The sequence below is a fragment of the Vicugna pacos genome, chromosome 1 (genome assembly GCF_048564905.1).
Source record: "Vicugna pacos chromosome 1, VicPac4, whole genome shotgun sequence".
NCBI classification, from domain to species: Eukaryota; Metazoa; Chordata; class Mammalia; order Artiodactyla; family Camelidae; genus Vicugna; species Vicugna pacos.
In genome coordinates, this window is record NC_132987.1 from 23,731,393 (window position 1) to 23,864,295 (window position 132,903).

General features: G+C 37.3%; 1 protein-coding gene across 3 annotated transcripts; it reads right to left on the bottom strand.

The window, feature by feature from the left end:
* Positions 1–7,506: 7,506 nt before the first annotated feature.
* PLOD2 (procollagen-lysine,2-oxoglutarate 5-dioxygenase 2) lies at positions 7,507–103,806 on the bottom strand. Of its 3 annotated transcripts, XM_006202778.4 has the most exons (20): positions 103,347–103,806; positions 62,719–62,810; positions 59,904–60,040; positions 49,355–49,518; positions 46,177–46,289; positions 44,361–44,424; positions 43,004–43,101; positions 30,266–30,367; positions 26,881–27,006; positions 25,102–25,223; positions 21,742–21,846; positions 19,326–19,451; positions 16,949–17,090; positions 15,751–15,813; positions 14,625–14,738; positions 11,831–11,896; positions 10,646–10,750; positions 9,337–9,483; positions 9,106–9,231; positions 7,507–8,935 (listed from the first exon to the last, which is right to left on the bottom strand). In XM_006202778.4, exons 1-20 carry the CDS (start codon positions 103,459–103,461, stop codon positions 8,780–8,782), a joined length of 2,283 nt encoding a protein of 760 aa, XP_006202840.2. In that variant the 5' UTR covers positions 103,462–103,806; the 3' UTR covers positions 7,507–8,779. The 3 variants fall into 3 exon arrangements, with proteins under 3 accessions (XP_006202840.2, XP_006202842.2, XP_072814907.1); XM_006202780.4 differs by lacking the exon at positions 15,751–15,813 and having other exon boundaries at positions 103,347–103,693; XM_072958806.1 differs by lacking the exon at positions 62,719–62,810 and having other exon boundaries at positions 103,347–103,468.
* Between the last annotated feature and the right edge of the window lie 29,097 nt (positions 103,807–132,903).

Here is a 132,903-nt window from a genome sequence, read left to right on the forward strand (position 1 = left end):
AGTTTAATTTGGATATACCTTAAAAACCAGGGTTTTCATAATAATAATGAAAAACAGCTAACTAGCCTGGGATTAATGCTTGTTTTATTTCGAAGGAACTTGAATTTGGAAAACCTTCCTTGTGTCCCATACTTACTGGGCTATGTCACTTGCTAACAGTGATCATCCAAGTTTATTCACAGTATGATCATAGAATGCTTTTACATACATACAGTACATACAGTACAAATTATATTATGCATAAGCCCAATAATATAAGAAATATTAAATTGAAATGAATCTTTATACTTTTTAAAATTCCTTTCCAAACTTTTCTAAACATTTTATGGACATTTTAGTAATTTTAATGTTCTAGCTTTGTTGAAGATTGTTGAGGACTGACCTCACAAAACTGCATTTGGAAATTCTGGGACTCCTATTATCAGAGAGAATTGAACTGGAACAGAGCAAAAGTCTGATATGTTATAGCCAAATAAAAAATTGCATTTACACACAAATTGAGAGAAACTTCATTTAAGAGCAAAACTTTTGACTACACATTAAATCACTGAAGCACTTACAAAGCACTATACCCGGGCTTTGCCCTCAGAGATTTGGGTTTATTTGGTCAGGACTAGGACATGGGCATCAGCATTTTTAAAACACTCCCCCAGGTGCTTTTAATGTGCAGCCTGGTTTGAAAACCACTAATCTGGTGTTTTCTTTTAAATCCTTGTAGTATCGCCCCTATAAAAGACAATAAAATCTTAGCCTTTCTATCTAGAAACACAGTGAGCAGACCAAAGGAGGCAATCAGAATCACTACAGTCGTCAGGTTTCCAGGTGACACATTGTGAACTGTCATGTTGACAAAGGAGAGGGAAGCAGGGAGCCACAGAGGACAGGATGATGAGATGGTTGTGAAAACCTGAAATGTTTATCTTGGAGAGCAGACTTAGGAAAACTACAATCCCTTCGCATCACTAACACATGGAAAAGGCATCCAACTTAGTCAGTGTTCCGCCAGAAAGCAGAACAACAGGAAGAAGTTAGGAGGGCAGCTAAGATCAGCTCCACATAAGGAGAAGCATTCCGATAGCAAGAGCTTTTCAAGCATAGATGAGCACCTGCAACCCTCAAGCAGAGGTCAGGTGATCTGTTTTGGACATGGGAAGGGGGCTGGACTATGCCACCTTTTCTGTCCCACTGTACGAATAACCTGAGAGAACATCTTGAAGCTCCTTGAAATTTCTCAGACTGTACCTGTGCTTTTGGAGCTAAAGCAGAAGAAACAAGAGACCGAGGGGACTCAGACTATTGGCTGTCTATCATCACAACCTGTCTCTTCTTTGTGAGACTGGACCAAGTCTGAGCTGACCACCTGAGCACTGGTCCAGTCTCTGGATACAGCGTACACTCAGGAGAAACTGGTTATTTTTGTCTTTCAGTGTAAAGGACTAGGGAAGAATCTGATATTTTAAGTGTGGGAAAGATAAGAGGGTGAGGCACAGGGGCATGGAGGGGAGAGAGGGAACAGGTGTGATTACTGCTGTTCAGTATTTGAAAGATAAGCCCACATTAAAAGGCATTAATTTTTTCATATCATTTTCAAATGTACAAATAAACTTTTAGACGTTACAAAACAGATTTCAGCACAGTTAAGAAAATGCTCTACTGTTCCTGAGTCAGGATACAGTGACTCAGTCATCACTGGATTGTGATGCAAGGATAATAAATCATATCTATAAATCTAAATCAAATCTGTACTGTCAGGTACAATGATAGACATGTAAGATACACCTAATAAACATTCACTAAATGACATTTTCAAATATCGTCTGGATGATCAACCAGGGAAACCTGAAATGGGTTTGTTTAGGGTGAGAGCAGGACCGAGACTGGCCAACTTAGCTTTTAAGACCAGTCCGATCTTGAGATTCTATTGTTAGAGGATACAAATTAAATCACTGAAACCTAAAATAACTCTAGGTTTTTATTATTTTAAAAGCAATATATACCTAAAATCTATCTTCTTCAATTAAAATATGTATCTTTTTCTCAAATGTGTGATAGGTGTGTTAGGTAGAAATAAGCCAGCTTGCAAGCCTGGAGACCTCAGTGGCTTAACATGTAAAACTTATTTCTTTCTCACATGTCTCTGCTGTGGGCCTGGCATCCTTTAAGGGCAACTCCCTTCCAAATTGTGACTCAGGATCCAGACGTCTCAATATATATGCTTCAAGGGTTGCTACAATGGGCTCTTAAATGCTTGGCCTTGGGAGTGAATCACATCACTTCTGCTCACAGGCCACTGGCCAAAAACTGTCACAGGGCCCCTCCTAACTATGAGTGGGTGGAAAATCTGGGAAGCGCATGGATTTTCAGGGAAAAGTACATGTAACTATCACAAACGCAAACCATCACTGAAGATTTAGATTCTGGGCTACACACATCTGAGAGTAGATATCAATTAATCACGTCACACACACAAGTACGCGTTCTGGACTTCTCATTCTGCCCTCATTTTAGACCTTAAAAAAACTATGAAACATTGGACTAAATATTTGCAAGAAAGTCTGTTGAAGGATGGAACTGTTTGAAAACTAGCACGCACAACATGCCTTCCAAAAATACTAGAATCTGAAATCTTAACGACAAAACAAACATCCCATAGGAGATGTAACCCCTCTAATCAGTGGCAAGTTAGATGTGGGTTTAAGTCCATTTTTCACATCCTCACTTTGAAATATAGTTAGATAGATCAAAACTGCTCGATCTCATTGCTATCTCCCATGTCTTTTTCACTTTACACACTTGAATTCACTGTTTCCTTTAAATGTCTCAGATCAGCCAAATCCTTTACCAATTTTAAACAGTTAAAATTATCTCCTCTATATTTGTATAAAAATACTTTATCCCAAGTCTGTTTTATTTAAATTCTCACTGACATGCAATCAAGAAGTTTTTAAATTCTGGGTTTTTTTTTCTGACATCATCCACATTACAGCTCTCCTAAAACAACTCATTTTTTGAACAGATTCAACCAGGTCCATACTTTTGAAATTATAGTTTGAGGTCCATTATTGGTCACATCTCTAGCCCATACTGAATAGATGTTAAAATGGTGTTTGGTTAAAATCAACAAGCCACACCCAGTGAGCAGTGCAGTCTGTAACTACGGTGACAACAGTAGCTCCAGTGAAAATACACCTCAAGGACACACTCTCCTTGGCATTTGGAAATTGACTGTTTTCACATGTTTCTATTTTAGAACTATTTCTTAGTTTAAAGTGGGATGATAAAATGCAGAGATTTTAGTCAGAATATTGATGTATTGCTTTTGCATTTTACTAAAAATGTTTAAGATGTGTAAAACCAAATTCATTCAATTCAAAATACTCATTGAAAGGCTAATACACATATGGCCACCAAGCAGTTACTCGTAAACTGAGCACTTCAGCCCAGGATGCTGAGGATAACAGTGGGATGGGTTTCTTTTTATAACATCTCAGTACATCACTCTAGCCAACTTGGGGCTGTCACCATAACCCTTTCCTCAGGAAAAGGCTGTACAATCTTTCTTAAGTCTTTACCTCACACATCATAACCAAAGTACAGATAGATTTAATTTTATTTTTGGTTTGTTAAATTCAAAATTCTTATTTCCCTCAGGGGTCATTTTCATTCCAATACAGCAAAATCTCAGACATAAAGCCCACTCACAATTACTCATTCACACCTGAGTGCCTACCAAATGCCAGGCTCTATACTAAGCTCTGGAACTGAAAAGACTGAGTAAGGCCCCGTCCCTCCACCCAAGCAGCTTCTGGCCTCACTGAGGAAAATGAAAGGTAAATAAACCATCCAGTGCTAAGTGCTCAGAAAAGCAGGCACAAATAGAGAGGCAGTGCAGGCAGTTATCTCTGTTTCAGTATCTCTTGCTCACAAGTTATCAGTTCAGTATCTCTTGTAACAAGACCTTAGTGACTTAAAACAATGTCATCTTTGTCTCTCATGCTTCTGTGGGTTGACTAGGCTCAGCTGGATGGTTTTCACTTGGGGACTCACATGTGGTCGCAGGCAGAAGTCAACCATGGTGACATAGTCATCTGAAGGTACGACTGGGCTCGATGTCCAAGTAATTCACCCAAATGATGTAGGAGCTGAGTTTCCACTTGGCCGGAGTGGTTGTATGTGGCCTGGGCTTTCCACAGACTGGCACCTGGATTCTACAGGGAGTGCCTAGGAGTGACTGTTCCAGGAGATCAAAGCCACAGGGTCTCTCATCACTCAACCTGGAAGTGAGGCAGGGCCATTTCTGCTGCACTCCATTGGTTACAGAAGCCTCCCCAAGATTCGATATGAGAGGGAACTATGCAGAAGTAGAATCCCGGGAGGCACGGTTCACTGGGGACCATTTTTGGAGACTTGGTAGCACAGACGGCAAGTCATTCAAGTTTCGATAACACGTTTTTAAGTGTGCTCTCCTCTTGGCTCACAGATCAAAAGGAAGCCATCCTGGGACAATATGAAGATTAATGACTTCACTCTAGAGTTAGATGGGCAGCACCCAAGTTCAGTGAAGCAGCCAGGGTGCAAGGTGACCCAAAGGAGGGAAAGATGATCAAGAAGGATGTGTGGTCGACATCGGAGTATGTGGGAGCTAGAGTAAATTAGACCTACTTTAGTACACCTCCCTTCATAACTTCAGCAGGAACAAATTTCCTTAATCCTCAAAAGACAACACTGAGATAATTATTTTTACAGTTTGTCTGAATCACCCAATTTTTGTATCACAGGAATCTTGTTCTCATTGCTGCCCTTTACAAGCCCTGGGCTGATTATAAGGGGAAAAAAATTAGTGTGGCCGTTCTCTGTCACAGAGGAATTTGGGGGGCCCTTTCTTTTTTTTTTAATGGCCGTACTGGAGATTGAACCCAGGACCTCATGCATGCTAAGCATGTGCTCTACCACTGAGCTACACCCACCCACCCCCCACCCAAAAGAATTTTTAAAAACACATTTAGTTTTACAATCAAACTGTCTGGATGTTTTCTAGTATCATGTGAGTTATTTTATCTACTCAAAACCAATTACTGTTATCAGTTGTAATTGTGTCTGACCATTTCTACACTGATTTTGTTATTGGCTCTTTTACTTAGTGATCATAGATTAGCAGTTTCCAAAGTAGATAAAGTATAGAAAACAAATGACCTCATCAGTACTAACTGGAAATATGCTAGCTATTCCTTATTTCAGAATAAAGTGTCCCAATTTCTCTTTTAGAACATTATATTGTATCTACAAAAATAAAAAAGGAATTCCTGAAAAAAAAATCAATTTATGTCATTTTTATTTACCTTAGCCTTTAAGAAAAATTTTAAAAGTATGAAATTAAAATACATATATAAGGCTCTTGCTTTTTGCTTAAAATGGAGATACTAGTTATCTACATTGACCACAAGGTGGGGCTCTGATGTCACAATTTGGCAAGATTTCTAAAATTTATGAAGTATATAAATGCAAATGAAAATAATAAAACAAAATTTAATTGAATAATCTCATTTTTAGAATATGCACATTTTAAAATTAATTATCTAACCATTTATGCTCAGCAGAACAAAGTTATGCTTTAATTTGTCCATTTCTCACTTAGAAGTTAAGTTCCATCAAATATAAAATCCTCCTGAGTAGGTGCAGAATTTTATATCATGATGTAATTTCCTTAAGGATCTTTTCTGCCATTTCACTTTGTATTCCTAGAGGAAAAGTTACTGAACTCAAATCAGTGTTAAGAAAAATATCCTTTAAAATTATTTTATAATTAAAGCACAGAAGTTCATTACTCATTACAAATCTACATGAAATTTTTTTCTCCTGCTCCATCCTTTAATTCTCTTTTTGCAATCTAATACTTACTTCCAGGTGAAGATGATTTGAAAGAAACAATATTTTCCTTAAATTACTGATAGCAAACAGGATGTTTTTCATTTCTTCTCTTAAAACTATTTTTTAAGTTGATTATTTATTTTATATTGTTAAATAGGCAGAAATTATTTTCTAATTTTCAAGAGTATAAGTAATCAGATTTTTTTTAGTCAACCATTTTTTCAGTAAAGATAGAATAGCATGCCAAAATAATTACTGTTACTTGATTTATCAAAAAAAAAAAAAATGACCACCACCAACCACCTTAAAAATCAGCAAAGAACCTACTTTTCCAAATAAGTATTTTCTAATTGACTTCAATATATTAAGAATGAAACAAAAATGTAATTTAAAGTTAATCTTTAAAAAAAAAACTGTCAGGAAGATTTAAAATTTATAAAGTCCACACATCCCTAACATACATAACTATCTTTCCAATTTTCCTAATTCTTTTTATTAGAATAATTTAGCTATATAGTACTTTGCATTTTTAAAGCATGTCTGTGTGTACAGTTTTCTGCTCTTCTCATTACTTGTTTTTTAGTGTTATTCTCTTCAATTTAATCCAAAATTCATTGCTTTCATTAAAGAGCTTTATACATTTCCCACCATTCCTCCCCAATGGCTTTATCTTAACAAAAAAGAGGTCTGTAGCTTGCTATTCTAAAAGCCACAGATAAACAGTGCTGTTTCACAAAGGCTGCTTTCATGAAGTCTTAAAGACTAATTTTCCAAAACAGTCAACATCTAGTCAAAGTGAAGTATTTATTCAGACTGACTCTCAACTGCAACTAAAAATGTCATTACAGACCACTCCACATGTCAGATGAATGACAAGCTCCCAAAAAAAGTCATACAAGATGGGCTTTAGTGCTTAGCAAGCCGGGAAATTAAGAAGTGCTTAAAACAAACAAAAAAGTGTTTGATTTCCAATTTCTACAAACATGGCATGAAATTAAAATAGTTGCTTTAAGTCACCTCTCATGTATCCACAATCGTAAAGAACTAGGATCTGATTATGTCTTTCCTCTGAAACGTATCGTAAAGGCCATTATGCCAGCTTGCACTGGTCGAACTGTTTTTTATAACCAATTTGTTCTGAAGGGTTGGTATCCACGACATAACGATACAACTTGGAACAGCAGCTGTGAAGTATAGTAATATAATTCATGAATAATTACTAGAATATCTCTTCAACTAAGTTAATGGATAGTAGGAATTTACTTTGGATATTAAGAGCCACTAAAGAACAGAAAATAGGTAGAAGCCAACTCCTTATTTCCTAAATCCATCTCCCAGGATTTATAACATCTTGTTCATCACCATATCCTCAGTGCCTGGAATAGTGCCTGGAACAGTGCCTGGCCCCTATTTCCTCACTTATAAAATAAGTTAGATCAAATCCCTAGTCAGTTTGAAATTGGAGATATTAAACTCAATGTGGAATTCAATAAAGAGGGTATTCATTAAGTTAGGATATCAGGAAATGTACGAACCAAAAAAAAAAATCATAGCCTATGAGATCCAGATATTCTTTCAGGCTGCTTCACCATTTTCTTCTAAAGATAAATCACCGATAATAAAGAGAACAACAGAGACTTATTTTAAATTATTTTATTTTTCATAATTTTCTAACACATGGTGTTAGAAAAATGAAATTTGGCACCATGACTTAAAACTTTTTTCAAGTTTAACCTTTAAATTAGAAACAGTAGCTACAATAAGGATATTTAAACCTCACTCAGAGTAATGGTAAAAAAGAATCAAGTCATACATTTTTTTGTGTTGGGGAATTTTTTTTAAGTGGAATAAGAGGAAGGTAATAAAGAGTAAGAAGGATAAAATGGAGACTATGCTGGGAAGACAAAAAAGTGAATAACCCTCCCTAAAAGAGAATAAGGAAAAAGACAAAGGGCAAAAGGGAAGAGAGGCTCACCAACTTTATTTTCCTGATATAAAATTCAAGTACTTAAAAGTCTTTTTTAAAAAAAAAATCATAAAATGTTGCTACAAATCTCAATGAAATTTTTTCCTCATTATTTTCTTGAATTTAAAAAAATCTCTTTTGACTTCAGTACACTTGCTGATCTTAAGTCGATACTTGATGTACTTTAAAAATAGAAAAGCCTTAAAGCTGTTCTAAATCTAACATCTACTTAATATAATCCACCTTGTGAAACTGATCTGAAGGAACATAAGGCTTGATTTCTAATGCAAATGTTAAAAAAAAAATCTACATGGTTTCAAATGGATATGCACCTCAGTTGTATTCTGTACTGTTTGTTTTTTTTTGAGGAAAAACATTGTGTAATATTGTTCTTTGTATTACTTCCGTAACTACTGTAAATGGACCTACATAGGTGGTCAAAAAATCACTTACAGAATTCACTGCATACAAATTCAGTTAGAACTCCAGTTTTCTAGCATTTCAAAAATTGAAATTTTTGAAATTTTCATTTATATCCATTTTGTCTAAAAGTTGATAAATAAAATTCTTCCCAGCTTTATAATAAGAAAATATTAGTCTCACTTGTCACTTGTACATCTGTACCTGAATACTCTATCAACTGAAACACAAATTCAGAAAATTGTCATTATTCTCAGAGACAATAAGGCATAGAAATAAATATTCGCTTTTACATTTTCTTTTCCTTTCTCTTCTTCTTCAATCTGTGTTTTAAGGCTCAGAGCAGACATTAAGACATATCAAGCAATTTTTTTATAAAGTTTTTCAAATGTTTGGCCCAAAGTGAAGTTGTTCTGTGGAAGTTATTTAAATATTCCTCTCATCTTCTCAAGCACAACTTCAAAGACATATTCGTGCCAGTCATCCATTCCAAAAGAAAATTCAATTCAATGAAAAGTAAATAACTTAGGGATCTATAAATGATACTGCGATGTATCTCGTTCCATTTTTAACAGGAAGTCCTTCATGCAAATGCGTGAGTCTCCCTGGATGCATGAAGCTCCAGCCTTTTCTTGGGGACTCAATAGAGCAATTGTACCTTAGAAATTTGCATCCACCTCCCTAGAAAGATAAAACAAATAAATGTATCAAGTTAATTAGGTTTAATTTTTAATGAGTGGTAAAGTTCAGACAATGCAACTTAAGCAGAATCCAAAAAAAATAAGGCAAAGAAAGGCCTTTTCAAAATGACATACTTTTGAAAATTATTAAAAAATAAAAGCCATAATTACCTGAAAATCTTCTCCCACATTATTGAGTGCAATGTTGATGGTAAACGTAGAAGCATCATGATGAGGGCGAAGAGAGCGCTGTCTCTCAGGGGAGTATTTTACTACAAAATTCAACAGCGCAAACCCCTAAAGAAGCAAAGCAATGGATCTGCTTATCAATCAAAACATAAAACAGCACATTTGCGTAAAAACTGGTAGGAGGCAGGCAGGAGGAATGGGAGGATAAACTACCTTCGTGTAATAGCCTGCAAAGACCTTCAATGTAACAGGTGCAATAAATTCCCGGATAAAATGAAGCCATACATTCTCCAGATCAATTTGCTTCATATGGATATCATCAGTGGGGACATTTTCATAACCACCAGATATACGGCTGTCCTAGAAAGAGCATTAATGACATCATAAAGTGTGGTCTCCATGTGCAATTCACATTTATATCATCTTAAAATTTTGTTCAATCATGAGGTCGTAATAGATGATAAAAATAACAGTCCAATTATGGTGTGCCATCTGTTTTAATTGCAAAACAATCAAAATAACTTTGATAACATGGCTTTTCAAATGTATCGATGTCGAAGCGAAGTATTGCAGAGAAAGGAGACTGCTTTCCTACTTACTTTATAGATACATGAGGTCTGATTAGACAGTAAATAAAACTGCCAAAGCTTTCCCGTGTCCCCTGAAACTGAGTTTTTTTACCCTGACCCTTCAGGCAGTCTTAGCTGCTCGATGAGCACAGATTCCGCTTGGTCTGCCCTCTGGATCACCTATCACTAAAAATAAACTTTCCCTGCCACGTTCCTCACTTCTACGTTGTGGCGCCCAAAGACCTTCCACGGTTGCTTTTCATTATGCCACAACCTGCTGACTTCAAGTTCTCCCTCGTACTTTGAACTTCCTCTTCCTGATCAGCTAACTAGCTGGGGTGTACCACTGAGCAGAGGCAGTAGTACTCCAGAGTATTCCACTAAAATTCTTTGGTACTGTGAAGGAGCTGGCATCTGTGAACGCTCAGAGGAAAAGAAACACACTGAACCAACAGTAACACTTCTGCCAAGTCTCTGACTCTGAATGTAATTGCAAACTGCATTATACCAAAGGCATTCAACAGATTCCCTCTTTCTATGTTTACACACAAAAAAATAGCTTTGGCAGTCAACCAGATAAACTCTGTCTTGTTATTTTCACTACAGCACATTGTGAAAAAAGAGAGAATAAGTGGCCTTGGAGAAGAGCGATATCACACAATAGACATATGTTACCTTCCCATCCCCAGCCTGAGGACACTGACCCTTAAGGAGCATCCAGTGTAACTGGAGATGAAACCAAGGCCCAGACAGATTAAGTGCTAAACAATGAGTGGCAGAATTAGGCTAAAAACGGAGTTCTCTTGACAGCCTTGGCTAGCCCCTTCATTTAGGTCTAGCACTCAGAGACATTCGGACAAGAAGGACAAACCTCCTCTGCGTTCTCTAAATATCAACCCCGCATCCTTACCGCACATACACATTTTCCTTCTTTGTATGAGAAGACAACTTACATGGTGTTTCCCCCCAGACCACTGGCCATAATGCTCCATTTCTTCCACTAATTCATCGCAGGCTTTTTCAGAAAATATAGGAAACCAAAACACATCTGGACAAGGCTGTACATAAAACATGACATCACCATTAAAAGAGTAACACTTCATGTCTTAAGAAAAAAACTGGCATTTCAAAAGAATTAGAACAGAATATTCAAGTATTTATCTCACTTAGATGTCTTTTTCAAAAAGCTGCCCAACATTACTAACATTACTGTTACAAACAATACTAGTTTGGGGCTTTTTTCCCCAACAATTTCTAAGCCTTTTTTTGCATTTTAACATCTGTGAAATCAAGATAAATCTTAGAGCCATGGTTGGCCAGGCAGCTATCATGAAGTAGCTGTTAATGTTGCAGTGCACGTACACCTGGTCAAACATTCATTCTGTCCTCACCTCGTGTGTGTGCATGTGTCTGTGTGTGTGCATCTGCATGCGCACATTTAGTTGGTATTGCACTTATTGAGCTGACTTGCCTTTTTAAAATAATTTATACTGCCATTGGCCACTGAAATGAAAAGTTATTATGTATACAGTGCCCTATGACGTGACACCTATGCCTTAATAAGTCTAAAATGGCTCTTTCAATATGCATAAAATAGAACATTCTAAATGACTAGAAAACACTGTGTCACAGTTTAATTGGCAGTATTTTTTTGTCCTTTCTCACAGTACCCAAAATAACAGAGCATCTCAGAACTGAAGATACTTTACATTCTCTGAGGTAAGATATTGGCAACAGTTTGGGACACTTATCTAAAATAGAGTTCATTTTCAAATAGACCTCTCTGAGAAGAGACACTGGGAGCCCAATTTCTTTCAAAAGCAAACTTTCATTGAATGAGGCCTACACCAGAGAGCTGCCAAAAATTCCTGATTTCTGAGATAGCTATGACATTTGGGACTATGCTTTAAAAAAGGCACAATCTTGAAATTATCGTTAATCTCCGTTTTTCTACATTTTTATAATTGTATGATCCTTAAGGTTGTAAACTGGTAATTAATCCATATGAATTTTACCTAAAGGGTAGTTTCTCCAACTTTCACAACATCCTCTACCAAAGCAGTGTTGCATTAACAATATTCCCTGCTGAAGAAAACAGCAAAAATGCTCCAGATAGCATAGTAATTATTAATACATACCTGTTCAACTAAATTTTCAGTGAAAATCTTTGAATAATCACGGTTTATATACTTTTCCTTCCAGTCCTACCAAAACAAACCAATCAATCAGTTGCACAGAATAAAGCAAAAGCCTTTTTATAAATACTTCAATAGCAAATATAAAATATATGCATTTTAGAAACTGTTCAATTTATAAATGACCATGTGTAGTAGACAAAAAAGGAATTTTCAGAAACCAGTTTGTTTTTTAAACTTTGCCTGATTCTGTGTGTGTTCACATCATTCTATGAAAAGCAAAATTTTTATTTATGAAGTTTTATAACTCAGAATTTTAAAATTTGAGTAGTCTTATAGTCACTATATGTGTAAGCTATACTCTATGTAAATACCAGACCTGTAGGTAAATAAATGTGTATTTAAAAGTGAAAAAGATAAGAAACATAATCCTACCAACAAGTATTAGTAAAAATTAGCAAATTAACCAACTGTAGTCTTACTTATACTTTTATAGTGAATTACTCTTAAATAATTTTGATTTTTTTCATAGCACAGGGAACTACATTCAATTTCTTGTAATGATACATAATGGAAAATAATCTGAAAAGAAACTATATATATGTATGTATATGTATAACTGAATCACTTCACTGTGTTCTTAAAATTAACACTGTAAATCAACTACACTTCAATAAAAAAGTAAAACAAATAAAAAAACAAAAATAAATAAATAAAACATATTTACAATTTCTGCCTTCACTTCAGCTTTAGATTTGTTTTGAAGGATGATCATGGGGTTACTAACACTTTCATATCTTTTAGTTACTGAAATTAAAATATAAGACTATATGTTATGAAAAAGCTCCTCTTTCATACCAATTCATAAACTTGAGTCTTCTCTTAGCCCAATCTCTGACACATAAACCACACACAAAGGTGTATCAACTTTTGTCAGTATAGGAATCCTTTTCCTGGGTTAAGTATTTTATGTAAAAACCCAATATTTAAAAGGTATAAATTAAAATGTGATTCAGTATCCAAAACAATTTTTTCTTAAATGCATTTAACAAAATTTTTAATTTTCTCTTTGCCAAGTACAAATATAGGTAGGTAGCAGGGAAGAACTGAGATATGGACTCAAAATAACTGCAATCAAAATATGTTTAAAAAAATATTTCTGTGAAATATATTTTAAGACCAGATTTCAGAAGGGCCCTGGTAACTTATATGCCATTCTTAGTTTTTCAGATCTCTGCTTATACATAGCTCAGATATTTTTGATTTGGAGGAACGTTATCTTCAAATTCTTTAATAAATTTCATTTATACATTGTATATCACTATAAGGATCAAACCACTGTACTATCTCATTATTCCCTTTAATGTTGGTTGGTTCTCTGATTCCAAAATACAGGGGAAAATTAGAAATAAACAATGATAAATAACACAACACTTCAGAATCTTCAAGTATTTTAAAGTATTTTTTTCCTGGCATCATCATAGATTTTTTTGAAGTTTAAGAAAAACGCCCCTAAGATTTCACATTAAGGCATTAATATTAACTTAGCATTTTAGACTGCCTTTCAAGTATCCCGAAGACACTGTGCTTTACTAACACCTTAGGAGTTCAGATAATGGGACAGTCATTATTTGCTATTGGGTATCTCCCATGAAGCGTATCAATCAGGCTAATTACCAAAAACAAAGCAAAGTCATGGAAAGAAAAGTAGCTCCTAATTACTATTTCTGATATTTTCCTTGAATACTCTCCAAAATTTGAATTCTTACACAAATATCTACATTTCAGGATATAATTTGGGACTTTTTTTCAGGAAGCTATTACCCAAGAAATCAAATAATTCTATCTCTCAAAATACTAAGAGATTCTGTACCAAAGTAAAATATGTAATTCCACCCTCACCATTTAAAAAAGCCTCTTTTCAACTCTACTTCTGTGACAGATGGAGATACACAGCTAAAATGGAACAAAAGTACTTTTTAAAATACATAGAAAGTCAAAAGATACTCTTTTTCCATTCAACAGTGGCCCAGAGACCATCAAATTTACTATTCCCAGCTGTCAAGTACCTCTATAAAATAAAAGACAGTTCTGATCAGTGGATCAGAATTGAGTCTTTGTAATTTAAAACTCTTACTGTTGGCAAGGAGAAAACCGTAGAACTACAGAGACTCAGGAGAGTTATTTTCCCTTGAATACAGGTGCCAACTTGACTAAAGCAAATCGACCCATTAAGACAAAAATCGAATTAATTCCTGCATAATTCAAATCTTTAAGAAAAGAAATAATTTTGGACTTTACAAGGAAATAGTTTCCTCAACTTAGACTATCTATATATATGCTTAGTACACTTACTCTAATTTTTTCTATCTTTGGTATAAATTAACAAAATTATTATAAAAAATAAACAAAATGATAAAATAAAATGCATTTTCCCAAACTTCCTGAATTTTCTTCCTGAAAGTCAAATATAATATTGTCATCTGTGAGCTACCTGTAAACATTTTTTTTTCTGAAATTGTTATTAAAAATTTGTTGGTGCTCTTGAATATATGAAACAGAAATAAATACTGGGTGAAATCAAAGAAACTGCTAATGCCCTTCCTCAAACCTAATTAGTCTTTAAAAAGAAAGTTCTTAGTCAAGAGATTAATTAATTATATCTTTAAAAAATATAATTAAAAATACTGTTTTAAAGCCTCTTAACACAGTTTCATATTATTAACCCAATTGATTTACATCCATTTAGAGTTATAGAAAAATAAGTAATAAATGAAGCTGAGCATGAAATACATACCACAGGATTCTCAAAAATCTGCCAGAGGTCATTGTGATAATGGGAAATATTGTAATTAGCAGTTGATAATAGTCTTCCAAACTCATGTCTATTAGAAATGTACATAAACACACCCTATATGCCAAAAAATAACAGTGTTAATAATCTTGGAGGAAAATACAAGAAAATAAACTTAACCACAGTAAAAATATACAAGAGATACTAATTTCAATGTTTATATCTCATTCAGGAACATGCATTTTTATTTTTCATATAAAACATGCATGATTTAAAATGAAAGAAATGCAATTCTGATTATGAATTCAGACACAACACAAAACTAACTGATAGCACTGACACTCAACTGAGAAAAAGAAGAGGAAGAATGACTGTTTTTGTCCCTTTCTCATTGGTCCTAGATGCAGACATCGAAAAAAAAATCCTGTTTGAAAGCAGAAATGTTTTTGAGACACTGAAGTGCAATTAATTGTTCCTCTTTTGGCTTCTTTCCCTTTCAAAGAAGATACAACTTTTTAAACAAGAGTTTAAATGTCAATATTATTTTGTCAGTCTGTTTCATACTTTTATTGTCCTGATGCTTAAAGACTGAACACAGAAATTACTCCTGCATTATGAGGCAGCTAAAGAAAATCAGTCTCATGTCCTTGCCCCAAGTCTAAATAAATGTGTCAAACACCTTTAGGTAAGGTTGTTTCTTTCTGTACCTGTTTTAATGGTAAAAGAGTTAGTTATTAATACAAAAAAAAAAATTAGTGAGGGTACCCAAATCTCATTTTAATCAGGATGTACTTTATACTTACTTCTACCTCTTCTCCCCCTTAAAAAAGCAAAAACTGGAAAAACTTGTGAAAGTAATTTGGGTTTAACTTTCTCATCTGTCAACCACACAGTGTAAATCAGCCCAAAACACTAAGAGTGGAATATCACACAACGCCCACCGCTAACACGCAAAACACACACGCACACGTACAGATTGAGGGCCAAGGAATACTGAGATTTTACACCACGCTAAACGGAAAGAAGGCTCTTAAAGACACTTTACTGCTAGGCAATATAACATATCATATTTTAATTGATAAAATTAAATAAACAAAAATAAATAAATGAAAATAAATAAAAATAACACCTTTGGGGGGCTGAGCATTTGGAATGTTTCCGGAGTAGGGGAGTCTTTTTCCCTTTGTAAAGTCTAAAATGAAGAGAAGGACTGGGTAAGTTGACGGGCACAGCCACTCCCTCAGGTATTCTTAGGTAAATAAAAACAGCAGCCCTTGATCAAAAGCTGACATTCCGAAATGTCCTTCACAGACAACATGCAGAACGAGCAAAGCTTACAGCGCACACAAACAACTCCAGCCCTTTTTTTTCTTTCGGTCAAACATAAATCCAAGCTCATTCCTTAGTAGAATTTTCATTAGATACAAAATTAAGACAAAGGAAAAAATGTGTGACAGAGGCCATTCCAGGATGCGCTGTTGAGTCAAATAAGCCAAACATGAGCACAAATTACAATCACAAGTACAGGATATTCAGTGTAACAATGGACATAGGTTTGTAGGAAAAACATACTCCACAACACATGCCTTATTAAACTAGAAAAGTACTTGCCAACTTTTCTGATTTTTCCCCAAATCACATTTGCTTATATAAATTTGAAAAAAATAACCCAATCATTTCTAAAACAAAACCATATAAATGTGTTTTAAGACATATTTACACATTTTGAAAAACAAGCTATTTTTTACAATCATTTAAGTTTTATAATGAAAGTATAGCTGTAGAATAGTGATGTATCATTAATTTTCCACCCAGATTAAATAAACTACGTATTTCAATCCTTTTTCCCAATACAGTGATTAGGAACCTACTTTTTGCGAGTATGGGATTAAAAATGATAGACAAAATATGAACACTAATTTCAGGACAAAAGTATGTTTTTCTCAAATGTGTAAATGGTCATTTCACCAGGGCTTTCTCTAATTAACTTTAATTAGGTCAGGTTGTTCACTACATAATTTCAGATGGTAGTAAAGGAGAATTCGTAAAAATAAATGCAAAGCTGATCTGTAACAAATCCATGTTTATTATCAAAATCTTACTGTTGCTCATGAGTTAGCCTAGGAACCAAGCCTAACTTTTTTCAAGTTGTTTCTACAGGTAAATCAGTCTCCGTATTGTTCCCAATTTTTCAATATAAAATCAAAAAAATTGGCTAGTACTTACAAATTAGAAAGAAAAAGGGCACCAAAAGACAATGGCACATCAACTGGTAAAGCCAGCCATCTTACAAAGACATTCAAGCAAGCCATCACTGTATGTCCTACCATTTCTCTAGCATTTCGGCAAAGAGCCATATCAGGATCCAATTTATCACGAACAAAATAGTTCCTTTCATTCATCTCTGATCGGAGCATCTTTCCTTTAATTAAGTACACGTTAGCCATGTATGGGACATTCCATATCCCTCTGCAAGTAAAGATAAGACATTCCAAAATACCACAAATACAAAATACATCGTTTTATTTTTATGGTTTTAAAATAAATGCCCTGTATGTTTTTAAACTTTGTATGTCTAAATTACTGAATCAAGTTACACAGAAAATGCAAGCACATTTAATGCTATCTGACATATATACACACATATATATATGTGATATACATATATATGTATATACTTACATATATGAGACTACGTGGTAAACGCTGTATTTTATAAGATAAATCACTACCTCCCTACATACACTTTATTTTCAGGTTGATATGTTTGGCATTTTGGCTGTCATCCCTCACTTTGTTGATAGAGTATAATATTGTGTTGTACATTTAAGATCAAGCAGTTTAATAGTAAAAATATCACATACAACCAGTAGCATACTGCAGCCAGCTCACATTCGTTCCCCAGAGCATTCAGCTTACTTTCCCAAGTCTACACTCGGTGACTTCACATTGGAAGCTTGAAATCAGCCATGGTAGAAATATTTAGAATACAAAAATGGGCAGACATCACCAATCAGGGCATCCTCCAACGCCAAGAACCAGCTGTTAGACATGTATGAGCACATCACTGAAAACAGCCTAAAATTCTCCTAAAATACAGTCTTTTGAAACTCATTAATATACCTCAATTGTTTGTAGAAAAAGGAAGATATAAAGAAACAGCTAGAAGCACAGGAGTGCTGGGAGACACTGTTTATCCTTCATTCTTTCCCAAGCTTGTTGCCTTACTCAGAACACGACTCATTTCCTACAGTGTAACAGAAGTTTCACCTGAAGGGATATGCCTTTTGCTTTTAGAGCATAGAAAGGGAAGATCTTGACCAAGGAAATGTAGTCAGACATTAAAACTAATATACTTAATATCATTCTGTCTTAACTAGATGAGCCTCAAAGTTAACGGTCATTAAAATATATGCAATGTGTCTGCTGCATTCAGAAATTAATCACTGGTAGTGTGCAGTTTCAAGTCTGAAAGAAAACAGACACACACACACACACACACACACTACAGGATGTCATTCCCTTGTATAGTTTTTGTACACAAAGTGTATTCTACTAACTAAATAAAAAACCTCTACCTTATTCTTTTCCTTACACTTTAGACAACAATGTCAGGAGGTTGGACAGAAAACACCAGTGCCTAAAGCAACCTAAATGAAATAGGTGTTCTCTATTTCCACTATCCACACAGTATCAGGCATATGGTCTACACAAAGCATCCCAGAGACAATGAAAGTACTTTGAAACAATGGAATATGGGCTTAATAGTGTTCTGTCAGCTTTCATGCTTCTTAACTGCAGCTAACACGTGCCTTTATCATATATTTATTTACATCATTCAGAAGGTACTATTACTATTTTCACAAGCAAAATATCTTTATACCACTCAGCTGTTCACCAAGTATGTGATTATTTTTCCAAATTTAAGGGCATGTATCTTTAGTCATGAAAGAATGCTCTCCCTGTTAAATTGAGCTCATGCATCTGAGAAATTAGGCAAAGCACTTAATGTCTCAACCACCCTAGTCCATCATCAGTATTAAAAAAAAGAATGGCATTCTTCTCTAATACTACCTTTGGGGGAAAAAAAACTGCTGCAATTGTGATTACTTTTAAGTTTTAAAAAATATCAACTGTTGTCTCTGGAATAAATATTAGTCACACACATATTTTGTAGCAAGTATATTCTTTTCAAACTCTAGAACTGGAAATCATATCGGTGAAGAGATTTCTCTTTAAAGCAGAATATTAGCTATTTCACACAAAAATCTCTTGCAATAGGAGATGCTGGAAGGACTGGTTGTTGGTGTTGCTTTTGTTTGTTCATTTATAAATTGTATAAGCTATCAAACAACTTTCATCCTGGCCACCAAATAAGTTACTTAAACTAAATTCCCTCTGCCAACTTTAAAGAGTCTTCCTCTTCTAAGAACCATCAGATGGCTACGAGTGATAATCATTTATTGTCTCATAGTATATCCCACAACAGTGAGCTTGTGTGTTTGAAGATTTAGAACTTTAAGAACAACTACTTAAAGATCAATTTTACACTAGTATTGCAAGGTCCCAAGGAGTCTCCAGGTCTTCACATTTCCATTTAACATAAAAAAAGGTAAACATTTTTAAAAATTCAATATAATACTAAGAAGACCAAATTGTTAGCTAAAGGTGTTTTACATTAAAAGATTAAATCAAGTAACTTACACTCTATTCCCTTGAACGATATCCACATAATCCTCAGACCGAGCGTAGTACCCATCAGGACTCAGTGCCCCCCAGAAGTTGGACCACAGCTTTCCATGACGAGTTACAAGAGGAGCAATGATCTTTCTAAAGAGAGAGAGAAAAACAAATCCAGGTAATTATTCACTTTTAAGTTTGCCACAGAATTATGTGTTTTGGGCTTGGCATGGCACATAAAACAATAAAGTTCATTTAGCACACATACAGTTAGTCCAAAAACTAAAATAAAATAGAGAGGCATCTCCTCCCCTCACGTTTTCTTAAATAAGTACACTGTTGATACAATGATGTTCACTTTAAAGACTAAAAAAAAAAGGAAAAGTAATTGAAAATGCTAATGAAAGTATAAAAACAACTTTAAAAAGTACCATACTTAAACCTATAATGAAACAGAATATGAAAAGGAATATATGTATGTATATGTATGAAACATGCTGTACACCAGAAATTGACACAACATTGTAAACTGACTATACTTCAATTAAGAAAATAATTTTCAATCATCAAAAAAAGTACCATACTTATATCCAAGAAAGTGAAACTACCTTAATTATTTATTTTAATATTTCAGAACTTATACTAAGTGAAATCAAGTATTTTCATTATTAGGCAGACCTGATAGTCCCTGGTGCATTCAGTTATGCGAAAAATATCTGCTGAATTAAAAAAAATGTATGAAGATGGGCTGAGATATTTGTAAATAGGCCAGTTTTCCTAAAGTTCAGTCCTGAATTACTTTAAAGTATGTTTCCATTCTTTTTTTTTTTCTTTTAACTTTTAAAATGTGTTGTGCTAGCTCTGGCAACACTGCACATTCTTCTGGTCCTTTAACTATTTTAGAAAACAGAATGGAAGGTAAGCACCACAGCACTCTGTCTCACTGCCTATCAGGAGCGCAGCCCCTCTGAGACAAGGACGTGTTACAAATTTAAAACATGTCCGGTTTATTTTGAGGGGGAAATCTAACTTATAATGTGCCAACATTTTCCAAATAAGGTAACAATATCTAAAGCTCTGCTAGAATTATTTCTAAGATGAAGTCAACTGTAGTGATGTCACACAATTTCTGAGGAACGCTCACACAATTCCTCTAAGAGGGAATTTATAGACTGACTATTCTCTATCAAAAATCAAAACACAAACAAAAAAACGATTTCACAACACTCCAGGCTTGTGAAGACAAGATGTGGCCTTTCTCTTTCCTATGGAAAAGTGACACATAGTCTGTAAATACACTTCATGCAAAATAATGATTGTGGTTTGTCTTTCCTGGCTCCTACTAAAATAGAATGTTAACCAGATACACTGACATTTTGTTTTGTTTAGAATACCTACACTATTAGAAATAATATTAGTTAGACTTGACATATTATGATAATTCAGTATCAATAACTAACAAGATCAAATATTTAATAGAAAAAAGTCTTGTAATTTATAATCCTAGCTGCCTGATAAAGACAGTCGGGCAAAGAAATGTTGAAAATCAAATCCATGTGCCATGTGCCTTAGTATTTTTGAGTATAGAACTATAAGATCAATACGGAGTGGTCTGAGATTTTGAAATAGTAACTGAATTCTTAACCTCACAAATTATACAAAGGATGGGTTTGTACAGCATAACAGAATTCTTACATATTTTACTCTAACATTTCACTTTTAACCATTCTGTTAAGAAAAATAACTGTGTTAAGATATGTGAACACACATAAACAGTACCTGGCACTTAGTAAGCACTCATTAAAGGTGGGCTATTAGAGGAAGTATCAAGAATGCTTTTAGTAGTAGTGGCAGCAGCAGGAGCAGAAGCAGGAGTAATAAATAAAGATTAATATCATTATTAGCTGGTGTAGATGGTGTCATTTTCCCATTTCAATTCAGTTAAGTGAAAACAGCTGCTGCCCAGTAATAGTTCAGCACTAAATAAAATCACAGATCTGGCTACGGAATAATTCTTACCTCTGAAATTTCTTTCAAATTCTAAGAACTTCTAACTCTGTTTGCAGAAACTTTTTAGGTTAGAAGCCTTATGAAATTCTACTTTAAAAATATCTGTAGAAAATAAACATTTCCAAATTTTATAGATATACCACAATTTCATGTAGCTTTAAATAGAAAAATAGGCCAAAAACAATTACTAAACATCACATTTGTGACTGTAACTAATATTGATTATTTCTAATTTTCACCCAGGTTGTTTTCTATATGACTCCTTTAAAAGAAAACTAATTACTTAGAACTGAAAGCTTATATGGTGTAGAAAATAACCTTGTTTAAATTCCCTCAATCTGCTAAACACAGATAAGTAATTAATAGCAAGTCCATGTAGATGCAGAAAATAACTGTCATTTTAAAGATAAACGGACATTGTACATAGTACCTGTTTTGTTCAATCAAAATTTTTAAAGTCCTTGGATTTGTCAAAACAACATCTGCATCCACATTGAAGTAATAATCACAGTTTGCATCCTGACGGCAAAAATCCCTGACATTGAAAAAAAATAAGAATTAATAAAAATAAATATTTGCTAGTTGAAAAATGTTAACATAGAACTCATATGTAATCTAAGTTTCTCTAAAACACTTTTCTAATCAAAATAGTAAGACAATATCCAAAAGGGTAAATATTGCCTTAAATTTCAAAAGGGTCAATTCATCAACATTCATGGGTAGATCAACATTAAAAATTCATGGGTAGATCAACATTAAAAATTTTAGGGCAACTGGAATATATTTTCAAGCCACTAAATACTTTAAAGCATAAAATAACCGGTCAGAATGGCAATTTATAATTCAGCATTTAATCCTCTCTGAAAAGGAAACATAATGTACCCCAATGTGTTTATCAACAACTTTTTTTACAAATCAAATTCATGGGTAGATCAACATTAAAAATTTTAGGGCAACTGGAATATATTTTCAAGCCACTAAATACTTTAAAGCATAAAATAACCGGTCAGAATGGCAATTTATAATTCAGCATTTAATCCTCTCTGAAAAGGAAACATAATGTACCCCAATGTGTTTATCAACAACTTTTTTTACAAATCAAAATGTTTTTTGCACACACATGCAAACATACAACCCACAGTGTAAAATCCTGTTTATCCAACAACTCAGTTTTAAGTGACTCCTGGATATAAGTGCATAACTCTTTAGGTATTTAATACTTTTTAAACTTGATTTGCATGGGATTCTTCCTAAAAGAGTTACTTCCCTGCGTCTTATCAGGGGACACTGATTATGATGTATGCTTTTCCTGGCCGAGTTTGTGGTGTTACCATGAGGAACATTAAGGAATGAATTACCTGTGATACATAATATGCTTCCAAGTATTATGGTTTTTGCATTTGGGGTTCTCTCTTTCTGAGCTCCCCTCCCTGACTGCGGATCCTAGTATCACTTTCTGCTGTTGTCAGTGTTTATCTCCATAACATAGTTACTTCTAAGCAACCGTCAAACAGGACGTCAAACCAGACAGGAAAGCTTGTAAAAATTGTGCAAAAAATTTAACTTTTTTTTAATTTTGTAACTATGTATGTTGACAGATGGTAACTAGACTTACTGCAGTGGTTATTTCAGTTTATACAAATATAAAATCATTACGTTGTACACCTGAAACTAATATGTTATATGTTGATTAAACCTCCATAAAAATAATAATCTAAATAAAAATTTTTTGAAAAATTGCCAAAATTATCTTGGAAAAAATTGAAAAATTTATACTATATTATTTCAAGATTAATATAAATCCCTAGTAATAAGGTCTGGAACTGATCTTACATCAATGAAACAGGATAGAGAGTTCACAATCATTCATACTCAGTCAACGGATTTTTGACCAAGGCCAAGTCAATAAGTAGGAAAAGAAAAGCTTTAAATTAAAAAGGAGTGTTGAAACAATTGCAATGCCATTTGCAAAGAATAAAATTTGACCCCACTTCACTCCAAACACAAAAATGTATTCAAGATGAATTGCAGATTGAACCATCTTAAACATAAATGCTAGAACGATAAAGCTTACGAAACAAAAATTCCAAAGAATGTCTTCATGACATTGGAATAAGAAAGATTTCTTAAATAGAAAAATATACCCAGAAGCATAAAGCATAAAGAAAAAAATAGAATTTTACTAAAATTAAAATTTTTTCTCAAAAGACAACACTAAAAAAGTAAAACAGCAAGCCACAGAATGGAACAGATACAAAACATTATAGACACAGATACAGATGTAGATAGAGATTTATAGATAGATTTTGTATACAGAATATATAAAGAACTCCTACAAACTATATAACAAAAAAAGACAGCTCAATGTAAACAAACATGCACAAAAGATTTGGATACTCTACATTATGAAATACACATGGCCAATTAACACATGAACAGGGAATTAGTCATCAGGGAATGAAATTACAACCCTACTAAGATACCTTTCCATACCCAGGAGGGTGACTAAAATAAAAAGACAGACAATATCAAACGTTTCAAATACGTGGAGCAGTTGGAGCTCTATTACCTTGCTGTTTCAACTATAAAATGGTCCAACCATTTTGAACTATTTAGCAGTTTCTTACAAAGTTAAACATACCTCCAGCCTAACCCTTTGCCCTAATTAGTCACACGTTGGTACTTCACCCAAATATAGTAAAGCATATGTACACACATACACTCTCTCTCTCTCACACACACACACACACACACACACACACACACACCCTTCCAATAACGAATCTTCACTAGCAGCCTTACTCATAATGGCCCCAAACAGGACATAACCCAATGTTTATCAACAGGAGAGTGTATAAACCACTTGCAATATATTCATATGATGAAATACTAGTCAGCAATGAAAAGGAATGGACTGCTAATAACTTCAATGACATGAGTGAATTAGAAAACATTGTACTGAGCCAAAATCTGACATAACAGAGCACAAACAAAAACGTTTTAAATAGAGAAAATAAGTTCTAAATGTGGATCCAATGTACTCTCTGATGACCAGGTTATGGAACCAGCAGTAATAACAGCTGTTTGGTTTCTCTGAGGCCTGTGTGCCTGCTTGTCCCTTCACCCCCGCACCAGGCACTCTCCATCACTTAAGGGCCCGGAGCTTCCATATACAAGACAAGAACATTTCCTGCTGAGAAAGCACCATGTCTTACTCAACTTTTTATCAGCCGTCTTAACCCACTGACTAGCATATTCAATTAACATTTACTGAATAAACGAGTTTTTTACTATTACCCAGAATTTATTAGTAATCTGTCTGAAGTAGTAAAGGGCTAAACATAGGACCTAAAATATTTCTCCTGAGGGTTACAGTACGATTAGATCAGCAGGCAACTAGAATGTTTGAAACAGTTTTGCCACACACAACATTCAGGTAATGAACATTCAAAACGATGCTCCATCAGTCATACTATTCACTTGTCTGAGTACTTTTTGAAATTTTGATCTAAAGTTCAGTGAATAGTTTGATTAACTATATTGACTCTTAGCCATTAAAAGAAAAATGTAAATAACTTTCATGGCCTTTTAGATATAAATACATACAAGTACAGATACGTTTAACAGCAGAGATATACTCATGCGTGGGCACAAACACACAGATGCGCACACATACACACACACACAGTTGAGACATCCAACTTCAGATTACTAATTGTGAAAAAAAGATGTTTTTCTTTTTTAAGTTTCTTTAGTAGATACGATTGAATTTAAATTTGTTAAAACATACATTCCCATGTTTCTGGCTTCTGCTTGACTTAGATCTTCTTCTGGTCCTACTATTTTTATAGTAGTGATTTCATGTTTAGCTTTATCAAAAAATACCTTGATGTCCTTTTCGTGATAAACTTCCTGTAACATATTTAACAAAATTGAAAATTAGTTAAAAAAAAAAAAAAAAAGAAAAAGAAAGAAGGAAAAAAGTAGTGAGAAAAAAGACAATAAAATGACTGAAGTATTCATATGAATGGCTTCACATTCAAAATTGTGAATTCCACTATTCACTCAATTACAGACAAAATGATAAGCCTATTAAACATCTCATATTTAAATACCATCTAAATGTCATATGAAAAATCTAAAATAGATACATATCAATATTTTTAAAAGATACTTCAAAATTCTTTTAATATCTACTCCTAGACAGATCTTTGCATTAATATTTAAATCCTGGGTGCTACAAAATGTTTCTAACATGAGGGGAAAAATATCTGGTGGCCTGAGAATCTCATACATATGTTGTAAAATATCCACTAAAAAATCTACTTAACCTAACGTATCAATCTGAATTATAAATATAGTCATATTTATAAAATAATTATTACAATATTATTTAAAGCCAGAGAGAAAAATTAATGTTCAAATATAAAATTGTGTTTTTTACAAAAAGCAGGGAAAGTTAACAAAATTTTATTAATAAAGAAATATGAGAAAATCATCAAATAAAAGTCATCAAATTAGTGTCATTCAACTGGGCTAAAATTTAGACAAGATTATCTATCTCCATTATTAGAGCATCCCAGAGCTTTTTATGTATCATCTCACTAAGCATATTTGAAAGCTTTTCACAGCTTGTTAAAACTACTTATCATATAAAAGTTGCACAGAGTTAATTTCAAATAAAAGAAGACAAGATAAAAACTCCTGCTATCAAGGGGTTTTAGGTCCAATGAAAGGGGGGAAAATATAAATAAGAGACAATACACAAAAATAAAACACCTTAATGTAAGTACATACATTACAATGCTCACTGCATTCACCCTTTTAAACTTATTTTAGCTGGTTTTGTGCAAACGTAAAATAGTTTGCAGAAAAGGCAAATGATTAGCTGATCAGGAAGAAAGACCAATGTTAAACAAAAAGTATTAGAATGAAAGAGAGAAAAGAGCATACTCCACAGCTATTGACTTTTCTAGATGATAATAAATGCCAGCTGTTTGAATAGTAAAGAGACAAGTAAATGGAAAAATACTGAGGAAAATGTATTTAAACTTAGATTCTATGTGGGAGGCATTTAGGAGATTCTGAATATTTCTGAAGGAAATGACAGTATCAAAATCCTTCCACGAAGAGCATACATTGTGTGATTAATCAAAACAACACTATCTGGAAGCTATTTCAAGTTCTGATGTTAAGTATTCTCACTAGCTGGAAGCAACTTAATGGCCATTTCTACAAAAGCACCAGACCAAATGCAAATGACCACAGGCCCTTTCTGACATCTCTTCATTATAAATTAAGTTGAACATATAAAAATAGCTAATATTCAACCATTTTTGATCTACAAAAAAACTGATAGTTTCATGTGGCTCATCCCAATACTATGATACTAGTTTTTGGACTCTAAATCCTTAGGTCCTAAACAGACAGGGCTATAATTACTTCAAAAATCCCCCACTGAACTTAACTCAAATTTTAAAAAATTTTTAGGCATAAATAAATAATAATAAATAGTTTCAAATAAGATCAAAATAGTTTTCATATAAACATTCATTTCTCAAATACTTACTTTGTTATGAATAAAGAGTTTAAGTGCTTCTTTGGGGTAATCCAGTGTCAACAGTGTGTCCAGAAATCGAGGTAGGAAAGGGGTTGGTTGCTCAATAAAGACACCTATTGTCACATTTGGGTAGACCTTTGTTTTATGGCAAACATAAGAACAAATTATCATTAGTGTGGTTTTACTTTAAATTCTATTCAAGTCTCAATTATTACAACATAAACTATACTAGGACATCAGTACAACATAATCCTCTTAATGTGACTGCCCCATGGCAATTCTCTAGCACTCGAAATACATTTTTGGGAACCCCATCAAAGCGATTTCACTGAATCACATCTTGACATTATGACTTCGGGTGAAGCAGAAACTATCATATTTACTGTAGGGACGTGACTAAGGTTACTGCCTGCTCTAACCTTTAAGGCTTCCTTCAAGGTGGTCCTTAAGGAAACTTCCTTCAGATCTGCTCTATTTTGACAGCCAGAATGCTTACCATGCTTTGCACTTTGTTTCCATGGCTTGGAATTCAGGGGTTAATTTTTAGCTCAAATAAAGCAATCATAGAGGACTTGAGGGTTTATTTCTGTCCTTGCACCTTTCATCTCATTTTACTGATAGCACTAATGCTTCATTATTATATGACATATGAGGAAAACTACTTTCTCTCACTAATACATTTTATCTTCATCTATTTTCATGTATTTTCTTAATTTCTGTTTGGGTAAGTTTTAGAGGATAACTTATCCTTCATTCATTGCATGAACAATTCTGACGTATCCGTTATTAGTCAGTCCTTCTGATAAGCAATCTTTAGAAAAAGGAGTGAAAGTTCCTGGTTTGAAAAAACTTACAAATGGTTGAGAAAAACAGAAACATAAGTAAATGACCAGGTAATAGTGTTATTACTAGAACTACATGAAAGATTTCTTTATAAATGCCTTTTTAAATCCACGTTTTAAAGTCTGACTTTAAAGATTAGATTTTTAAATGACAGATTACAGATTACATACAGATGGGTGAAGGAGATCAAAAGGTAAAAAGAAAAAGTAAATACAGTGCATTACTGAGCAAGAAAAATTATTTAAATAATAAGAAACATTTTAAATAAAGATCACAGATTTTTTTAAAGTACCATATATATTAAGTGCTGAATTAGCTAACTCTTCCCTATCTTTTCACACATATACTCATATACTCCTCCGTTATCTGAATTATAACTTAATACTTGTTTGCATTGAAATACAACTCATACAGTGTTGTACTTCTCAACAATTCATTCAGTCATCCAAATATTTATTACTAAATCACTAAAAAAAACAAAAAACTAAAGACAAAATATTTACCTTCTAGGAGTTCTCAATTTAATAGGGGAAATGAACAAATCTGGATGACAACTCTCCCTTATCAAATAAAGTGATGCATTTAATTTAAATTTCATAATAACCTTAGAAGTTATTTATTATACCAAATTTATAAAGGAGCAAAATGGGATTTAGAGAAGTTAAACTCAGAAAACAAATTAGTAGGTAAAGAGCTGGGCTTCAACATGCTACATCTGCAGTATCGACCTAAGCTCATTTTTACATACCAGTAATAACAACAGTATAACAATTAACTGTTATTCAAGGCTTAGCAATTCTTTCATATATATTACTTACATATATATATGAATGAACATAAAGTTTCATTTAACCCTCCTACCAATCCTCCAAGACAGCCATCATCATTTTTACATATTAAGAAAGTTGCCATGGCCCACATCTAAGAATACGGTAGCCCTAGATCCTAACTACCCACATAATTTTAACCTTTATACCCTTATTGCATAATTACTACATATATAAAGCACACAAGAAATTTATTTTGCATAATTAAATGGTTTTCCTTTCTAATGCCTATAAGACAAAAAAAAAAAAACCTCAGCTTAAGGATCAAGTGATTTATTCCTATGTGCAAAAAATAAAGATAAAAAATTATAATATAAATATTTTTCTATCTTTACAGCAGAAGGTTTATGTAAAAGGAAACCAAACAGATAAAATAGTTTAACTCTCCCTCCAGAAGACAACATTTACTTTACAAAACAGATCAGAATGAATTTATAAACATCATTCAGAAATTTTCTGGCTTTCTTTCCAGATAAGAAACATTCAGTTTGTTATTTCTGGCCAAACTGGCCAAAAAGTCTTATTTTCAAGTAAAATAGGACTATTCAGAAGCTCTTAAATGTGCACAACTTACTCTTTATCCTCCCCTTCCGACGGCAATAAGAAAAGAAGCTATTATAATTCAGGAGCTTTGTGCTTTACAGTGAGAGTATTTTGTATGTGCAAGGGTTCAGGAGTTACCAGAATTACATTAGGGGGGATTTTATTTTTGTCTATATTGGCTACTTGTCTGGCATGCTGTAGATACTCAATAATTGGTGAATGAAGGAAAGGATCAGTCTTAATGGCAAAATCATCCCTAGAATCCAACTGTTCATACACATAGTAGTCTTCCAAGTTACAAGAACAATTTTTTGGAAGAAAAAAAATCCTATTAACTATAACTAGGATATAGTTAGGATATCCTAACTATAGGATATCCTGCAACTCCCTGGTTGAAGAGGATGCATAGAACATTTCATAGATCAAGAACAATTATTTCCCATTGCTCATTTACCCTCAAGGTACAAATAGTAAACCATAGTTATAATTCTCCATGAAATACATGTATAAGTAGCACTCTGCCTGATGTGTAACACATACATGAAATCCAGACAAAATTGCACAGTGGTCAAAATTATAGGTCTGGGGCCAGAATGCCTATATTCAAATCCCATCTCCAACACTTAAAACAAAACTGCATGCCTTAAGTGAGTTACTTAGTGTGTATGCAACTCAGTTTTCTCATTGTAGAACTTGGTCAATAGTACTACCTACTTAAGAGATCTGTGAAATTAATATGAGTCACAATATGTAAAATATTGAAACAGATCTTAGTTATGTAATTATATACATATATTTTTTTAATTATCAAATTTGAAAATCAAGCACAGATAAAATTAGTCAATACAAATACTGAAGCATTGTAACCATTCTTTCCTCAATGATTTGACCAAGTTAACAGACTATAATAAAGTGAGTGCCCAATCACAGCAAGGTATTCAACATTAACAACCAAACCCCTTTTACAAGGGTCAACTATTAGCTGGTTTTGCTTTCAAAAACAGTTCAGAAATACACAAATCCAGCAATTTTCTGAGTCAGCATGTTTTAGCTTTATAAATCCATTATCTACCATATTATCAAAACCCTGAAATAATGTGCTTTTTTTCTTCTTACAAATCATTGCATTTCATGACAATGTACTTTGCATTACTACATTTCACAGAGTCAATTCCACTTACATCCAATGTAGACAAGTCAACTGTGTCCACTTCACAAAGAGTGCAGCCGCTATCTTGTGTCCATGCATTAGGTACATAGTTTCCAAAATAATTCAGCAGAATCTAATAAATGAAGGAAAACTGTATTAACAAAAATAAGCCTCTCCCATCAATGTGCCTTCATTCTATAAACACCTAACTTCAAAACATGTTTTCTGCATTAGCTATAGCCCCTTAATAACTGTACTAACATTTATCACTGAGAGGTACACAATGAACAAAGTTCTCTTCAGACCGGAATCATAAATCCGGGCAAACTGTGTCTACAAATGCTAAAAACTTCATTGTAAGTCATAAAGGTCATATTATTTCATTATATAAGAAATAAGAACAGACACAATTAAAGAAATATGTCAAACAATGAAATACACAGTTTTAATTGAGTTAATGAGACTTATTAGCAAAAACAACACAAATATGAGCAGTCATGTGAATAGTAATTTAGTAATAAGATAAATATGTTTAAAGGCCCAGTGCAGACAAGTACAGTGAATGGGGCAGTGTCAGTGTGACCTCTTACCAACCATCACCACACAAGTTACTGTATAAATTTTATCACCAAAAGGCACTAAACTCTTCTGGGAAACTATGCTACTTACTGTAAACTAGGCTTAAGGGCAGTGATTCAGACTTCAGGAAGAGAAAGCTTGCAGATTAAAACAGATCTAGAACAAGTCCTAATTATAGCCATCCCACAAATCTTACCAACAGTAAACCAAAGTAGGCGGGCAGAACAAGACGACAGAGGAGGGTCCTGCGCTCACCTCTCCCTGCAGACACACCAAAATTATAACCACATACAGAGAACTGGCTCTGAGAACGACCTGAAGATTAGCAGAAAATATTTTCCATGACCAAAGATAAAAAGCAAAAGCTATAATGAGACAGCTAGGAGAGGCAGAGATGCAGTCCAGTCAGAACCCACACCCCGAGTACAGTGATCCACAAGTTGGGGGTATCAGAGCCTGAGGTCTTCCCCAAGGAGTGAAGGGTCCAAACCCTGCACTGGGCTCCCCTGCACTGGGAAGACCAGCCCCCATAACATCCGGCTTTACAACCAGCACGGCTCACATGCGGGAGAGCCGGGGGCTGTAGGGAACAGACTCTGCTCTTAAAGGGCACATGCACAGACTCACTCATCCCAAGTCCCAGTGCAGAGGCAGCAGTTAGAAAAGCACCTGGGTCATACAAAAAGGAAATTCCTTTAATAATTTTAGGGCGTGTGCTCAAGGAGCAAGGATCTGTTGGAATTGTGTCCAGGTATAAAGGAACGAGAGGGCACCAGTTTTTTCTTCCAGTTTTGTTTGGTTTTTTGGCTCATCTTATAGTTAGCTGGTCTGGTGCTGGAAAGTGCCATTTCTGACTTTCCCCATCAAATAGTACCACTTGCCCCACTCTGCGTTCGCCTATAGATCCGACCCAGCCAGTGTTCCTCCAAAATGGCCACCACCCCACCTATACCTACAGGCACCCTCATCCAGCACCCGAGCCTCTCTAAAGCAGCCCTTCACCCTGCGAGTCCCAGCTGGCACCCTTGCTCAGCAGCAGGGACTTCCCAAAGAAGTTCCTACCCCAAGGGCCAGCCCAGTACACCACACCAGGGGGACCCCACCAGTTATAGCCAGGCCTTACAGCTGGCTGCACTGGGAGTATCTAAATACATAAAGCACATATTAACAATCAAAAAGGGAAAAATCAACAGTAACACAATAATAGTAGGAGACTTTAACACCCCACTTACATCAAGGGATAGATCACTCGGACAAAAACAATACAGAAACATTGGTCTTAAATGACACCAAATTAGACCAAATGGACTTAATAGATTTATACAGAAAATTCTCTCCAAAAACAGCAAACACACATTCTTTTCAAGAGCACATGAACATTTTCCAGGATAGATGACTTCAAGGGCAAAAAAAAAAAAAAAAAAAACAAGTCTCAATGAATTTAAGATCGAAATCCTATCAAGCATATTTTTAACCCCAAGGACATGAGACTAGAAATCAACTACAAGAAAAAAAATGAAAAAAATACAAGCATGTGAAGGCTAAACAATATGCTACTGAACAACCAATGGGTGACTGAAGAAATCAAAGAGGAAATCAAAAAATGCCTGGAGACAAATGAAAACGGAAACACAATAATCCGAGATCTATGGGATGCAGCAAAAGCAGTTCAAAGAGGGAAGTGTACAGTGACAAAGGTCTAACTTAGGAAACCAGAAAACAATAAGCTGTCTAACCTTCCACCTAAAGGAACCACAAAAAGAAGAACAAACAAAACCCAAAGTTACTAGAAGGAAGGAAATAGTAAAAATGAAGGTGGAAATAAATGAAATAGATACTAAGAAAACAACAGAAAAAAAAAATCAATGAATCTAAGAGCTTTTTCTTTGAAATGACAAAATCAATAAATATTTAGCCGGACTTACCCAGAAAAAAAAAAATGAGGGAGCCCAAATCAATAAAACCAGATATGAAAGAGGAAAAGTTACAAAGGACACCACAGTAATAGAAAAAACCACAAGAAATTACTACAAACAATTATATACCAACAAACTGGACAACCTAGAAGAAATGGATGAATTCCTAGAAACATACAGGCATACCTCAGAAATATTGCAGGTTTGGTTCCAGACCACCACAATAAAGAAAGTATCACAAGAAAGTGAGTCACACAAAATCTTTGGCTTCTTAGTTCATATATCACTTTTGTTTACATAATACCATACTGTATTATGTGTGCAACAGCATTATGTCTAAAAAAACAATGTACATACCTTACTTAAAAATATTTTATTGTTAAAAAAATGCTAACCGTCATCTGAGCCTTCAGTGAGTCATAATCTTTTTGCTGGTTGAGGGTCTCGACTTGATGTTGATGGTTGCTGACTGACCAGGGTGGTGGTTTCTGAAGACTGGGGTGGCTGTGGCAATTTCTTAAAATAAGACAACAATGAAGTTTGCCACATCAATTGACTCTTCCTTTCACAAATGGTTTCTCTGTAGCATGCAATGCTGTTTAATAGCATTTTACCCATAGCAGAACTTCTTTCAAAATTGGAGTAAACCTCTCAAACCCTGCCACTGCTTTATCAACTATATTTATATAATATTCTAAGTCCTTTGTTGTCATTTCAACAATCAATTAAGTTCACCATTTTATACAGGTGAGGTTTATGACACTCCAAAAAAATTATAATAGTAACATCAAAGATCATATATCACTATAACTGATATATAATAACATAAAAAGTATAATAATAATGAGAAAGTTTTAAATATTATGAGAATTATCAAAATATGACACAGACATACAGTGAGTAAACATGTTGGAAAAATGGTGCTGATGGACTGCTCGATGCACAGTTGCTACAAACCTTCAATTTTTAAAAAACACAGTATCTGTGAAGCACAGTAAAACAAAGTGCAATGAGGTATGCCTGTATAATCTTCCAAGACTGATCAGGAAGAAATAAAAAATCTAAACAGGCTGATTACTAGTAATGAAATTGAATCAAACATCTAAAACATTCCAACAAATGTAAGTCCAGGAGCAGACAGTTTCACAGATGAATTCCACCAAACATTTAAAGAAGACTTAATATCTATTCTTCTCAAACTATCTCAAAAAATTGAAGAGGAAGGAATGCTTCTAAACTCATTCTATCGGGCCACCATTACCCTGAGAGCAAAACCAGAAAAAGACACTTCAAAAAAAAGGCAATCATAGGTGATTTTCAATCACGAACACAGATGAAAAAATCTTCAATAGAATATCAGCAAACTGAATTCAGCAATTCATTAAAAGGATCATACATCATTATCAAGTGGGATTTACTCTAGTGATGCAAGAATGGATTAACATCTACAAATCACTCAATGTGATACACCATATTAACAAAGTGAAGAATAAAAATCATATAATAATAGATGTAATAGATGTAGAAAAAACTTGTAATAAAGTTTAACATCCATTTATGACAACAACTCTAACAAACTGGTTATATAGGAAACATACCTCAACATAATAAGGGCCATATATGACAAACTCACAGCTAATGTCATACTCAATGGTGAAAAGCTGAAGTTATTTTTCCTGCAGGATCAGAAAGAAGACAAGGATGCTCAGTCTCCCGACTTCTATTCAACATCGTTTGGAAGTTGTTGCCAGAGCAATTAGGCAAGAAAAAGAAATAAAAGGCATCCAAACTGGAAAGGAAGAAGTAAAACTGCCACTGTTTGTAGACAACATGATACTGTATACAGAACACCCTAACGACTCCACCAAAAACTACTAAGTGTACTAAATGAATTCAGTAAAATTGTAGGGTACAAACAATATACAGAACTCTGTTGCATTTTTATATGCTAATAATGATCTATCAGAAATTTAGAAAAACAATTTTACTTACAATTGCATCAAGGAGAATAAAACACCTAGAAATATATTTAACCAAGGAGGTGAAAGATTTATACTCTGAAAACTGTAATACATAGGTGAGATAAACTGAAGAAGATTCAAACAAATGAAAAGACAAATTGTACTCATGGATTGGAAGAACTAATATTGTGAAAATGTCCATATTACCCAAAGCAATCTGCAGATTCAATGCAATCCCTATCAAAATATCCATGTCATTTTTCACAAAACTAGAACAAATAATGCTAAAATTTATATGAAACCACAAAAGATGCTAAATAGCCAAAGCAATCTTGAGAAGGAAGAACAAAACTGGAAGCATCATGCTCCCTGATTTCAAACTGTACTACAAAGGTACCGTAATCAAAACAGTATGGTCTTGGCGCGCGCACGTGCGCACACACACAGGAACACACACACACACACAGATAAAAAGAACAAAATACAGATCCCCGAAATAAACCGACACTTACATGGTTAATCTCTGAAAATGGAGGCAAGAATATACAATGGGAAAAGATAGCCTCTTTAATAAATGGTGTTGAGAAAACTGGACAGCTATATCCAAAAGGATCAAATTGGACTACTTTCTCATAATATATACAGCAATAAACTCACAATAAAGACTTAAATGTAAGAACTGAAACCATAAAACTTCTAGAAGAAAATACAGGCAGTACACTCTTTGACACTGCTCTTAGCAATACTCCTCAGGCAAGAGAAACAAAAGCAAAATAAATGGGACTAAATCAAACCATAAAGCCTTTGCACAGTGAAGAAAACTACTATCAACAAAACTAAAAGGTTGCCTACTGAATGGAAGAAGACATTTGCAAACAATATGTCCAATAAGGGGTTGATATGCAAAATATACAAAGAATCCATTAAATTCAACATCAAAAAAAAAACCCAATGAAAAATGAGCAGAGGACCTGAAAAGACATTTTGCCGAAGACATACAAATGGCCAACAGACACATGAAAAGATGCTCAATGTAATTAATCAGGGAAATGTAAATCAAAAACACAGTGAGATATCACCTCACACTTGTTAAAATGGCTATTATCCAAAAAAAAAAAAAAACAACAACAACAACAAATAAATGTTGGTGAGGATTTGTAGAAAGGGGAACCCTCCTGCAATGTTGGTGGGAATGTAAATTGGTGCAGCCACTATGGAAAACAGTATGGAGGTCCCTCAAAAAACTAAACAGAGAACTACCATATGATCCATCAATTCCACTTCTGGGTATTTTTTCCAAGAAAACAAAAACACTAATTCTAAAAGATATGTACATACCCCTATGTTCACTGCAGCATTATTTACAATAGCCAAGATATATGTAAGCAGCCTAAGTATCTACCAATAGGTGAATGGTTAAAGAAAGTGTGATACATATATACTGTGGAATATTACTCAGCCATTAAAAAGAATGAAATCTTGCCATTTGCAACAACATGAATGAACCTAGAGAGTATTGGTCAAAGTGAAATAAGTCAGACAGAGAAAGACAAATACCATATGATATCACTTATATACAAAATCTAAAAAACAAAACAAATGAATAAACATAACAAATCAGAAACAGAGTCACAGATACAGAGAACAAACAGTGGTTGCCAGAGAGGGTGGGAGTGGTGGGATGAGAGAATTAGGTGAGGGAGATTAAGATTTACAAACTTCCAGTTACAAAACAAATGAGCCTTGGGTATAAAATGAACAGTGTGGAAAATACAGTCAATCATAATGTAGTATCTTTTTAAGTGACAAATGATACTTAAGATTTATTGTGGTGATCATTTTGTAATGTGTAGAAATATCAAATTACTATGCTGTGCACCAGGAACTAACATAAGTGTTTTAGGCAATTGTACCTCAAAAACGAACAAGCAAACGATCTCATAGAAAAAGAGATCAGATTTGTGGTCACCAGAGGCAGGGGCAGGGGAGTGGAAATTGAATAAAACTGATCAGAAGGTACAAACTTCAGCTATAAGATAAATAAGTACTTGGGATGTAATGTACAACATGATAAATGTAATTAACACTGCTGTGTGTTATATATGAACGTTGCTAAGAAAATTAATCCTGAGTTCTCATCACAAGGAAAAAAAAGTTTTTCCTTTTATTTTCTATCTATGTGAGATGATGGATACTCACTGAACTTATTGTGGAAATCTTTTCATGATATATGTAGGTCAAATTATTACACTGTACACCTTAAACTTACACACTACTGTATGTCAATTATACCTCAATAAAATTGGAAGGGAAAAAAAAACTAAAGTATAATACTGCTTCCCCACCTTTCCCTTTCACACCTCTCAGAGCATCTCCTTTGGAACTTATCTCCCCCTCTCCTTAAGCATCCGTTACCATTCATTGTATCTAAAATCTGAGTCCTTGTGTGTGTTTTGGGTTTCGGAGAACATGAGGGAAGATGGATGGAAGAGAGAGATAAGCACACTAAGATGAGCTCTGAGCCCTCAAAAAACACTTTTTTGAATATCCCTAGTGTGTGAACATTTTAGGGGAACTCTGCCAACCTTACATTAAAGAAATTATTATACATTCTACTGTAATTTTAATACCTGTAGTATTACAAACATTTGTAGTTTTGGACTAGTTTTGGCTGTAATGTTGTATTACTATTAAATGGAAGTAACTAAACTCCACATTATGCTTACATAACTGCTAATTTTTCATCAAAAAGGTGAAATAAACTCAAAAGGAAAAGTGTTTATACATGAAATATGGTTCGTCAAAGATGTACAGAAGTGCCCACTGGATTTTTCTAGCTTCCTAAGACTCTAAAAGAAATCTTACGGTACAGAACAGATGAAGAAATTAGTGTAGTGCCCTTTTACCTGATTCCTCTCAGTTATCTGGGATTCCATTCATATTTCTACTGTACTACAACTGAAACAAATGTTATTGAAACAAGTACAGTATTAACTACAAGTCTTTGTGTTATACAGATATTGTCGACAGATACATTATTCTGTACAGCACAATAAGACATGAAAAAGTAACTCATTCACAACTCTTTTGAACCTCATGATAAATCGGGAAACAAGTTAAAAGTCAGGAAATATGTACCTATGACATTCATTAACAACATTTCAAAAGTCAATGTGGTCATTTTAATATGCCTTTATAATAAAAACAAAAACTTTACTGTTGTCAAACTATACATGCAAACATTAATCATTTATGTTCTATATAATGTTACGGTTTTGAAGAAAGAAAATAGATTCGTGTGAAAATGGATCTTCTAGTAAGCATTATTTCTAAAAGGACTTTTTTAAAAGGCTAGTGGGAAATATACAGTTTCGTTTTAAAAATTCTGGGAAAGAATTTTTTTTTAAAGGAAGAAAAAATATCTCCCAAACAGTTAGACATATCTAAAATATCTACATATAAAGTCTGGCATTTTCCTCATCTCAGGAATTTCATAACAAATTAAATATTTATTTAATGAGCAGTCTACTAGAACCCCTATGTGAATATGAAAATGATCAATTTTTTTTAAGGGTAGAGCATAAAAGGTGCTACATTTCGTTTTCAGAACCATATTGTAAATTTTCTACTTCACTTTTTGCCTCAATTTGATTTCCATAGACAGTTAAGACTGGAAACCTCCTTCTTCTGGATCTCTCATCACACAAGCAGGTTATCCACCAACCCCATCCTCCATTTACATCTGTTTTCCTCATTAAAAATTGCAGACATTTATGCTGGCAGCTTTGGAAAGTGCAGAAAACTGTTTCTGTAGTTAGGCTGTTCCGGGCAGTCCCTGGCTTCTAGGTGGCAGTGCTCTCCGGATCCTTCTTTCACAATATCAAAACGGTTCCAAGGGTGATGTCATGTCATTGGCAGAGAAACTTTTCCAACCAAATCTTTTTTTTTTCTTTCCTTTTTTTACAAATCATCCAATTATTCAAGGTCATAGTGACCCAAGCATTGTTGTTTATAAGCACAAAAGTAAGGTCCCTATTTTTACTGCAAATCAAATTCATTTCAGAAATGACTTATTTTCATGTGCAAATTAGGTCACATGCTCTTCTTATGTTTAACTTCTGTTTGTATAAAAATTCTACCAATTTTACAACGATTATCTTAAGAAGTATATTATCTGATATTTAAAAGAAAAAAGTTAGGTATTAAAATAAGTGTATGATGATGTGTTGCTAACAATAAATAAGTTTCAAGAATAAAAAGTAAAACTTCAAACCAGAAGTCGTAGTTTCTATCTAAAAATTGATTTATAGATTATATCTAGATAAGTATGAAAATAATAATGTAGAGTAAATACAAAAACTTATTTCAAATAAAATGTTAATTAAAAAGCACAAAACTATGTATACACCATTATGAAAACAAATGAAAAATATAAATGCTCATAGGTATAATACTGAACAAGGACATAAATACTGAAAGCAACTATGAATGAAAACAATATGAGAGAACAGTGGAACTACAAGTGATTTTTTAAAATTATTTATAATTTAAAAATTATTCTTCCTACCAGCATGAGATTTAGAGAAAGTAACTAATTAAGATGTAAACTCGTTTTTACATACTTTGGTCTATAAACACACTATAAACAATTTATCATTTACATATTCTATAAAGTTTTAAGTGAAAAACGTGGCTTGAATATTAACATTTAGTTCAATGTTATGGCTCAAAACCACTGACAGTATCATCATCCCTTACTAAATGAAATAATAACTAAAGGTAAATTGCAAATTATATAAAAAATCCTTTCCTCTTTTACGATGGTTAAATAAAAAGTGTATCTAAAGAGTAATCCTCTTTCTCTCCTCCTTAGCCTGGACACAGGGGAAAATATGATATTATTTAACTTTAACATATTACTAAATAGAGTATTAGCATTAGCTGAATGCTTATTTACATAATCCTTTCTCAAATTTTTATATTATACCAAATATAACGTTTATAATAAAAAATTACTTCCTTTTTGTTGCCAAATAGAATCATAGGATGATGTAAGAGAAAATATAAGAGTATCATCCTACTGCTTAAAATGCCAGAAACAGGGATAGGCCAAACTGAAAATACTTCTTGGATGTTTCTAAATGATTAAGGATCAGTGCTCCTTTTCTTATGAGAAGTCTTTTAATCACTCTGTAAAACTCCTGTCAGCATTATCCTGGGAATTTGGAGAGAACTGGTGAACACAATGAAATCATTGGATATCAGGCCTTACTCACAACAGGTAATTCTGGGGAGCAAACTTCCTCTTGTAAGACGTTTAAATTTGATTAAAATACTGCATTACCAAGGTGAAACAGCACACTATTTAGTTATGGAAGTCTGGTTGGGAAAGTCCATCCACCTGCCCAGGGGCAGTTACAAGGACCTACAGCAATTTTATGACTTTTCTGTCCTACCAGAAAAAAATCCACCTCACCATTCCCAAGGATAATTCTAGGTCATCAGATTGTTTATAGACTCTGGCATTCAATGGCAATTTATTGAAAGGCTAATATATGCTGCACATGTGCTCACCCTAAGGAAACAAAAAGTGAACAGGATAGACACGATTTCTGTAATTCCTAGGTGAAAGACCCTGTAAGTAAGAGAAAGGAAGGAAGGAAGGAAGGAAGGAAGGAAGGAAGGAAGGAAGGAAGGAAGGAAGGAAGAAAAGAAAAAAGAAAAGAAAAGAAAAGAAAAGAAAAGAAAAGAAAAGAAAAGAAAAGAAAAGAAAAGGAAAGAAAGAAAGAAAGAGAAAAGAAAGAAAGAAAGAAAGAAAGAAAGAAAGGAAGGAAGGAAGGAAGGAAGGAAGGAAGGAAGGAAGGAAGAAAGAAAAAGAAGGAAGGATGGAAGGAAGGAAAGAAAGAAACCCAAACGGGTAAATTTCCATCCCTGTGCTGTGATGGATGAAGCTCCAGAAATTATAAAAGCATGCAGAAAACTCGAGGTCTAACTACTAAGCTGACACCTAAAAGATGAACAGCACTTAGTAGGTGGCTACAGCAAGTGTGAATCAGCGTCAGAGGATTCCAGAATGAATGAAATGCACATTCAGAAGACTTGCAGACAGAGGAAACATGAAACTTTTGCAAAACTCAGAGTAACTCAGGATGGCAGGAGCTGAGGAGGAGAGTGGGAGAGAATGACTGAGAACGAGAAATATGTGTGCAGACACTACAGTGTCAGGAGTTGGGGAGCAGATGGGACAGTAGACTGGGCACTGCCAAACCAGAAGCAAATTTCAAAAAAGAGCCTTACAAAACAAGCTGAGAGTTTGGAACTTTATACCTAATTCCACAGAGGGCATTACCGAGGTGAGTAATGTGACTGGGCTTCTGCTTCAGGAGAATATTCTAGTTCCAGGCTGCCGGTGGGTGACTGCTACTGCTGGCAAGTTGCAGGTGGCCTAAACTAAGGAAGCTGCTATTGACATCGAGAAAATCAGACAAACACCATACAAGGGAGTTAGGAAGGGTAGCTCTGGGACTGGGAGTGAGAAGCAACCAGAGCCAAACCAAAACCCAGGTGCTGGTTAATCAGCTGGGTGGAAGAGAAGGCAGAGCTGAAGGTCTTGAGCTCCAGATCTCATACGACACACAAATAAATCTAACAATTCAGTACTCAAATCCGGAGCTCAGGGAAGACAGAAGCTACGGTAAGGATTTCAAAATAATTAGCCTTAAGAGAAGAGCTGCTGAATTAAGAACAAAGCAATTTACCAACAAATGTGTGTAGCAGGGAAAAAGAAGATGTCTCAGACACCTGTAGAACATTTAACTAAAACAATACAGCAGCCCATGAACCCCCTACACACATGCACAAAGTGCTATATTTTTAAAAAGTATTATTAAAAAAAGAAAGAGTGAGAGACCAAAGAGGAAAGGCCAGAAAATTAGTAGACAAGCCAGCAGAGCATCATGGAAGCAAAGGGAAGTATTTCAAGTTGAACCAAATGGGATGAACACTGTCAAGTGCTATCTCTGGATGAAGGAGAAATGAGGGCTGGTGGTGAATGTCTACTATTCAACAACATGTCACAACAGACCTTGACAGGAGTCTTTCCTGGGTGGTGGGAAGAGGACTGGTGGTGGCAGTGAGCTGTCTCTAAAGAGTGTTGTCTGTGAAGGGGAGGGAAGAAGACAGGCAGTCTGGAGCAGCGTAGACTGAGAAGGACGTTGCAGTTTGCCTTGGCTCAGTTTTGTTTTGAGAAAGACTTGAGGGTCTTTTAAATGCTGATGAGGAGAGAACGGAGCTGGGAAAATGGCTTCTAGACAGAAAAAGGAGACCACTGGGAAGGCTCTGTAGGAGGGCTGGAACGGGATGAAAAGCAAGGTGGAAAGATCAGCTAGAGGAGAAGGGGGATGTACTTCTCCCGTTTTTTATGGTGGAGAAGCTGCCAATGTGGGCTTTCCTTTGAATTTCTTCCCATGCATACAGCTTTTATTGGAATTCAGACTACTCACTCTGACACATCTCTGCATCCTCTAAATGTATCTGGTAATCTCTCTTCTAGGTACTTATGAGTAAGCCAGGTATCATCTTAGTATCTCAGAACATTGTTTTAAGCACAGTATTACTAAACATATATGTATGTGTGTGTGTGTGTGTGTGTATATACATATACTATACACACACACACATATAAAACAATGCAAGTTCTGTTTTAATTGCATACAAGCAGTATAAACTTACCACAGATTTTGCAGGCAGAAACATTTTCAGCAAGCTCAGTTACATATATTTAAAAAGCATGTAAAATTTCTTTGGTCAACTTATGTCTTTGTCAACTATAATCCATCAACCTTGTTATAAAATAAGTGCAAGAGGAAGCTTTCTGGACATACAGTTACACCCCAATGTTAACAGAGCTGTTAACTTTGACAATGGTGACTCGGGTGAAACAAATCCCTTATGAACCTCAACATTTCCTATTCAGAGAGGATATTCTGTATGGAAAAATGTGGCTCACTCTCAAGTTAGCTGTAATTATTCAACACTAAACCGAAATGTGTTACAAATAGAATGGAAAGTTATCAATCTGCTGAGGAAAAATCATCATTTTGACTAATCTGAATGAAACCAAATTATACACTGTATGAAAAATGAAACTAGTAAATTGTTGGCACCAAAATAAAGCCTCTTAAGATATTAAAGAAGGAGGATGAGAAGGAGGAGGAGATAAAGAAGGAAGAGGAGGAAGAGAAGAAGACATTCTACATATTGCTCCATAATCTCTGAGAAATAAGGAAACAGCGAAAAGTCACTGTGACTCACCTTGGTGGGTCCATTTCCATTAATCACCACTGGTAATGTTTCATAAAATACATTCTTAGCTCTGGCTTTGCCATTTTCAAATTTCAAAACAACTTCATCTGGGTTAAAAAAAAAAGACATGTATTAGTAATTTAAAATGTGCTTGTATGTATTCATATATGGAGATACACAGATACATCTTTGTATCTTGTTTTTGTTACTAAATTTCTCATGCATGCTATTACACGTGCTGCACTTCTAGAAACTCTGTCTGTTCTAAGTCAGCAGATACTCAAAATGAAGGACGACACTGACACAGACACAGACTCTGAGCATCTCACTTTCTCCAACTTGGCACCAGCAAACTGAGTTAAGATAAGGTGTCTGGTGAAAAAAAAAAAAAGTAAAGCACCTTTGTAATCCAGCCTCCGCCTTTTGATAGTGATGCAATCCTAGATGAATTAGATTATTACTTCAATTTATTCATCTGTAAAACAGGATCCTTGCCTGTTTTTCTAGGTTATAATGAAGACAGTAACAAAATATGTATGGTGAACAGAAAATTGCCAGGCATGAGCTAGGTTTCTACACCTGGCCTTCATTGATAGTATTTCCAGTTCTTGAAAATCAGGCCTAATGTAAATTCCAGGAATATACAGGTCAGTTGGGAGCAGACATTTTTTTTGTTGTTTTCAAGTTCCTTTCCGTAGATTTCTTGAACAATCCAAACTAAGTGCCTTCCATTCAGAGAATCTTTTTATTTATGAACTGCCTTGAATAATTATATTGAACTGCAGTGTATTTTTAATTTTTAAAGTATTAATACACTAATCTATTAATGTATTTCTATGTTAAATACATCAATTAATTAAATTTAATATACTAATGTATTTTTTATCAAGATATATGTCTAATAGGAAAACACACATAGGCATGCAGGCATGCAAGCGCGCGCACGCACACACACACACACTCTCCTCCACAGTGTACATGCCTTGTTACCATTTACCTTTAATCAAGGTTAAAATACTCTAATACTCCTGAGTAATTCACAATATAAAGAACTGACATTGAAAAATGTGTAAAACCAAAGTGTAATTAATACAAAACCACATCTACAGTCTCCAGATGATGAGACAATAATGTCTAAGTTACCTAAGGGCAGAAGCTTCTCTTTTTTATAGTAGCCTTAGGAAATAATTTCAACTGACTATATTTAACTATATCAAGCTAAGCTTAAGTCCAACATCTTTTAAAAGTTGCAATATCTACACGTCAACTTTAGTCACAGCCCAAAAATGAATACAACAAAGGACAGACAGTTGAAAACACAGGCGTTCATTGTGAAAACGAGCAACACAGTATTTAGGAAGCATACCTACAGCTCCATTTAAGGTCTGGAAAATTTTGCATTTGTGATCCAATGTGATGTTAATAGCTGCCTAAAAGTAAGAATGGAGAAGGTATTAAAAATGACAATAAACAGCAAACAACACAATCATGTCATACAGTTTGGTTTGGGGGGAATTTAAAGATCCTATATGTAAATTATCCTAGTAATCTTTTTCAGAAAGACTCCTGTTGCCTTAAGTTGCTGAGGTTGGGGATTATCATTATGCAGCATAGCCTGCCTGACTGCTGCAATAGGTTTACAGTCAATCCACCTAATCATAAAGATTAATCTGCTTTATAAATCTTATGGTTCTCAGTGGGCCAGTTTCTTGGCTCTGTCATAATATTCCTAAAATTGTTTTTACGGATTGAATGTTTGTGTTCCCTCAAAGTTCGTCTGTTCAACCCCTAACACTCTCTCTCCCTCTCTACCATGTAAAGACACAGCAAGAAGGTGGCTGCTATCTACAAGCCAGAAGGAGAGCGCTCACCGGAAACCCACCATTCTGGCACCCTGGTCTCAGACTTCCAGCCTACAGAATGTGAGAAACTAGATTTCTTTTGTTTAAAGCACCCAGTCTATGGTATTTTCTTATGGCAAACCAAGCAGCCTAAGACACATGCTCACCAGATAAAATCTTACTCTCAGAGAGAAACTTAAATAGGATTTACACAACTAAAAACGTTATGCACCCAGCAGTGAGACTTCAGAGGAAGAATCCTAACGCAAAAAAATAATAAGACGACTCAGGGCACTTTCGCTGTTGAATTACACTAAGACAGACAAGCATCGAGCTGCATGTGCCAGCACTCATGATAAGTAGGTGTCTCCTTCCAGATGAGAGACCCAGTCCTCAGGCTGGCCATGTCAGGCACATAAGAGGGACAGTGAAAAGGAGAGAAGAAAAATAAACATTTTAAGAGTAAAGCTCCTTAAGAAGTATCTAATGACAATATTTAGATAACTGAAGTATTTATCTAAGAAACCGAAGCAGCTACAGTGGCAAGCTCATCGTAAAATATACTTTAAAAAAAAAAAAAAAGTATGTTCCCTAATGGCAACATCCAGAAATATACAATTAAGCAAGTTTCAGAGCTGTATTGGTGACACAGAATAAGCTTATTAAGTCACATTATTACATTATTAACTTACATCAGGTAAATATACTAAAAATATTCTCAAATTAGAGAACTTTGTTTTTACTTTTCTCCAAAGTTTCATTTAAATCAGTCTCAGGATTACACTGTATAGCACAGGGAAATATACACAAAATGTTATGATAAATCACAGAGAAAAAAATGTGACAATGAGTGTGTATATGTCCATGAATGACTGAAAAATTGTGCTGAACACTGAAATTTGACACAACATTGTAAAATGATTATAAATCAATAAAAAAATGTTAAAAAAAAAAAAGCTAAAGAGAGATAGTAACTAGAAAAAAAAAAATCAGTCTCAGGAATACTGTCTTTAGGTTCCATGGCAGGCTGCTATTGTCCCCAACATTTCTCCCCTTAATCAGAGCATTCAGATTTTCAGTAGGATACATGTGCTTGAAATAAAGAACAAAACTCCTGTGCACATTATGTGTAGCTAAATAAATACATTCTGGTCAAAGAAAAGTATGAGAAAGCGTCTTGTGAGACTTCTAGGTAGGCTACTTAAAGAGAGCTGACCCAACTGAGATGGTCCCTTACTTACTGTTCTGCCTGATAATTTCCCAGAGTATGGATGCAATGGCTGGAGCACTAGTAGCCATTTGAACAAGGAGGTTACACTGAAAGTGAGAGGTACTACATACCCTCTTCAGTGGATCAATGTAAATTTTAGTGTAAAATAACTGATCATCATCATTATCCTGGAGATTCCACTGTTGAACTATACGGTTGATATATGGAGCATAACCAATAAATCCTGCAATACAACAGAAAATAGAGAATTTAGAATTCAAACACCAACATCCCCATCCCTGTCTATGTCAATTCAACAGACCAGCTGCACAGACTTATCAAGCTATTAGGCCCAGTCCTTAGTTTGGAATTTCACAGCTCACCATGAGAGAAATATGAGTTATTGTGTGTCCTTTGTTTTATATATAAACTGCAATACATTAAGTTTTTGCTACCAATTGTAAATCAAAGACTCTTTTCTGAATAAACATAGTCCCCAAATTAACTGACACAAGACGGGGGACAAATGTTTTTGAAGGCTCCTAAGGGAAAAAAGAGTTACTAGGAAAAAATTCAAATTAGAGCATTTTCTTTCTGATCTTCTAAAATGCTGTTCTTAGATCCTTTGTAAAAGATTCACTGTTTCTGAAAAAAGAAAATCTCTACTACAGTGGTTTTAATGTCAGTGCCAGAGATGCTAAGGCAATCAAAGGAATGTTGGATTTGTCACTGACTGCAAACATCCCAAAGAAACTTTATATTTAGGACATTTTGGGAATTTTTCCTTCACTGAGCTAGTCATTACTGCGTCTGCTAAACCATTTTCTGGCTAGGTTTTGTGTGTCATGGTCTGGAGAAAGGAAGTCTAAAATTGGATTGTTCACCTTGGCTCTAGAGCATAAGCATTAAACTTGCCAACAACAGTTGTCTATAAAAGACACACACAACAGGATTATTTTTCCTGTGTTTGAGTCTTCCTCTGAATTTCAGAAACGCAGCCAAACTGCTGTGTCTCATTGATATGCAATACTTTTAAAAAGGGACCAATTTTACTCCTGTCAGTTGAAAGGAAACCTAGCTTTTTACCCTCAAAATTAAAATGTCCTCATGGGAATAAAAGAATTAAAAGAAACAGATCCAGGAATATTACTGTTAACTAGAGAAAACAAGACAAAATGAAAACATGACTAAATCAATCACTGGTTGCTCATTTTTTTTTAATTTTTGCCAAATGAAAAAGATGTATTTTTTCATTCCTATAGCCAATCTTCTGTGATGAAAAATATATCCAAGTAGTAACCCATGATATTTTCCAGTGGTTTATACTACTGCTTTTAAAAATTGTTTCTTTATCATTTTTATAAATCTCAAATGTCCTAAACTTGAAAAAGAATTATATTTTCATAGTATGTGATACATATTTTATGATTTATATTTTTCTGTTAAACTGCCATATTATTCCAAATGAACAGTTTCTAATATTTCACAGTCTTCCTCCTAAAGGAACATGTTTACTCTCCATGGTAAAGATTTTCTTTAGCCAAACGAGGTACCTACAAACAAAACTTATGGCACTTGAATAACTCTGAACACGTCATTCATAAACTTCTATTGGACATATTTAGACTTTCTCGCATGTCTTTAACTATTTCCACTACAGAAAGCATAAGGATGATGTTCTGATGTCCTTGGAAGATCACTCTCTCGCTTATAAATACCTTCTCCTTAACCAAACTTGCTCACAAAGGCACTCACTTGCCAATTTTTTGCTGTTTCCACAGCACTGTGCATCTGTTTGAATCCAGATTCTTGAGGAGGTATGTCACTATCTAGAAAAATTTACATATAATATAGTTCACTTCGCACATCATGTTTAGAAAAACTAATAAATATAAAATAAAACTGGTCCCAGAGTTGCATAGCTCAATGGGATTTAGACTACGTAGGACTTAGGATAAGTTAAAAGATTAGCCACGTGACACTGAGGGTCTGAGAGCTGGAAGCAGACGCAGCACTCATCCTCAATTCAACTGCTCAGACAGAGAAGTTAAGAATGGGCAGCCATCTACACTGTGAATCTAAGAAAGAAGGACTGCTAAAATACAGAGGACAAAGGGACCAACATGAGAAACCCTAGGTTCTGACTTGAATATGGAAGTAAAATCCAGAAAGTGGTAGATAAATTAGGAGAAAAATAAAGTGATCAAGACATCCCAAAAGCCATGAACTGTAAACATATTGAGATGGAAAGATTGAGTGAGCTGAAACGAGGCAGTGCACACTGGGATTTGAGGTTTCAGAAGTGCAGTATGTCTATGGGCTGACAACGTTCCAAGGTACCACTATGGAAACGGGTTGCTAAAACAAACTGCAGGTGAACAGAGCTGGAATTGCAGCATCTCAGAGAAAGTAAATTACTTGCTCGAAGTTTCACTGACAAAAGTAGCTGAGCAAAGTCTAGAATTGGACATGCTGCTATCTCAAGCGGCACCCATTTGAACAGGTAAATATAATCAGTTATTATACGTAAATCACTCAAAGATCTGTTTTCCCAATATGGCTTGCAATTTCCACCCTACTTATTTCTCTAACATGTTCTCCCATCCTAAAGCCATGTCTTCTGGCCATATGTTTACATTAATTTCAGTCTAAGGGAAATGTTTTGGAGTCATAATAATATCCAAGTCAAATTTTATTTTATTTTTTGAAGGAGGGAGAATATGATCATTTGTTCCTTTAATCCATGGTGGCATAGCTAACGCAGCACTTTAAGTATATCTAGACCACTCAATGCTGATTCGTTTTGACTAGTGATTTCAAGACAAACCACTTCCAGATATTTAAAAATAGAAAAGTAATGCCCATCTTTTGTAAAGCTACATGAGTGTAGCTTGCACATTTTCCTAAATTAGGGAATTCACTAAACTCATTATCCTATAGCCAGAAATTCTCAATGAAACTATAATCAGAATACCTAAATCTATGTTATTTTTCCTTTAACAACAGAATGTCTCCAGGAAAAGTCACTTAAAATTGGGGAAACTGGGTTTTCTTGCTTATAATGTGGAAATAATAACATTCACACTGCTTAGTGTCGTTAGGAACATCATATGATAAATATGCATGAGAAAATGCCTCGTCAACTATAAAATGCACTGTGGATTTTAAACCGATGTAATTTTTCCATAGTAATAAGAATATAATAGTTATTTTAAACTCATGTTATATAGTTTCACATAAAAAAGGTTGTTTCAATATTTGTAATTTACTATGAGTTTGATTACACTTTTCTGCCAGTATCTTACCCACCTCCTGAATTCAGGTAGCGTTTCCCAATGTGCACAACAGGGTACTTGTCTGCTAGTCTTTTATCCGGCCACAGAATCCCATCTGCTGCAAAGACCACTTTGTGGTTTGACTTTTGGAACTTTCTTAGAACTTCTTCTGGACCGCCAGCAAATATAACATCAAAGCTGTTTGATGAGGAAAAAAGGAAGTTTTAAAATACACTTGTTGGAATTTGGACACGTAAACCAAGAAAAAGTCTTTAATAAAAGTCAGATGTTAGAATCCAACACAGGAGTAACACCAACTATTTACAGAGTATACCAAACAATTTTCCTTCAACTTAAATTATATGGATTGTATTAAATTACTAGTGCTTACATCACACTGGCCAATTAAGCCCAAATAAAAGACAGCATTTTAGTACCATTCTTAATTATTTTTCAATAATCACTTATTCTGCAAAATCAAAATTCTAAAACAGTTGAAATGTTAATCAGTAACTTGCTACACAATAATATAAACAATTATTGACAGACGCTGTCACTGCATCTTCCTAATGTTCCAATTTAATTACACCCATCCATTATAATTTCCAAAGATTTCATTATCTTTGACAAAATACATTCAACTACTAAATGTCATCAATATAAATTTATACTTGAATCACTCACTATTTAGCCTCAAATCCTAAAGTAAAAGTGTATATAGACGAGCACATCTTTTTAAAGCTCAATACCTTTGAAAAACTATGTAAAACTTGACACTATAATTTAGTGTCTACAGTTTCACTGATTTTTCTGGCAACTTTATTCCTCACAGTTCATTCAGAGTCACAATGACTTAACAAAATATGAAACATAGAAGCCACTACCTAGTATGTTTCCACTCTGCAATAATTTTTTTATTCTTGCTACAACCACAAATTATTTTGCACCTTTTTTTCACATCAGAGTACCTCGAAACCAAAGGTTTCCAAAGATGATAATTTAATGACTTAACATTCCGGGTGGCAAACAATAAGAGTAAACTAATGCTCTTGAATTCCACACCGGGTCTTCCTAAAAGCCAGCAGTCCAAATGCACTGCCGTGAAATCTGAGTGGAGGAGTAAGGAAGCTGTTCCACATGCCTTTCCACCAGACTTGCTCTCAAGGAGCTTGTTAATATGCTAGGTTACTAGTAATATATCAGGCAACACTTAATAATTTTCTATATATGAATTATTTTATCAAAATAAAACACACTATTGCCCATCTCTATGAAAGTAAAAACCTACTGAAAAATTTAAAAAAGTTACTTTAGCAAGAATAGGATAAGTTTATACTTTTGGCAGAGATGCTAACTCACCTCCGTATACATTCCCATGCCTTTGTTTTAATAATGGAATCCCCGCATGTTAACTGGGCATATGGCTAATGATTACTCTGAAGCCATGTGGCCACATGACCAAGCCTGTGGAATGTGAGCAGCACTGGTGTGCTCCGGCAATCCCCACGTCCTGTGCTTTAAAAAGGAAGCTGCCTATCCTCTGCTTCCTCTCTTTCTTTCCCTTTCCTGGTGAATCAGACTTTACAAATAAAAAATACTTGACATACATGCCCTCACCATATTGTCCACTTCTGAATCTTTAAAAAAAAAAAGAATATTAAAGTGTTGCTAATGTGCAAGTGCTAAGTTTATTAATTATGCCTAGTCAATTTTTTAAAAAATAGTAAAAGTTACGTTAGAATCAGAGAGAATTTGTTTTCATTTTAAATTGTTGTAGAGAACTTAAATTGTATCATTGATTTTTATTTCAGTTACAAAAAATAACATTTAAGAAATAAAAAGTTATCTATATATATACATAAGCATATAGTTTTCTTTTCTTCTAAGAACAATAGGCAAGAAATTGTTAATACGATTAATGACATAATCATAAAATGACTCAGGGCATACAACTTGAAGTCTGCCCGTTGGGTCTTTAATTCCAGCTCTCACTTGCTATCTGAGTAACCTCAGACAAGTCAGTTGCCTAAACCTTTCATGTTTTAGCTTCTTTAATTACAAAATGAGGGGAAAGCAGTATCTATTTCATCAAGTTATCGTTAAAAAATTTTAAATTAAGAACAACACGTGATACATTATAACGTTCACAAAAGTTAACAAAAATTAACGTTACTGTTGCTACAGGAAAGGGACTGGAGAAACAAGAGAGGCAGGAAGAAAATTCACTTTCAAGTTTACACCAGTCTGTAGTTTAAAATAATTTTATATTTAGCCAAATATACATACGTTTTAAGATAAATTTTAAATCAGATAAATTTGTTCTGACTAAAACCTCAAGACAACTCTTCTCTGCCTGTTTATTTTTTAAAAAATGGAATTAATCTGACTTCACAAAATAATGTTTATATAAATACATCAAGTTTCTATTTTTCTTACAAATAAGTACAACTGATGTCCTTAGCATGACCACTTTAGAATTCTCCCTCCTAGGATAATCCTATCTTTTCCAACAGGGGTATTTTCCTCAAGACTACTAGTTGCTGATACAATCTTTTTGAATACTGAAGATTAGGAAATAAGACCAGATTTATGCGTAACTCAAGGCAAAAGCCAAGCCCTCTGAGGCAGAGAGCGCCACGCAGGTTGCAGAGGAACCCACATGATGTCTGGGGAGATGGAGGAAAGAGCTTACTATGTCAGAGAACCATATGACTGGAGAGTTGGGTCCAACTGATTCAGATATTCTGCAGGTAGCGTCACCTATTCAAAGCTATACATGCACATTTGGCAAGTGTAACCCCAGTGACGGATAAAGTATCTTCACAGTAGATCTCAAACTACCAACAGAAGTCAGTAGCTTGAAAAGGCAGAGCTGTGGCAACTTGTACTCTCACAATTCAGTATTTTATAACTGCATTATCTTTATAACAAAAAGCAATCCCTGTAAAGTAAAATGTAAAAGGCAAAAATTATCTTTACACAATTCAATGAGAACTTGACTTTGAATAAAAATTTAAGGTTGCTGAAATGTTCCTATTTCATCCTAGTGGCATTGTCAGTTCTGTGTTTAAGTACTTTAGAAACGTTCTTTCAACTGATTGAAAACTTTTCAGAGGGAAAGAAAGTTTTTCTACTTAAAATTACTTTAGCCACAACAACCCAAAAGGTCAAACTTTTTAAAAAATGCACAACAGTCATAAAAATAATTCTCACAGGAGTTTGGTCCATTTGAGTACGAAGAATAAAATAAAACTTTCCACAGTTAACTGTGATAAATATTCCAGGGTCCTGCAAAAACCATAAGGTTCCACCTTATGTGGTCATACCAAATCCTCCACCAGTGTTCTATCTCTAACAGGTCATTAAAACTTTTACAAGTGTTTGTCCTTCTGTGTTCCCTGCTTCTGTGGCGCCATCAGCCATACAGTTACCCAAGCTGAAAACTTTTCATTCAGCCTTGCTTCCTCTCTTTCCATGGCCTCTCTCATCAAATCTTTCTCCAGATCCCATTGATTTCATCTACTTAATCTATTTAGAATTCAAAACCCCTCCACTCCCACTAGAAGACACCGGACTAGATTAATTCAAAAATCCCCATCACCCACACCTCACCCTTTTACTTCTAATAAGGACTGTGTGAAGACTTTCCTGAAAACCATTCTGCGCCAGTCCCCAGACTGTATCCGTGGTTCTCAACTATGGTCTAAAGCAGGACTCAGCAAATATCTACTATCTAGCCTTTCACAGAAAACACCTTAGGCTCTGAGGGCAGTATGGTCTCTGCTGAATGACTCAACTCTGTCGTTGCAGTACAAAAGCAGCCACAGGCAATATGTCAACAATTGAGAATAGCTGGGCTCCAACAGGACTACTTACAAAAAAGAGCCATAGGTCAGATCACCGTCAAGCAACCCCTGGCCTGTAGAATAAAGTATAATGAATCAGCCTTACATTAGTAACTTTCTACTAAACAACTTGTTCTGAAGTTCAGTTGAATGATTTTATCCGTCATCCACGTCTTTAATCATGATGTTTCATCTGCTTAGCAGCACGTCTCTTCCCAGTCAGGTCCAGCCACTCACCCTCAAGACCCCTTTTAAATGTCCCCTCCTCTACAGACCTACCTGATGAGCATAAATGAGCATAAATGGAAAAGATCATTTCCTTCCTCTTAACTCTGCCAGCTCTTTTCCTCTCCTTTTTCATGGAATGCTTTATTTTCTATGCTTCATGCTGGGAGTGGCTATTTATACATGTTCTTTCTTCATATGCTGGATCCACATCTTTACCCATGTGTGTATTTCCCTAGCCTTGTATTCTGAAGATAGTCATTGTTGAACTAATGAATGAATCATCCCAAGTTTCAATAAAAAGCAAAGGCTACTGGGTAACCAGAGAAGAAAGCAAAAGAAGTGTGCCCTAATCTTATTTACCTGTTCCTCCCCAATCCAATGCTTTATTCATCATGACCAATGCAAACTTCAGCCAAAAGTTATAATCATCCAAACTATTAGAAGCTAATGTTTAAAAGCTCAAAGTCTAATGAAACTGAAGCATGCAAGTACCAATATATCTAATAATTCTGTCTTTAATCATGTCTTCACCTAAATACGTATCTATATTTTCATAAACAATTAATACCACAAGCCAATACTATGGGGCCACTCCTCTCAACCTAAAAAAAAAAAAAAAAAAGCTGTGGAAAATCACTACCCAGTTGAATTTACAGAATAAATCATAGTAAAACCACAATGGAAATGATTAAATTTATTATAGGCATTTTGAAGGAAGGGGAAGGAATTAGCTCAGATAAAGCGGGTAGTATTTTAAAAACTCTGACTGGGGACATTTCCCTCCAAACGGTATAAAATTTCATTTTCTATATACAGAATTCTTACTGAGGCGGGGTAGAGGTAGGAGTCAGTGGAGAGCCTGCCTCAGTGGTGAGTCATTTTCTCCAGACAGCTTCCTGAGAGTGGCCCAGGGCTGGAGTAACTCCTAGCAGAGAGGGCAGCCGAGGAAAGAAAGTGGCAAGACCTCAAACTGCTAGCTATCTGTGAGGCCACAAGTCACCATCACTTGGTGTTTCCTGGTCAGTCTCTTTATTTGTAAAATAAATGGTTAAATGAAAATCTCCCTCTATAGTTTTGAACAACAATTAATCTCTGCAACATTAGAACTTTCAAATATGAGACATATTTAGGGCACCATAAGTATTCACTGAGTCAATGAAAACATCAAGAAACAACATGCCAGATACAACATAACCAAGCTATGGATAGAAAAATGTGTTCAGAGGGCAAGACTCCTGCCCCAGGCAGCCCCCTGATCCAGCCACAGCAGCCAGCACCATATTTTACACAATAACAGATGCTTAATACATGTTCACTCAAAAAAAAAAAAATTCAAAGAGTCGACGATCTGGTTTGAGAAAAAAAATTATATAGATATTATACACACAAAAAATAGATAAATCTTCTAGATTTATAGAAACACCCAATGCTGCTTTTGTATACAATCTGCTTCTTCCTTATCCCAACATACCCACTAATATATGCAGTAAATCTAAGTAAGAACATTTGAACAATTAAAAAATAGAACAATTAAAAAATACATAATCCCTAATTGTATTTCACACTATTATGGCTGAGTCAGAAGGCAGTGCAATACGTTTAAGTGACAGATAAAGACTTCAAGCCTTCCTTCAAAAAAAGGAAAAAATGAAAAAGCAGTGTAGAAACGAGAAGTCTGATGTGTTTTGGCTTTCCTTCATACTAATATAATGAAATGCTGTCCATCGCTAATGACTAGGTTCTTTGGGTCTGCAAACTTAAACCGCCAAACTGTCCTCACTGCCAAAAAGGAGAAATCCATCACATAAATCTGCCATAGTTAAAATTATAGCTATCATTCTTAAAAAGCTTTGCTTTCAAAAAATTTTTACTCTGTCTTCTGCCTAAACTATGCAAGACAATATAAAATGTAGGCATACTGGGAATGTAACCTGAATTATGAGAGGTATAAAATGTTATTCCATAGAATAAAATTAAGACAGGATCTGTTCACTTGCAGAATTAATATGTATCAATTACAATTCTTATAACAATTACAACAAAATCACAAAATATGTTCACAATCCATTAGCAGAATGATCCAATAAACCATACTGTCACAATTTTCTAAAAGTAAATGATTCTAAGCAGATTCTGTCAACATTCAAGATTTTCTGAAGACATAACACTTTTCTTCCAAATTAGTTTGGTTGTTTTGTTCACAGAATTAGTACAATATTGAGAATTGCTTGAGGGCAGGATCTATCTTTATCTCTTTTTCTACAGTGTTGAGTTCAATGCCTGGATCAAAGTTTGTGTTCAAGACATGTATTCTGAATGCAAAGTGAAAAATATGCTCACTGATGTCACTTTTTCTAATATTTAACTAGAAGTTAAAAGAAACAAATCTTGGTAGACACAGGAAAGGTCAAAAGCAACAGCATCATTTTCATGGTTTCTAACCAAAAATCAATTTTTTTAATAATTTTGATCTTTGAGATCTAGAAAATTTGGATGCTTCCCTACCTTTATAAGTCATTTCATTTCTCCAAATGACTGAAGAAAAAGATCTTTAAAAATACTATCATCCCCAGTGCCTCTGTTAAATAAATAAACCTAATTATCTCCTCCCACAAAAAGAAAACTAAACAAAAATAGTATCAAAGCATTCACCATATTTCTGCCTCTTGCAAGATGTTTCTCCCTGTTCTAGTGTAATTCACTGTTACCTATTATTTATTGATTCCTTGCTATTGACCCTGACAGTATGTAAATCAGGTACAGCCCTTAGCTTCACTGTCTGAAGCACAGAAACCATTACAGCTCAACATGATAAGTGAACAGAAGCTAGTAGAATATAATCAAAGTGAGATAACATATATGCTAACAGCAAAGACTCTGTGACTAGGATTTTCCCTCAATTTTTGGCCAGTGTTTACTGGATCAATCTCCCACAACAGAGCCACCTGGAAAACTATACTAACGGCTTTATTATGTTCATTTTAATTTGATATCTACTTTTGTATTGTAACACTGACTTCCATTCTAGTTTTTTTTTCAATTTCAGTCTACCTTACTGCTATCATTAGTTAGCAAGAACCTATAAATTAACAGAGTCAATTCCTTTATCTTACTTCAAAGTCATACAGTTAATCACCTTCAAACAAATACTTTAATGAACCGGGAAGTTGCTATTCACCAATATCCTGGTGTAGATATTTTCAGAGAGGAAATACTTTTCTTGGTGAGGCCAATGACTACCACTGTATATGTCTTTCAAATATTTCATATACTGGGAGTCTTTCAAAAGAAAGCCCATTTGTATTCTGATTAATGGTGTTCCATTCAGCACTGCCAAAAAATAGAAATTTCTGCTCAGCCCAAATTCAGACTCAAATAATTACACCAGCTTTATTTCTAACTACTTTTCTTCTAAAGAATTTCCTTTAGTCTAAAAGAAAAAGAATAAAACAAATAACCAAAGGTTTTATTAGACATTTATCTGATACCCAAAGGTAGTCTAACACATAATTACTTTAGTGTCTGGATCCTGCTGGGTTATATTTTACTGTACGCAGCCGAGAACAAGTTTGTGGGAATATGTATCTAACTTACTCAGAATAACACAAACACCTTTTGTTACATACCAGCCTACATATTATCCTTTAAAAAAAAAGTCTGCTATATAATAATAATTAGGTCTGACTACCTGGCTTCAATGTGACTAGGGTAAAAGAAATACATATTTTACTAGGTAATTCTAAAAGTAATGCAAAGTACCTTATCATAAACTCAAAATATTCATTGCCTTGACTAAGGTGAATTATAAAATCATTACAGAATAATTTTTCTCCATCGGGAATCTGCAGCTATCCATCATTACAGTATTTATCCCCAAAATCTTTATGAGCCTATTTCGAAAGGACTCATCACACTCATCCATTAAAGTCATCAAACTCATTATACTTACTGGTAGTTGTTCTAATCAAAGGGAGATTTTCAACTTTACAAACCATCTTAATTGCAATAAAACACACACATGTGCACACACTGCAGTACGAAGTAACTTGGAAAAAAATAGTCTGTGGTACTTTCTCATATGAAGAGTCTGAGTTTTCACTTTACTTTAAGAAAAACCCAAGCCCTTGCATAATGTTTATTTTTATCTCACTTAAATATGATAAATCTTAACTTACAGAGTACATTTATGAACATCCAGTCTCCAACATTAAATGTTCACCGAAAAGTCAATTTAGAATACGTACTCCCATTGAAGCAATGTTGTAAGATTGTTTCCAAATTAATTTACAAAAGCCCATCTAACTGAGCAGAAGAGATCATTTTGGGGTATTGGAAGTATTCTAAAATTGACTAGTGAAGATAGTTGCATGACTCTGTAAAGCTACTAAAAATTATTGAATTTTTCACTTAAAACGAGTGTGTGTCATGGTATACAAATTATACCTCAGCAAAGCTGTTTCTTTAAAAAGACTATTTATACTATTAAGCACATAAATCTTGGTAATTTTTCATAGTAGTGACCCATACTTCCATAAAATTAATTATGACAATTAAATTGTCCTTACAAAAATCACATAATAGGAATTTTTTTGATTTATTAAAATTAATAATTTTGAATTGCAACCTTAACCAGAGGTAAACTTAATTAGGAGAGTAGCAATTTTACTGCAGAATGGATAACTTCTTTCAAATAATTTACAGTCTAATTCATTTCTCCCAGACATTAGATTTCCCATAATTTCAACTGTATTGATCACTCTGTAGACAATACTTTTTTTTAAAAGGGTGTTGCTTAAAAAAAAAGTAAAAAGGAGAAAAAAGCTCTATAGTGGCTCCAATTATCCATCCCTCTTTACCTTGGAAACTCTCTCATCATCCCTAGGTTTCTCCAGGAGGACAAACATGGCAGGTGATGATTAAAAAAACTGCTAGTGACCCTTCTTAGACAAGGGCTTGGCTGAGTTGGGCGTTCACATTTTCAGTTAACTGGCTATTCTCAGAAGGAGCTGTCAAGAAAGTTTGTCTGTTTGGTTCACTGATATATTCCAAACACTAACAGTGCCTGGCACAGACTGGACCTCCCATTAAAATTTTATTGTTGTCTTTTTTTTTGCACACTGGGTCTTAAAATATCATCCAAGTAAACAAATGCAACCTCAAGCAGTCTTCAGATACCTCACAGTGTCCCTTTTCTTATTAGTAACAAATTGGCCCCTTACGAAACCAGTTTCTTCCAAGGCTAAATCTTAGATGCGGGACAGGAGGAGGGGAAATGGGATAGGAGAAGAAAGGAAGTTCTTCCTAAAATGCACAGAGGCTTGGGAATCCAAAACCATTACTGGCTCATACGTGGTAACTATTACAAGGAGAATTTGCCTCAAGTCAAAATCAAAATGTACATGTGGCAAGTTCAAGCTGACAGAAATGGTTGTTTAAAGTCCATGGCAATTTTAAACCAAACATACTGGGTATTTAATCCAAACAGTTATTATGAATTTCCAACTCTTTTTTTTAGGGTAAAAATATATATATAATAATAGATTCTGTAGAAAAATTCTCAGTACACAAGCTAACACCATCCATACCACATCTCATGCCGCAAGAACAAGTAACCATAAGTAGAGTTTTATTTTTTTCCAAGGAGACATTAGGGAAATTCTAAAGATGCAAGTATATGGATCCTTTCAAAACCTGTGTTGATGGCACCAGGACTTCAGTAATGTCTATTTTCATTTCCAAAATTTCTGCTGTCTTTCTTATTTAACACATTTGCATAAAAAGCATCATTCTTATTTTCCCTTGTAATAACTTGTGGTTTTGGATTTTTAAATTGAGAGAGGAATAAAAATAAATAAATAAAAAGTAAACTGTCCTAAGTTAGAGAGGAAAATGCAAGGGAATTTAACATGAGGAATCGATGACCAAAAAATAAAAATAAAAAAGAATGTAGAAAAAATGGAAGATCGCAACCATAATGGCTCATGACAACTTGACAAATTATTAAATCTTGACAAATTATTAAAAACATTTCAGAAGAAAGTAGGGAAACACAGTGAACGCTCCAAATTAAGCAGAAGAAAAGCAAAGTAGTATACAAAAAGATAATTCCACATGAAAAAGCCTTTCTTCTCTTAATAAACATAGGATTTTTTCTATTTCTCACTTATAACTTACACAATGTGTTTCCTCCCGGCTGACCAGAATCCATTGAGTCACACTCCTCAGTGGAAAGATTCAACATGATCTTTACTCCAAATCAAGTCAGGATTAAAACATAAATTTGACAAAAACTTTAGTTCATGCCCTGTTTTCCCACTGGTGTTCATGGTAACTCATCAAATTACATAACTATGTCAGACCATGGTTTTATAATTTTGAGTAAAATCTAACATTTGAAAATGATGATTCCTTGTGAAGAGAATAATTTAATACACAATCTAAATATATAAATTTCAATTCTTTTAAAGTAATTTAATACAGACTTACAAATCCACAGGTTACTTCTCTTACCATTCAGTAAACAAGACAACCAGATCCTCTTGATTAGCATAATGTTCCATGACTTCTTTCACTAATCTCACTTTTTGGCCCCCTCCAATAGTATTAATTCCATCACCACCTCTCCACTCTTCTCCTTGACCAAGGACCTATAAATTAAATGAAATAAACATTTCATCCCTGGGCAAAACTCAAATTCTGTTAAGTATCATAAAAACTGGAAGTCACCAGCAACTTGCACAGTGTAAAACTCTTCAAACATTTCACCAAATCATGATGCTAGACAGAAAAAAAGCTTGATGCCTATGTCAGGTCTTAATTCTTCAATGTTATCCACCCCATAAAATGCCACTCCCAGCGTTATCCTTTCAAAAGTACAGTCTAATCCAAGGAAGTTGGGGGCTGGGCAGGGAAGCCACAGAAAGTATTTCTCATACCTTATTTCTATTTGTTCAGACTGAAATGAAAAGGAAAATGCAGAAACCTTCCCCAACACTTTCCAATCTGGCAGGAAATCTGCATGATGACCACTGGGAGCCCTGGAAGCTCAGGGATTCCTGGATGGGGCCCTTGAGCGATTTTCCTACTGAACTAAAAGGGTTGTCCAGGGAAACACAGAGGACATCAGGTCAAACATTAATCTTACATTCCCTTCAAAAGCTTAATAACAATTTATCCATGCAAAACAATCGCCTAAGCACAGGCACTCAGAGCTAAACTGGCAGCCGTTCCCAGCTGTTTGCCTCAGCGGCTGCCTTGTTAATCAGAAGTGCCTGCGGACACACCAGAAGCTCTGAGGGAGCAGGAAGCAGGTCCGTGTCCCCCTCTGCCACACACACGCCTTGTACCTTAGTTTCACCCAAAGCCTGAAGTTTCTAAAATAATGATCTGCTAAAAGATCTGTGAAATCAAGGGGGAATGAAATTAAAAATAAATACAAAAAAAGATAAAATTAATTTAGACAATAAATGTTATTCGTTCCGAATGTACTTAACATTGAGCCAAGCAGAAACCTGGCTGGAAGCACTCGTAGGGCCCCCAAGCCTCAGGTCTCTAGTCAGCACTTCATCATCACTACTTACACTGAAGGGTGTTAGTTACTACGAGCCAAAAAGACTCAAACAGGTGTAGGAACCTGGATTCAGATCGAGGCCAGTCTAGTAGAATTACTCGTTTTTGCCCTAATAAGTGGCCTCCTCTGGCCCTAAGATTTGATACATTTCCATCCTACAACCCTTCCGGACTTTTCCAGTAACGCCAGGCCCAGGCACACCTGAGCGCCCCCCCTGTGCAGGGCACCATGTTGCTTAAGTTCTAGCCCCCATTTTCTTTCCACCTCATCAGTGTGTCAAACTTTCAAATGCATCAGATTTAAAATGCAACATGGAGGGCTGGTTAAAACACAGACTGCTGGGTCCTGCTCCCCAAGTTTGTGAGTCAGTAGGTCTGAGGTGGGGCCTAAGAATCCTCTTTCCTGTTTCCCAGACAACGCTGATGCTGGTGGTCTGGCGTCCAGCCTGTGAGAAACAATGCATTTCCTAATGGGAAGACAGCAGGAGGATCCAAAAGTCCAGAGTCAGTCAAATGGGGTTGGGGGTCCCAGATTTGACACCTCACAGCTACATACCCCGGAGCAAGTTTTTCTCACTCATAAGCAAAGTCATACCTGCCTTACATGGTTTATATAATGCATTAACAGTAGACCACATATAAAGTTCCTAACACAGTGTCTCACAATAAGAAATATTCCACACTCCCCCCCAGTCTGAACCCCTGAGATGCCCCCCACTGGATTTCAGCATTATTTTACCCTAACTTTTCTTCCATATTGACGCCTATCAATGCATACTGCGATATTTCCCCACTATCCTCACAAACTTCTCTAGCGTATTTCTCACTTATCCCACATTAAACATCTAGTTGTTAACACGAGATCTCTTTTCCAGCAAAGTTAGCCTCTTTAATAGCTGTTCTATGTTAACATCTGTACCTAGCTTCCAGTGGTTACGTAGCAAATATTACCTTTTTTTGTTCATTACCTACTGGAACAGCGTGGGTTTTCCCTGGGCAAAAAGCAATCTTCCTTTCTTCTTCTTTTTTTTTTTTCAGTTTTATTGTTTTGTTTTGTAAATATATTAAGTTCATGTGTTTGTTTTCCTACCTGAGATCTTGCCCTATTTGCCTCTATATGCAGAAATGACCTGGTTGACAGAGCCTCATTTATATTAAAAAATAAGTAAGTTATTTTTTTAAATGCAGGCCTTTCACAGCTCACTGGTCCTACCAGATTCCCCAGGTTTCCTCTGATCATTTATCAATGAGATAGTCCCCAGAGACAAGTCTTCTAAAGCCCTTTTATACATCTATAATGTTATTAAATTCCTCTAAAACAAACAAATAAACACCAGGAAAAGCACCTCTCAGTGAAGGAACAGAAAAGGTATCTCCTTCACAGTAATGTTTCCAATTCTTCTAAATAAAGACATACACCAAGAGTAGTCAAACCCATTTCAGAAAAAAATTCTTCAAAGTGAAAAAAATTGCTGTCAAATCATGTCATCCTCATACCTTACTCCCCAAAAGAAATAAAAATATATACAAATGTATTTTTCTGTTGTTTTATAGAATATGTTTACACAAAGCATTAGCAAAATTAAGAAATTATTGTCTGCATGGCAGAGTATTATGAATAAGGTCAAAATGTATCTTTAAAACAACCAAGTATATCTAAACTAACATCACTATGTTGCTGTTGTCCTCGTTGTTATGAAAAATGTACTTTAGGCACATATTCTAACATCTGCATGAATTAAAAGATATACCGTACCTTCACAGTATAATTGAAGTATTTGGCTGACTGCATAAATCGATGGAATCCATCACTTTCTTTTGTTGCTACAGTTATGACTAATAATTTATCTGTAAAGACAGAGGGAATAACGTAAGACAGTTTACCAAGAGACTAAATGCTCACACTGTACAGCTGACTATAGTGATTACAGACCTCATTAAACCCATGGGAACGTTCTAGTTTGATAATCTACAAGAGGCTAAACAAGGAGCTGTCGGAAAACTAGGCAATTAAAATTGGCTATGCTACTGCCAAATGACGAACTGTCAAATAATGAATTATTTTAATGGTAAGAAAGTGCATTAATACTTAAAGAAAAGCATCCCCTCAACAGAGGACTTCACCGCTAAGAGAAAACTTCCATAAATGCACAAATTTTCATCTGTAAGGACAAACTCTCCTAGAAACTATTTAATCAACCAGCTCCACTGTCACCTATAATCATCACTGATTTATTACACACATCAGTGAGGTCCAGAAGCGCAATATTATTCCTCAAAACACATGTACAAAAAGAAAAGATCCAATCATGAGACTGATCCTAATTTTTAAAATAAATGATGATGAATTGGGAACAAATATTTAGAAAGAGAGTCACAGTTTCTTCCTATTAATGAATTTTTGTATATGACAAGTCTACAAAATCCACATTTACATCACCTTCAGTGTTTTGCTTTTTCTTTAAAGAATAAAAGGAACCAAAACCAGCACTGCCCTAGTAAATACACAGCTTTGATTATAATGGATTATTACTTTCAATCTAACAAAACATCCCTTCTTAGCAGAAGTAGATAGATTTAACGAGTCATTTCAAAATATCTACAGAAGCGATTAAGGAAAATGGGTTATCAGGAAAAGACACGTTGGAAAATACATGAAAGAAACAAGTGCAACACAAAATGCCAAAGGTGTGAGGGCAGTTTTTTTAATCTTAGGATATACGAGGACCAGTGGACTGAGAAAGCAAAATTAACGTGTTTTTGACATTCTAGGCACTGAGTTGTATCATTTGACTTTCGCTTGTCTTATCAATAAGAAAAAATTCTGATGGTATTAAATATCCCCTAAGCAACAGACAGTCATTGAAAATGAAATATATAGCATTAATGTATTATAGGACTCAACTAAAAGCAATTTCATAGGACCCAAGGCAATCATCAAATTCTGAAAATAATTTAAACATAATATAAATAAGTATAACACACATAAACAAATAAATTCAAACAAGTCAATAAAAAAAAGGAAAACATTTCCATCAAGATAATTAACATTCTCATTTTTTTTTAGAAGTGTGTATTTCTCACATAATTTTCACCCTATGAGAAACAGATATTCAAGGGAAGAATAAGTCATTTTCATTAAACTGTCAAGCCTGAAGTAAATATATTTTCAGAGTGCTTTTTCAATTAACAATTCCTTTTTTTAGAAAAACAAAATTTCATTTGTAAAGTTTCAAATAGGGCTTAATCAATTAAGAAAACTTGAACATATCATTCACAATAAATTTTGAAATAAGGAATATTAAGTTTTATTTCATAAGAGCAAAGGGAATATTTTGCCTTGTTCTCCGTAATAAAATGACTGTATTTAAATATAGTTTTCTTTCTTAACTTTTTCTACATAAATCGTTAAGAATTAGCTACAAGTTTACAGATTCTGCCTGGATGGATTTTTATACTTATAATTTCCAGTAAAAAATTAACAGCAAGGATTTCATCATCCTTAGTAAGAAAAGTAATGTTGGCCAGACCCTTGGGGAGACAGAAATGTTACCTAACCCAATGAGTCACACGGCAAAACTAAAAATGTGTAGTCGGACTGTGTCTGGCAATCCTACTCCAAATAAGGACTCCTACTGTTTCAGTACTGTTGCTAATCATCAAAAAAAAATGTAGTAAGTAAGTAATTTTGTTAAAGGACAACTGGGGGAAATAAAAGAAAAACATTATGACGTGCTCCACTCACAAGTTCTCACCAACCAATTCAACATTCCGACTTGCTCACCATCTATGAAGTATTCCTGTCAAAAAATGTAACCTACATCTGACACACACTTTTAGATTCCACTAAAATGTACACCACAAATTTACCAGGAATATTAGGACAGAAGACAACTGACCTAGAGAATAATGGCAAAAGGGAAAAAAGAAAAGGGAAACCAGAATTAAGAGACAATTCAACCAAATGTAAACCATGACCTTTATTTGGGTCCTGATTTGAACAGCCAACTGTAAAAAAGTATTCAGGAAAATTTGAACACTACTTGGAAATTTGTTAATATTATGAAATTATTTTGAATTTTGCTAATGCTAATGGAATTGATATTTTTTTAAAGAGTCCTTATAATTTAGACACAAATACTAAAGTATTTAACCAAGGAAAGGATATACTGTTTGTGATTTATTTAAAATTATCTGGGGTACACAGGAGGCAATGAAGGAGGATAAGATTAAACAAGACTGCACATATGTGATGACTGTTAAAGCTGGATTCCACTTATACGTGTTTGGAAAATTACGTGCAATAATTGGAAATTACTACAATTTCAAAAAAGGGGAGTTCAACTTTATAGACAATTCCTAATCTTCCAATTAGAAAAATGACATAAAAATATTCAATATAAAACTCTTTTTAACCATCTGAATTATCTAAGTAAAAGAAAAGATGAACTAGAGAGCTTTTCTAACCAAACAAAATTACAACTTAAACAATTAATTACAATTAAAAACAATTAATATCTTACCCAATCCACCCACAACAGCCAAAATGATAAAGGCAGGTGACTGAAGAAATGGGCTTGACTAATGGACACCCGTCAACCACTACCAAAAGCAGTCAATGACGGTGTCAGAGAAAGGGCAACTGGAAGCCCACTGCGACCAAATGTAAACTCTAGAGCCACTGCCTGACTCTACAGAAAACAGATTTATAGTTTTCGTGAGCAAGAAACATGTGATGTATCTATACAGTGTGCTTGACTAGAACAACCATTTATCAAATGAAAATCACTTCATAGCCAAACAAATACCCATAAACCTTCTGTAATCATATTTACAAAGTCCCTCCAAAATGCCTAGCACTACAGTAACGTTTAATACATATTTGTTAAGTGGCTTCATATTTAGCTATCTACCAAAATTCAGATGAGTAATAGAATTTCTCCAAAAATCAAGACTATCTAGAAAGGCCAAAACAGACAAACAAAGGCAAAAACATCTTGCCATGTTCTCTTTTATTAATGCACTTACAGCCAGGGGGGCAGGGAAGAATGCATTAAGAGGCGGGGTTTTTTCTCCAAATAGTTGTTGATATACCAGCAGAATTTACCAATTTTTAGTGCTGATCTAATTTTTCTTTCCAAAAACAAATTATGGGTTTAAAACAGGAAGTTTTTTGGCTAATATATGCTGTCTCTAAATGTTAAAATCAGCACATAAATCCAGCAGAAATTCACTGTCCTAATGACAGACAGCACATTCAGTAACTCAGCACTAGTCCAACTCCCTTTAATCTCACTCAGGGAGATAAATCTCCTATCTTCCCAAGAAACTTTCTCTACACACAGTCAAACCAGTTCTTAATTTCAAATTTGCAAAAATCAAGAAAAATTCTACCGCAGAAGGAGCTCTGAGTACACTGTTTTCATTCAGTGATGACTCATTTAATGACAGACATGTCCTTCATGCGCAAAGGTCAGCAGCTATCAATTTTTTATTCAAGGGACATGTTTTCTTGGGAATGATCAGCATAGTGCAGGGGCCAGCAAACTTTTGCTAAAAAAGGCCAAATTGTAAATATTTTAGGCTTTGTGGTCTACATGCACAATTCTCTGTCACAATTCTCCCTTCTTCTTTAAAACATTTAGAAAATATAAAAAGAAAGTCTTAGTTTTCTGGCTGGCTGTGCGAAAACAGCCATGGGCCAGATTTGGCCAAAGGGTCACGGTTTGCCACGTAGTTGGCCACGTGGCTCTGAAGACAAACTACTTGGGTTCCAACCTCCGACCTATAATTTATTACTTGTTTGAAATCTGCCAGTTACTTAAAATCTGTGCCTCATCTGCTTCTCACCTATAATATGTGTGTAATCACAGCACTTGAGAGGCTTGTTGTGAGGGTTAATGAGTTCCTATACGTGAAGTGCCTGACACACTGTGAGTCCTACGCGTGTTAGACAGTATCTTATTATTCCTACTCAACCGATGCATGGGTAAGGGAGGTCATGGCTGATGTGCGAATCTCCGCAAGTTATGTAACTCGATCTCTTTCTCTACCAGTTACCCAGCCAAGAACCTGATACCTCTTCCAGCTCTCAAAAGGTTTTATGATGCTACGACAGTACTGTCCCCTTACATGTGGTTTCTGTTACCCACGGGGTCAACCATGTTCTTAAAATATTAAATGGAAAATTCCAAAAATAAACAATTCGTAAGTTTTAAATTGAGCACCATTCTGAGTAGCAAGATGAAATCTCTTGCTCTCCTGCTCTGTCCCACCCGGGATGTGAATCATCCCTTTGTCCAGCATATCCCACCTGTTTGTTACCTGGTAGCCGCCTCAGTGAATATCAAATCCACTGTCATGGTATCATGTGTAAGTGTTTAAGAAACGCTTATTTTACTTAATAATGGCCCCAAAGCACAAGAGCAGTGAGGCTGGCAATTTAGGTATGCCAAAGAGAAGCTGTATGTGCTTCCTTTAAGTGAAAAGGTTAAAGTTCTTGACTTAATAAGAAAAAAAAACTCACATGCTGAGGTTGCCACGATCTACACTGAGAACAAATCATCTGTCTGTGAAATTGTGAAGAAGGAAAAGAAACTCACGTTAGTATTGCTGTCACACCTCAAACTGTAGAAGTTACAGCCACAGTGCATGGTAAGTACTTAGTTAAGATGGAAAAGGCATTAACTTTATACAATAAGATATTATGAGAGTGAGAGAGACCACATTCACATAACTTTATTACAGTATCTTGTTATAACTGCTCTATTTTAAGTTATCGTTGTTTATCTTTTACGATGCCTAATCCATAAATTAAACTTTATCATAGGTATGTACGTATAGGAAAAAAACATATACAGGATTTGGTACTATCCACAGTTTCAGACATCCACTGGGGGTCTTGAAATGTATGCCCTGCAGATAAGAGGGGTACTACTGTAATAGTGAAAACAAACAAACAACTATGTAAAACAGTTCAGCTTGAAGCTGTTCATTAAAATAATTTAGCATCTAACTGTAGATGCACTTTCTCAAATCTCTGCATTTTACTCCACCTCCAAGCAAGCTAACTAAAATTACGATCATCACTAGCTCCAGTTTCCACGATAGCTTCCTAAACCAACTCCAGTCACATCTCTACAAAGCAGTCAGAGTTATCTTTGCAAAATTCTTAGCTATCTGATCAGTTCACCTCATTGCTAAGAATCCTTAAATGACTTTCTGTTACTCCTAGGATGATGACTGAGCTCCATTACCCATTACCTCTGTCCTCTCTAATCTCATCCACCACCTCTCTCCCCTTCACTCTCTCTGCTTCAACTGCACTGGCATTTTTCCTTGTTGTTGTTCTCCAACAATATCTGCTCCCTCCCACCCTGAGCAGAAGAGCCTATGCAAAACCTTTATCTAATGCCCTCTCTGATCTCTTGATGTCGCCACTGCCTATTCAGATTTGAGATTCTTACACATATGCCACATCCTCTGGGGAACCTTCCCTGACCTACCCAAGTGGGTCAGTGTCCATTAAGTATTTTCAATGCTTCTCTACCTCTCTTTCAGAACACTTATGACAAATTGTAATTACATATTAATTACATAGTTATTATTGAGATTAAAGTCTGTCTCCCCCAACTAGACTGTAAATTCCAGAAACACAGGGTATCTTTTGCTCAGCAGTACATCTTAAGGGTTTAGCATATAGCAGGTTCCCAATGGACATCTGCTGAATGAGGGGACTCAGGGACAAGTGATGTGATGTTTTATGTGTATGTGTGCATAAAAGTTGTTCTCAACAAAATCTCTGTGTAGTTGGCATTATTATCTCCAATTCACAGATGAAGAAACTAAGGTTTAAATAGGTTAACTTAGCCAAAGTCAGCCAACAAGTTACTAGCCAAGCTGGAAGTGGAACTTCAGTTACTCCTCAAAGCCCATTTCTTTCCAGTGTTTCATGTGGCTTTACCTGGTGGTGAGAAGTCAAGAGACTAGAAGCAAACTGTGTTTTAATACATGTACAGAAAAGAGATACCATAGCAAGCATAAGCCCTGGGTGCAGAGTTGGTCCTTGGGTGCATCTGGGAAGTTGGGTTTAGAGAAGATCCCCATCATTCCCAGAGAAAGAACGTGTCATCATACCTAAACTGTACAAACTGTGCATTTATGCTGAAGGCCAGCATCTCTTCCAGGGGTTTGGAATTCTGGTACAGAGGTTGCCTCTGTGAACAGCCCCTAAGAAAAACCTCAGGCACGGAACCTCTAATGGGCTCTCCCAATACATAACATCTCACACATGCAGTCACAACTAGTTGCTGGAGGAATTAAGCAAATCCTTTCTGACTCCACTGGGAAAAGACTCCACCTGTGTTTGTGCCTCTTCCCTTTGCTGGTTTGCTTGGTATCTTCAACGTAATGAGTCATAGGCAGCAAGTCTTCATCTGAAATAAGCACTACGGCCCTAACTGGGTATGTGTCTGATACATGGCTGAGTATTAATTCTGGGCTCAGAGGCCAGGCTAGAGAGATACAGGTAAGACTCCAAACAGACTCCATACAGGAAATGTTTGGCAGATAAGGCAATCATATCCTGCTCTCCCACTGACTGAAAATCATTTCAACATAAATTGTGACCCCAGGGATAGTCTAGCAAAGCCCACTTCTTTTACAGAGAAGGAAACCAAGATCTAAAGAAAACATAAGAATTGTCCAGGATCCTGCAGTTGGTGAAACCAATTTAGGACTGGAATTCAAGACTCCCAAATACTAAACATGGTATTCCTAGGTCTTATGGCACCATTTTGTTACTTTGTTAAGTACTGAGTCACTTAAACACTATAGCAAACTGAAGCCATGGAGTCTGGGTGGCAAGAAAACAAATTTTATATGGTGGAATTGCTGAAAGAAATTCAAGACAAAAATTCCTCAGGAGCACTTCATGCCACAATTTCAACAAGGAGAAAAGCTAAAAAGGATCTGTCAGGGAGACATCAGAAGATTCCTTAGCATTTTTATAGGAAAAGGGAACGCTTAAAGAGAAAAAGATAGTAAATTCCAACCACTAATGCTGCACAGGGAACATCTTCACACACATCTTAGCATTCAGAGGGATGCCTGAGCTTCCACAGCCCACTCTGGACATGGCACAGATGCAAAACAAACAAGGGTACGTGCAGGAAGGTAGCATGGGGAGGGTGGTGTGGAGCACAACCAAGCATCCATCCAGGTTGCCCAGATCTAAAGAGGTTCCCAGAACATGGGACTTTCAGTTTTAAAACTTGGACAGTCCTGGGAAAACCAGGATGAGCTGGTCACCCTAGCAATATGGGCAGTGGGACCAGAGAGGGTGAGTACTGCCAGATAGGTATAAAAGACTGGATGACAAACGGTCCAGGAGAGCATTAAGTTAAGGATTAACTCTCCTAGAAGCAGAAGGTCAACAGATACCAAGTGGAAAAGGGACAGATCAAAACCTCCAGAGGCCCTGGGCACTTATAAGGTCAAAGTGCACTAAAACAACCTCCATCCCTCGTAAGTACTTCAAGTCATATTATACATTTAAAAAAATTTTTTAATTTGTTTCAAATAAAATACTTTGTACACATGCTAAAATTAAAAGTTTTTCTTTTAAGTCTTCTGACTTTCCTTTGAGTACCTTTGTTTTCTGTTGGCATATACCCATGGTTAGTTTGTCTATCGGGTAACCTAGTATTAAATGGAAGACAAATTTCCAGCCAGAGTAGACAGGACTATTAATATTATGCTCAATTCCTAGCAGCTAGTTGCTTTCACACTGCTATGAAAGCTTAAAAACATTCAAGAATGACATACAAATAGATGATTACATCACAGAACATCAAAATTAGCATAGTTGCAATCAATAAAACTTGAATAATTAGGCTAAGATTGGAATTTTAGAATTAGAAACTCAATTTTTCCTAGTATGAAGCACAATTTTAATATAAAAAATTATGGACCCCTCAATAACCATATTAATTATAGCAACCACTGATCGAGAAAATTATGAGAAAGCCTGCATATAAATAAAGTGATGCACTTAAATAAATATTCCCCTAATCTCAACAGGATCCACGTACGTTAGAAACACACTAACATATACAGATGAATTAGAGAATCTACTCAATCCATATTTAAAAAGACTTTATTCAGAACCCCCTTTCAAAAACACTCTTCAGTAACACCCCACCATCCCTCACAATAACTATCTGTGGCCTAAATGATAAGAATTCAACCTAAATGTAATAATAAGAAAATAAAAATAAAAGGGCCCCCACTGCTCCACATTCATCCAAACCACCCCTGGAAACGTGGAGATAAAATGCAAGGACTAGACGGCAACCAAAACCTATATACACTTTGTACCAACAAACTGTTTCTGAAGTTTAGAAGTGGGAAGTAAAATCGAAACACTGAGAATGCTCACCCTAAGGGGGACTTCAATCAGAGTAAGTAAAAAAAGACTTTAAAAACTGAAAGGTTACAAAAAGGTGGCCAGCAGGCCTTACTCGGATATAAGCTCACAAAAGAGCCAATACTTAGGACAGCTGACCAAAGCAAACAAATAAACAAAAACACAATCTTAACCAAAGAGATGATGATCCCACTGTAATCTGTGCAGCTCAGGTATGGACAATCATAGGCCACTTGGCACACTTAGTACATTAAGGATTCGGACAAACATGGAGTTTGACCAGCATGGTTAGAGGTTTGGCAATGATTTCACATATTGAATAGTTGAGGGAGTGAGAATTTTTCTACCTGAAAAAAAGGATTCATCATCTCCCTGCCTTATCATATCTGAAGGAAAAAAAATAGATTTTCTCTATTTTACTTTAAAGGAGATAATTGGCTGGGAGAAGAATTAATGGGTAAGAGACAGATTTTCTATTGATACTGTCTTAGTCCATTTGGGCTGCTGTAACAAAATGCCACAGACTAGGTAGGTTTAAACAGCAGAAATGTATTTCTCCCAGGTCTGGAGGCTGGAAGTCCAAGATCACAGCACCGCATTCTGGTGAAGGCTCTCTCCTTGGTTCACAGCCAGCACCTTCTCACTGTGCCCTCACATGGTGGAGGGCGCTGGGGTTCTGTGGGGTCTCTTTTATAAGGACACTAACCCCATTCATGAAGGCTCCACCCTCATGGTCTAAGTGCATCCCAAACACTCCAACACCTAATATTATCATCTTCAGAGGTCAGGAGTTCAACGTACGAATTTTAAGGAGACACAAACATTCAGACCATTACAGCTCCCAACCTGTTGACCATCAAATATGGCTATTTTCTGAAACACTTTCATCCACAGGAATTGTTATTTTGGGCATATAAGAAGAAGCCTTGGTCTCTGGATATTAGCTTAAATAGGCCTTCTACTGAATATTTTTATGATAAATGGGATCAAATATTTCATACTTTAAGCTCCTCCATGATTTTAACATAATGAAAAGTGCTAGGATATCTTTTGAACCTCTTTTATAAGAGCACAGACCCAATTAATAATGACTTTACTCTCATGACTTAAGCACCTTCCAAAGGCTCCATCTTCTAATATCATTATCTCTAAGGGTTAAGATTTCAACATATGAATTTTTGGAGGAGCACAAACATACAAACACAGCACATACAAAGTACACTTACAAGCACTCAGAATGAATGAAATGCCTTGGAAAAAGCAGTGTTTCTTGTCTTTACAAATACTAATACAAAGGGTATAGGACCATTTTTCAGAATTTATGACTTGGAGAGCACACTTGATCCCTTCAAAAGTTATGAAATGTATATTTTGAATGTAAGTTTAATGCCCCCTTCACAGACAGAAGAGACTTCAATCTGTTGAATTCCAAGGCTTCAAATGTTGCAGCAACCTCAAAATAGAAATATGTACCAGTAATAAGAACCTCCTCTGAGTGGGATGGGGTAACTCATCTGTTGGCCAAATGCTTTAGCAGAGACTATGAACTGCCTGCCAGAAATCTGGTCCCAAGGTTGTGCAGTTTGTTCAAACAAATTATTGTGTTTGATTTACAATTTGATCTATTGCTGTTTATTCCATGTTTTGCATAGGCACTAAAAATATTTCCCAGACTCATAAGCAAAGGACATCAGTAATAAACTTAATTATTGGAACAAAACAGCAGGGGCTGAGATAATATATTCCTGCTAATGCACCTACAAATGAAAAGAAGAGCTGTGCTGGGGCAGAGGCCACCCTGAGATGGACTTGTGGTTACGCAAACCACACTGTGAGATAAAGCTGTAAGAGCGAGGTACCTGAGCCAAGGTGACCTTCACTTTTCCATAATGGAAAACAAAAAATTTTTTAAAAGAAGTCTTCCCAACCTAAAGGAATGAAAACAAATAAATCTGGGACGCAAAATTAAAAGCAGATCTGATGAAGAGTGGAGGAGCTGAAAAGGAAACAAAAGTCGTAACTTCCATTCATCATCTTCAGGAACAGTGAAACATCTGCTTCTTCCACTCCACATTGCCATGAACACATTGAATTGTATTTTTTTTAAAGAGGGCATTTTCCACTGTATCCACTTTTCATAAAGTGAATGCAATCAATCTGAGCAGCAGCCCACCCTCACCTGCCTGGACAGTTTTAGGCATCTATTTTGGCAGCTCAGAGTCCTCCCCGACAACCTGCTAGTTCGCCACACTGTTCGACGAGTTGAAGCTGCCGTATAAGAGATTACTAGAAACCTGCATCAGCACATTAGACATTTTGAGGACAAAAAATTTAATGTAGGTGATTTGATATCTACAACTATACACATCTTCTCCTATGGAATTACTACAAGACTCAAAAAAAACAAAAAGCGCTTCATTATTCACTTTGTGTTACAAAATACCATAAACTGTCATCTTTATATAAGAGAAATGTCATATTTTTTGAAGTATATCCCAGAAAATATAAGAACAATTCTAATATTCACTGTGCCAAGTTAGAGATTAAAAATATATTTATATATACACATGACTGCTTTTTACTACTCCAGACAATTTTTGTAATTTAATTTTTGGACTGGGTGATAGAATAGGAAGTGACAGTCTTTCCCAGATCTTTCTCCCAGACATCTAGCTGACTTTCCTTTAGGAGATACCGGTGATGCTGTTCTTATGGATGCGTCAAGAGATGCCAATGCACATACTAGCCAGTATTTTATTATCTACACCCCATTTTGCATCTTCTTTCTTTCAATTTATTTACACTAAAAAAATAAAAAATAAAAACAGTTTATCCATTTCTTCAATTTGTCACTCTCCAGGTTCCAGCAACCACCAATCTATAATCTGTTCTCTGTATCCGTTTGTGTGTGTATACACACACACACACACACACGAATATGTTTGTTTTAAGATTCCACAAATAAATGAGATCAAATGGTATTTGTCCTTTTGCATCTGACTTATTTCGATTAGCACAACAGTGCCCTCAAGGTCCATAAATGTTGTCACAAAGGCAGGATTTCATTCTTTTCTGTGACTGAGTAATATTCCACTGTACATATGTACCACAATTTCTTTATTCATCCATCAATTGATGGAAACTTTGGTTGCTTCAATATCTTGGCTATTGTAAATAATGCTGGGATGAACATTTGAGTGTGCCCATATCTTCTCCAATTAGTGTTTTCATTTTCTACAAATAAACAAAAATGGAATTGCTGGATCATATGTTAGTTCTATTTTTAATTTCCTGAAGAACCTCCATACTGTTTTCCACAGTGGCTGTACCAATTTACATTCCCACTAACAGTGTGCAAGGGATCCCTTTTCTCCACATCCTTGCCAACACTTACTATTGCTAGTCTTTTTGATAATATCCATTCTAACAGGTGTGAAGTGGTATCTCACTGCGGTTTTAATTTACATTTGATTTTTATTCTCTTGCATACAGCTAACCAGTTTTCCCAACCACTAATTGAAGTGACTGTTCTTTCCTCATTGCATATTCTTGGTTCCTCTGTCATAAATTAATTGACCACATATCGCTGGGTTTATTTCTGGGCTCTCTATTCGCTTCCATTCATCTATATTTCTGTTTTTTTTTTTTTTTGCCAGTATTACATGGTTTTAATTACTACAGCTTTGTAATATAGTTTGTACATGATGCCTCCAGCTTTATACTTCTTTATCAAAACTTCTTTGGCTATTTGGGGCCTTTCAGTTTTTCCTGAATATTTTAGGATTATATTTCCCATTTCAGTGAAAAAAAAATGCCCTGGAGATTTTGATGGGCATTGCATCAAATCTGTATATTGCTTTGGATGGTATGGACATTTTAACAATATTAATTCTTGCAATCCATGGGCATGGACTATCTCTCCATTTATTTGTTTCTTATACAGTTTCTTTCATTATGTCTTATAGTTTTCAGAGAACAGGTTTTTCACCTCCTTGGTTAAATTTATTCCAACATATTTTATACATTCTGATGCTATTGTAAACAGCATCATTTTCTTAGCTTCTATTTCTGATAAATCATTATTAGTGTAGGAAAACATAACAGATTTCTGTATATTAAGTTTGTATCCTACAACTTTACTGAATTCACTCATTAGATCTAATAGTTTTTTAGTGGAGTCTAGGGTTTCCTATATATAGTACCATGTTACTGCAAACAGTGAAAGATTTACTTCTTCCTTTCCAATTTAGATGCCTTTTATTTCTTTTTCTTGGCTAACTGCTCTGGCAAGGATTTCCAAACTATGTTGAATAAAAGTGGGATGAGTGGACATTCTTGTCTTATTCCTGATCTTACAGGAAAAGCTTACAATTTTTCACCATTGAGTATGACATTAGCTGTGGCTTGTTATATATGGCCTTTACTATGTTGAAGTATGTTCTAGCAACACTCGTGTTGAGTTTTTATCATCAATGAATGTTGCACTTTGTCTAAGGTTTTTTCTATATCTACTGAGATGATCATATGATTTTTATCCTTCATTTTGTTAATGCGCTATATCACATCAACTGATTTGCAGATGTTGAACCATCCTTGCATCCATGGAATAAATCCCAATTGATCATGGTGTATGACTCTTTTAATACATTGTTGAATTCAGTTTACTATTATTTTGCTGAGGATTTACATCTATGTACAAGGATAATGGCCTGTAATTTTATTTTTTGTGTGTGATGTCCTTGTCTGGTTTTGGTATCAGAGTAATGCTGGCCTTGTAAAATATCCTCTTCTATTTTTTGAAAGAGTTTGGGAAGGAATTGTATTAAATTTTTTTTGAATTTTGATAGAATCCACCAGTGAAGCTGTCTGCTTTTGGACTTTCATTTCTTAGGAAGTTTTGACTACTGATTCAATCTCCTTACCAGTAATCTGTCTGTTCAGATTTTCTATTTCTTTCTGATTCAGTAATGAAAGAGACTATTTTTCTAGGAATTTATCCATTTCCTCTAAGCTGTCCAATTTGTTAACATACAATTGTTCACAGTCATCTCTTATGATTCCTTGCTTCTATGGTATTAGTTGTAAGATCTCCTCCTTCATATCTAATTTTATTTATTTGAGTTGTCTCTCTCTTGATTAGTCTAGCTAAAGGTTTGTCAATTTTGTTTATCTTTTAAAGAATTAGCTCTTAGTTTCATTGATCTTTCATATTGTATTTTAGTCTCTATTCCATTTATTTTTGCTCTATTTTTTGTTATTTCCTTCTTTCTACCAACTTTGAATTTTATTTGATCTCTTTTTCTAGCTCATTGAAGTGTAAAGTTAGGTTGTTATTTGAAACTTCTCTTGTTTTTTGAGGTTGGCATTTATCACCATGAACTTCCCTCTTAGAACTGCTTTTTCTGCATCCCATAGGTTTTGGTATGTTACATTTCCATTTTCATTTGTCTCAAGGTATTTCTAATTTCTCTTTTGATTTGATTGTTCAGGAGAAGGTTATTTAATAGCTACAGAGTTGTGAATTTTCAGGCTTTCTTCACGTAATTAATTCCTAGCTTCCCATCACTCTGATTGGAAAAGATACTTGATATGATTTCAATCCTCTTAAATGTATTAAGATTTGTTTTGTGGCCTAACATAAGATTTATCTTGGAAAATATTCCATATGCACTTGAGAAGAATGTGTATTCTGTTGCTTTTAGATGGAATTTTCTGCAAATATCTGTTAAGTTTATGATCTAACATGTACTTTAAGGTTGATGTTTCCATATTGATTTTTCTGTCTAGATGAAAACCATCAATTAAATGTGGTATTAAAATCTCTTGCTACTGTTGTATTGGCATTTCTCCCTTTAGGTCTGTTAATAGTTGCTTTACATATTTAGGTGTTCCTATGTTGGGTGCATAACTATTTACAAATGATAAATCTTGTGGGATTGACTGCTTTATCATAACATAAAACCATTTTGTCTCTTATTAAAGTCTTTGTTTTAAAATCTATAAGTAATATCTTACATTAAGACTGTATCTGTAGAATAAGTTCCAAATAGAACTTCTGGGTCAAATATTTTCCTCCCATTTATTATTTATCTTGACTTCTTTTGCCATATGATTTCTGCCAGGCAAATTTTCTCTTCGTATGACATTGTTTTTATCAGCCATTAACTCTTACATTTCTAGGTCTGTGTTATACTCTAGAAAAGCCTTTCACATGTTATAATTATAAAATAATTCTTCCATTTTTTCTTTCAGTTTTTTTTAATAGTTTCATTTTTTTTCCTGTTTATTTCTTTTATCACATGGTTGAAGTTAAATAAATGGATTACTGAATCTACTGAGGCTTTCTTTCGTATTCTTTCAAACAAGGAAGTCCTTGGGTTTCATCTTGAATTACTAAAACCTATGACAAATTAACACATTATATTTTTAATAGGAAACATTATTTATTTCAACCATGATTGCATGTGACCTGTGGCTATTTTAAAGACTGAAAAAAAAAAGTAGTCTATATGTCTCAAAGTATATAAATACTGAAAACACTAAAACCAATAGGAACATAATATTGTTCCATAATTTTTTCTAACTAAATTTGGTTTTATAACACTATTTTGATTGGCTATAAAGCCCCACATAAAGTTCTGTATGAGCTCCCATTTGCCACACTGACAAAAACTCCCCTGAGATGGAATTAACTCTGACCCAATCAGCTCCCTGTTACTTAAGTGCCTGATAATCCTCCCTTCTTATTTCTTATTTCAGTGACTTCCTTGAATTCTGAACCAGGTCACATGATAAAGACATACATGGATGCTTCTCACTGCCAAGTCTTTGTTGAACAAATCTGTGCTGTGGCTGATTAACCTCAGGACCCTGAGATGGCAAACCTCCCAGAACAGCCTCAATTATATTAGTCACAGTTCAGCAGAACTCCTGCATCACACTTCCAGACTGATGCCAGGGTTCGGGGGTGGTGTGGTGGGGTAAGCATACACTTCAGTGTGGGGCTTAGGAGGCGTGAAAGACAGCAGCAGAGGAAGTCTGCTCCTGTGAACTTTCACTCCATGTCATGCAGAAACAATATAGAACCCTGAACAAGCTGACTTTTCCAAGTTTAGTATCCATTATAATATGAATGATAGATCAGTTTTAGTAGAAAGCCAAAGGTGTTTCTGAACATGTCCTTATACTCTCCTTGTGCCTGAAACATAGTTTAATTCAAGTTCAAATTCGGAGCAAAAAATCAAAGAGATTGGTATCATATAGTGAACACACATATATGATTAAGATAAGTCCTTATATACAGCAAGTTATTTTAAGTGTCTGATTTTAATCTATTATCATTCCGGCAACAAAGAGACAGGAAGATGTATTATGGTGCATCAACTGTCTTCAAGTAAAATATTTAATTTGATATGTAATACATAGTTGACTCAATTTGTTGACTTTGAAGATTTCCATGATAACCTTTCTCCCTAGGCCTCTAAACACCACCCCTGAGGCCATTTAACCTTGTTCCAAGAATTTCCACCAAACTATTCTCAGTCCCTGGGTTCTTCCAGTCCAGGCTCTTCTGCAGAGACATATTCCTTTCCTTAATAACTGGGTTTTCTGCCATTCACTTTTTCCATCAGTGGTCAGATACCTAGCATGTCATATTTCAACAGATGACTAGAGTCTGGTTTTGTACCTTCTTCCTCAGTTTTAGCTCCTGCCAAAATACTCTAGTCTCAGAGCTGGTACTCCAAATGCTCACCAACCAGAAGAGGCCATGTGTGCTCTCTTAGTCTTTGCCTGGATGATTTGCCCAGTGCGAATGCTCACAGCTTCCAAAACCCCTGTTAATCTTCTGTTGCCCAAGATTCACTCCACAAGAAGAAAATTTGAATCGTGGACTTAGGCACTCTCTAACAGACTTCCATTCCCCTAACTGTCCTTTATCCTGTCGACATAGTTCCCAGTTTCTGATACATTTCCAAGAAATGTTTTTGTTTACTTGTTCTCGTAACATTCTACCTCTGACCCTCGTATACCTACTTTAGTTTCCTTCCGTCTCTGGGGACTGCTGAACCCTGAAGACTCAACTGAACCCTTAATCCAGACACTCCCAGTCTGGCCCATCATGCAGATGTCCTTGTTCAACAGTTCTCATACCTCAGCTTGCAATACCCAAACGCTTATTAAAATATAAATTCCTGGACCACACCTCCAGAATTTTTGATTTGTTGTATCTTAGGAGAGGCTCAGAAATAACTTCTTTGCACCAGGTATTAGCACCAGAAGATCCTGATGATGTGCAACAGGGATCACATTATCAGAACTACATCCTGGGTATGCCAACGAATACACACACTGAGGTAGCTCTAATTCTAAATAAGAGCCCAAAGAGGAGGTTAAACAATGAAGGGAGAAATCAAGAGTAGTTGGGGTAATGCCACAGAAGAAAACAATTCTAGCTGGGCCTCAGAAATGGGGTAATATTTAGCTAGTCAGAATGGGGAGGAAGTAATAGTCTTTTCAGTATCCAAAATGACAGAAAATGGTTAATTGCAAATTATAATTCAGGAGTGAGAGAGACCAGCTGGCAGCCAAGATGGGGCAGACCACGGGGGCCACGGCCAAGGGCCCTGGGCCCTGTAAGGGACAGGAGTGCCACAGGAGGCCTTGAGCAGAGAATCAACATTGTTAAAGTGTCATAATTTCATTCACTCCTTCAAAAAATATGTATTGTGTGCTTAATCTATGCCAGACATTATTCTAGAGATTGAAGATTCAAGAATGAGAAGAGACAAAGAAGAGACAAAATATAAATCTTTGCCATCACAGAGTTTACATTCTAATTTAGGGGCACAAAAGCCAAAAAAAATAAATAAGTAAAAATGTCATCTAACTTACAGGGCTAGAGAAAAAGGGGGCAGGGGCATAGTGGGTCTTGAATGTGTTGCAGTTTGGGACAGAACGATAGAGTTTCACCAAGGGTGACATAAAGTGTAGGAAGTGACCGAGCTCTGCAGGTCTCTGAGGGGAAGCTGTCCAGGAAGAGCGAGCCACAAAGAATCGGAATGAGCCAGTTTGAGGCCACATATGTCCTTCGGGGAGAGAAGGGAGTTCACTACAGGCACCGAATACAGAGGAGACTCAACAAGGGAGAAAATGAGACGAGTTCAGAAGTTAGAGAGAACCGACTATGCAGGGCCTAGAGGGTCACCGTGAAGATTCTGGCTTTTACTCCCAATGTCATGGGAGGCTATGAGACAATGTTGAGAGCAAGGATGACTTAGCGGTCGTTAGCATACGATGGCTACTACCCCTGCTACTGCTGATGCTGACACTGATGCCCACCATGCAGATACTATTAACCTTGTAAGGCACACACTACCCCCATTCCAATTTCACATTTAAATATGCTGCCCCAAATTAAACAGACTCTAAATGGCAGGACCTAGATTTGAACCCAGACGGCCTGGCTCCAGCGTCTGTGCCCGTAACTGCTATGCAATTCCGTGTGCCATAATCTGACTAAAGTTTAACAGTGTTGCTCTGGTTGCTATGACTGAAAGAGGTCAAGGGTCAAATCAGGAAGCCTGACTCGGGGAGAGTTTACAGCAATAATCCAGGCTGGTGGCCATGGTGATACGGACCAAGCAATGGCAGCAAAGAAGGTAACAAGCGCTCGGTTTGGGTATGTTCTGAAAGTAGATTAAACAAGCCAGACTGACAGATTAAATGTGGGGGTTGAGAGAAAGGAGTGAAGGGCTCCAGATTATTTCAGAAGATTCACCTTAAAAATTTGTCTGCTGCATGGATAAAATGGTAAGGAAATGTTTAAATCAAAAGCAATTGCTGTGACCTTCAAGATGGTAAAACATCTAAATGCCACATTCCGGGTCCTGAAGAGGATACAGTTCCTATAACTTCTCTGTGTTGATACTTGTTTGCTGCCAGAGGTGTTATGGACACCAACTCTCAGACAACCTACATGTGGACCAAGTGTTTCATTTGAATACGGAGAACAGGATAATGGCTGAGCTCATCCTAAAATGTAAAGCTTTTCTGTACTTCATAATATTTTACTTAGATTTTCACTGGTTTTAGGCAGAAATCAACACGCAGGGGTTTTTTCTGTTTTTTAAAAAAAAATCTATTTGTAGAATAAACAAGCTATCCTTGCACATTCCTGTACAAATGCCATCGCTTTAAGTCATTAGTAAGAAATGTGTTACAAGGATTAGAACATGTACGAAGAAAGGCAACTGGGGAAAAGAAAAGTCAGCTGCTGGCAAAGAGCAGTGTTAGAGGAAGGTCACTGCGAAAACGCTGACCCCTCCCGCCCTCCATCCCTCCCACCTCCCTGTCTCCTGAACAATCACATTCAATGAATACTGAGCTGCTACGCGCTAGAAATGAACAGCTCACCCACTGGCTCTTCAAAAAGAAGAACAGAATCATAGCAAGGCATGAAGTAGTCATAAAATAGATACATACTTAAAGCAGATGTTTATAAAACAGCTCCCTATTGGATGCAGTCTAATCTCAGCAGTGTAAAGCCACACGGGGATGCTCCTATATGGTGGGTCAAGGTGTATATGAAAGAGTCAGCAGCTCATTCAGGGGCCGGGTGTGGCAGAAACCAAGGCCCGCTAGTTGGGAAGCTTGGCCACTGTCACGTGGGGCCAGCTGCTGGGCGGACGTCTCAAACTCTCAAGAAGTCTCTACACTCCAGAATCAAAGAAGACATTCCCTAGAGGGTTTCTGGTGTTACTCATCAGAGAACTGCTTCCATTTCGCCGGGACCTAGAAACACAGATAAGCATTCAGTATTTCTTAGCATCCAACACACCTCCCTCCCTCTTAATTCCAAAATTTCTCAAAGTAGAAGAAAAGTCACAGTAAAGTCATAAACTGGTATATTCTTAAATACATATGTACACCTCAAAGAATCTCAATCAAATGACATTACTTGTGTGTAGTTTTCCAGAAATTACCATATGGTTTAAAGCAAGATTAGAGAAGATTTCTCAAATTCACAAATTACTCTCTGGTAGCATTCTCAGCCACTGAGCATTCCAGTAAGTTAAGCTGTGGTGTCTTTGGTCTTTCTCTAAACACTTCTTTATAGGAATCATTCTATAAAATACTATAACTAAGCAAAGACTACCGAACAAATATAACCTCTTCTTGATGCTTCATGATCATTGCTCACCGTACCTTCCAGTGACACAGTAATTCCCTAAAACGCATCTCATCCTACACAGCTATTTGCCTCCATGATGACTGGCCCCAGACAGAATGTTTCTCACATGCTGTTTCTGATCTTTAATTTCCTGGTCTGCATTTTGATGTCTGAGTGTCAGTACACCACACTTCTACCAATAACACAGCACATCTCTGCAGTTACTGCCCCTTCATAATTTTTATAATATATTACATACGAGAGGTAGAAAACTTATTTGTTCCTACCGTGTATTATATAAAGTCAGTAAATGGTTTCCCTATCTTTAATCATAAGTAATATAAAGAAACAGCTGGTGGTCTAGATTAATTATGGCCAAAGAGAAAGGTACGAAGTTAACTACATTAAAACTAAAATTGCTGTATTTTACACATGTTCGCCAATAATAAAATGACCACCACCACATGGAGTCTTTACAGATTCATCTTGCAGCTTACTTCAGCTGTATATACTCCCCAGATACAGTTTGCAAAATAAGATCTAACATTAGGAAAGTTCTTCTACTTTTTCTTGAAAGAATCAGGCTGACCTAAAACATTCTTAGGCTGAAGTAGTGAAAACTATCTCAGGTTTCCGTGGTATTTGCTGAAAAATCGTGTTGCTTTGATAACTATTAGAATGGCATGGAAAAATGTTCACAGCTCCTTCTGGAGAAAACACACACACACACATGCACACGCCCTACCTACAAATTCTCCTGCCGAAACAAAACAAGCAGTATTTGACAAGGAGGGAACCCTCTAGACCTCTCCATACTCTCTGTCCTCTAGAAGATGTCATTTTGGACCCAATTAAAACCAAGACCTCAAGGAAAGATGAGTTCAGGTGAAGAAATGTGTTGTTCATATAAGGGGTGGAATTCAACACAATCCAACAACATCGACGTCCTATGTTCTGGGTTTTCTCACTTCCTCCCCTAGAGTCAGAGGATTGGTAACAATGCTCCTTACTGTATCACTGACCAAACTTTCATGTCAGAAAAGCACTTAACTAAGTTACAATTTAACACAATTCCTTCCTTCCTTTTCAAAAAGAGAAAGAAAATATTTATCCCTTTGAAAGTAACTCTAAATAACCATGACTGAAGCTACTGCTGTTACTTAACGTTCTTTATTAAAAGAAAACATTTTTTTTCCTAAAGAGATTTTTGTCACCTAAACCAGTGCAAAGTTTTTTCCAATAAGTAGACAATTATATAATCCAACAAGTTTCCTGGTTTGACTCAATTAGCAAGAAGTGTAGTGCCAAATTCCACTGTCCAGCTGCACCAAACTATCCCCTCTTGATGTTTCCCTCTACTAATTTTTTCCTCTCTCTGCCTATTCGTTTTCAGTCTCCTTTTCCAGTTTTCCTTCTTCCAACTGCTTCTGAAAACTTAAGACTGGCAGAGATCACAATCACTAGGGACCTTTCTCCAGCGACAGGGTGGCTGCATTTTTATGCAAAGGGTGGTCAGTGAATATCCTACAAAACCCAGAACTCTCCTATCACAAGGTTAATTTTCCCACTGAACTAAATGGAAAGCCAGGGGAGAGGGGAGTATTTTCCAGGCACATAAATATACCATGTTTGTCGTTAAGCATAATTTAAGCATCACAGATAACAATAAAAGCTAAACTCATAATAAGGCTTTTTGATTAACAGACTGCATCAAATTTTAAGAGAGGGGCATGGTCAGCACATTCCGATCTCCTGTCAAATCAAGGCACTTCATGCCTTGGTGCAAACCACTGCCGACTCAGTGATGCACCACAGCAGTGCTGATCATGAAGGGTCATGAAGCTGGATTCCCCTGACCCCACTGGTTCCCAACTCACTTGCTTTGGTTATACAACAATTTCCATAAACTTAAAAATCTGACTCAAGCTGTTCCCAATTTTTCAGCCCTTTAACTACCATGTTGCAGAGTGCTCTCTTCCAAGCTCACAGCTCCATAAATCACAGCAGCTGCTCTGGCCTTCTTCCTGGACTTTTAACACTCTGACTTCCCTTGCAAAATGCCTGCTGTGGGGGCCTGTTTTTCAGCACTCACACCCTACTGAATAAACACTTCGATAACGACATTATAGGCATCAAAAAGACTATAACCTTTAATAATTGTGATTATGAAGATAACTATAAAGTAGTCAGCAAAATCCTTCACAAGGACGTTTTAATCCATGTGAGCCAGAGGGAGAATATCAAGAATGGCAAGTAGCCACTCCTAACTGACTTGGGCTCCAGCAAATGTCAACTTTAAACATGCAAAACGGGAACTCCTCTGCTCCTCTCACTACCCACTGAGCTGTCTGCAAGGACGGAATCCAGCCTTGCTCACCCACCTTCTCTGTGACTGAGCACCATCACCTCCTCCCTGGATCCTGAAGTGGCCTCCTAAGGGATCTCCCTGCATTTACCTGGCCCATGTCAGTCTTCTCTGCCCTGCCACCGGGAGGACCTGTCTACAACGCTAGACCCTGGAGGCTACACTGTGCAGCCACCCAGCAGAGAGGCCCCAGGAAGAACAGGGCTGAAACCCAGCCCTACTCCATTCACAGGAGGTAACTTACTCTAATTCACACAGATCTTGGCCCTTTTTACCTCAAAATATTCCAGTGGTTTCCTCCTTGTTTTCAATGAAGTCCAAACTCCTTAGCAGAGTCTCCAAGTCCCTAAGTGATCTGGTCCTGACTGTCATTCTGGTCTCTTGGCATGCCAGCCCCTCCCAGCCCCACTGCAGGCACAGGGAAAACTTACTGCTCCGAGGACACATCAAGCACATTCTACCTTCAGGGCATTTGCCCTTGTGATCATTGCTGCCTGTAAAGCTTGCTCTTCCCCCAGCTACAACCCTCCCTTTTTAGGTCTGAGCCCAAAAGTAACCAGAAGGAAAAGCCTTCCCTGAAAGTGGAATCCAAAATGGCATTTCCAGTCTCAGCATTCTTGCCTCCTACCTCGTTTTACCTTTCTCCCTAGTGCTCACACCTGCTGGGTACCTCTACCACCGATCGTAAGATGCAACTCACAGAGGAAACAGCAGTGACTATAATAAAAAAGAAGGCTTTTACATTGGCAAGTAGAGAAATAAATCACCATAAATTTAAGAAATAAAAAAGGAAGATAAAGAGAAGCAAACCTTATTTCCCCCTAAAAACGAGAAGAAAAACTCTTTACAAAGTAATGCTGCTGGAAATTCCATGCTGCAGACCCTGTGGTACCCGGTTAGGGCAGAGGACAATCCATACAACCTTCTGGAAAGCAACTCGAGAATACGAAACAAGAGATAGAAGAGTTGTTCGTGTCCTTTGATTTCAGTATTTTGTTTCTTGGACCTATCTTGTACAAAGAGAAACCAAAATCATTTTCAAAACCATCCTGACAGTATTATTTCTGTTAGCACAAAAATGCAAACGATTATATCCAATAGTGTTCTACTCTGGATATCACATATTAGATATTGTTATAGTGGCTATAAAAATTACGGTATAATCCCATGACCGATATCAAAATATTACTTTAAAATCATGACTTGAGGAGTACTCGAAGCTGCAGGAAAATAGTTTCAACACAGTGTTTTGTGAATAAGGTAAAATATAAATTATTTCTTTATGCTTGTCAATATGTGTATGTACCCTGATTTTATTAAGAAAACATATGGAGATATACGAACAGAAGAAAGGAAAAAATCACTACCACAATATCTTATGTTGTTTACTAATGGCAGTGGGACCATGACAAATTTAATTTATTCTTCTTAAATGTCTTCATTTTCTGTTATAAACATTTATTTTCACTGTAATCAAAAAATACAATTTTTAAATGAAGTTAGACCATTTTCTTGAAGTCTGTTATATCCTAGTTATTACTGATTCCTACTGGTGCTTCACCATTTCTTACAAGAAATCTGTCATTTCTTACCAGAGCTTGCAGAATGATTTATAGATTTAAAAAATTATTAGAGAAGGCTAAACTGACTGAATACTGGGCATATGTTATTGCATTAGGCACACGCCAGCAAAATAAATCCAGATTCACCATAGATTTATTTTTATCTTCATCAAAATAAAAGCAAAAATTTTTGAGATGTATCATTTTAAACATACACACACACACACACACACACACACACACAAAACCAAAAAGCTAAAATTCCCATGGCAGCATATTAACCTATATAGGTAATTAAACAAACCCATCCATTTCCGATCCAATGTTGTTTGTTTGTTCATTTTAACACTGAACTGTATATACTCATCACTTGGAATTGTCACAAACAACAAGCAAAGCAAATGTACTTTAAAAATAAATAAATGCCACGTGTAGTTGGGAAGAACCTGGAAAACTCAAGTAAAATTGAAATATATTTGCATGTCCTAACTCTAACAAATCTGCGGGAAAATCAACATTCTAATTCTAATGCAAAATAATCTTCTGTAGATTTGCTCAGCACAAGTTTCAGCCACAAGTTTATTTATAGTTTCTGCTATGAGCAAAGAAACTACAAAAGTAAGAAAAAGTATTACATGAAAAACAAACTTTCAAATAAAAATCACTAAAAATAAATGTATAAATATGAAGTGTAGTTATGGTGATCCACAAAAGTTTTGAGAGGTTTTTTTTTTTTCAGTACTTTTGCTTTCATAAATACTTAAGAAGTGGAGTCAAATAAAATCCTTCCTTCCTAAATGAGACCACATTTTTCCATTATCTCTTGACCTTCTCAAATTCCAGAAGCCTTGAGTAAGCCCCAGTTGTTTCATCTCAGAAAAGTCACTTTAGCCAGCTAAGCACTTACTGAAATTAATAGGGTGTTGTATAAGATGAAAGCATTAGAAAATAAGAAAAAAAAGATAAACAGCTGAATGTCAAACAAACACTATAAAGTGGTAATTAGAGATAAGCTGCACCACACTGTCTCCCACATAAGTTACGAGCCACTGCCCTAAAACTGGGCGGCAAGGGGAGATAAATTCCTATTACTTAATCACCTCTATTTTACAGTTTTATTTCATTTTTCCATAACTGCCTTCAGTAATTGTTCTTCTTAAAATCTGAGAACGTATTCAATAAGCTTCAAACTTTATAACAGAACCCATGTTAATAAATACAGCATGTGTTCCATGTAATGCTGAGCCCACACTTGCATTCCTACTGTCCAAAAGACATACGTTTCTAAAAGTTTATGGAATGATTTATCAAGCTCCAAGGAAAACAATCACTGAAGAAAGTCATGGAAAAAAATAAATATTAAAGCTACATTTCCCCCAATTCCTTTGGAGCTAAGCTTCTAGATGAAAACCATGCCCCTCCTTTCAGATGTATTCCTGTGAAATTTGGAAGACAGATGGCCCTCCCACCACTTCTGGCCGTTTCTATTGGAAAATATGGTCAGGAAGATGTGGGGTTCCCCTATCTCCGTGTTCCAGTCCTCCAGTCTGTGGAGGGAGGGGGGAGACACACAGATACATATGCAGCAGAAGCAGCGGGTGAATTCTGCTTCCCTGTGTCTAGTCACCAGCTTCGGGTGCAGAAGTCAGTGGAGATAGCTTCCTGATCCTGGGATTACATTGATAGCAGCGTATTTGTGTCTCAATAGTTCTAAAGGAGGCGTCCTGACTCCCCCCGAGTTAGGACTGAGGTTGTAAGCCCCTAGTCTGGTCAGCCCTGCCTGCTGTTCTAGGAGTCAATGCTGGAGCCTCAGCCTAAAGCCTGCCCTTCCAGCCCTTCCATTAACTGCGCAGACCCGTAATTCTGCTCGAGATAGCTAGCATGGCGTTCCTTCCCTGAAGGGAACGCTGACACACACAGGTGCCCAGTCCCCTCATCAGCAGTGGCTGAGGTGACCCACGGGTTATCTGACTGCCCTTCTACAGGGCAAAGAAACTTCCAGACACTTGCAGTTCCGAGGCACAGCAATTCAGACTCGGCGCCAACAATAAGAGATTCTGCCTCTGACATCTTGCAGTTTAAAATCCAGCTGAGAACGTGAAGTTAATTCACATGAAAAGACAGAGAATAACATACTAAAACCCTAATTAAGTAACAGATGACAAATTAGCGAGCTACAAGGCAGGAGTCCAGCGCAGAGGGGAGAACAAAGGACTAGGAAGCACCGCGGATACAGCACTGAACATAGCAAAGGTCAAAATGTAGACCAGAAGTCTGGGGTGCAGCTTCTTGGACTGGAGAAGCAGAAACAGTAGTGAGGGGAAGTGTTCAAACACATCATCTTTAAAAAGTTTCCAGTTCTAACAAGACGATTTTTGGAGAATACTTTGGTAACTTGTCATTAAAAACAGCTTCGGTAACACCCATTCACGCTTTACAATGCTGCCAGCCGCACTATAGTTGTAAGGTTTCTCTCCTGCTCTTTGGTACCCTGTTACTTACTAGGGCACCCAGAATACTGGCCCCTTTCTGCTGACCATGTTCCGTTAGCACAAGGCCGTCATTACAGGGGACCAACATGATCTGCAGAAAGTCAGAGCTTCCCTGGCAGTTCAACTCTATTAAAGTATTATGTAGGCCAAACAGAGAACAGTTTATGTATGATGTCTTTTGCAGGTAATTGTACATCTTTCTTTCTTCTCCTCTTCCTAAGCATTTTCTCGTGTCATTCAATATCCTTTTACAAATAATTTTTAAATGGCTGCAAAATATTCCATCATGTTACTTTATGATATTCATTAAACTACTCTCTAATTACTAGGGATTTAGAATTTTTAAATGTTTGTTATTAGAAGTAATGTTGTGATAAACTTTCTGATTATAAATGTTTTCATCTCTATCTCCTTAAAAGAAATTTCTAGACATGAAATCACTGAAAAGAGTATAAAGATGTTTAATGCCCTGGATTCATGCTGACAAACTGTCCTCCAGAAATGGTGTACTGATAATTAATCATGTTTTAGAAGGCTCATTCCCCACATTCTGACCAGCACTGATACCAATATCCTTTTTAACCTTTACAAACCTGAATGTTAAAATTTCGTGTTAATACTGTTTTAAAATCTATTTTATGGTGCTATAAAGCTGAATACTTTCAGGTGAAAAAACAAAAACAAACCAAAAAACAGCTTCATGAACAGGGAAACTGGAGGCCTTAAAAATAAGTAGGATTTTGACAGTGGGAAGAAACTGGAAAAACAGATATGACTGAAAAAAAAAAGATAAAAAGCATTGTCTCTTGGTTGGATAAGAAGTCCAGTCTGAACATCGAGTGAAAACTGGGAAATAAGGATAAATACATTGGGAAACAGGAAAAAGGCATGGGAACTTTCTAAACAGAGCAGTGAAATTAGACATGTGCCGTCAGACTACGGCAAAGTTTCTCAACCTCATCTCTACTGATGTTTGGGGCCAAATAGTTCTTTCTGGTCGGGGGCACGCTGTGCACTGTCAGCAGCATCCTGGTCTCTAACCACAGGGTACAAGTAGTACCCACCACTCCTGACAATCAAAAATGTTTCCAGACATTATCAAACATCCCATGGGATGCGGGGAGGGGGGAAGGGCAAAAAGCCAACTAAGTTAAAAGCTACTGGACTTGAGGAAGATTAGTATGGAAAGATGAGGTAAGTTAATTTAACAATTTAAGAAGCAATTACAACTGTGTGTATAATCATTCTGTGATTGCGCCCAGACCAAGAGTTGCAACACGCAATAAATAGTGATGCAGCCTACAGGGAGCTACGGCAAACAGGAGTGCACCAGTATCACCTGCAGGGGGAGCTCTCCTCACATCAGCCTGCCGTGGCTGCCATGTGGGCCGGCAAATCAATCCAGGTCTCCAGGCCTCCTCCCCACCCCAGCCTACCCCGAGAAATAAATTCCAGACTTTTAAATAAAATCTCCTGATTTTAAAAACATAGGACTTAGTTCAGGTTTTCTGAAAAACAATATGCAGGCTGAATTTGACCTTCAAGCTGCCAGAGATCAGTCCCCCCAAGGTGGTGATAGCTTAAAGGGGTGTTTAGGAGGAGAAATTGATGCATTTTGATCAAACAAACAATAAAAAGACAGTTTTGAGAACAGAGGGTGGAAGGAAACTTGAATAAGTATTTGATGACAAGAAAGAATTGCTACTGAGTGTGATAGCAGTCTTAAGATTATGTTTTTAAACAGGCCTTATCTGTTTGCAATATTCAATGATATAAAAATATTCTTTGCACTACAGATTAAACCAAAAAGAGACAGAGAAAATAATGGGTGAAACTCAACATATCTGTATATCAGGAATAAATAAGAGGAACGAAGAAAAGTGATTCAAAATTGTGAATTTGAGTAAGTAATCCAAGAACATCACCAAAGAAACTGCACCACTAAATCTCTTTATTTCCTTTGGGTTCCCTTGGAAAAGGTTGTCTTTATATCTTAACTTGTGAAAAGTTATTTTCTAGAATTCATTGAAAGCCTAAACTTTTCTCACCACTGTATCATTCAGAATACAAGAATTAATTCCATACATTATATGTTTCACTTTAGAATAATGCTAATTATACTGTTTAAAATAATAAATTCAGTTAGCAGCACTTACTGAGAAATTTCTGTTTGCAGACACTGTGCTAAGCCTCTTACTGGCATTATCACATTTAGTTTTCAAGTCAACCTCAGAGAGTAACAATCATTATAAATAAAGAGACTGTGATTCAGAGAGGTTAAGTAACTTGTTTCTAGGACAATCAGCAAACAAGTGGTAGAGATGGGATTTAAATTTAGGTTGTCCAATTCCAAAATCCCATCCCCTTAGCCATTATTCTACACTGTCTCCCCTGGGGCACCTTTCATAATTAGCATGCAAGCAGTTTGTGAACAACTGGCCTTAAAATAAATCACGTATTCCAGTAAGCCAGGCAAGCTCGTACATACATTTAAATCGCATTTAAAGGTGTCTTGCCCCCATCCGTTCAGAGAACCCTCTCTGGCTTTATCTAGAAAACAAGCATTCCCTCCTGTACCACTTGTGCAGTTGCCCTAAAGTTTATAGCATAAACCAGCAACATTCTCAAATTCTTAATAATAATTCAGGATGAAAGTGGGACCAATACCACTTTCCAGATAATTCAAAGCACAATGAACTTGCACAATTTATCAGAAACACCCAGAAATGAGAAGCACCCTCTTCCACCATGGAACACATCCATGGTTGCCATCATAGACACAGTGTCTAAGTTTCCGAACCTCTGCTGGTCACCACAGCAACCAGCGAATTCCCTGTAACCAAATGAAAAGCAAATCCAGTACTGCACACTGTCTCAGGGTGCACGTCCCACCAGGACCCACGACAGGGGATGCAGGCTGGGAGTCGTGGCGTGGCAGGAATGGCTGGGATGTACGGTTTATTCCAGTTAATATGAAATGCTACACCATCAATTAGCATAATCCAGGTAAGTAAATTCCTCATATGAAAATATTCAAACCTACATTTCCGCTGAGGGTGTGTCCAATTTTACATAAGCAAACTTGTAATGCATTTGAGGCAGTGGCACTTACACATATTTCTGAATTAATTGCCTGAACCCACTGAAATCACGCATTTTATAATTGTCTATCATGCTTACAAACAATTTCACCTCCTCTCCTCTACTTAATCTCCGCCTCCCATCACCTCTTCACACTGAATAAGACTCACTTTCCAAAAGGATTTTCTACAATTCAGATATGCTTTAACCTTATTCAAACATGGACTGCTCCGACACTTACTAAGAAAAAGTCATACCTTGCATCAGCAAAGAATTTAAATTCAGTTTTAGAAAAGGAGATATAACTGTCGACTGCAGACATTGCTTAAGTTTACATGCATGGCTTAAAACAAGCCTCTTAGTTTAATCTTTTACCTCAGCCTGAAATATCTTACCTATCCACTCAGCCATAAACTGTAACCCACCACAGTGCCGCTGCATATAATAGAGCCATTCAGTGACTCACTATGAAGGAGGGGGTTTGGCTATATAGGATTATGTACCCTAAGAAAAAACTCTGTGCTTACACTTGAGGGACATAAATGTATCAACTACTTTATATTAAACAGTAACACAAAGGGTAATCATTTTAATAAAACGGACTTTTCTTCAACCTTACCTACCCTACAGGAGAAACATCTGCTAATGTTTCCTCACTTATTCAATAAATCACAGTTCATCTCCAAAAACAACATCCAGACTAAATGGCTCTGTGATTTTTGGTAATCTTACATTTGAAAAAGTAACAATGGTATGTTTTCAAAATCAAGCCACCCTCTTTCCCATCCAGCTGTTTAATTTGAACTGTTTCCTTCAATTTACATAAAATCTCTCTGCAGCAGTAGGAAAAATAGCCAGAAAAAGAGAAGAAGCACTGGACACCATTACCGCGTCCAAGGATTGGGTCTGTATGAGACTTCACCACTTACTACGCATGTCCCATCCTAGAGGTGCAAACACACGTGGAACAGACATTACTGCGACAACGGTTGAGCAGTATACATCAAAGAGAAGTCCAGATCGAAAGGCATTCCATCTTTCTACTCCATTCTCAAGGCTTAACAGTCATCTCTGTGCAGACACACAAACAATGTACACAGATACTTTTCTCCCAGGAGCTGATTTTCTTTATATTTACCATGTTTCTAGTTTACTAAATGCAATCATATTTTAAAGATATTTAATGACTCTAAAAAGTAGATCTAGGTGATTTGATAAGTGTTTCAAGAATATTTTGGAGGAGGGCTTCCATTTTTCAGTAGTACATTTCATTAAAAAATTCTTTAACTTCTAAAGAGGTACCAGCATCACTTTTGTTAACCAACAGAACTAAAATGGTCAGGACTGAAATATAGAACTATAAAGTTATTTTTAAAAACTGCTTACAATATTTAAATATACTGAGCTATGATTCTTCTCAGAAGACAGAAAACAGCTGCATATAAACACCAGACTGTTTTTTTTCCTCTCACATTAAAACACTTGGAATATTTTTAAATGTAAATTTAATTCTAGTTATTCTTGGCCTTACCTTCTTACCTCTAAATCAAAAGTTAATTAGGGGAAAAAAAACAATATTGAAGCCTAAGTCTAGCTCCTGATAGAATAACTGGGAATATTAAAATACAAAATAACTTTGTATCTATGTTTACTTTTGCCTCACATATATTAATAGTAAGTTTCCTTGAGGTCTCTTTTCTGATGCCTGCAGCTCTTTGTCTCTGCTACACATCCTGACATTTAGAATTCAGACCATCAAACAGCAGAGGCAGAGAGATCATAAATCACAGAGATGTCGGAGAGGCAAGGCAACTGGCTCAAGGCTGGTGAGGGAAGGGTTAGAGCGAAGTCCAGGTTTCCCGACGTCCAGATGTCTATCCTCTTGCCCAAAGGCCAGGCTTCACCGTAAGTGCTTCTTTGACTTGTTCAATTTTACACATGCATTATTTTCCCTTTAAGAATCTTAGAATTTTCAATGTAGAATAGGAACCAAGCCTAATGCATTTTTTGTCTGTCATGTTTTGTTTTTCTATTCTTCCTCCATGTAAGGCAATTCAGAACACAGACTAGCCACTCACTGAATAAATACTCACTGAGTTGAATTTTGAAATATTAATTGCCACCTTTCAGAGTTTCACACACTAGTAATTATCTGTAGCATACTTTTGTATCTAAGAAGTTACAACAGTGTTAATTACCTCTAGAAAAAAAGTGTATTCTGGCAGATCTTTTAAAGGTAACTAAGTAAATGTAGATTTATTAAAGTATGTATGTTCATAAAAACAAATGTAAATTACTACTCAAAACCAAGAATTAAAGCAATATCAAAAACACAAAAACTTACCCACGGAAGAAAACAAATGGCTAGTGTTATGCTGACAGGTACCCACAGAACTACAGAAATACGCAGCCCACCTACATCTAGAGAAAACACTGCTGTCAGCTCCTCTGCTACTCACACACAACACCCACATGTGGCTTCTCCCCCACACAGACCAGTGCTCCCACACCAGCGGGGTGTCCTGCCCTTCAATTCAACTCCACGAGAACCAGCACAGGGCCCCCAGGTTAAGGGCAGGGTCCCACAAGACAGCTCCCACTTCTGAGACCAGTCGCAGGCAGTAGGTCCGCAGCTCATCCACAGCTCCTGTCTGACCTGGCTGCGTGTCAGAGGTTCCCAAGAACCCCAGAGGCAAGAAAACCAGTTGGCTTACTATTGCCAGTTTGCTACAAAAGATGTTTTAAAGGATAAAAATGAACAGCCAGATGAAGAGATACCCAGGGCGAGGGCTGGACGAGTCCTGAGGGCAGGAGCTTCTGTGCCCACGGAGTTGGGGGGCACCACAGTCCTGGCTTGTAGATTTGGTCCCCCATCCGGAAGCTCCCCAAACCCCGTACTTTAGGGATTTTTATAGAGGTTTCATCACATAGTACAACTGATTATTAACTTATTTTCAAATCCCTTGCCCTCTCCCGAATATTGGGGGGTTAGGGCTGAAAGCTCCAAGCTCCTAATCATGGCCTGGTCTTTCTCGTGACCAGTCCCCATCCAAAAGCCCACCAAAAGTTGTCTCGTTAAAAATAAAAGATGCTCCTATCACCCAGGAAATTCTAAGGGATTTAGGAGCTCTGTGCCAGACACTCCTATCACTCAGGAAATTGCAAGGGTTTTAGGAGCTCTGTGCCAGGCACCAGGCTCAAAGACCAAACAACAGAACCGGGAGGTAGAGACCAAAATGTGTGTGTGTGAGTGTAAAAATATATACATGTGTGTGTGTATATATATACTATATATAATATATATTAAATATATATATATATATATATATATATATTTTTTTTTTTTTTTTACTATTTCACAATGTTTTAACACTTATCTACCCATGAGCTTCATGGACTCCAACCTTGGAAAAGACCGAGCTGTCTGTGTAAAAAAGAAAGTGGTGAGGAGAAATGAGGTGTGGGATGGAAGAGTTGAGAAAGAAAACTGAGCATGGCACAACACCTGCACCCCCAAGGATGTGCCGGGATGTGGGTCTCTAACTAAAGTCAGAGTAGAGTAAGAACTCTGAGTCTCTACTTTGTAAGTCTGTTCACTGCTTTGCTTTGGTGGTTTTCCAGTTTGGAGTTGTATTTTGTTTTGCCCTTGGTTACCTAGTAAAGTCACTGTTTAAAAAATTCCAACCTTGTTTAAACTGAACTAAGAAGAAAAGGAGAATTGTCCCCCTCCAGACGTGGCAGACAGGAATTTCAGAGGCTCTGGACGAGCAAGGCACTCTGGTCACAGCTGTGGTGCCAGCTGGAGGCCAGGAAAGATCCAGCAAGGCTAATGCAGGAGACGGGGGACCTCAGAAGACAAGGGGCCTCAGAGCTGGCTTGGGCATAACTGGAAAATCCCAGCAGAGGGCCAGCCTGCCCTCTGCACAACAGCTCCGTAAGACTTCCCAGGGCCTTAGACTAGGAAGGTCATTTTAGTCTGCCTGAAAACTGCTAGCCAGTTTCTTAAAAAAAAAAAAAAAATTAAATTCTGTATTTGTTTAATTTTTTTTTTTTTGGCATGCTAAAATAGCTGCTGGAGTTTAGTATACTGTTAGGCCCAGGGAAAAAAAGAATTAAATGTTCAAAGAACCAGTTGGAGAATGCATTTTAAATATCTAAAAGTAATTGGCTCCATTCCTAGCCATGTGTGTAGCACCAAAAGTAACTTGCACCCTAAGGCCCCATAAAAATTGTAGCTTCAAACCAACAAAATAGTCAACGACAGGGCCCTGCTGATGGGACACTGGCTCTGTGTCGGGGCTCTGTGGTCACTGGAATTAAGATGTAAGGTTTCTGGGGCTTTTCCTGAACAATGTCCCAGAACCAGGAACCCAAGACTGCCAGGATTCCACGTCCTTCCTCCACTTGCTGCTGGGCCTGCAGAGTGAAGCCGTGCGTGCGGCAAGATGCATATTCAATGTCTCCTTAGTGCCCCGGAGTATCTGGGTCCGACTGGGGCGGGTGATGGGAGCAATAAAAATTGCATATGCTGGCAAGTTCCTTCCTGCCATGAGAACCTTTATGTGTGATGTCCATAGCATTAGAAGAACAGAACCACCGCACTTAAATCAGAGGAAAATCCTCTCTATGGAAGAAACATTAAAACAGATTGGTAACTAGAAAATAAGTAGAATTCTTTTTGAAAATTTGAGACTGTAACCCTAAAGAAAATGAGCAGATGATCAGTTAATGTAATAACTTCTTCAGGATGTCTTATTAGTCCAAAATAATAGCAATGTTAAAATCAATATAACAAATGAGATTTAATTATAAATCTAGCCCATTTTAGAAACTCAACCATGTTTGTTAGAAGCACATTTCCTGACCATTTAGCCCCCTTCTTTTAGCTGTGTCCTTGAAAACTCTTATTTGTATTAAAAGTTTTACAAAATATATTAAGAGTAATAAGCATGTTCTTTGAATTGTTAAAATGTGGGGGTTTTTTCAATTCTAGTGAATATTTTGATTATAAATATAGTAGTACTTCAGAAATACGAGTCTTCAGTTCAAAGGGAAAGGATACTCCGATGTAGGAGACCCTGTCATTCTGTCTTAATAAAGACTGTGAAGTGTCCCCCATCACTCAGAAACTTGCATAAAGACTGATACTCCCTTGTAAAAAGAGTAAAAATCAAAAAGAACAGTAAAAGTCAAAAAAAGTACCAAAAAAAAGTAAAGGAAAAGAACAGAATAAAGCAAAGGTTGTCTATTCACTATTTATTTAGTTTTCTCCCTAATTAAACAAAATTTAAGTCTAACCCTATAAAAACTAAACTTTAAACCAGATTTTTGTAGCAGAATATAAATAGTAAACACAGTATACTTCCACAGTAACAAATTAAGCATTTTCTCAGTCACATCTCTTTTAAGAAATAAATTTAAGGGGGGAAATATAACCATATTTCAATAAGAATAAAAAACGATCATTACTTTCCCAAAACTGCTACAGTATGCTACTAATACAATCAGGCCTGAAAAATACTTATGCATCAATCTAGTAACTAAGTATGTAAATGCACTAACTTGACTTAGTTTTTTTTAAATAGGTTTATATTTAAAAACTGAATTAAAAATATTAACAGAAGGTAATTTTCCTCTTTTAACACACAAAAGAAACATGATAGAAATCTTTCCTCTAAGTATATAACTAACACACCGCTCTTCGAATTTTGTTTTAAATAAAGTTATCCTAAGTGGGAAACATTAATGTTTTGTTTAAAAAAAAAACTTTAAAACTTTTTTAGTTTCTGTATCTTTAAATTATAAACAGTGTTTTTTGAAGGAGCATTCTTGGGACACAGTTAATAGGGCAGTAATAAATTCAGTAGCACCTTTACCAAACACAGGTTGCAAAATACAGGCCTTAGTATAGTAAGTAGCAGATCAACTATACTTCAATTGGGAAAAAAAAAAAAAAAGCAAATAGCATAAGGACAAGAAGTCACAATACACTGTTTAAAATCCTACTACTCTGGATAACTATTTCTTGACTAACTAAAATCTCAATAGCTCTGAAAATTAGTTCTGTTTAGTGAGGCAACCATACCACAGCAAATGCAAACAAGTAAAATGTGAAAGAAAAAAAAATTTGTCAATTTAAACGTCACCAATTTCTCAGTTTAGCCTAATTTTTTTAGCAAAGATTGAAGAAGAATAAAAATATTCATTGATAAATGTTTTGAACATTTCCTCCCAGGAATGAGGCCACAACTCATAACCAAGTTTTTAGGGCAAATTTCTAGAACACACACGAGCTCTGAAGAAGAAATATGTTATCTCCGTTCCCACCTACAAGCTGTTTAATTCATTTTTTTATCACGACTACACTATTTACCCCAAGGTACACGTCTAGTTAGCATCAAGCACCGTGTTTAAAAAGATGTAACAGAGAAGCTCTCTGTTTGATTTCAAAATGCCACAGGACTCACTGGCAAAGTTTAAAATGAAAAACAGCCTTCTCCAATGCCCGGAGCCAGCTGCTACTGGCCAGAATCCGGCTCTTTCCAGGACAGCAGCAGATCTGCAGGAGACATCGCTAAACAAGGAACGTCGTCTCCCAAGTGAGGGTCGGCAAAGTTTTCTGCACAGGGCCAGAGAGTAAACAATTTAAATTCTGCAAGTCATATCACCTCTGTGGGGACTCACAACAGCCACAGAAGATATGTCATCCAATGTGGCTATGAGCCAAGGAAACTTTATGGGCCCTGAAGAGTGAATTTCATATAACTCTCACATGTCACAATAAGTTATTTTTCTCTTCAGCCATTTAAAAATGTAAAAACCATCACTGGCTGTATAAAAACAGGTAGCTGTTTATAGTCTGCTGGATTGGGCCCATGGGCCGAAAGTCTGCCACCCTGGCCTAGCACCCAGCCTTCCCTCAGCCCCTGACTACTGCTCCCCCTCCATTTACATAAACCTACAATGAGTGCTCTTTGGAAAAGCACCGCTTTTGCTTCTTTAGGTCTCTGTTGCCCTTCTTTAGGCCTCTATTTCTTTCCCACAGCTCCCAAAAGTCGAACAGAACAAAGAGACGTCAGAAAAGACACAAAGTGTGGCCTGAAGAAGGCGCACCAGCTCTCTTGGGTTGCTTTCCAGCTATCTTCTGCAAGTGGCATAACCATTCCCCATGCCCATTTCACCATCTACAAACAAACAAACAAAAAAAAAGGATCACAGTATTTCTGAAGGTGTGGTTTTATATGCAGAAGGGTAGGCAGAGCAGAAAATACAACTTGTGGATAAGAGTTGCCAACCACAGTTCAGAAACAAACTCTTGCCTGATGTTTCACTGGGAAGTTCCTTGATCATGGTTGTGTATGGGTCCCTGGGTAGAGAAAGGAAGTTCACCAAATTGAGTTAAAATTCTGGGAGAAAAGCAATCTCACTGACTGCATGACAGTTTTCATGATTCTCGGAGCGGGCCAGAAACTCGACAAACATGAAACGAGAATCTCTTTGTGTTAAAAGAACAGGGAAGGCACTGGGAGGTGCAGAGAAATGAGTAAGACTCAGTCCTTTACTTCAAAGATGTAAATGGCCACATTGGTTGACATACCTTCTGCGGCTGTTGCGAGTTCCCACAGAGGTGATATGACCTGCAGAATTCTACTTTCTTCAACATAAACATGATCTATCATACAAAGCAGGTAGGATTTGTATAAACCAACAGCATTAAGAAGTCAGAAAAAGAGCCAAACAAAAGACAGTAAAGGGGAGAACTTCCTAGGAGCTAGACCTAAACAGAGAACAGACTTCCAAGGAGAACAGGAGGCACAGACATGTGAGAGCCTCGTTCACGTATAGATCTAGGACCGCAGGAGGCGTGGATTCTCAGCTCCACTAGACATTACTATGCTGCTCTCCAGAAATGTCCTGCTCCCATTAGCAGTTGGAGAGTTCTCATCCTCACAAGTTAGTATGATCAGAGCCTATTTTTAAATGCTTTAGTCAATGTGATGGGTAGAAAAGAGTATCTCAATCTAATTGTCTCATCTGCCCGTCACATTCTCAAAGTCATTTTGTATGTCTGTTTTTATCATATAGTTGGATGGCAGAGTCTAAGGATGACAAGTTGTTTTGTGTGACTGGAGCCCAGGACACAGAAAGTACACAGAGGACAAGCCTCCCTCTCTTCGTCCAGAGGTTTCTCCAGGACCATGGTCTCTTCCTCTCCGCCCCATAAATTGCCAGTTTGCATCAACAGATAGGGACAAACTTTCCCTTTCCTCCTTGAATGTGCCAGGGTAAATTAAAGACTTTATAAATGAACATGGTTGAAAAATACTGGTCTTCACAGAAACATCTGAAACCATTTCCTCCGCTGTTGCCCAAAACTTGGTTTCTGCCCAATTTAGATCATGGAACAGTCAAGGTACCTTAGAAAACAGACAAAAACATTGATCCAGGTCTGCAGACCTGGTTACAAATGCTTGGCAGAAATATATCCAATCCTTTCCTTCTCTAATCTAGAAGGCAAAAAAAGTATAGGAAAGATAAATCAGGGTATGAATGTGACTTGCTGACATTCATTAGGATGGTTTTGCCTCGAAAGCTCCCGTGGGGATAAAATTTTAAGGCAAAATTCTGATAGCTGGTTCTAAGAGAAAATGATTGATTTTAACCAAATTCGTGCTTGGAGTCTTTCCATGCTAAGTACAAAGTAGCAACCAAAAAAGAAATGAACACAGTCCACAGCAGAACTCTCAGTAAACAGAACAAAAAGCAGTGTTCTCAACTCTAGTTAACACACAGCATCAAAGCTAGGAAAAACTATTTTCCAAAAACTGATTAACTGATTCAAACAGCACATTCCCCACTACGGTGGAAAGACGGAAAATCACTATAAATATCCGCTTCCTAAAAAGCATTGCTATTATCATTCTGGTAACATTAGAATGCCTCATATACACATAGATTTGTCTAATTCAGTGGTTTTCAACCCTGGGCAATTTTGTCCCTGCGGAGACATTTGGTCACTCTTCATTTTGAGTCGCTTTTTATTTGTACACCTGGAGAAGGGTGCTCCTGACATCTAGCGAGTAACAATGCTGCTGAACATCATACAATTCACTAGACAGTCTACCACAATTATTATCTGGCTCAAAATGCAAAAAGGGCCACAAAACCCTGGTCTAGTCTATTTCTTAGTGGCTATCTGAGATATGGTGACCAACACAGGCGGTCAGAGATGATAAGCACTCTTCTTTAAGACTTCCCATTAAGTAAGCTAGACAACTTTGAGTCCTAAAGTTTGCTTGATATTCACATAGATAAAGAAAACTTTCCAGTTTAGCAATTTTCAGTTGTAATATTTTAGCGAGAAAATGGAACATAATCCAGGATTCTAGCTATGTTATCAAGCACTGTCCCATCTATATTTATATTTATTAGCTTATCACATCTACCTAATTAACGAACAGTTCATAATCAAACTGGCTACTGCTGATTCCATCAGTTACAAATTAACATTTTTCTGCATTTAGATGATATCTGAATTTTCCATGCCCACTTATCAAAATCAGTCCTCAAATTTCAGCAGTAGGTTTTACGTGGTCATCTTCTGAGAAAAAATTCATATCTGAAATATCCTTTCTCTGATGTTACAATACACTAAAACTTTACTGTCCAGCTCCCTGAAACTTAAAAGTCAGATTAGGAATGGAAGATGATTTTGAATGTAAACCTAAAGGCAGCTACAAAGAGATGCCTTCTACAAAAAAGTAACAAAGTGAAATAAAATATACAAAGGCTGAAGAGGTCCCTCTAAAAGCAGCAAAGCCCTGAGAGGTTATTTTATTTCCCAGGAAGTTTTCTCGGGTGTTTCAACAAAGAAAGTCATTTTTTCTGGGGATTTTTTTTTTCAATGTCTAGATTTCCAAGTTTGCCGAAGACACTTACTTGTCTATTTTCTAGATGTTACACTAAAAGAAAATTTTGAAGTTATGAAAAAATTTCAGTTCAAGTTTAAAGAAACCAAAAAGGTTTGAGAAACCCATTTTGAAGCCACCACATAAATCTGAAAGAAAAGTATCCTGTAACTGACAAAAATCTATCTGAATGCTTAAGTTTCTCAAGCTAACAAAGCAAGTACTGTTTGGGAGGAATGTAGAAAGATGGGCAACTTAGTCCACAGAAGTTTTCTAAAACACTTATGGAAAGCCAAACTATTGCTTACATGGATTAACTGGGTTTTACACCAAATGCCAACTTCTAAATGTACACCTAAAATAGAAAGTTCTGTCCTTGTGCTTAGTGTAAAGTTCAAGCAGAAGAACGACTTATTTACTCCCCCACCAAAAAAAAAAATGACAAAATGATTTTAATCTGAAAAAAAGCAGTACAGCAGAAGGACATTTAAATGCAAGATCTAATTTCATAGAGCACGAAGTGGAAAACTCCAAGGGTATCTCATGTGCAGCAAAGGGCAGCAAAGTATGTTTGGACAAACATGTGGTGGGACTCTCTTTAATCTTGCTAAATGTAAAAAGTTTTGTTTTACATGAACTTGACTGAACTATTCGCTGCAGTTCGAGCTTCTGAAAACAAGAAATGGCATTAAGGCTTTAAGGAAAAGGGTGGCTAAGGGGAGAAGCTGTAGACAGCTTCCCCTCCAAATCCCCAAGGAGGAAAGCTACCGCCTGGAGGTTACTGGGTAGCCAAGCAGTCTTACTGAAAACAACCAAGGTTTTGAGCGTTGTTTTTGGCAGGAGGTAGGTGTTACCGGCTGCTTCCTGGGGCGCTGGAAGGAATGTGTCACCATCAATCAGAAAGTACACTGAGCCCCGTGTTCAGGTCACAGAGGGAGTACTGCCTCGTCGAGTACGGATAAGTCATGCCAACTCCAGCAAAGAAGAAAGGAAAGTTGCAGGACAAGGTGCTGGTACCCACTGACCCGCAAGACCAAAAGGAAACCCCGACCTGTGCTGAAGAAAACTTCGTGCGCTCTCGGCTTTCTGAGAACGCCAAGCGCCCCAGAAGGCGGATGCTCCCACACTTCCCCGGGGACCAGCCCCGCCCGCGCGCAGGACCTCGGCGGTCCTGGGGCGGGTGGACAGCCCTCCCCACTCACCTCGGTGGTCCTCCGGCAGGACAGGCTCCCACCCACTCACCCCTGCGGGCCTGGGGAGGGACGGGCCCCCTCCACCTACTTCACCTGGCAGGCTCCACGCGAAGGGCTGGCTGCTGGATGAATGAACTGGCCGTCCGGCCGAGCCTCACGAGGCCCGGCGGCCCGCGGGGGTGCTCACCTGTGGCGGTGCTGGAGGGCTTCTCCGAGTCTGCACCCAGGCAGGGATCCCAGGGCTGCAGGACGAGCGCCAGCAGCAGCAGGGGCAGCCGCGGCTTCACCGCGCACCACCCCATCTTCGGCCCCGCGAGGGTCCGCGGCCTCCGGCACCCCCACCGCCGAAGGAGGCCCACTTCTCGCGAGAGCCGGGACCCCTGGTCCGCCCGGGGCCGACGACTGCGGCGGGGAGCGAGCGGGCCGAGCGCGCGCAGGGAGCCCGCGGCCGGCAGCGCGAGCGGCGCGGAGGGCGGCCGGAACCAGGCGGCCGGGGAGGCGCGGAGCAGCGGGCGCCCGAGGCGCCGCGGGCGCCTTATAGGCTCCCCGAGGGGGAGGCGACGGGGCGGGCCGCGCCCTGGCTATTGGCCGCCGGCTGACCCGCCGCGCCGCTGCGTGCACCGTGCGGTTGCCTCCGCCGGCCTGCCCCAGCCCCACGTCTGGGATTGTTTGCTCCGACCTATTTAAGGAGCTGTCTGCGGCTACGTGTGGAGGCTCACGCAGGGCTTCTGGCTGGAGCCGGGAAGCGTGTACTTAAATTTGGGAGTGGGCCTGGGACAGGGGGAGGAGACGCCGGGAGTCTGGCCGGCGGGCGGCGCTCGCTGCTCCCTCCTCTCTGCTGCCCCGGCACCCGGAGCTTCCCAGGAGCCTCAAAGGGTGCGAATCTGCCCCTCTCTGGATTTGGATCCTCCCCCCAGGGCAGAAGTGACTGCAAATCGGCAGCAATGTTGGCTGAATGGGACCTCGCCAAGCAAGGAACTATGGAAATTTACACACAGACACCCACACACGCACCCGTTAACTGAGGGGCAAGTTTCTAAACCCTGTTAAAGGAAGGCCCTGTTTCTATTTTACTCTGTAAACCGAAAGTTTTTATTGTCCATTGAACATCTCTTCCTCCTCTGACTGTGCCAGGCAAGCCGTGGACTCTCTCCAGTAATGGCTTGGAAATCCTGCAGAATCGGAGTCCAGCATGTGTAACCTGGGGCTGTGCCTTACAAGGTCTTCCTTCAGTCCACATGGAAAATTACTCCCAGAGATGTTGTCAGAGCCATCTCTCAGCTCCCTGGCGCGTCCTCTGCTTCCAGTTTTGACTCATGTCTAAGCAAATTCCTTTAAATGTATTACTTCTCATTACATTTTAGCTAGCCCAGTAGTTAATCTATAGGGATAAGCAGGGGCAAATGCATAAATTAAGACAAAAACCTGACAATTTGCCTTATATATTTCATGACATGAGATAGCTTATGGGAGAAAAAGATTCAGACTGGCAGTGTGGCAGTATTTTATAACCTTTTACCTCTTATCTTCCTAAAATGGGGGAGGGGTGAGAAAAAAAACTTATTTGAGCCAATACCCTGTCCAACTCAGCCTTTGAAGTTAAAACAAAATTATTGGAAAGGATGTGCCTCTTATGATCACCTTTTGTCTGAAATTAGCATGATTTCTAAGTAAGATGAGTACTAAATGATCACACTGAGAAACAGGTGGAAAAACCTGCAAAGAAATGTTGCCTGGGTGTGACATTTTAGAAAAAAGAATCATTTCCTGTGCCTAGAACTAAGCCAGTTGTTACTGTGTTTGGAAGGTTTGCTCTCAGTCTTCTAAGGCGAATTTGGAAAAAGTTCAGAGAAGAGCAACAAATAATTAAAGAAATGGAAAGTATGACCTGTGACAGTGAAATAAGGTTTATTTAGACAGAAGAAGAAAGGGCTAAGGAAGAGATTCCTTAACAACATCCGTCACTGTCTGGCCAGTGCCACTCCGTAAAACTAGGCAGAAAAGCAAACGGCATCAGTCCTCCGAGTCTGAGGACTCTGCTGGGCATGACTGGTCTTACGGCCAAATCTCAATCTCCAGAATTCCAAACCTGTCTACTGTGCCTGAATTTGGCAAAACTCCTTGGACTTGACTTCTCCCTTCCCTGGCTGTCTAGTATCTTCAAGAACTTGCATGGTTAGAACCCAGATTTCTGCCCTCCCAATCCCCCTCTCAACCCCATGCGCACTTACAGCCTCTCTGCATCCCAAGTGTGTGTGGGTTTCAATGGCCAAGTCCACCAAAAGTTACAGGTTACTTATGACATTCCTCTTTCTCTATTGCGAGTTAACAATATCAGGGCTATATGACTTGTATAAAGTAAGTGTTTCTTTGGGCTTTTCAAAATAGCCAGACACATTTATCACTGTCTGAAAGATCTCAATTCTAAAACCCTGTCCCTTCTGCCTCCTTATATTTCCAGCTGTCTGTTGAACGTTTCTACTTGGACGTTCCACTGGCACAAACTCCAAATGTCTAACTCATGAAATCCAGATCCCACTCACAGCTTCCTCACTGCTGTTAATAATACAGCTGCTCTCTAACTCACAGAACCTCAGACACTTTCTATTTCTCTCCTCCCACCACCTCCCTCCCCACAACACACAGAGCTTGACTCCAAATCCTGTCATTTTTTTCCCTTTGCATTTTCTCTCCTCCATTCCTTTCCATTCTCCCTGCCACCTCACCAAAGCACTTCTGAGTATGTCCTAACTGTACTGTTTGATCTGTTTCCTAACTGATCATCCTCCCCAAAGACCCTCCTGCTCCCATACACCATGGCTAGATTCATCATCCTCAAATATTCTTTTGATTACTTTGTTCTCAAACTCAAAGATTTCAGAAGGAATTTGAAAGCAGACCAAATCCCTTAACCTAGAATTCAAATTCCTTCACTATTAAACCTAATCACCTCTCCCTATAGCCGATCTGATTTGCTTTAGTATCTCCCAAAGTAGACCAAAGACTATTATTTTTTATTCTCTGGAGTTTGGGTAATAATCACTGTCTTCATTTTGGTTCTTCCAGAACCCAACCCTGAGCCAAGTCTCAAGGAAAGGGGGTAGTTGAGGGTAAAGTGACACAGGAAAGGAAATTTCAGCCAGTAGTGAATACATTATCAAGTCCACCAGAGTAGGTGATCATAACCCCACAGGACTGATGCACAGCACACCCCACAGGAATGTCCCAGCCAAGGGGCAAGAGAATGATGTGCCCCCAACACTCATCAGTCATTGATTAAGGGCGGGGCACTCATTCGTTCTCAGGCATCCCCAGCCTGCTATGCTTACAGGCATGACAGCTCCCCAGGAATGATGCAGGTCTTGGCCAGGGGAATTCAGGTTGGTAGATTCAGAAATGGTAAAGGAATTTGAGGAGAAATAAAAGAAGCACTAACAGTGTCTGCTCAGCCACCATGCCGTTATGTTATCCCTCTATCTAAAAAGTTCTTCTCCAAACCTCTCCTCCTCCATTCATTGGGCTCAGGTGCCACCTCCTCCAGGAAGCCCAACTTAAGTGCCTCCTTCTGCCTCAGTCTGGATTAGGTCTCCCTGTTCCATCCTGTCTAACTCCTGAAACAAACTTCTTTTATTTTTGACAATCTTTTACTAGAGAGTTTGTTTATCAAGGTCAGGATCCAATTTTTCTTCATCATTGTACTCCATACTGGCACAGAGGAGAATGTATTTATTCATTCATTTATTTACTCCAAAAATATTGACTATGTACCTAATATATCTAAGCACAGTTCTAGATGCTGGTAAAACAAATATATCAGTGAAAAAACAAACAAATATCTCTATCCTTCTGGAGATTTTACTCTTATATAAAGAAAGAGATAAGAAAAATATAATGGTGACAAGTGGTAGAGAGAAAATAAATCAGTAAAGGTAAGTAGGAAGGACCAAAAAGGAGAGAACACACTGAAATTTTGAAGACAGGGGTCCTGGGAAGGCCTCATTGAGATGATGCTTGAGCAAAGACCCGAAAGTGGTGAGGAAAAGAGGTAATTGTCCTGTGTGGGGGAAATATATCCAGAAAGAAAAACAGGAAGTGCAAAGGCCTTGTGGCCAGAACATGTCTGGAGTGTTCTAAGGGGGCAAGAGATAAATGAGCAGGATTTCAGTGACTGTAGGTAAGATTAGGAGGAGACGAAGCCTGAGTGGTAGCAGGCAGGAATGGGTAAGCAGACGGTGTGCTGGTGTAGAGCCTGGTATCAGCCTTAGCCTTGGGGACATTCTGCTAAGTGAAATAAGCCCGTCACAGAAGGACAAATACTGCAGGATTCCACTTAACTTTAAAACAATCAAACTCAGAGAAGCAAAGAGTAGAATGGGGCTGGGGCTGGGAGAGGGAGGACGGGGAAGCTACCAATCGACGGGGATGAAATCTCAGTTATGCAAGATGAATAAGTTCTAGAGATCTGCTGTGCAGTGTTGTCTCTGTAGATAACAATACTCTATTGTTCACTTAAAATTCTGGAATGAGGGTGGATCTCATGTGTAGTGTTCTTACCATAATTGAAAAAAAGACAGAGAGAGCCATTTGGATAGTTACAAGCAGAGCAGTGACATGATCTGATGTAGGGGTTGAAAAGGAAGGCAGAGTCCAGATGCTGGGTGAGACTAAAACTAAGGGAAATGGAAATGAGTAGGGACATGAACTGCAAAGCATGGAGGCCAATTTGGAGCCTAATGCACTGGTCCAGATGATGCTGGTTTCAACTCGGTGCAAGTCAGTTTTTAAATGAATTTTAATTGTAGAGTCAACAAAATTTGACATTTTGAATGTGGGTGTAAGAGATTAAAAAAAGGGAGAGTCAAGGATATTTATTCAGTGAATATTTGTTGAATGAATAAAAAGTAAAGCCTTGGGAACACATGCAATAGCCCTGGGGGTGGAGAGGGAGGGAGAGGTTAAATGTAATAGATGAGAAGGAGAAGCAACCAGACAGCCAAGAGCTGAAACTCAGAGAAGACAGACCCATTAGGGGACAAAAGAGGAGGAGAGTCAGCAAAGGAGAGTGATAAAGTCGGACAAACAGGAAAACATCTACAGAAGAGAGACTTGGAAAATAGGAAGAGGAAGCGTGAGAAAAAGTCACTGATTTCAGCACTGGGGACAGGAGTTTAAGATCCAACTTTAGATAGGAGCAGAAAGGACAGGGAATGAAAGGCACAAAGTGGACAGGAGGGTGTAAAGCATTCAGTCTACATCAGACCTCCCCTGCCCTTACCAGGGGGCCGCTTTTCTAATTGGAGGGTGAGTAGGTTGCCACCAGTCTGAAGGTTCCCTCTGACTTGTGGCCCCAGCTGTTTTCTTTTTAAATTCTTTCAGCTGAGCTGAAGTGATCAGTGTTCAAGGTTCAAGAGTTAGAAGTGCAAACAAAACCAGTGTGAGACAATCAAGTGAACTGCTTAGCATATGGTAAGCATAAGAGGTTTCTTCACCCAAGAAAAACAATTATTTATCACAGGGGAAATGTGCCTGGGTTACCTTCTGAAGGTTTTTTTTACTCCTCCGGTTTCAAGAACCCTTTATTTATGAATCCTGGTTCTCATTCAGCACTTGTAGCCAAAGCATCACTTTTTTTTTTTAAACCTTCATTATATGTTTTAGACATCTGAGCATGATTATATAGAATCTTCCCTGGGCAAATATGAATTGTGAAACCCTTGTACCTAGCAGAATGATGTCAGATGTAAAACTAAACTCAGCCAGATTCAAAGTTGGAAGAGCAGGCCAGGATAGGAAAGAGAGTCAGAGAGCGTACAAGTATTCCAAAGATGGTCTTAGCAGATGTTTTGTGACTAGTCGCGCTGATTTGGACAGAGCTGTCTAGGCTATGAGTCACCCTACAAGGTCGGCAGCATAAGTTTGTGGCTTCTGCATTCAGTCTTCCAAACATACTTTACCGAAGTTTTAAGCTATGACATATTTATTGACATAGGTAACACCAGAATGACATTAATTATGATTAACCACAAAACAGTGTCAAAATTTTCTGGTCCAACAATAGTTTCTCTCTCTCTCTTTTTTTTTTTAAATAGCTTTCTGCCCTTCTAGTCCTTTGTTCTCCTGCTTCTTAGGACCATGTAAATCCTTTCTCTGAAACATCTCTGCTCAGAGGCAGATTTGCCCTGAAGCTAGTAAAGTGAAGTATCAGTGCCCCTCACTTGCAAATGCCTCTATGGGTGTTGGGATTGGCTGAGACTCATGTGGTATCCTAGACTGGGAAGGAAGCTAGATTATAATCAGAAACAATTACTAAGAAATTATTTCTCAGGAACTATCTAAAAAGATCTTAGGAGAAAAAGAGACCCCAGCCCCAAGGATCCAGTAAATTGTTAGGTTTTCTTTTCCTAAGTGAGTCCTCACTTCTTTACCTTATTTTATATTTGTAACTCTAAAGTCTTTTTTTTCTTAAAGATCCCTAAAATAATGTAAATTTTAGGCCTCATTAAACCACGATTCGCTCCTTGTCCTACCCCTAGAATCTGGACCCAATCCTTTCCGTAAGTGTTGAGATTGTAAGGAGTCTATGATCAGCATTTCTCGGCTCAGCCCTAAGATGGGCCTTCCTTCGTCAACTCTGATCATATTCTCTGCCCGGTTTCCAACACTGATATGGTTATCTTCCTCCTCTGTGACTGAGCTCGTCCTTACGCACCTGAGCTCAAGCGTCCTAGCCGTTATCTTGGATCCCTGTCTGATAGCCTGCTTCATCTCAGACTGAGATCTTTCCTTGTCTTATTGTAAATCTCCAGAGAGCAGAATTCGATCGCTTCCTCAGCCTCTGAAGCTGCTCTGAGCCTCCTGCAGGCACCATCTTAACCACCCACTGTTGGGTGTTGCTCTACGTGTCCTGCCCCATGACTGGCGGGTCTGCTGGTTCTGGTCATCTCTGTTCTGGCAGAGCTGATTATGGTAGAATTGAACTTAACACACATTGATTACAAGCATCTGAGTCAACAGAATACTATGAGTTAAATAACTGAATTATAATGTCACTTGGTGAGGTCTCCAAGAATGCTACTTTGAAATGAAGCAGAGCCTAACTAAGAAAATATACAGATCCTTACACAACGAAACAGATGTAAGTAACTCGAATGTTAGATGTCATAAAAAAGAACAGAGAGGATAAAATAATAAAGCTTTGGCCTTAGAGAAGTGGATATTATTCAGAAATATGCCGTAAAAGTGCTAGTACTATTTTTCGCCCATTATTCCTAAAATCTGAAAAGTGAATTCCATGACGTACACTAAAGGAATTATTTTTGCAATGGAACTGGAAGGAAGGAGGATTTACTGTAAAGGGTGTAGCCATGGGGAAGCGCCTGCCATGCTCAGTCTGAATGCAGCACCCAGAACTACAAGTATCGTCTTCTTTAGAGCATTTTCCATTACAGGTTTCCAAAAGGGATGGTTTGCATCAGATATAATTTTCTGTACTATAGACATAGATCACAATTCACAGAGTCCCTTCAGACTTTTTGAAGCTAGCCATAATGATCATGTAGTCCATTTGCTGACGGCTTGTGAGCCTCTTTGCATCCTCTGTGAAATGTTGAGTGAACTCCCTGCAGGTAGCCATTTGGCGACTGCCCTCTAATTTATCTTCTACCTCAATCACAGTATTTTTCTTAATTGCAGCTCTAGTGTTCCTTTTTTTTCACCGACTGTTAATATGATTCTTAAAAATCACAATTGAGAGACAACACACACCAATTTTAGCCCAAAGTGAAAACACTATTCAGATGCAAAAGATTATCGGTATTTTTTTTAAAATAATGTTTTAGGAATAGACTATAAAAAGCCAATAATCATTTAAAGAACAAATTTTTAAACAAGAATTGGCTTTCTCCTTAAAAACCGAAAAAGCTCTCAAAATGAGAAATATTACCAAATGAGTTACTTCTTAAACAAGAATTGATTTTTGAAACAAGAATTGTTTTTTACTTAAAAACTGAAAAATCTTTCAAATTGAGAAATATTATCATAGCAATTACTTTAATGCTTCCCTTTGAACTCTTCAGTGTGTCCATAATTTTAATTTATTGCCTAAATCAAAACAAATAAATGTTACAGCTAGCATCCACACAGAAAAATGGCCCCAGATCAATCACAAAAGTGGAAAATCCCTTTTTCTCCTTATTTTACCCATGATTTCCTTAAATTAGGTTCATGGTTGTTCACCTATTCAGTCAACAAAGAGTTACTGTGCAAGCACCATGTCTTCCAGATTCCAGGATGAATCAGATACTTCCCTCACTTTGAATACCTCCATGCTTGTGTGAATCACTGTGCTAAAAAGTAAACCAAATCATATTATGCACTTCTGTAGTCTATAATATATCTAAATTAAAAGTTATTAAAGAAAGAAATTAACATTTTGGTTTTTGGATACTACATTATTTTGGCTATATCTTAATGCTCCAGATAAAAATAATAATTCGAATTATCCTCTAAAGATAATATATTTTTGACATCGGCTGTTTGTAAGGATAAGGTGTACTGATTTGGGGATATAGTTGAATAACAGAAGTATGAAACTATGTGCTTCCATTTCTTCTTCTTTTTTATTTCCTTTTTAAAAAATTTTTTGGCCATGTCAATTCTCAGTATCACTCTTTTTGGGAAATATAATGCAGACCAAGGAAACAATTAATTTTTATACTTCAGTTACCAAAAAAAAAAAAAGTTACCCAAAACACCATTTTTAATGCAAAATTAAGCAATGAAAGGTAAGTTATTAGGGTTTTAATGCAGTCTTTACTCTTGACCAATAGAGCATCACCTAATTTCTTTCTCTGTCAAAACTGATTTCCATTTTTAAAGAATACACTGAAGATAATTCAGCAATGGTGATACAACATTATGTCTATCTTAAATCTTTGGCTCAGGCTAACCTAGATTCCAATCCTAATTTTTTCACCTAATACCTCTGAAACCTTGACCTGGTTTCTTAACATTTTGAACTGGCTAAAATTAAAGAAAATTTACTATTGCACATCCAATGGTGTCCAGAAGTAGGGAGGTCCCCAGGCCCAGTATGTTAGGTCTCTGGCCCTATTTCTTTCTGATCCTCTTGCCTGCCCTACTATAGTTGTTGGACTGGTAGCAACATGTGTATAAGAGTTCTGGGCATTACACTGACAGGAAGATGCTCAGAAAAAGAAAAGAAGATGTCTTTTTCATATCTTTGCTCAGAAGCCGCTCCACGGCCCCACTGAAAGACATATCAAAAGACTTCCCCCGGTGTCACTGGTCAGAATTACAGCACATGGCCATCCTTAAACCAGTCACGGTGGGGGAAAGAGATTGTTTGGCTGATTAGGATCTTTTCCTAAGGCTGTGGATAGGGTCAGCTTTCTCTGAGTCACATGGGAGGGAGTTTGTTTTGGAAACTTCAACAAAATTGACGTTTAATTAGGAAGAATACATAAATGTTGACAGCCAACATATCTCATTATCTATTTGTTGACTGGCTACCAAGGAAGTTGAGGACTCTTTACCTAATACACACACACACACACACACACACACGACAACACACAACACACACACATACTTCCTTTCCAAACTCCCAAAATATGTTATGATTTTAGTTAGACTAATATCTAAGTTTTGCATGATTATGGCCATCTAAATAATATTCACTGTTAAGCTAGATGATTTACTATGGTTTCATTTCCATTTTGTATGCCTTCTGCTTTTCCTGGAATTAAAAATTCTTTTTAAAAATTTATCTTGCCTTCAGTGTGGTATTTTATATGATTTTTCATCAGCTCTGGGTCCCTGAGTCCATGCCTCTCTGTTCCATATTCTGCAGAGAATAAATCTCCACGCACCTGGAGGGTAGGGAACGGGGAAGACAAGGGAGGGATAGGTTTCTGGCCGTGCCAAGTGGGTTAGGGGGTCTCTACAGACCTTCCTGCACAGACTTTAAACCGGTCCTTCTGCTTGTAGCTCTGCTACTTCCACTCACATTCCAAGGTATTCGATAGCTACAAATTATGAGCCTTTGGCTGGCAAGAACTGTTTCGTTTCTCATTGGAATCCCTGAGTGCAGGCACTCACTCTCGTTTAGCTTCCTCCACCCTACTTAGAGAGTGAACATGGATCTATCTGCTTTACATTTGCCCATAATTTACTAATAACATCCACTCTCATTCTATTTATATCACCTTTTGGGTTTACCCATTTGGATTTTATTCCTTCACTTGCATTTTAGTGGGATTTCTGGAGGACGTAGACAGAAGTGCATATGTTTGATCCATGGTTTAACTAGGCTTCTGTTCTTAACTACATTAAGCCTCAGTTTTCCCATCCATAAAATGACAATATGAATAGTATCTATCTCATGGTAGGCTTGATGGATTAAAAGAGCAAAGCATTAAAAATTTTAGTATATTTCCTAACACACAGAAAGCAGCAACTTAATATTTATTATTATTAAGGTTATACAAGAAATATGCATACAACAAATAATGCATAGGAAAATACATTTGATTCTCTCTGCTTTATGTTAAAAGTTCCGTAAGAATAGAAATGTTGCCTGTTCTGCTTATGATTGATTAATATATCTTTTTAATTATATTGAATTGAATTTTTAATAATTGTATTACAAGATTCTACTAGTTAAATAAAGAAAACATCTTTACAATTATTATCATGTATTTCACAGATGGAGACACATAGGCCTATGAGGCTCAACTCATTAAAATGAAAGCTTAGAGATACTATGCTCTTTGGTAAACACTGAAGACCTCCCTCTGCCCCAGCCCAGCAAATAATTAGTTACCTCTTTGTTTTGGTTATAAATAATTATATTTCTGTAATCATTTCCTAAAGGGAAACTACTGAGTTTAATAAAATAATTTGGGAAAGGGGGCAGATAGTGAGACATGAAAATGGCTTTCTAAATATTTCTAATTCTGAAACTTTTATGAAAAACAGGGATTTTCCTAGTCTTGCCTGAAAGAAACCATGATTCCCTAAAGGAAATATAAAGTCCAAGTGATCAGCATGTTATTAAAGGTATATTCTTTTAAAACTGTATCATCAAGATGAATATAGTCACTGAAGAAAGAATTTAGTGGTGTCTGGACATTCCATAAAAAAAGGGAAATAGTTTATCATTTTGTCACGAAAGGGCTTCCCTGATCCCTGCAGCTGCACGTTCTCCCTCCCTCTCTGCCCTGCCTGGTATTTTGCCTGCATCTCTTCATCACACTTGCTATCTCAGCTTGCACATAGTTCCTCACACACGAGTTCTCTTTTCCCAGGAGGCAGGGCCATGCCTGATTCATGTCTGTATCCCCCAAAGCCCTGGCACAAGGCCTTGAAAACTGCTGGCATGCAATAAATATGTGATGAATGAATGAGTACATTTACTTTTTTCTCCCTTTCTGTCACATACTAAGATCGAATTCATTGATTCCTTTTTCCAACCCGGGTTTCAGTAATTGATATATTCTTACTGTACTTCCTATACTGGGATTAATAAAACAGGACATTGACTTTCACACGTAAGTTTAACCAGTCCTCCCCTAGCCGTGAATCTAAAGTCTATTCTGATTGCACTTCTCTGTCTTTAATGGTTTCTCTCTTTTATATCGTTACTGCCGAATCTCCACTTCTCCACTTCTGTTTGGTTCGGAAGCTAGGTTGCAGTGTTAAGCCTGTCACGATGTCTCATTTGGGGAAGAGTGACTGTTGGCAGTTGCGCTTTTTCAGGCCTGTGAGGGGTGTTCAGTCGAGCCATAATTTTTTTTCCTGTCCAAGTCTAAATTTATAAATGAAAAATAATGTTAGTTTGCAGTCTTATATTTTGACTTATTGAGAAACTTGCCAGAATTTTTCAGAAAACTGGCTTTTAAAAATATTTAAAAACAAGTGTGATATTTTATCAGGTTCAAAATAATATGTTAATAAGAACCAAAATGTTTTCTTTAGCAGGACCTCTCCCATTTGGTAATCCAAGTCAATGGAAAAACAAGAGGCAATTTATAAACAACTTTTCAAAACTAGAACTGGTTGATCAAATTTTTTCTGATTTTTATAAAATATATACCAGAACTCTGCAAAGTCAGTTTCACCTTGACTAGGCTTAATTAATAATATTATGTCATGATGATTTATTTCCTCAGAAAACACGCATTTTCATATCAATTGTTTACTATAAAATATTTGTTATTTCTCCAGGATATTGAATTTTGAAATCTTTTTAAGAGCAAAAGTTGTAAGTGTTTTGAGGGATTAAATATGTAAAGTTTAATTTGGGAGCCATGGGAAATTATTTAAACATACGCTTGCTTTCCTATTGTAGGTAAGTAGGTCTTATGTTACCCCTGGCAATCTTTATATACAGGATAATATAATTCATTGCAATCATAGGGCTAGAAATTTAAAAAAATGAGTACAATGTGTTTGTTGGATGAAATTTGAAAGAATAAAAAGTATTTGAAGAAAATTTTGTGGGTTTTTTGTTTTGTTTTTGTTTTGCTTTTTGGTTTTTGTTAGCTTTATTTATCTTTTTTAAAAAAATTTATTTAAGTGTAGTATATTTATGATCTAAGTTTCAGGTTGAAGAAAGAAATTTTGAATCAACAGCCTTTCTTATATTTTTAAAAGAATTGTTTCCCGTGTGCTTGCCTCCCAAAGCCTGCGGACCAGGATTTGCTGTGTGTCTTAGTGCAGAGCCGTTCCTTATCAGCAGACGATGGCAGCCAGAGGAAAGCGTTTTACAGATTGCTTATTCACAGAAATGGAATCATAGTGTGTGTTCTTTGTGTCTGGCTTCTTTCACTCAACATAGCATTTTTGAGGTTCGTTCATGTGGCTGGTCGCATCAGCTGCTCCTTCTTTTGTGTAGCTGAGTAATAGTGTACTAGGCAGCGAAATCAGAGCAGCAGTCATGCTGGGGTGGGAGGCGGACTGACTGGAAAGCCAGATGAGAGGATTTTCTGTGGTGACGGAAATGCTCTGTATCTTAACTGATGTCCTGTTTACCTAGGTTATATATCTTGAGACCGTATAAGTTTTGTGCATTTGACTGCATCTATGTAATTATACTTCAATGCAATTTAAATCTGATCGAAAGGAATGAGGTGATCTGGAGAGAAATGTTTCTCAGCGTTTTTTTAAATAGTTAGTGCTTGTTTCATTGGTTAATAGAAACATATTTGTAGTTCCAACTAAGCTGCCTTGCTTTATTCATCCTGAGTGATGGGGATAGGGGTGTCCAACTAGACAGACACATTCCCATCCTCCTGGGGCCTCCAATCGATCAAAGAGGACAGAGGTGGGAAGAGGAATTATAATTGCAGTAAATGAAAGAGAGAAGCACAAAGTGCTCGGAGTTGGGTCAGCCTGGAGGGCTAAGCTAGCCAGGGAAGGCTTAGGCAAGAAAATGTTTACACAAAGGCCTGAAGGGTGAGTGGGATTTCACTATGTGAAGGAGGAGGAGCTGGGGACAGCGTGCTCTGGGGCTGCGAGGATCACAGGCAGGAGAGCAAACACAAGCTGCTGAGCAGTAATGAGCAAGGGGCACATGAGAGGAGACGGATCAGAGAGGGAGGATGGAGCGGGGGTCGTACTGGCAGAGGAGACGACACAGAGCATTGAAGGCTGTGGTGAAGATTTGGGCTTTGGCGTTTGGTCACCATCCAGACAAGACAAATTGACAGCATGCTTTTCTTGTCAATTGTTGCTGGGACTTTTATATGTCCATCGATAAAAGGAATCTATGTGGCTTTTTGTTGCATCATTTGAAAAGAGTTTTTTGGCTTCATGACAGCGTGAAGAAATGGTCATTGAACATGAGACAGAGGTTTTACACTTCCCTCAATCACAGGGCTCTGCTGATACAATTTAACATCACAGATGGTGTCACTAATCTCGTGCACAGTTTGGCAATAAAACACAGCCTCTCTTACAGGGATGTAGCTGATTGCAAAAAGTAGGATGATTCCACAATGATGTGAGACCTGCTTCTGCACTGAGTTCTCACCAGAAATTGCCTCCTCTCACCTCCCAGGTCCCTGACCAATTGCAGGCCCAGTGTTAGGCCAAGGCCCTCCAACCTCCTTGCAGCCTGAGCTCTAACTCCCGACCAGTTTCCCCAATGAAGACGTTTTTAATTATTCTGAAATATGAATTAAGCTGATATAGCATTTTTTAATACTTGAGAAGCAGATATGTCATCTTGGGCTGTGACAGAAACAAAGTAAAGCCCACCACATATTTTTTAAGTCATATCAATGCAATTTTGTTTTAGGAAAGTTTGGATGCTAGTTTCAGGAAGAGATTTATGATCAAGTGTGAGTTTCCAGCCTTTTAAATAGTACAATTCTGGCTCTATCCTTTTAAGCCATAAATTAAATTTGAAATAGTCACATTGCTTTTAATCTATAATAAGACATGAAAGAAGAATACGGATAATGATTATTCTAAAAGAAAAAACACATTCACTGTTCAGTTTAACAAGATTTACCTAAGATATCTAGCTTCCAGATATTATTACTGTCATTTTTATAACAATCTTTTCCTCGTTCGCTCTTCACATGAGCTAAGCACAATACAAAGGAACAATATTCAATAACAGCAAAAAATTAAGTTTTTCCACAGGAAGTTTCATCAATTCAAAAATGTATCTTTCCTCATTTGCCAGCATAAGACTATATGCTTCTGGGAAGTTTTCTCTCCCTTTCCTGTAATGGTCTGTAGAGTTCTTTGCTTCTTTCCTCAAGATTCAACTCCCAAATGCAATCTCAAAAGAATCCTTTGTCCTCTACTTAATAGAAAACCTGGAAGCCATCAATTTAGAGGTTTTTGAACTCCCTCCCTCTCTCTCCCCATTGCTCCGACTATAGGTGTACCTTCATTCATTGCCATCACGCACCCTCCCAGGCTGGTCCCCCCAACTGTGCTCTGGGACAAGTTGCTTCAACTTACTTACATACTGCACCCCATCAGTAGCCTCCCATTCCTCCAACACCTCTCTCTTTGCACTTTCCCAGAAGCACTGGTGTACACTACAGAGTCTATTCTAATGAAATCAAAAGACCCACTTCTTTGTCCCCACCTAAGCATTCACCCAATTTCTGGACCAAAGATTATCAAACTTTTTGGTTTGAGGAACACCTTACACCCTTAGAAATTATTTAAAGTCCTGAAGGACTGAATGTTTGTCCCCCCGAAATTCATTTGTCCTTATGCCAGTGCCTTAATCCCCACTGTGGCAGCTCTTGGAGGTCGAGACTTTGGTAGGTAATCAGGTTCAGATGAAGGCACGAGGGTGGAACCTCCGTGACGGGATTAGTGCCCTTACATGAAGACTTCTCCTATCTTCTGCCCTGTGCGGACGCAGCAAACAGGCAGCCACCTGCAGACCAGGCAGAGGGTGCTTACCAAACAGGGACTCTCTTGACACCTTGACCTTGAACATCTCAGCCTTCAAAACTAAGAGAAATAAACATTTGCTATTTAAGCCACCCAGTCCAAGATATTCTGTTAAAATAGCCCAAATTGCCGAAGACAGCTTCCAAAGATCTTTTGAGTATATAATTATATTCATTGATATTTACCAAAATTAGAACAGACTTTTTAATATTTATTTATTCCACTACATGTAACATAAATAACATATTTTATGAAAAAATAACTATTATATATTTTCCATAACAAAAAGCTTAGTGAGAAGAGTGATAAATTTCTTTAATATGGGGCTTAATAGAAAACAGCTTTGCATTCTTATATCTTCTAAATTTAATCTGTTTTGGTTTTGCTTTTTGGTTGATGTATATGAAATATATCCAGTCTCATTCAGATATGTAGTCAAAAAAGATAGGATTATTGTAACAGAATTTTCAGTGGATATTCTTCCTTGATGCCACACCAAAATTTGAAAGGTGGTAGTTTCTGAAAGATTAGTTGTGAAACGAAATCTGAAGCCACATCAATGAACATCTGGTACTCTGTTACATGAAAATCCTTAAGTCCATTTTGCACTTTGAATGGATCTTTTACCTACATATGATGTTGTAATATTGTGCATTGGAAATTTGAAATATATTGGCCCTTTGAGTTATGCATCTGTTCCAAATATGCAGTGGAAAACTCCACTACATGCTCATTAGATAATAAGAGTGAAAAAAGTCAAATAAACTTTAATATTATTATGCAAATAGTTTTGGCTATTTCTAGGCAGTAAGGTCTAGTGTCGAAGAGGGCAGGATCTGGTGTCAGACTCCTGAATGTGACTATCAACTCTGCCACCCCGGGGAAAATCCGAGCATCCATTTATTATGGGGATAATAAAAATACCTGCATCACTAAGACTGCTGCTATGTTGAAATGAAGTAGCACGCATAACATACTGGCACGCGGCAAATAATCAGGAATGACAGTTCTTTTTGTATTTCTTTTAGTTCCTAAATTTCTCCTGTACTTTCAATTTATACTCATGTTCTTTGCTTTTTTTCACCTTGTCTCCTCTTCTGACCTCTAACGTTCAGGATATATGTGACCTTAGGTCAAGCCTGAAGAAAATTTTCAGAAACTAAAATCTTCAGCCAAATCTCCTTTGGAGGCCCAGGAGACAGACTAATGCATGTTTTTTAGGAAGTGGGAAGATATCTAGAATTTGGGAGGCAAAGAAAATGAGTCCTCACATTCCAAGGATCCAAAGTTTCACAGAGGAAGGGAATGACTTTTAAAGGATAGTTCCTTATTAAGGAAAGAATAGAACATATTAAGAGGAGTCTCTATTCTGAGGGCCTCCTTGGGCATCTCTGTAATAGGAAGCAGAGTTTCTCTCTCCTTCAGGCTCCTTGAGTTGATGATACACTTGGGAAAAACATTATGTCAACCTGAGGAGGACAGTTGCATTTGGCTCCTGTGCAGTAAAAATTAATTAATTAATTAATTAAAATTAAGATTAAAATTTTTTAAAAAATAGCTGACTTCAGCTCTTTGTCAGAATTCTGACTCAAATTAGGCTCAAGTCTCCTATTTTGGTCGTTATTGCTGTGTAACAAATTACCCCCAAATTTGGCAGTACACTTTCAAACAACCATTTTATTAAGCTCAAAGAATCTTTTGTCAGGTATTCAAACAAGGCACAGTATGAACAGCTTGACTCTGCTTCTCCGTATCTGGACTCCAGCTGGGAAGATTTGAAGGCAGTGGGGAAACCTAACAGAGCTAGAATCAGCTGACGTCTCATTCATTCTCACTGTTGGACTCAGCACCCACACATGGTGATTCCAGGGGGCTGAGGCTAGCTCCAACATGGCAGCCTCAAGGTAGTCAAGCTTTATACAGGAGCCTAGGGCTCCAAGTGTGAGGATTTCAGAAAACAAGTTAGAAACTGCGCTGCCTTTCATGACCCAGCTGCATAAGTCACATGGCATCACTCCCACCATACTTGGTGGGATGAAATTGTCCATCACAAGCCAGCCTGTATTCAAGGGGTGAGGACATAGACCCCACCGCTCAATAGGAGTAGCGTCGAAGAATTTTGTGACAATGTTTTAAAACTGCCTGAGTTCCAGACAATGGAAATTATTTTCTGGAGCTTAAGGGAAACAACAGTCTAAACCTGTGAGCCTGGACCCAGGGATGAAGAATGAACATGAGAAGCAACCAAAAGCGGCAGAGCGCAGTGAGTGGGAGGTAGACTTGGACAGTTTGGAACTTGGCTAATTTGGGCCTGAGAAGGATCAAAGTTTCTTTAAGCAGAGCTGAATGTAAGGAGATTGAATGAGAAAGCTTGGCAAGGAAAATAGGAAAATAAAGTAGAAATAAAATCACTCATAATCCAACCATCCAGATGTAACTTTTTTAAATTCAGTTTTTGAAATTATCTTTACAGAGGCTATCAGATTATTTTACCTACATTCAGTGGCATTTATTTAACATTTATTTAGTCTCTACTTCTTGTTAGTCGCTGTTGTAGGCAGTGGGGATATAGTGGTAAACATGACACACAAAAGCCCTGCCTTCTCAGAAATTACTATCAACAAAGAAATATTTCTGATGGTATTAGGTCTTGGCAAGGAGTGACTGATTGGGCAGACTGGAAATATTTTAGACAGCAGGCTTAGGGAATGCCTTTCTGAGGAAAACTGTGAAAAGGAGGAGGAAGGGAACTTGAGATCTGGGAGGAATAATCCAGGACCCCGAGAGGAAACTCAGTTTGCTTTAGGACATCAGGGTAAGGTGGAAAACTGCTGCGGGGTTTTCAGAGGGGAGTAACTCAACTTGAATAATCTTTGAGAGTAGATTTGAGATAAATGAGTGACTATAATGAGTGATTCAACAGAGTCATTGAGTTTGTGGTACAAACTGAGTTTTACAGTTTGGGAAGTCATTTTTAGGTATATATTTATCTAAAAAAAATTTAATGGAGCTACTGAAGATTGAACCCAGGACCTTGTGCATGCTAAGCTTGTGCTCTGCCACTGAGCTACTCCCCCAGGGAAGTCATTTTTAAAAGATGATTTTCAAAACTGTGTTAGCAACAAAGTCTTCCCACACCAGCCTCGCCCTGAGTAATGATCTCATTAACAAGGGAAGTATGTTTATTGTTATGTTACAGAAACGACAGGCCAGTCAAGAAACAAGCACCACTCAGAGGGTTGGAGTACTCAGATGTATTATGCCGGCAGGCTCAGAGGGGCTTCTGCTCCGAAGCTCTGAGCACCTCCAAGACGTGCGCATGAGGTTTTATAGGGTAAAGTACAAGCTTGGGGTATTCGGCCAAAGGCATGGAACAGCTTTAGCAGCATTATCATCACAAAAGTGGAGGTGGGGAGGCAGCAAACCAACATTCCAAAGCCAGATATGTATCTTTGAAAATCCAGCTGGCTAGCAAAAAAACATAAACAGCAAACCAACACTAATTAACTTAGATTTACAAGTTAGTCCAGCAGAACTCAGATCAGTATTCCAATACTTAGACCTGTGAGTTATCCTGTTAGACCAGCCCAACTTTTCCTTCACAGTTACATACATTGTGTGTATACAGTGGAAGTATATGCCATTGTTAATGAGACATACAAATATGTAATACATAATGAAGGCAGAAAAGTTTATAAAGAATTTAGTGTGAAGAATCAGACATATAAATTATATGTAGGTAGGTGATGTGGTTACTTACATTGCTTTGCTTTGCTTTTGGGGAGGGTTGAAATATGCTGTTTGATTTTTTTTTTTTTGATTCTTCATGAAAACTGTAATAGTATACTGGAGTCTAGAGCTTGTCCCAATGATCACATATTCAAACACACAGAAGCCAGATGTAGTGCAGTTTCCTTGAACTGTAAAAACAGAAATGTTCCTGGTTCACAAGGGAAATTTAAACTAGCTAATCTATCTAGACATATAGAAACATGGCATCCATACACATTTTTTCCATTTCACTTACTTTACCACTCAGACTTTGGGGATCTTCCCGTAAGTTTGTCTGTGACTCACCCTTGGTTTAGATGACTTAATGCTTCCATCTAACCAAGGGAAGGGAACATGATCATTTAACAAATCCACGATCCCCAGCTAGGATGCCAGGAGACTCTCAGGAAACTCATCTTGTGGCTTGGCACATTCCATCTTCTCTTTTCTCTTAAAAAAAAAAAAATCGGCGCTTACATTTGGCCTGCTAATTGGCATTGCTTTCATCCCTTGAGGGTATTTCTGGACCGGTTTGCTTTGGTACCTCATCAAAAACTATACAAGAGGCTGGCTAAGTTTCCTCATAAACAAACTGACAGCAAAACAAACCCTGGTCCTGCTTCTCCTTCTTTTCATGTACCTAGTAAAAATGCTGATTTTTTAACTAGTCCAGTCTTATGCACATAAATTATCTCACTGGAATTCTCACAATGACACTGTTATCAAAACGAGTCAGACATTGTTGGTTTTAATTTTACAGATGCAGAAGTGGAGGGGCCAAGAGCTTCATTTCTAGCCCAGGGTCTCTTAGCAAAGATGGCTACTGGGCTCAGAACAAAGTCTGGGCCCCACCGAGTCTAGAACACTCCTTCTGGTACATCACATATCCCCACAGAAAGCATCCGATACTTACCTGGTACATACTCCCCCACCCCCCAAGGAGTATTAGGCACCGTGTACAATTTAAACACTCTTGTTCTTTTACCAAGTATTTGTGACTTAGAGTGGGGATTTGTGTGGTTAATGGAGAATGCTAGACAATGACATTTACAAGTTGGCAAAGACAATAACCTTTCTTTTCCCTCAACAGACCAGTTACTTAAGGTGACTCTGTGGTTTACATTTGAAAGTGACACTGAAAGCTGCAGTTAGGGGATAAATTTACCTAAATTCCTAGTTTAACACTGACAGGCTATACCCTGAAGCTTACATTTCTGTATGAATAAAAGCAGGATGCTACCCGAAGAGAGGTTTCTAATAGTTCTACACACACACACACACACACACACACACACTGGCCAACTCATCAGATGTTTTCTTGGTTTAGGATCTTTTCTGGGTGGTTCAGAAAAAAATTTAGTGAAAAAAATCTGAAAGTAGATTGATTTAGTCGGTTAAGAGGAGGAAGGATTGAGGGTGGGGGTGATAAGGAGGAGGTTCAGAGTGATTTGTTTATTTATTGAGTTGAGTGGGGAATCAAGCCAGTTATTACAAAACCTAGGACTATTGGGGAAGCGGGGTGAATAAAAAGGACTTTGGGGTTGTTTTACTGGGCATTAGCAATGTGATCTCTCTTTGCTTCCTCCTCAAGTATTCAGTCTCCTTAAAGCTCCTTTACGTACAGAGAAGATCAACGTTACTCTTCTGTGATTTTTGGAGTGGTGTTTGTTTTGTTTGTAGGATTGCCAGATTTCGCAAGTGAAAATACAGAAAGCCCAGTTAAATGTGACGTTCACAGAAGCACTGAATAATTTGTGTGTGTGTGTTCAAGTCTCAAATATTGCATGGGATAATCTTTTACTAAAAATTGGTATTTGCAATTCACATTTTATTGAGCATCCTGTATTTTATCTAGCAACACTATTCATTTCATTAAGGCCTGGATACAAGCAAGAAAGTTTACTTTGTCAGCTTCCATGCAAATTGAAGAGAAGTTTCCCAGAGGCTCTCAGGCAGTAACAGCTGTTTCCAAGCTTGGCAGAATTGCTCGAGGAACCGCAGATTCTGGTGCTGTTTCTCTGCGATTCAGTCAGGGTGTGGGATTTTTCAAAGCATTCCGGGTGACACTGGAACAGCAAGGAGCTGGTGACTGATGCCCAGTGGTTCTCTGTTTTGCTACACACAACAGAGACCTAAGGGACTTTTTTAAAGCACCCATGCCCAGATCCTACCCCAGAGCAATTAAATCGGTGTCTGGGAGGCAGGCCTCTTACACTGCAATTAAGGAAAAGCTCCAGTAAATTTCAATGTTCCTCCAGGATTAGGAAGCCCTGAATTATGGCCTAAAATATGGCATCCTATGGAGAGCCAGCTATAGGAAAATTCTAGAAGTTTATCTTCACCTTTTCTAATCAAAGTGTAGTCAATTTATAATGTGTTAATTTCTGGTGTACAGCATAGTGATTTAGTTTTATATACATATATATATTTCTTTTCCTATTCTTTTTTTAGTATAGGCTATTACAAAGTACTGAATATAAGTTCCCTGTGCTATACAGTAGGATCTTGTTGTTTCTCCATTTTATATACAGCAGTTAGTATCTGCAAATCCTGAACTCCCAATTTGTCCTGCCCCACCCTCTTTTCCCCAGTAATCATGTTTGTTTTCTATGTCTGTGAGTCTGTTTCTGTTTTGTAAATAAGTTCATTTGTGTCATTATTTTGGATTTCACATATAAGGGATAGCAAGTGGTATTTTTCTCTCTCTCTCTAGCTTACTTCACTTAGTAAGACAGTCTCCAGGTCATCCATGTTAGTGCAAACTGCATGCAAACTGCATTATTTTATTCTTTTTATGGCTGAGTAATATTCCAGCCATCTGTTGATGGACATTCAGGTTTCTTCCTTGTATGGACTATTGTAAACAGTGCTGTTATGCTAATTTTTAAATTATGAAATTAATAGTCATTATAATAAATCCAAGCAATAAAAGAGCATCTAAAATAAAGATGAACTTTCCCAATTCTACTTCCTCGAGGTATCCACTATCAAAACCTTGATCTGTGTTCATATGCTGAGCACATGGGGAAAAGGAATCAAGGAGAGGCAAAAGACATGTGTCAGTTATCTTTTAAAGAAGTTGCCAGACTTCACATTCAATGGACCAGAACTGCCACATCACCATGTCCAGGAAATATTGTACGTATTCCAAGCTTCACTGTGAATCAGTGAAATCAGAAGCTAAAACATAAGAGAAGAAAGTGAGAAGATACTTGAGGGGACAGAAGCAGCTCGACCATGATCATTCTCCAGTCCTGACGTTCCATGTGATGGCAGTGGCTCTAGAGAGCACACCTGGCCATCCTCCATCCCCTCATTTACTAGCCTCAGGGAGCAGAGATGGTATCCTGCTGGTGAGTTTGAAAGAAGGAATTGGACATGAGGAGTTCCTTCTTTTTGTCTCCCTTCAGGGAGGCAGCCTGTCTGCAGGAAGCACACATGCCCAGCTCTTCCCTGGGCTAAGCTTTATAAGGACAAGTGTCCACCAGGGACCCTTGGGTTTTCCAGCTCTGCCTGAGACGGGGAGGATAACTGATTCTACAGCACTCTGTAAACTTTCTGTTGCCAGAAAACACTGCCTATCCTTGAAACAGCCTGTGAGGATAAAAATAATTTGTGCTCCCATCTCTTTGCAATCCCACATGCAGCTGATTTCATTCACAAGGTAAATCTCTCCAATTACCAGCAAGAGAAATAGAGTTTCCCTTTGAAAATTACAAAGTTATTGGTTGAAAAAAAATGGCATAAGTACTCCCAGATTTCCGTGTCCAGGAAAGTCCTGTGGCCATATTTCAAACAAGTGTCATGAACATGTTGTAAACAGAATAAATACACACAGCCGTATGGAATGGGGAGAGAAAGACAAACACAGGAAACACAGAGAAAAACAGAAATGGCCAAACTAGTAGAAAAAATCATGAGAGTAAAGCAACTCAAGGGGATAAAATAGACACTGAGCATTGCCAGGAATAATCGTCATCGCTGTCACGCCATCCACCAAATCCCTGAATAAAGTGTTCCCACATCCCCAGCCACGTCAGCTCTTCCACGTCATCTGTCGGGCCAGCAGGCAGACTAGGGCACATCTAAGTAAGAGTTGTGTTCAACAGCCCATTTGTCTGAGTTTCCCTTTCTTTTCTCACGGTAATGATGTGATTGTCTTTGCACAGCTGATACTCCATTTTGAGCCAATAATTATATTTCTTTAAAGCAAGAAACTCTATGAAACAACGAATAATAGACCTTTACAGAAATAAACCTAAATATACATATACATTTTTTAATAAAGAAATTGAACTCAGATGTGAGTGATGACTACAGAAGATACTGCCTCAGCGAATGAATGGATATACAAAGTAAACCTTTATGTTACCCATGGCATAGCCATTTTAAGTGTTTTTGTTGTTGCAACATTGTAATTGAGTTTCACCTTTGTAGTCAGACCTCTGTGAAATTAGGCTGGTGTATTGAGGTAGGCTCTATAAGCATGGGCTTAAGAATGATTTAGAATATTAGAACGATTTAAAAATGGGTTTTAATTTTTTCATTGCTCAAAATTCCAGTGCTATGAAAGATGTTGCATTAAAAAATGTTTTAAATCGCTGCTACATTTTTGGTACAGTGGAAGGAAGCTGGAGCAAAGGACGATGATCTGTACTTTTACTTCTGGTTCTACCACTAACTCCTGGCATAACTGGACATATGACCTGGTCCTCTCTCAGTCTCTTTGTTTGTATATTAGAATGTAGAGAAGATCGTCCTTAATGCCCCTCTAACTCTAAAATCTTTTTATTCTATTCATTGAAAGTTATAGATTAGTACCAATATATTCTTGGCTGAAAGTTTACTTAAGGAAATCTATGAGCTGGTGCTGCCCCCTATAGCAGACTGACAAGGCGGAGGAGATGCTGCAAAACCAGATAAATATTTAGTCACTGTAATTGCTTCTCTCTGGCACCCTCTGTGTGCCTATTGCTGCAAAATCAAGTGTTTTGAAAACTATCTAATTTCTAGCTCTGTTTTTTCTGTTATAATGAAAAAAAATCAAATTATGTTTAGTGGCTATTAGCTAAAACCGTTTGAGCAAACTTTTTTTTTTAAAACTGTTAAAGGAAAAGAATGTTCCTGTAATTTCCTGAAATAAATTTATCTGAGCCTGGATTACAGAAGAGCTGGCGCCATTTTAAATGAATGTCTTTTTACTTAACAACAATATTAGAAACATTAAACATATTTTAAGAGAATCTGCAATTATGTGATGATAGAAAGAGAATACATGTCATCTCCAACAGGAACTATTTAGTTGTAAATTAGGTCTAACAACTAGTAATATTTTTCAAGTTCAAAAATGCTTTATAATTGTTATATTTATGTTAAAGTTATCCCCTGAATATTTCATAAAAAAAATTACGTGCTGTTTCAGAAAACCTGGATCACTGCCATTCTTGGCAGGATCGCAAGTTAGATCATCTTAAAACCCTCTTGCTAACACCTAGAAAGTTGGGCTAAAGCAAAACCAAAAGCCACTGAAATGTAAAGTGTAGGCATTAGGAGAGTAAGAGAATTTTGTAGAGATTAAAGTTGGGAACAACCTGAAATATCTGACTATGAAGCACAGGCTGACTCTCTCTTTGGCATCCCAGAGGGAAGGAGTCACCAGGCTTCATTAGCAAGGGACTAAGGGTTCACCTACCAAGATGGGGCAGGAGATGAGGCCCCAGGGCTTAAGCAAGGTGTGGTATTGAAACAGACACTCCCCATAAGATAGAAACCCGCCAAGATACACACTCAGCTGTAAAGAATAAGTTGGAAGAAACTTCACTCACCTTGACTATTCGGGGCTATACTTGAGGTAGAGAAAAATCTGTTTGCTGGGAATTCATAATCAAGATCTGTGTTCACTGTGGAGAGGTTGATATTTAAAATACACAGATGACACAGGAAACACCAAACTGACAGAGTAACATAAAGAGCGGTCTTCAGTGGTTACAAGTGCTGGGGCATCAGCAGAAAGGAAAACAAACCTCTTAGAGAGCAAAGCCCTCAGACGAGACCTCCTCGGAGCCTCATGGGTTCTCCAGTCATAGTCCTAAACTTGAGGACACACGAGGTAACGTGCCACCATTCCTCTCTCTCTCTGTTTCCCTGTATTTCTGTGTATCACAGAAAGAAATCACGTATCACATAGAGATGAAGGGAGCACAGGGCATAGTGACTGAGGGTGTAGCTTCTGCAGCTAGCTTCAAATCATGGCTTTATGGACATTTAACTAGCTGGGTAACCTCGTGCAAGCTTCGTAAATCTCCATTTCTTCATCTGTAAAATGGGAATTATTACAGCGATCTGTTTCCTAAGGTTAAGGGAATTAAATGAGTTCATATATGGAAAGTCCTCAGCAGCGGAATCCTGCTTGGCTTACAGAAAGCACCGAAAACAGTTAGTTGGTATCACCACCACCATTACTGTTGTTAAAGGTAGTTGATCACATGACACTGCTTATCGCATAATTAGGTTGGTTTTCCTCCGTGGGTGCCCAGATGCATAGTCATTTGGACTGAAATTACGTCTTAAGTAAACCTAGCAACTCCACATCTCAAAACTATGTGATTTCACATGACTGGCTCCTTTGTTGAGAAGCAGCAGAACTAAATGCAGGAAAATCAAATAGGCAACCACGAAGCCAGCTGAGGATAGAATATGTTTTTAGAATTTGCTATTTACTTTTTGTTCAGATATTATGTGCAGAGGCCCCACCCTCACTCCAGCCTTAGCACCTCCCCCCACTACCCCCCAACACACACCAGGGAACACTTACCCCACACACACACTGTAGAAACTGGGAAAACGTGGTTAGGACGGTAGGCTGCCTGAGTAGATTTCCAGGTGGAACCTTGAGACTAAGCAGCTCTACAAGTTTGTGCATTAGCTAAACTCCACGTATTCCTCCCCCTCTCTCCCGGGAGCTTTCATGTTTCTCACCTTTTGTCCACCTCTTCAGGTTTCCTTCATTACAGTTAAAACACAAGGAGATAACTGCCTAGCGTTCCACCGTCTTCTATTACCTCTTGATGCAGCTTGTTTCTTCCTCGGAAAAATGGTTTTGACATTTACATCATTGTGAGAATCGAATGATACACACTTTCAAACAAAAATGATTTTGATTTTCTGCAATAATTCTTCAGCTTTGTCAGCAGTTATGTATTTACTTGCTTTATGCTTGCTGACAGAGAACGACCTTTTATTTCTGTCTCTTTGAACACCTAGCACAGTGTCATACACGTACTAGGACTTTTATTCACTCATTCCACAAGTATTTGCTGAGTGTAGAAAGATCCTGAACTCATCTCCTCCCACGGACACACCAGATCTACAGCTACATGTGGAAACAGTCCATCTGGAAAGAACCTGGAAACTAGCTGAACTGTTCCTCCACAAAAGAGAAAAGGAACACATCAAGACTGGTAGGAGCAGAGATCTTCGCTGTCATCAAAAACCACACCCTGGTGTGGAAACCCACAATCCGGAGGTCTCACAAGTTTGGAGCTTCTCCTGGGGGAGGGAGGGCTTTGTCCCCACATTAAGGACCCCAAAACTTGGGACCCACACCCGAGATATAAGACCCCAAAGGTCTGGCTGAGAAAACTAATGGGGCTTCTGTCCAAGGATCCCAAAGGGCCATAGGGAACTGAGATTCTCCTTTTAAAGGGCTTGCATGTGGTCTCACTGGCCCCAGGACCCAGAGCAAAAGTAGCAGTTTGAATAGTGCCAGGAGGAGTGAAAGAGACTCACTTGCTAACCTTTAAGCATCATCTGGAGGGGAGGGCGCAGCTGGGACTCTCTCCAGACACAAAGGTGATGGCTGACACCATTTTTGCCTTCTCTCTCCCGAGAGTACAGGTGGGCCTGCGCAGGTGTGACACGCAGAAGGCCCTCACTAGCCTTGCTCAGGCCGGCAGGGGCAAGGGGGAGCACTCCCCTGCTCCCTGGCTCAGGCCAGTGAGCACAATTTGTCACATCATGCTTCTACTCTCTTGCTAAATCCGGCAGGCAGGCACACAAAAGGCCCTCTGCTGCTGCATCACTGAAGCCGGCTGGCACGCACCGTCCCGGCATCTCTCCTGCCTTGCTAAAGCCCAGCAGGTGCGCTCAACCCAGCCAGAGAGTGCTGCTTCGTCATCTGGCCCTCGTGGCCAAGGGGGCCTGCATTCCCGGGCTCCATGGGACTGTGAGAACTGGAATAACAGTTCTCGGCAGGCTGCCACCCCCAGGGCACCTCACAGACAGCCCACTGAAACACACCCCAGTCTTCTGTGAAAAAGGCCTATTTACTCACGTTGGAGCTTCAGCCTGAGGGGCAGGCTTCAGGTCTGCCACACATCTAGGAGCTATGGGTGTGCTCTCCGGGAGCACAAGCCGTGCGGCACCAACTTTGTTCCTAGGGCGTCCTATAGCTTGACGATACCTCATGAAAAGCGCCTATACTCTTGTCTGGAGCACTGCTTTTTGCAACTGTTGCCCAGAGATCGCTTCCGGATCTCCTGGTCTGGAGGCCAGCAGGGTTTACGATCGCAGCCTCGCGAGACTGTGTACATTCACATCATTAAAAGCTGCCACATGAGGGTTTGGCTTCCCATCAGCCTGAAACTAGGTATCAAGTGAGATCCCTACACTTGGAACATTTGTGTTTGGGGTGGGAAAGATGGGTGAAAGGGGTCAAGAGGTACAAACTTCCAGTCATAAAATAAGTAAGTCATGGGGATGCGGTGTGCCGCACGGTGCCTATAGTCAGTAACGTTGTAGAGCATACTTGAAAGTTGCCAAGGGAGTAAATCCTGAAAGTTAATTTTGTGTGGTAACAGATGGTAACTACAGGCCTCCCTCCTTTCATTTCACTTCACTTTATTACGCTTTGTAGACACTGCATTTGTTACAAATTGAAGTTTTATGGCAACCTTGTGTAGGGTGAATATATCAGCACCGTTTTTTTCCAACAGCATTTGCTCACTTCATGTCTCTGTGTTCCATTTTGGTAATTCTTGCAATATTTAAAACTTTTTCATCACTATTACACTTTTTATTATGATCTGTGATCTGTGATCTTTGATGTTACTACAACTTGCTAAAAGCTTAAATGATGGTTTGCACTTTTTAGCAGAAAACTTTTAAAATTGAAGTCTGTCCTTTGTTTTTTTTAGATATAATGCTATTTCACACTTAATAGACTACAGTAAGCATAAACATAACTTTTATGTGCACTGGGGAACTAAAAAATTTGTGTGACCCACTTTATTGCAGTATTTGGTTTATTGTAGTGGTCTGGAACCTGCCATATCTCCAAGGTATGCCTATAGACTTACTGTGGTGATCATTTCGCAATGTATATAAATAACAAATTATTATGTGTCCACCCAAAACCAATATAATGTTATATGGTAATTATATCTCAATAATTAAAAAAATAACGAATGTTCATTGAACAAGTTGGATGTAACACTGTCCTGGGCTCTGTATTTACTGTAATAAACCATTAACCCCTGCTTTGCTTGATGAAAATTTGCTAACTTGACTTCTTAGTTATGTCTACCATGTATTCAGCTTGCCAACACGCTGTAAAATACATCTTACTCACCTCTAGCAGTGCCAGGAAGTAGACTGGGGCATATGACACAACCAGCCAGCCTGAACTGTCTGATTAAATGGGACAGAAGTACATCAGACAACACCTGAGATCATGCCAGCGACATGGCCTCTACCGAATGTGCCCACATTCCGTTCAACATGTATCCATTGTGATCCTCAAAGGTGTGTATTTTGTTTAAAAATCTGTCTCATCCACTAGCCTGTGAGCCCGAGAATATTAATTGTGTTCTTTTGCACTTCCCTCTGCCTTTACAAATAGCTCAGCGTCTGTGAATTTAGAATGAAGTAATTATTGATAGAGTAAAATAGTAGAGAGGATGTTAAAACTTTTTACTGGCTACTGTAACAAGTATTTCAAAAATACATCCACTGAGTTTATTGTTCTTTGTTAGGCAGAGGTGAATGCCTACCGTGCGCTATTATTAACTGCGTTACGTGTTATAAAGTAGCGCTCTGGGCTGTATCACTCTGACTACATTTGGAATGTATCATTCTTTCTCTTTTCTGGGATTTATGATTTAGGAGGCCTGAAGTCAAATGGGAAATGCTTTCTGTGAAGGTCAACCAAATTAGGGGAATAGATCCATTTTAAATATAAGCTATCACCAGCCAGAAAGCTGAATTTGGTATTAGAGTTTATTAAATCCAGACCTATGGGTTTCCCAAGCTTGCATCTTTCAATATAAATTACATTAAATATTGAACACTGAGGGGAAAAGGCAGAAAAGGGACCAGCTGTCCCAACTGAGGCAAAATGCCATTCCCTGAAATCATGGCTTATCCTATGCTTGAACTTAATTTAACATCTAGTTAATTGGAAAATCCAGCTAGTAAATTAGTCTGGTAACTAGCTTTTTGTAACATTTCCGGGACATCTGGTCATTAAGAAA

Coding starts and splice junctions, on each gene's coding strand:
- PLOD2 (XM_006202778.4), bottom strand. CDS start 103,461: ATGGGGTGGTGCGCGGTGAAGCCGCGGCTGCCCCTGCTGCTGCTGGCG. Junction 25,224..26,880: donor AACTCTTTATTCATAACAAA/GTAAGTATTTGA, acceptor AATATGTTACAG/GAAGTTTATCACGAAAAGGA. Junction 8,936..9,105: donor ATGTGGGAGAAGATTTTCAG/GTAATTATGGCT, acceptor TTATCTTTCTAG/GGAGGTGGATGCAAATTTCT.